Source organism: Vipera berus (assembly GCF_964194415.1).
Source record: "Vipera berus genome assembly, chromosome: 1".
In the NCBI taxonomy this organism is placed as follows: Eukaryota; Metazoa; Chordata; class Lepidosauria; order Squamata; family Viperidae; genus Vipera; species Vipera berus.
Window position 1 is genome coordinate 211,254,704 of NC_138202.1, and position 144,179 is coordinate 211,398,882.

The 144,179-nt window shown below is 40.3% G+C and overlaps 1 protein-coding gene across 1 annotated transcript; it reads left to right on the top strand.

Annotated features, from left to right (window-relative positions):
* Window positions 1-20,411: 20,411 nt before the first annotated feature.
* Window positions 20,412-109,260, top strand: APOB (apolipoprotein B; the record flags this gene model as incomplete). The annotated part of the gene is made up of 29 exons (XM_081344813.1): window positions 20,412-20,703; window positions 37,288-37,403; window positions 38,534-38,679; window positions 40,553-40,706; window positions 40,862-41,014; window positions 42,233-42,357; window positions 42,474-42,556; window positions 44,285-44,507; window positions 45,669-45,896; window positions 47,666-47,783; window positions 47,881-48,027; window positions 49,390-49,601; window positions 50,764-51,004; window positions 51,867-52,043; window positions 53,106-53,297; window positions 54,746-54,913; window positions 55,379-55,590; window positions 56,124-56,306; window positions 62,348-62,469; window positions 62,797-63,007; window positions 63,716-63,891; window positions 64,511-64,698; window positions 65,149-65,288; window positions 65,867-66,240; window positions 66,807-74,303; window positions 74,769-74,883; window positions 76,838-77,021; window positions 78,529-80,148; window positions 109,084-109,260. 29 exons carry the CDS (start codon window positions 20,412-20,414, stop codon window positions 109,258-109,260), a joined length of 13,974 nt encoding a protein of 4,657 aa, XP_081200939.1.
* Window positions 109,261-144,179: the final 34,919 nt, after the last annotated feature.

Genomic DNA, 144,179 nt, shown 5'->3' on the forward strand with positions numbered 1-144,179 from the left:
ACTTGCATTTAAACAATGGCAACTGTACAGTAGTTTTATTTCATTCCATTTATTTGCTGCCACAGAGCTTTCTTAAATGATAGTTTCAGAAATATATATCTTCAGGAAAACAAATAGTTAAGGATAACAGCAGAGATTGCTCAGTATACAAACATGCCTGCAGAATTAATGTTCAACTAAAATAAATTTGTTTTGGTTACCTTCACAGAATTTTTAGAACAGCAAAATGTGCACAGAGGCCTTCCTAGAATTCTGCAAGTCCAACTTATTAAACTGAAATTCCTAATAATTGTTTCCATTTCTCATACAATAAGATTTCAGAACTGGGAAGGGGAAAAGAATTCAAAATATTACGAATATAAGACCTTCTCAAGAAAGTGTGATTTAAAGAGATATGATCAACCAGTAATTAAAGGAAAAACAAATCCATCGTCACTTTGCTAATTCAGGAAGAAGCACAAAGTTCTGTGGGTGGGCATTTTCAGAGTAGACTGGCAAATTAGATACCTATAAGATAGCCACGAATTAAACCTATTTGCATGGGGTAACTTTTAATCTCTGGGTGAAGAGAATAGCTTGAATAGATTATCTTGGAAAAGGTTAAATGACATATTTTAAAAAAAGAAATCCAAACTAATAATTTTTCTCCAGAAGTACGGCTTTAAAAATAAAATTGCATGTACAGCGTTCTGTAACATTGCAATTGTTACCTCAAATATGGTTGGATTAAAGAGCTTCTTATTTGATAAAAGACTTTATACTACCTCAATCACAGTTGGCTCAAGATTTTGCAGCAAAAACACTAACAATGAATTGACAATTAAAACAATACGGTGATAATTGCAAAATACAATTATTATAAATAATACTGTGCAATAAACCAAACTATCGCTATTTATTCACATTTTACACACAGCATAGCCTCAAGATTATTTTTGAAATAATCGGGTTTTTACAAGTCTCTGGATTACCACAGTGGAAAAGGTCTTTCTTGATTCTGGGCGTAAATCATTCCATAGGCTATTTTTCAAATTGTTTCCATAGAACTCTAGGGCTCTGAGAATTTTGATAGGGTTCTGTTGAGACAGTAAAAATTTTCTCTCAAACACAGTCACTTTTCTATCATTTGACCTTTGCCTCTTGATCAGGCAAAATTCTGAGAATTTTTGTTTTAAACAGTTTCCACAGCCAGAAAAGCTTTAACGATTCCTATTAAAGGAGAGAAGCTCCATGGAGAATGCCCCTTTCATTAGATCTCTCAATATGTGGGGAGTATCAACAGGCGTTTTTTCTGGTTGTTTGTTTGTTTTTATATTGTCAATAGAGAGATTCAACCCTGAATAATTCATACTAAAGGTAACCAGGCTCCAAAACTATATAAAGCTTTATAAATAATGGCCAGCATGTTATACTGGAGTCAGAAACAAATTGGTAATCAAGATAGAAACATAGCAGTTTTCTATAACCACAGTGTCAAATGGCAGCAATATGTCTGGACAATTAGTTGTTTTTACCTATTGGTCTTTAAGGGAAGCTTCATATAAGGCAAATTGCAGTAAGCCAATCAAGATATGATTAGTGTGAGCAATTATGTTCATTACTGCATTCCAGGAAAGGCTGCAAATATAAGTAGTCCTTGACTTACAACCATTTGTTTAGCGACCATTAGAAGATACAATTGCACTGAAAAAGTGGATTTTGTTTTTCACACTTACAATGGTTGCAGGATCCCCATGGTCACATGATCAAAATTTAGACATTTGGCAAATAGCTCATATTTGTGATGGTTGCAGTGCCCTGGGATCATGTGATCACCTTTTTTTTAAAAAAAGTATCTAGTCCATCAGGATTAGTCAGCACAGCAACATCCATTAACCACTGGTGACATGAACAACACCTTACAAATTGGACAGAGCTGATCTAAGGCAAGACTTGTGATAAGAAATAAAGATACAGACATCTGATTGATATTTCATATTAGACTGATTTGGAAATAGAAGCATTTCAATCTGACATTCCAGTTGGAACAAGGCTGATCCACTTCTGGTTTGCTAACCTGGACATTTGGCTAGCTTACAAACAAAGGCAATTCATTCTTTTGACAGTCTCCAGGATGAGAGTTTGTATACTTGAATAATGTAATATAAAACTGGCTATGATAACTAATAGAGGTAGTCCTTGACTTACAACAATTCATTTAGTGACCATTCAGATTTACAATGGCACTAAAAAAAGTGACTTACCATCATTTTTCACACTTACGACTGTGGCAGTATCTCCACATTATCAAAATTCAGACACTTGGCAACTGACTCATATTTATGATGGTTGCAGTGTCCTGGGATCATGTGATCTCCTATTTTGACCTCCTGACAAGTAAAGTTAATGGGGAAGTCAGATTCACTTAACAACCGTGTGGCTAACTTAACAAATGCAGTGGTTCACTAAGCAACTGTGGCAAGAAAGGTCATAAAATGGGGCAAAACTCACTTAGTAACTCTCTTGCTTAGCAACAGAAATTCTGAGCTCAGCTGTGGTCGTAAGTCGAGGACTACCTGTAGCACATCAGCCAAAGCAAAGCAAAGATTCTACTGGCCATGCCTTCACTTGCTCCTCAAGTAAGAGCTATGAGACCAGGGTGCTGAGAGCTAGCTGTAGTCCTGCCTTAGCCATGAAAGCCAGCTGGGTGACCTTGGGCCAGTTTCTCTCAGCCCAACCTATCTCACAGGATTGTTGTTATGAGGAAAATAGGAGGATGATATGTTGGATATGTCTGCTGCCTTAGGTTATTTGTAAAAATATTAAAGGCAGGATAGAAACAAGCAAATAAATACTGCTGAAAAGAACAGCGAACGAAACTGAACTAGCAGATTTATATTGCCCTTTTCTGATTATACTTTCCACAAACCATGTAGCTATCAATTAGAATATTTTTCAGTCTTTCTCCTCATTTTTGATTCATCTGTTCCCTCCAGTTCCTCACACAGAAATATAATTCTTAATTAGGAAATATAATTCCTAATTAGGTTTCAATGAGAAATTGAATTCCAGGAATTTTTTTTTTTTAGATTACTACAGCAATTTTTTACCATGTCAAATATGCATAACCTGGAACATGCCCAGAACTAAAGCAATGCACTTCAAATATCCACATTAGGGAATAATTCACCCAAGGTTATGAATACTAAAAAAATACATACAGTATCCACAAAATTGTCTTCATAGAGAAATATTGCTTGAAATTTTAATATGCACATTAAAATGTCCTTTGTACAAATGTATACATTAGAAAGCACTTATATAAAATGCATAGAAATATCTATTTTTGACAAATTTATAGAGATTAACAGATTAACATTGAATTTACACTGATTTGGATGAGAAATTTTGTAAAGAAATGAACTGAAAGAATTGTCCATCGCCACTGATAGCCTCAGCAGCATTGGCATAAAGATAGCAGCAAGATTAGCCCTTCAGAACATTTGTTTAATTATCTGCAATGTCATCTAAGCTATGTCTGCAAATATTTTTTTGTTAAGTCAAACGCAGCATGCCTACAATTTCAGATGCCTACAAAGGAAATTATGAACCATCTGGTTGGCCACCATAGTAAGCTGGTAATTGGCATATGAGCAGAAATTAAATAGAACTGGCCTAATTGGTGTGGCACTGCCTCACTGTTCATTAATAAGCAGCCAATAACAAAAGTGGTGAACTGATTATGTTTATTAAGATCAGCTGGAACTCAGCTTTGACTTGAAAAAAATAAATTGCATCAGAAAGCTTTCTGAAAAGCATTGCCATTGGTCTTCCACATTATTGGTAGCCTTCACCTCTGGGGGGTAGAGACAATTACGACTCTGCTACTGCCAAAGAATATTCAAATCTCAAATGACTTTTGGCCTTTGCGGTTTGTGCTGAATTTCTATGGTTCGACTGTATGGTAATATTTCTTTAAACAAACCAGCAGGCTCCTGTTTTTTTCTGGTTCTTGTTCTTGTTTGGTTGTTTGCTCATGTCATCCTTGCTACACAGGAATTCAACCTCATTTCTGACACCATGAGTTGTTCATTTATGTCACAATGATACATGAGGTGAATTGAGGGTTTATTAAGATCAGTTTGGACTCAGCTCTGACCTGGCTCAAAAAGGAACTTAACATATTGCAGGGAGCACAGCATTTCTCCCCCTAACAGGGGAAGATCCATTTTGGGGTAAATGTCAACCTCGTGTTTTCTTGTGCAACAGTGGTCCTGCTGTGGTTGAATCTGTCCATCAAATGAACTTTTCCACTTGGTTTAAGAAATGACAAAATATTTTGTTCGTTGGAGCAATGATAAACAAAGTCAGACCAATATTTTAAGTACTCAAATTAGAAATTGTCCCTATGCACTTGACCTCAAACCATTTAGATTACATTGAATATCATGGTTTTGTCACAACTTCTTCTCTTCTTTGTGAAAGGGCACACTTCCTATCTTCTGGAATGAAAACTGGCAGAACCTACTTAATATCTCTGCCCCTTAGTTTCCAAAACTGGCATGGTACTTGGAATTAAGTATTCATAAGATAATTGGTCTCAAGGATCATTCGTAGGACTCTGTACACTCCTATGAAGACACAATAGCTCAGTGGTTAAAGACAATGAGCTTGTCAGGTAGAAAGTTGACAGTCTGGGTTCAAGACCCAAGTGCTACCCAACAGGATGAGTTCCTATTACTCGCCCCAGCTCCTGACAGCCTAGCAGTTTGAAAGCATGGAAATGTGAGTAGATAAATAGGTACCACTTCAGTGGAAATCTAACAGTGTTCTGTGCTCCTCGGCATATAGTTATGACCATGGAAGGATCCTTGGACAATGCTGGTTTCCTCAGCTAAGAAACAGAGATGAGCAACATTCCCTAGAGTCAGACACCACTGGATAGGGGACACCTTTATTTTTAACTTTATACAGTTCTACAGAGAAAAGCATTGTCACAATGTTTTTTTTAAAAAAAATAGGGAAAGAAGAAACTTTCTCTGTGTCCTCCACTGCAATAATCACATAGTTTTAATGTTTGTTTGGGGAAGGCATAGCTCAGGGATAAGGACTGATGACTCAGCTTAGTTCTAGAAGGTATTAACTCTGTGTTCAAACATAACCTCTACTTGCCTCTTCATTTTTAAAAGGTGCATATTTCTTCACTATCTTCTCCAAAATACATTCCTGAATGCAAATGCATATATATATATATATATATATATATATATATATATATATATATATATATATATATATATATATATATATATATATATATATATGTGTGTGTGTGTGTGTGTGTGTGTGTGTGTGTGTGTGTGTGTTTGTCAATTTGATTGGAAGGTGTGAATAAGGTCAAATTGTTTAAAAATACAGACCAGGTGAATGTTATCCGTTTCTATCAGGGGTAGAACTTTGATTTGCATTTGGAAGGCACCTTCTTTGAAATAAATAGCAAGCGATGGCAAACGATTTTCCTTTGTCTCTGAATCTGGAGAACAGTGATAAATCAGGGAAGATAATATTGAGTTGGGTAGTAAATAAACAGTCGGGCTTTGTATTTTAATGTTCGCTGCAATGAACATATTAAAATACAAAATACATTTATCTAATGCTTAATAGATCAATACTCTTATTTGGAGGTCATTCTAGTCACTCCGTTATAGAGACTGATTGCAAAAACTGATTAAATAACCAGCAATACTTCTTCAGCTACATAAAGGAAACTTTGCACAAGGTCTCAGGTAGTAATGCTTTCTTGTTCATTTTTATTTATCTGTTCGACCTTTAGCCATTTGAATAATTCATGGAAAAAGTGCTGTATATTCAAATTTGCAAGAAGACAAATACCAGATGAACAACTTGAAGAGGAATGATGAATTCTAACAAGCCCAAGTGATGGGTTTGGTTTAAATGATCTAGTTGTGAATATTAACCATGTATTCATAATCCGAAATCTATACAGCCTGTCAAATGAAATTTTACTCCTTCACAAATAGGATATTTTTAATTGCCGTTAAGATTTAAATATCAAACCTAGATTTTGTCATTAATTATAATAAATCAATTAATGAATAACACACATCTTTAAAAGATATTGCAGCATATTTTTCATCTTAATAGATAGCACTTAACTCCAACATATCGTAATTCACAATATAAAATATACTAGTTTTCTATTGCATCTTTTCCAATATCTAGCAAGTTTTAAAACATTTTATACATATTGCTTATACTATTTAATGTTATTTATTCTTAATACTATCATAATCTCAACAATATCAAATATACAACTAGACATAATTCCATAAAATACATCTATTTATTATTTTATTTTATTTTATTATTTTAGTTTTTAACCTGAGTTTATTTTGTTTTTATAAATAACTTAGGCAAACATATATAACATTCCTTCCTCCTCCTAATTTATCTAAACAACCCTGTGAGGGGTTGGGCAGAGAGAGAGAAAGAGAGAGAGTGACTGGCCCAAGTTAATCTACAGTTATACATATTCTGGCTCATAAAGCACAATCTAAAACTGTCACTATAGTGCAAAATATAGTGCAATGCAAGTAAATATATCAAATATGTAGTTTATTTTAGAAAATATACAGTACATATTTGTCACTCCTTGTATATCAAACAGTTATGGTTTAATATTCTTGTACATCACAGTACCTCTAGGGTGACTCTATTGCTTAAGGCAGTGGTGCAAAATACACTTTGAAAATAGATAAATACTTGCTGCAGAATATTCAGAGCCAGATGTGGTGAGATTATAACCCTATACATTTTTATGGAGAAGGGGGATCAAATTAAGGGAGAGGGTGAAATTAGAATTCCTTACCATATGAAAACTGAACTACTTTTCTTTTTTTCTCTTTTTTTCTTTCCTTTACCTTCTTTCTTTCTTTCTTTCTCTTTCTTTCTTTCTTTCTTTCTTTCTTTCTTTCTTTCTTTCTTTCTTTCATTAAGGAGGAAGACAATTAACTTCAGTTCAAGACTTTTAGTTTCACTTTTGTCTTGGATACATACAGTAAAATAAAATCAACTGAACAATAACTGGGAATACTGTGCCTTTGAGATACAAGACAAAAACATCTTTGCTGACTCAGAATTTTTTTTCTTTTTTCTTTACTTTTGCTTGAGTTCCCTATTGTAAGCTCATGAAAGCTGATTTTTTCATTACTTCTTTGCACATACAGTAGATGTTATTTAAATTGTTCTGGTTTGTCCTTTTTATCTTTTGCTTCTTATACATCTCTAGAAGAGCAGAATCTTAATTTTATGGGCAGTATCTTTTCATTAACTGATAGAAAATGGTCATCGCTACGCAGAGTGGTGAATGGGCCTTTTTCTGGATGAAGGTCATATCTACTTGAAAGGACACAGTAAGTCCCTTGGAAGAAGCCTTGTTAATGAGGACTTAGCAATGGGTCCCCCTTCATGGATTACTGCCTTGTCGTGGCGAAGGGGCTTGCGTAATTCAATGAAGCTATGAGCTATGCCGTGCAGGGCCACCCAAGACGGACAGGTCATAGCTGAGAGTTCTGACAAAACGTGATCCACTGGAGAAGGAAATGGCAACCCACTCCAGTATCTTTGCCATGAAAACCCTATGGACAGTACCAAAAGGCAAAACGATATGACGCTGGAAGATGAGCCCCTCAGGTCGGAAGGCGTCCAATATGCTACTGGGGAAGAGCAGAGGGCTAGTACTAGTAGCGCCAGAAAGAATGAAGCGACTGGGCCAAAGCCGAAAGGACGCTCAGCTGTGGATGTGTCTGGTGGTGAAAGGAAAGTCCGATGCTGTAAAGATTTTTTCTCCATAGGAACCTGGAATGTAAGATCCATGAATCAAGGAAAGCTGGACGTGGTCAAACAAGAGATGACAAGACTGAACATCGACATCTTAGGTATCAGCGAACTAAAATGGACAGGAATGGGTGAATTTAATTCAGATGACCATCAGGTATACTACTGCGGGCAAGAATCCCTCAGAAGAAATGGAGTAGCCTTCATAGTCAATAAAAGAGTAGGAAAATCAATACTGGGATACAATCCTCAAAATGACAGAATGATCTCAGTTCGAATCCAAGGCAAACCATTCAATATCACAGTAGTCCAAGTCTATGCCCCAACCACCAGTGCTGAAGAGGATGAAATTGACCGGTTCTATGAAGCCCTACAGCACCTTATAAAAGTAACACCAAAAAATGATGTCCTTATCATCATGGGGGATTGGAATGCTAAAGTAGGAAGCCAAAAGATAACTGGAATAACAGGCAAGTTTGGCCTTGGAGTACAAAATGAAGCAGGGCACAGGCTGATAGAATTTTGTCAAGAGAATACGATGGTCATAGCAAACACTCTTTTCCAACAACCCAAGAGACGGCTCTACACATGGACATCACCAGACGGTCAACACAGAAATCAGATTGACTATATGCTCTGCAGCCAAAGATGGAGAAGCTCTATACAGTCGGTAAAAACAAGACCAGGAGCTGACTGTGGCTCAGACCATGAGCTTCTCCTTGCAAAGTTTAGGCTTAAACTGAAGAAAGTAGGGAAAAGCACTAGGCCACTCAGGTATGAATTAAATCAGATCCCTGTTGAATATACAGTAGAGGTGACAAATAGATTTAAGGAATTAGATCTGATAGACAGAGTGCCTGAAGAACTATGGACAGAGGTTCGCGACATTGTACAACAGGTAGCAACCAAAACCATCCCAAAGAAAAAGAAATGCAAGAAAGCAAAATGGCTGTCTGAGGAAGCTTTGCAAATAGCTGAGGAAAGGAGGGAAGCGAAAGGCAAGGGAGAAAAACATAGATATGCCCAATTGAATGCAGAATTCCAGAGAATAGCTAGAAGAGATAAGAATGCCTTCTTAAATGAACAGTGCAAAGAAATAGAAGAAAACAATAGAATAGGGAGGACCAGAGATCTTTTCAAGAAAATTGGAGAGATGAAGGGAACGTTTCATGCAAAAATGGGCATGATAAAGGACCACAATGGCAGGGACCTAACAGAGGCAGAAGAGATTAAGAAGAGGTGGCAAAATTACACAGAAGAACTATACAAGAATGAGCTTAACGTTCCAGATAATCACAATGAGGTGGTCACTGACCTCGAGCCAGACATCCTAGAATGTGAGGTGAAGTGGGCCTTAGAAAAGCTGAGCAACAACAAAGCTAGTGGAGGTGACAGTATTCCAGCTGAGCTATTCAAAATCTTAAAAGACAGTGCAGTAAAAGTGCTACACTCAATTTGCCAGCTAATTTGGAAAACTCAACAGTGGCCACAGGATTGGAAAAGATCAGTTTACATTCCAATTCCAAAGAAAGGCAGTGCCAAAGAATGTTCAAACTATCGCACCATTGCACTCATTTCTCATGCTAGTAAAGTCATGCTTAAAATCCTACAAGCTAGACTTCAGCAGTATGTGGATCGAGAACTACCAGAAGTACAGGCAGGATTTCGAAGAGGCAGAGGAACTAGAGATCAAATTGCCAACATACGCTGGATCATGGAGAAAGCTAGGGAGTTCCAGAAAAACATCTACTTCTGCTTCATTGACTATGCTAAAGCCTTTGATTGTGTGGATCATAACAAACTGTGGCACGTTCTTAAAGAGATGGGAGTACCAGACCATCTTATTTGTCTCTTGAGAAACCTATATGCGGGTCAAGAAGCAACAGTGAGAACTGGACACGGAACCACTGACTGGTTCAAAATTGGGAAAGGAGTCCGGCAAGGCTGTATACTGTCGCCCTGCCTATTTAACTTATATGCAGAGCACATCATGAGAAAGGCAGGGCTAGATGAATCAAAAGTTGGAATTAAGATTGCCGGAAGAAATATCAACAACCTAAGATACGCAGATGATACCACTCTAATGGCAGAAAGTGAAGAAGAACTAAAGAGCCTCTTGTTGCGGGTGAAGAAGGAGAGTGCAAAACTTGGGTTGAAACTTAACATTAAGAAAACCAAGATCATGGCATCTGGCCCTCTCAATTCCTGGCAAATAGATGGGGAAGAAATGGAGGTAGTGACAGATTTTATTTTCCTGGGCTCCAAGATCACTGCAGATGGGGACTGTAGCCAAGAAATTAAAAGACGCTTGCTCCTGGGGAGGAAAGCCATGGCAAATCTAGACAGCACACTAAAAAGCAGAGACATCACCCTGTCAACAAAAGTGCGTATAGTCAAGGCTATGGTCTTCCCAGTTGCAATGTATGGCAGTGAAAGTTGGACCATAAGAAAGGCTGAGCGCCAAAGAATTGAGGCCTTTGAACTATGGTGCTGGAGAAGACTCCTGCGAGTCCCTTGGACTGCAAGGCGATCAAACCGGTCAGTCCTAGAGGAGATCAATCCTGACTGCTCTTTAGAAGGCCAGATCCTGAAGCTAAAACTCAAATACTTTGGCCACCTAATGAGAAGGAAGGACTCACTGGAGAAGAGCCTAATGCTGGGAAAGATCGAGGGCAATAGAAGAAGGGGACGACAGAGAATGAGGTGGCTGGATGGAGTCACTGAAGCAGTAGGCGTGAGCTTAAATGGACTCCAGAAGATGGTAGAAGACAGGAAGGCCTGGAGGAATGTTGTCCATAGGGTCGCGATGGGTCGGACACGACTTCGCAGCTAACAACAACAACAAAGCAATGGGTCATGAGATGGAAAGCGGGATCCTTTTACAGTAATTGTATCAGATGCATTGTTAAGGCCAAGCTAGAGCTAACACTTTAAAACCTTGTCACATCATTATAAGAATTCCTGCACTAATGTGTGTTACCTTCTCACCCTACAGTATAGTGCTGTCTAAAGCAGAGTCAGGTCATCTTTTGAATGGATTTCAGCTCTGAACTATATCTGTGTGCACGGAAGAGAGGAGAGAGAGAGAGAGAGAGAGAGAGAGAGAGAGAGAGAGAGAGAGAGAGAGAGAGAGAGAGAGAGAGAGAGAGAGAGAGAGAGAGAGAGAGAGAGAGAGAGAGAGAGAGAGAGAGAGAGAGAGAAGCCAATGCAGCTCAAATGCTTCTTAGTTTACTGCTGAGCCTTTTGTCTCAAATTCACAAAGTTGAACCTCAATTATTTATTCAAATCTACAGAACTGTACCACTGATAACATTAATAATTTATTTTCCAGCAGAGAACTTAAATATGGACAAACTAAACTCAAAGCTTCAGGAAAAAAACGTTAGTATCAGGGAAAGTTCAAGGACCAGGCAGAAAAAATGGGCGAAAAATATAAAGTGCTGATATCATGACCTGCTATCTTTGCTGGATCATGCAAGGTAGCCATGTCATTTTTATTTTATTAGACATTATTACAGCCTAAAGATTCCATCAGATATAAAGATGTGCAGTCACAAGATATGATTACAATGATTTATTTTACATTGAAGGAACGGTCTATACTTGTTGTGTCAGTAGATTAATTAAATGGGCTTTCCTTGAAGCGGGAAACCCCGGGTGCAATTATTGGTTAGTGCATTTTTGACGGGAGTTTCTGGGCTGGGGATTGGTTACTGTTCAAAACGTATCTGAGTATTTAAGAGGGAGTTCAACCGTTAATAGCCAGTTGACTTATGTGTGTTAATAAACGTTCTTGCATAAAACCTCGCTGTGTCGCTCGTCTATTCGAACACAACAATTGGCGACGAAGGTGGGATAGACGGCGGATCAGTGAAGGAACGGCGAAAGTCAGCTGTGCGCAAGGCGGAAAAATTTAAAATGCAGTCAACCGCTAGACAAACGCTGCCGAATAAATAAAACTATTAATGGCGCAAGTCGGCTCTCTGAAAGAGTTCGATCCACACTACCCAGAGGACTGGGAAGAATATGTAGGCCAGGTTGAAGGGCTTCTGTTAGTTAACGGCATTACGGACGACCAAAAGAAAGCCGCAGCTCTTTTGACCATCAGCGGCACGCCCGTGTACCGGATCGCCGTCGGCCTGTGTCAACCGCTGCCAGTGTCCAGTGTCTCCTAAGCAGACTTATTGGCCAAATTGAAGGTTCATTTCACGCCAAAGAGGTCTGAATTATTTTGGAGGCGGATTTTCGAAAAACGAAATCAAAGACCCAGCGAATCGATTACGCAGTTCGTGGCAGCGGTGAGAGAAGCGGCTTTGCGATGCAAATATGACAATCTCGAAATTAGAATTCGAGATCGAGTGGTGCTAGGCTTGCGAGATGAACATCTTCAAAATTGCATAATTGCTAAGCCCACGGGAGATCTGCAGGAAGTCCTCGATGAATTACTGACGTACAAATCAACGGGAAACCGGGACACCCCCCCGCAACAGCATGGGCACTTCAGCTGAAATAAATCTCGAAAGCCATGTGGACAGCGGGGAGGTGGATCAACAATGGGAGGCCGACATAGCCGAGATCGCCAGAAGATTCGGAAAAATGGCGGCAAGACCATCGCGCATCGAAGGACCTGACCTGAGCCGGAGACAACAGCCGCAAGCACCGCAAAGACCACCAAGGGACAACCAGTCCAGACCGAGAGACCCGGATACCAGATGTGGTAGCTGTGGGGGTAACCACCCCAGATCAACATGCAGATTCCGCTCAGCAAAATGCAGAATGTGGCCACATCCAGGCCATTTGCCGCAGCCGGCCGCGAGACAACCGCATCCATGAAATCGACGTTTGGGCCGAAGGTAAGGTAACCCCCAGTTGTCGTGGCATAGAGACCCCTAGACCTAAGGCACTACAATCCAACCGCGGGAAGGCGGCGAGAGTCAACCACATAGGGAAACAAAAAATTAATCATATACTGAGGCCTAAGTTAAAAATTGTAGTCCAATTGCAAGGAATACCCTGCAAAATGGAAGTAGATTCAGGGGCCTCAGTATCAATAATTTCGTGTGAAACCCTGAAGCACATTGAACACAAAAGTGGTCACAAAATTCCACTTAAACCGACTAAAATCCAGTTAGCGGATTTCCAAAAATCTCCCATAGAAATTAAGGGAAAAATCACCATTAAAGTTAAATATAAGGGGTTCAATGGTTCGTTGGACCTGTTAGTGACCGAAGGCCAGAGAACCAGCTTGGTAGGCCTAAATTGGTTTCCGGCCTTAGGAATTTGGGTCGGGGGAATAAATATGATTCATAGTAAGACCCTCAAATCTGTCTGCGAGGAGTTCGCAGACGTGTTTGATGGGTCTTTAGGTAAATATAAAGGCCCCCCTATTAATTTTAATTTGGACCCTGCAGTAAAACCCATTCGGCTAAAGGCCCGGAGGGTGCCTTTTGCCCTAAAACAAAAAATCGAGGCCGAACTAGATAAGCTAGTAGGCCAAGGCGTGTTAGAACCGGTCGAGGGAGGCCTGTGGGAGACACCAATCATCACACCCCTAAAACCTAATGGGGATGTGAGGATTTGTGCCGATTATAAGGCCACTCTAAATTTAGGAATGAAAAAACACGCTTACCCGGTCCCGACGGTGAAGCAGGTCCTTGCGACGATCCAGGACGGCGCCATCTTTGCCAAGCTTGACTTGGCGCAGGCGTATTTACAGCTTACCGTGTCTAAGGAAGCCGCCGAGGCCCAAACGATTGTTACCCACAAGGGGGCGTTTCGCGTTCACAGGCTTCAATTCGGTATTGCAGCAGCTCCAGGCATCTTCCAGGAGGTGATGGAGAGGACCTTAAAGGGCATACCAGGTGTATGCCCTTACTTCGATGATGTCCTGATTGCTGGAAAAACTGAAGAAATTTTAGCTGACCGGTTGGAACAGGTATTGGGAAAATTTAGAGATGCAGGGCTTAAATTAAAAAGGGGAAAATGTTTTATTGGGGTTAAATCAACAGAATTTTTAGGTTTTAGAATTGATGAGAAGGGCATTCATCCAACAACTGAGAAAATTAAAGCAATTAAATTGGCACCTGAACCAAAGAACAAGGCTGAATTACAAGCCTTTTTAGGATTAGTTAATTTTTATCATACATTTTTGCCACATAAAGTTGCTATTGCTGAACCATTACATAGGCTTTTAGACAGGAAAACCCCTTGGCAATGGCAGGAAAAATATAGAATCAGTTTTCAAACTTTAAAAGACATTTTGTCTAGCCATTCCACAGTCACACACTTTATTGAAAACAAGCCAATTTATTTAGCGTGTGATGCTTCACCTTATGGTGTTGGGGCTGTCATCAGCCACATGGACGATGAAGGTCAACAAAAGCCAATTGCATATTATTCCAGGACGCTTACCAAAGCTGAACGGAATTATGCACAAATAGACAGGGAAGCATTAGCAATTGTGGCAGGTGTAAAAAAGTTCCATGATTACCTTTATGGTAGGAACTTTACTATATTTACTGACCACAAGCCCTTATTGGGACTGTTTACTACTGATAAGCAGACACCTCAGATCATGTCTCCTAGGATGCTGAGGTGGTCTATTTTCCTGTCAGCATACTCGTTCTCCTTGAAACATAGACCCGGCAAAGAGATGGGCCATGCAGATGCTCTGAGCAGACTGCCTCTAATTGACACTGAGGGCGATCCTGCCCCTGTGGGCCAAATTATGTCATTACATGAAATACCTGAGTGCCCGTTAACTGCAAGGGATATTGCAGCAGCCACTAAGAAAGACCTAATTCTCAACAGAATTTCAGCCTGGGTTCAAGGGGGTTGGCCCAATAAAAATCCAGACCCTAAATTCACACCCTATTTTAGGAGAAAAGATGAATTATCATCACATTTGGGTTGCATTTTGTGGGGCAGCCGAGTGGTCATTCCTGAAATCCATAGGAAGTCAGTAATTGCAGAGCTGCACGTAGGTCACCCGGGGATTGTCCACATGAAGGCACTAGCCAGAAGCCACTTGTGGTGGCCCGGGTTAGACACAGCAATTGAAGAGTGCGTATCTGGTTGTTATCAATGTCAACGATCTAGGCCGGAACAGGCTCACACACCAACTCACAAGTGGGAGGTGGCTAGGAATCCATGGTCACGCATTCATATTGACTTCGCAGGGCCATTTCAGGGCCTGACATTCCTAGTTGTGGTGGACAGCTTTTCCCGGTGGTTGGAAGTTGTGCCTGTTAAATCTATGTCATCAGCTAAAACAATTCAGGTTTTGAGGGGCCTCTTTGCCACCCATGGGTTACCTGACGTAATTGTCTCTGACAATGGGCCCCAATTCACCTCTGCTGAATTTCAGGATTTCCTCAAGGCCAATTGGATTAGGCACGCGACTTCGGCACCATTTCACCCGTCCACCAATGGCTTGGCTGAACGGAACGTCAGAACAACAAAAGACGCTCTGAAACGGATCATCTGCGGCAACTGGCAACAGAGATTGGCACAATTCCTACTGACGCAGCATACTACACCCTGCACAGCCACCGGAAAGAGCCCAGCAGAAATGAGGTGGGGAAGAAGATTAACCACAAAATTGGACAGGCTTCACCCTGATAGATTACCCGCAGAAGCTGAGCCAGTTATTCCAACCCGGTCTCTCATCATCGGAGACTTAGTTTGGGCCAGGAACTATGGTACGGGGGACAAATGGGTACCAGGAGTGGTCATTGATGTCACGGGGCCGCTATCTTACACTATTGAGGGGGAAGGGAATAGAGTAATCAGGAGACATATAGACCAATTAAGAAAAAGGGCCCCTGAGATTGTGCAGAATGATGCAGGTCAAAACACGCAGACACATGATGTTACATTCAGTCCTGACCAGCTTGGCCCAGCAGTTTGTGGGGATGGAGAGGTTGGAGAGGAAACTCAAATCAGAGTAACAGAAACAATGCCACAGCATGGCAATTTTGATTGGGAGTTGTTTCCGGTGGAAAGCACAGTAGTAGGCCATAAACGTCCAGCGCAACAACAACAACAACAAACACAACAACAAACACAACAACAACAAACCACTAACGTTGTGACACCAGAGTCTTTGCCCCAAACATCTGGGCCCATAGCAAATTGCCAGACAGTGGATAAGACTGTTGTCAGCAAGACTAATAGATACCCAACTAGGGTTCACAAGCCACCAACATATTTGAAAGACTATGTTAATAAATAACTTTAACTGGGGGGGAAGGGGTGTTGTGTCAGTAGATTAATTAAATGGGCTTTCCTTGAAGCGGGAAACCCCGGGTGCAATTATTGGTTAGTGCATTTTCGGCGGGAGTTTCTGGGCTGGGGATTGGTTACTGTTCAAAACGTATCTGAGTATTTAAGAGGGAGTTCAACCGTTAATAGCCAGTTGACTTATGTGTGTTAATAAACGTTCTTGCATAAAACCTCGCTGTGTCGCTCGTCTATTCGAACACAACAATACTAAGACTGCTTTAAAGATAATCATTGTGTGGGAGATTAGGTGCCCGTACATTAACAATCAAAAGTTAGTATCCAGACAAAAAATTTAGTAGGCATTTAGCCATATGCAAATTTTACATGAATCAGAATTCTTATTCAGGCTCAAAACTTAAGAGAACATTTTTATAAAATGTTTAATAGATGGCAATTGGATCCCAAGAAGTTGTCTAATATGTATCCTAACTTGCAGTCTAAATGTTGGAGATGTGGTAGTTTAGAAGCCACCTATTTTCGTATGTGGTGGACTTGTAGAAATATAAAAGCTTTTTGGATTAAAATTTGGTGGAACATTCAAAAGATTTTTAAGAGAAAGATAAAGTTTTCTCCGCAATTGTTTTTATTGGGTATTGTTGTAGATTGTGATGTTAAAGAAACCAATTTGATGTTGAATATGATAACAGCAGCACGGTTACTGGTGGGACAATATTGGAAGAAGGATAGTTTGCCTACTATAGAAGAATGGGTGTTTAAAGTTTCGAATCTTGCAGAAATGTCTAAGATTTCTGCTTACTTGAAAGATCATTCACAAGAAAGATATATTTCAGTTTGGAGGAGATGGATAGATTATATTCAGAATAAATATGGGACTAAAAAGTTCCATTTAGCTTATGAGTAGATTTTAGAGGGATATTGTTATTGATCTTAGTGTTGGTACTTTGTATGTATCTATGTTAAAGGGGAGTTAAAGCACATTATGAATTTGGTTAATTGTATATTATGCATAATTTTTATTTAGAATATGATTATTATAACTATAATCCTGTATTTAGCTCTGGGAAGTGGGGGGGGGGGAAGTGGGCAGGTTTGGGGTGGGGGGGATTTGGGGATATATTGTAAAATCTTGTTTTTGTAAAACTCTTTAATAAAAAAAAGAATTCTTATTTTCTCTTTTATGATAATAGGTAAGTGCCACTAACAGGCAAATCTTTAAGCAATTATGGGGAAGGGGCTAATGAGAATATATATCTATTCTTTTGGTCTAATCTTCCTTTTTTATATTTTACACAACATTCTCTGTGTAGTGAACATATTTAAGTGGGATTAAGAGCAGCAGAATCTGCAGAGGAAATTTTTAAAAGACAAGATGGTAGAAGTAGTATCATAATCATAATAAGTAATAGGAAAATATGCTGGATAGCTTCTCTGCCTTGCATTAGAATTGTTAGCTAATCTATATTTTAGATCCTACCAAAGAAAATAAACACTTATTCTTTGAATGAGGTGAACATTGTGCTCTTAGTGGGGAACACCACATGATGTAGGATATGGTATGATGTAGGAGAGATGTAGGAGATAACCAGGCTGAGCCCGAGGGAGGGGTCAAATGCATCATCAGTCATGAGTCTCTTTGCTCCCACAAGAGATCTAAATCCAGCCCACCTTGAATTCCATTGACTCTTATCTACCACCAATTTGCTTGAGCCATTAGTAGTTCAGATTCTTGTAGAGAGCTCAAGTTTGTAATAAATCTTTATATCCATTTGAATTGGATCTCCTGATTTCCCGGCCACTTGACATATACTTCTCCAGATCAGTACAATGGCAATATGGAGGGCCCATTTTAGATGAAATCTTTGTTTTTAAGCAGGGAATTTTAAAACTGATATATAAAAGAAGAGCCAATTTGTCTAGTGGTTAAAACATTGCAGGCTAGAAATCAGGGGGCTGTGAGTTCTAGTCCTGCCTTAGGCATGAAAGCCAGTTGGGTGACTTTGGGCCAGTCACTCTTTCTCAGCCCAATCAACTTCACAGAGCTGTTGTGGGAAAAATTGGAAGAGGAAGAAGTATTAGGTACAGATAATCTTTATTGTCATTTTTTATTGTAGGCACATTGGCCCCCAGTATGTCCACCACCTTCAGTTACTTATAAAATAATAAAGGCGGGATAAAAACAGTCAAAAAAACCAAGCCCCGTTTCTTTTCCAAGTGTGACATGTTTTGCTTTATTGATACCTCCCCCTGTGGATAGGGTTGAAGAATCAGGATTGTTAAGATACTATATGTTTCATTTAATGATCACAATTGGGACGGGCAACTTCATCACAAACTGACCCCGTCGTTAAGTGAAACTTCACAAAACTGCAATGGACTTATCAGAATGATCATTAAGCCAGATAGCACGTGACCTTGATTTGTGGTTTTTGTGGCTCACTCTCCACTGACTCTGCTTGTTGGAAGCTTGCTGTGAAGACACTGCAGATGCTGCAATGGTCACAAGCCTCCATCTGTTGCGAAATATTTGAATGTTGATCATGCGACTGCAGGGAGGCTGCAATGATCAAAAATTTGAGGACCAGTAGTAAAGTTAACTTTTTCATTCCGTAATAACTTCTAATGGTCACTAAACAGAGCAATCATTAAAACCTTACCTTTAGCCCTAAAATTAGCTGTTATCAGAGTCATTTTATTACTTGTTTATTGATTCAGTTTATATCTCACTGCTCATTCAGGAACTCAAGGCAGCATTTCTTCTCCCGGTTTTTCTCCACAACAGCCATCCACTGGACTGTCTTAACCTATGAATGAACAGACCAAAATCATGCTGTAAGCTTCCAACACTAAGGGTGGATATGAAACTAATTCTCCCAGCAGTAAAATGGTACTGAAACCTCTACTATACGTCTTCTTGCAGTTTATGGTAGGCTTGGTGTTGCATATGTTAGAAATTGTTTTGATTATAGGATAAGCTCAGATTTTATCAATTTATTAAGATCTTTAATTTCAGTTGAGACATTTTGAGCTGGTAAAATGTTGGAACCATGTTAATTATTTTTTTCACCAAATGGCTGCCATGGGAGTTTACTTTATTTGTTCTCACAATACCTCACAAGTTTTTTTTTCCCACAAGGCAAACTATGATGTTGCACCCCGTTCCCAGCTCCACGGTTTGGTGCACTTCTGAACAAAGCTACAGACAAAGTAATCTGCACCTTTTATTTTTATTTTCCAAGAATGCCTATAAAAGCTATGTAGAGCCCAGAAGCATTCTCAAAAATATATGTGACACTTTGGACCATGTTAGCGCATTATTCCTATTTTTATTCTTGATATAGTTTAACGAAAAGACTCTAAAAATAAGCCCTAGATACAGCAGGAAGTCTGGAACACGTACTACACTCACGAGCGCTCACTTAACGCTCATTCAAAGTTACGCAATAAGCACCCCCTAGTGTTTATGAGCAAGTCCCGAAATTATGAATGTTGCTGCACCACGGCAGTCATTCAACCTTACGAGTGACAACAATGGTACTGCAACATTCACTCTGGTTCTTCCCTCCCCACCCCCGTTCCAGGTCTCCCTAGGCACTATGCCTTCAATACTCACCCTGCAAAGATCGAGATCCTTCACTTTCTTGGCTGCTCCAGGCCTTCGGTGCATTCACAGAGAATGGAGGCCTAAAGTAATGCAAGATCATGTGAGATCAGTGGAGCGAGATCTCACGCTACTGATCTCGCGTGACCTCATGGTACTTTAGGCCTCTGTTCTCTGCAACAGAGAATGGAACTGAAGCCTGGAGACGCTTCCATGTGCCTCCTGTTGTGATTCAGGGTCAGCCTGTGGGCTTGGCAGTTGGGTCGGATGACTCAGATGAGGGGGAGGAGGGGGGTGTTGAAGAACTTGCTGATGATGGCTTTGAGGCTCCGCAGAGCCCCCAGCCAGGCCCCTCCTACCTGGTGGAGACCCAGCTGTGTGAGCCTGATAGTGTGGATGAAGATGACCCACAGCTGGCCCTGTTCAAGGACGCCCAACGCAGGAGGCAGTCAAGTAGGAGCAAGCAGAGGAAGGCTGTGGGACTTCTCGGAAGGAGGCAAAGAGAGGCCACGCCCTGAACTCTTTATAAAGGGAATGTTTGGGGGAGGGCTGGTTTGCTGAAAGCAACCGCTCCAATAGTGTTTCAAAGCTCCGGTATCTTGTTTCATGTTTTGTTTGTTTTTGTAATAAATTTGGCAGACGTATTCCAGCCTTTTGCCGTCTGTAAAGGGGTTGCCTTTTCTGCAAGGCCGGTAGCAGGCTGGTACAGAACACCTCCAGAGGCTGGATCAGGATGTCAGAGGCCTTTTCCAGGCTGCTGCCACCCAGATCTGAGGCCGAGGAATGCTTCTGCGGCCCTCTGGCAACCCGATCTCAGTGCCGGAGGCGCTTTCCAGGTTGCTGCTGCCCAGAAACGGGCCACCAGAGGGCTGCAGAAGGTCCCCCAGTCTCAGATCTGGGTGGCAGTGGCTGGAAAAGGTCTCCAATGCCCCAATCCAGCCTCCGAAGGCATGCAGAAGCATCCCCCAGCCTCAGATATGGGCAACAGCAGGAACTGCGGCAAAGAGGAGACAGATCTTTTCAAGGTGAGTCCAGCACAGCAGAAAGGGAGGGGGAAGCATGAGGTATCTTAATGAGTCAGGGAGGCCTTGGGGGCCTGTTCCATCACTAGGTACTCCATGGCCTTCCCCACCCTGAAATACCTCATGTTCATTTAACAAGTCATGTGAGTCTTAACAAGCAAGGGATTGATCTCGTTTGAGGTACGAGATTCACTCCCACGAGTTTTAGAGTTAAAAATGGAATGGGCAGGCTCCATTACACTCGTAACTCGAGGACTACCTGTATTTGTGTTGTATTATTATAGTAATATATTAGGAACTATAGGCAAATCTACTACATAAGGTGATTAATAAATTAAATATATGTACATAAGTCTAACTAAATATGGACTTTTATTTGCTATGAATTTTGTAAATGAGTTGTTTAGCTACACAATTCAAGCTTATATTGTTTTTTTATTAAAACAATAATAAAAACAATAATGTAGAAGCCTTGGTGGCGCAGTAGTTAGAGTGCAGTATGTATGTAGTACAGTATGCAGTATGTAGTAGAGTGCAGTATGGTGATTCTCACCAGCTCAAGGTTGACTCAGCCTTCCATCCTTCCAGGGTCGGTAAAATGAGGACCCAGATCATTGGGGATAAGAGGCTGACTCTGTAAACCACTTAGAGAGGGCTGTAAAAGCATTGTGAAGTGGTATATAACTCTAAGTGCTGTTGCTATTAAACACTACATTAGTTATCTTAGTGAGCTATACTTATCAGAGTTTTGATTGATACTTCGTAGGATTCCTTGCTATAACAGATAACTGGGATAAAAAAAGTGGAGGGAATTAACTTTTTCGGTCTTCCATAAGAAACACACATACACACATAAACAAACACACACAGAGAAACACATATGCATTGATATGAATTATTTAAGAGAGGTTATTCAGAGGTTAGTAGGTAAAAGAAGAAATGAAAAAGATTTGTTATTCAGTTACTCTACTAACACGAACCCAGTTCTCTTCATCATCTAGCTCAGAGGTCAAGTGTATATTTAGCACACATCTGAAGTTTCCAGTGGTTTCCCACCCCCCAAAAAATACCTCCTGTTCACAGAAAACAGAGCAGGAAAAACCTCTGTATGTAAGACTTATTGTTGGACAGGATACATAGATTTCCAGTATATGATTCAGTATATGATTCAACAGAAGATATCTTCATATGATTCATTTCAGTATTTGTTAGGTGCAATAGTTTATTATTTGAAAGTAAGTTGATAAGAAAACTCAAAGTACAGTTATTTTGTAGGTTAAGAATCTCACATAGGTCAAGTGAAAACATTCAGGATTTTTCCAAAGGAATTTCTTTGGGCCAAATTCCCAAGGCAGTAACAGTATTATATTGTATTATAATTTGAAGTGCAATCAAGTAAAGCTATGACTTCAATAGAACTTATTTAAGGAATAAAGGACTGTATCTTCACATATAGTATTTATGTATCTGTGAATGTATGTAAAACTGAAATCAATTTTCTGTATCAAAATTACACATGTAAACATTTAAATAAAAATGGCTTTAAATAAAAATTATAGCAGCTAATACTTCATAAGAACTCAGCTGTGACTTCACTGGGGATTTCTGTATTTTGTGAATTTGGCACTGAAAATAATAATGGAAATATATTTTGTGCTGAAAAGATAAAATAAACTAGAGGCTGAATTGTGAAATGAATATGAACACTAAAGGAGATTATAGATAGTCCTTGACTTACAATGACAATGGAGCCCAGAATTTTGGTCTCAAGTTGTTGCAATTGTTGTATGACAAATCACCACATGCCTGGACTCGATTTTATGACTGCTTTTACAATGACTGTTAACCAAGTCACTGTGATCATTAAGCAAATCACATGGTTGGTAAGCAAATCCAACGCCAGCTTATACAATGAGTGTTTTCTGCTTAAAAGCAGCAAAAAAAAATGTTGCAAACCTAATAATGTAACCAGGGATGCTGCAACTAGCCCTAAATGCAAGTTGGTTGCCAAGCCCCCAAAATGCAATCACATGACCCCGAGGGTGTTGGGGCAGTCATAACTTTGAGAATGGGTCATAAGTAATTTTTTGCGTTTGTTGTACCCTCAGACTTGCATTAAGCAACCAGTCGTATGTCAAAGACTACCTGTAAAACATTAATCTAGAAAGGAAAGTTATTGAGGTAGCGAAGTACAAAAAAAGGTGTAAAGAATATCAGACAAAGAATTCAAAATGTAAAAGCATGAGCTAAGAAAAAAAAGGCAATATGGTTAAAATGGTTTAGACTAACACCATCGTCTATGCCTCTTCATTTCTTTCTGTCAATATCTTTCTACAGCATTCTTGCAAAACATCTACACCTTCACCACATGATGATGATGATGATAACTTTATTGTCACTTTGAATGTACACCAATCGGCATACATCAAAATGAAATTTCGTTGCATACAGCTCTCAAAGGGTCACCACCTCCGATATATACTCCTTGTTCGGGGCCCGCTCAAATTTCACATTGTCCATTTTAGTCTCTAGGGAGTGAACGATGGCAAACAGGACAGATGGAAATGGGGCTCCATGTGGATTAGCCCTCAAATTCGCTTGTATTCTGACAACCTCGCCTTCTTTCCTTTTTCTGATCCTGACTCTTCCACCCTTTCCTTAAAGAGGCCTTGGTTCTTTTCACCCCTGGAGCACACTGCTGACGCTGCCACCAACTCCTCCAAAAGCCTCTCTCTCTTCCTCTGGGCCTGCCGACAGCCTCATCCAGTTCCTTCGCTCCATAAGCTCCAGGTCCTCTCCTCCTCTGCCTCCTCTGGAAACAGCCCTGATTTGCAGTAGAATCCATCACTGGGCCAGCAGTCAGATCTTGCTGCTGGTAGAACAAATTCAAACAGCACCAACGACTTTTAATGGTCTCACCAACAGTTCCAAAACAACTAGAAACTCGCCATGCCAGCAAAGATTGTCGGTTGTATGTCGTACGTTACCTGAGTTCCACCATGTTGCTCAAACACATTAAAATCTTCCTGATCATGTGGCCTATAGCCCTTGCTATCCCTCCCAAAACTATTCACCTTCAAGAGCCAATGCAGCTGCAGCCATTCCAGGTGCCGCCATCTTAGAACATCTATCTACCACTTCCCTCATTACCCTTAATGCTCTGAATTGCACTTCACAGCAAGTGTAGGAAGGAACGTACCAGGAATGTGAAGCTGAAGGCTAATTTTATACAGCCTTTAATCTTAAATTTCAAAAAGGGATTAGGTCAGATTTTTGCAGATTTCAGCCAGCAGAGAAGGAGGCAAAAAGAGGAAGAAAGAATAAATGGAATAGCAATGGCAGAAAGGAAATGTGGTGATGATGTAGATGTTTTGCAAGGAGAAGACGGGAAAAATAAGGAGCCAGAATAATGTTCTTGTTTACTCTTTATTCTGCCTTTATCTCCTGGGATTCAAGTTTCCTCTTCATTGCGCTGTGACTCCAACACATTCTCTGAAAAATGTGACACTTGTAAGAGGAATTAGAAAACAAAAATTTCCATCCTTGCTTTAGATAATGATGGGAACTTCTTGCCTACCACACCCTCAAGCCAGGAGAGGTTCCAACAAAGCTCTTCTCTCAAATGCTCCTTCTTCTGGCAAGAAGTGGAGAGATATGGCTGAAGGCCCCTCTTTGAAAAGAGAAGCACCTTGCAGGCAATCTCCAACAGATAAAAGCACTAGGCAGCTGGAGTCCTTCCGGGTAAGAGGATCTAGGAGTATTGTCTCCCATTTATGTTTTGGATTACACACTTCTGCAGTCATGAAGAAATAGGGAACAGTGGCTTCTGTCTCCTCTTCAAATGAAGAGAAATTGATTACTTCAGCAATAAGGCTTATGCACTGAGGCAGGAGATGGTAGAGTACAGGAAGGCCTGGAGGAACGTTGTCCATGGGGTCGCGATGGGTCGGACACAACTTCACAAATAACAACAACACTGAGGCAGGCTTGGCTTCTTTAAGCCCCACTCCATGAAATAATTCATCAGCATAATCAGATTGGGGGAGAAGGGCAATAGAATAGAATAGAGCTGGAAGGGATCTTGGAGGTCTTCTAGTCCAGCCCCTTGCTCAAGCAGGAGAACCTATACCATCTCAGACAAGTGACTGTCCAGTCTCTTCTTAAAAATCTCCAGGGATGGAGCGCCTACAACTTCTGAAGGCAAGCTGTTCCACTGGTTAATTGTCTTCACTGTTTGGAACTTTCTCCTTAATTCCAGGTTGCTTCTCTCTTTGGTCGGTTTCCAACCATTGTTTCTTGTCTTGCCCTCTGGTGCTTTGGAGAATAGTTTGACACTCTATTCTTTGTGGCAGCCCCTCAAATACTGGAATACTGCTATCATGTCACCCCTATTTCTTCTTTTCTTTAGACTAGCCAAACTCAAGTCCTGCAGCCATTCTTCATGTGTTTTAGTCTCCAGGCCTTTGATCATTTTAGTTGCTCTTCTCTGAACTTTTTCCAAGGTCTCAACATCTTTTTTTGTAGTATGGTGACCAAAATTGGTTGTAGTATTCCAGGTGTGGTTTTACTAGGGTTTTATAAAGCGGTACTAATGCTTCGCATGATCTTGATTCTATGCCTCTGTTTATACAACCCAGGATTGTATTAGCTTTTTTGGCTACTACTGCAAAATGCTGGCTCATAGTCAAGTGATTGTCCACTAGGACTCCAAGGTCCATCTCATAGTTGCTGGTTTTGAGCCAGGTCTCACCTAATCTGTACTTAAACATTTGATTTTCCCTGCCTAAATGTAAAACTTTGTTTTTTTCCACATTAAAACTCTTGTTGGATAGAGTCCATTGTTCAAGTTTGTCAAGATCTTTTTGGATCCTGAGCTTGTCTTCTGGGGTGTTGGCTACTCCTGCCAGTTTGGTGTCATTGCAAATTTGATGAGTTCTTCTTCTATTCCCTCATCTAAGTCATTGATGAAGATATTGAAGAGTACTGGGCCTAAGATGGAACCTTGTGGTACCCCACTATTTACTTCTCTCCATGTGGATGGTGTACCATTGAGGACTACTGGCTAAGTATGGTTTGTCAGCCAGCTACAGACCCATCTGATGGTGTTGTTGTCTATTCCACCTTTTTCTAGCCTCCTAAGTAGCAGGTTATGGTCTACTTTGTCAAAAGCCTTACTGAAGTCTAAATATACTATGTGCACAGTGTTTTGCTGGTCTAGTAATTTAGTCACTTTATCTAAAAATGAAATAAGATTAGTTTGGCATGATCTGTTTTTGACAAACCTATGCTGGCTACTGGTTATAACTTTGTTTGCTTCTAGTTGTTCACAGACCTGTTTTTTATTATCTTTTCCAGGATCTTCCCAAGTATTGATGTTAGACTAATTGGTCTGCAGTTTCCTGGGTCTGGTTTTTTTTCTTTTCCTTTCTTGAAGATGGGAACCACATCATCCCTTTTCCAACCCTCAAGTACTTCCCTGGTGCTCCAGGATTTTTGAAAGATATAGTACAATGGTTCTAAGATAACATCTGCCAACTCCTTCAGAACTCTGGGATGTAATCTGTCGGATCCCGGTGATTTATATTCGTCAAGGTCGGATAGGTGTTCTTTTATCATTTTCTTACTTATTTTAATTGTTTCTAGTTTGTCTTTTGCAGTAGTTTTTTTGGCATGTTGAGCTATAATTTCTTTTTGTGTGAAGACTGATGCAAAGAATTAGTTAAGCAGCTCAGCTTTCTCCCTACTGCCTGTTACTTCCTTGCCATCTTCTCTCTTTAGTGGACCTATAGTTTCCTTGATTTTTTTTCTTGTTATTTATATGTTGAAAGAAACTTTTTTTATTGTTCTTGATTTCTGTTGCAAGTCTTTGTTCATTCTGAGCCTTTGCTTTCCTGACTTCATCTTTGCATGTTCTGGCTGTCTGCTAATAATCAGCCTTAGTTATGTGTCTCTCTTTCCATTTTTTGTACTTGTCCTTTTTGTCTTTCAGTTTGTCAGAGAGCTTTGTGCAGCCATGCTGGTTTCTTCTTGAATTCCTTGTTTTTCTTTTTCAGTGGTATTGTGCTGGACTGGGCTTTTATGATCATATTTTTCACAGTTTCCCATACTTCTTGCGTTGTTTTCCCCTTTAGGATTTTCGTCCATGGAATCTTTCCTAGTTTCTCGGAGTTTGTTAAAATCAGGTCTTTTGAAGTTTAAGACATTGGTTGAATTATTTTCTATTGCTTGTGTTTGCATTATATTGAATTCCAGTATGACATGATCATTTTCCCCCAAGGTTCTGGCAACTTCAACTCCCTCTATCACTCCCTCTATCAGTCCATCTATTTCTTCTGATTGGTTTATTTATTTATTTATTTATTTATTTATTCGTTTTATATACCGCCCTTCTCCCGGAGGACTCAGGGCGGTGTACAGAGCAAAGTAAGTATACAATAAACCAACAATAAAACAAATAAAACCCCAGATCTACAAATAAAACCCCAAATCTATCAGGCCAGGCCGGCTTGCTGGAATAGATAGGTTTTTAAATCTCGCTGAAAGGTGCGAAGGTCAGGGGCCATCCGGATTTCGGCTGGTAAGCGGTTCCAGAGGATTGGCGCACCCACCGAGAATGCTCTCCCCCTGGGGGTCACCAGCCGGCATTCTCTGACCGGTGGCACCCTGAGGAGGCCCTCTCTGTGGGAGCGCACAGGACGGAGGGGTGTTGACGGTGGCAGTAGGTGCTCCCGTAGGTAATCCGGACCCATGCCATGTAGGGCTTTGTATGTCATCACTAGCACCTTGAATTTCACCCGGAAGGCAACTGGAAGCCAGTGCAGCTCACGAAGCAGAGGTGTAATATGGGAGTATCGGGGAGCCCCCAAAAGCGTCCGTGCAGCTGCACTCTGTACCAGCTGAAGCTTCCGAGTGATTCTCAAGGGCAGCCCCATGTAAAGAGCGTTGCAGTAGTCAAGACGAGAGGTCACAAGTGCATGGGTGACTGTACGTAAGGCATCCAGGTCCAGATAGGGTCGTAGCTGGCGCACCAGACGAACCTGAGTGAAAGCCCCCCTAGTCACAGCTCCTATGTGATCTTCTAAGGAGAGCTGTGAATCTAGGAGGACACCCAGGTTGCGAGCCCTATCTACGGGGGGCAGTAACTCGCCCCCAATATTAAGGGATGGAATACTCTGAATATCCTGACATGCCGGTATGTACAGCCATTCAGTCTTGTCCGGGTTGAGTTGAAGCCTGTTCCTCCCCATCCATTCCCGGACCACTTCCAGGCAATGGGACATCACGTCAAGGGCATCACTGATGTGGTTTGGGGTCGAGATGAAAAGCTGGGTGTCATCAGCATACTGATGATAACCCACTCCAAAACCACGGATGATCTCACCTAGCGGCTAGCGTTGGGTGACCTGTAGTATGCCCCTATGGCAATGTCACTTTTTTCCCTTTTATATTGACCCATATAGATTCTGGAAGGCTTTTATCTTTGATCATGTGCATTTCTGTAGATATGTAAGTTACTTACAACGCAGTTCTGGAGTTCCAATGGCTGCACATGCATGCACACCTGCACGCCCATGTGTGCGCGCACGCACACACACACCATGATCATCAATTGCATTTCAGGCACTTGGTAACTGGCTCTCCTTTATGGCCAGTTGCAGCATTCTGCCTTCATGGGATCTCAATTTATGACGGCTTTGTTGCTGGGTTGTTTGTTTCAAAACAAAAAATGCTCTTAGGAATAAATGGATTCACTTCACAGCCACGGTGTACACTTAATAACCACCACGTTCAGTTAAGGACCACCACATTCACTAAATGACCACCCCACTATAGTTAAGCGGGAGGTCTGAATCCATGTCCTCTATTCTTTGTTTGGCACTCTAACCACTATGTCATAATTGGCAATTAGCTTCCTAGGCAATCCTAAACCACTTCAGTTTTCTGAAAATGCATACTGAACAACATTTGCATCAAAGCAATTTCCTGTGAACAGATGTGTAGACATTTTGCTTACCTTCGCTAAGCTCCTTTTAAAATGAACAGAAAGAAACATTAACTGTTAAGAAGATTTTCTCCTGTTACTAAATAACATCTGTTCCCTTTGCTTCCCAGACACCAACTACTATCAACAGATAATCTCTAGCCTAAATTTACATTTTGGAGTTCCCTAATGATAAAAGAGCATTAATGCAAACAGGGAAAAGAACTGCTACAAGTTTCTCTAAGCCAGGAGCAGCCTTGAAAACAGGAATTGAAGCTTAACTCTACCCAGAGATGCACTGGTCAAAAGGCCCTTGGCTGTTCTTTGTTCCCAGAAAGCTGGGGGTGGACTGGTGGGAATGAGATGGGTGAGGAGAAAGAAAGAGTAACTCTGTCTCCAACCCATCACTTTTGCTCTTATACCAAATTATTCAACCATGAATAACCCCTACAGGATTCAGAGCTTCATCTTCTTTGAGAGCAGTAATCACTACATGTAATATCTGCTAATATCTATGTAGATTCTCAGTCATCCAGGTCACAGTTTTGCTTTTCACAAGGCAACTGGACTTTCTTATTTTTCTTCGAAGACATTTCGCTTCTGATCCAAGAAGCTTCTTCAGCTCTGACTGGGAAATGAAAAGATTTATACTCCTGCAGACAGCTGTTCATTTGCATTCTCTTAGCGCATCGTTAAAGCTACCTGGAGGCTCATCTATGTCTCCAGGGTTACCTGACTAGTGCAAGTGGATGTGCAACCTTCTTGGAACAGTTGAAAGGGCTGTGTTGTAGACTGGAGATAGATGATGTCAGATCCCTCCCCTTCTGTTGAGAGAGGGCTGTTTCCATCTTTGACCCTTCTTTCAAACTAGCGGTCCTTCTCTGTCCAAAATATGGACTTTGCTGTCTTCAAAAGAGTGGCCTTTGTCTTTTAAATGCAGATGGACTGCTGACTCTTGTCCTGATGGTTTGTTCTCCTATGTTGTGCCATACGTTTATGAAGTTGTTGTTTTGTTTCCCCAATGTTCACATGACTCACTGCATTGTACTGCATATACCATGTTGCTCAGTTTGTGTCTGGGTGTTTTATCCTTGGGGTGGACAAGCTTCTTCCCACCATCCAGTCAGAGCTGAAGAAACCTCTTGGATGAGAAGTGAAACATCTTCAAAGAAAAACACTTGCATCATGTTAAATATTTTTAGGTTTAGTGGCTTTAGGAAAATCACTTGTGGTGCAAGATAAAGTAGAATAGTGCACACAAAGCCTCCCTCCCTCACACACACACAGTCATGCTAACAGTTATTTTTTTACCCCAAACTATCAAGACTTTTCTAAAAGTAATATTTACTCTTCATCTGAAATATATGCATTGATATGTAATATGGCATTCGCTTCTGAAATCTCCCTCTTTCCTTTTGAAAACACAGCTGCTTTAAATTATATTAGTAGAGCAGAACTCTACATTTATATGGTAAAGCAAACTTACAATCAAATTTTAAATTAAATAAATAACACACCGTGTTTTACAATTCCAGTAAGTTTGGAGCTATTCTACTGTGTTTTCAATGCTTTAAAATATAACAATCTTTAAAAATGGTCATTTGAATGGCACATCAATCTCTTTTGTACATTTAGATTTTGTTTTCTTTTTTTATTAAAAGTGGGGGAAATCATCTCTAGACCAACTAATGCCAATGGGCCGCTTTTCTCTGAAGCTGCACTGCTTAATTGACAAGTATGTTTTTAGTATATGACTAGAGAAATCACATTTTTAGGAATTATTAAAGTTTTAAATGGTGGAATGGCATTCTACTTGAGCTAACTCCTGCCGACTACATGAACTTGCCATTGTGCCTTATTTGGCAGTGATATAGAACTGGTCTGCCAATTGCCTTTGTCTAGGATGGTTTTTGACTCCCCAGTCTAATCTGCAGTCTGGAATTTTACTTTGTCTGATCTCAAAAGAAGCTAAGGTGAGCAGGATAATGCTTGGATGGGGCGAGACCAGGAAATCTCAGAATAATAGATTAGACAGAGAAAGTGAAGAAACTTCCTGGTAGATGGCAATGGTAAAAAGGAAGGAAAAAAGGCCTGGAGGGCTGGTGAAGGAAATCAAAGAGCCAATCTATCCAATCATGAGTAAAAACAACAAACCAGGAGACTGTGAGTTCTAGTTGCATCTTAGGCGTGAAAGATAGCTGGGTGACCTTGACCCAGTCACTGTCTCAGCCCAGCCCACTTCATAAGGTTGTTGTTGTGGAAAAAAATTGGAGGGGGAAGGAGTTTGACACCTTGAGTTACCTATAAAGAAATAAAGGTGGGATAAAAAATAAATTACTAATTAACAGTGTAATCTTATGAGACCCAGGAACTAGCTTCTCATCTATCGCAGTGTCTGACCTCTGGAATGAACATGCATGGGCATGCGCATGCACACACACACACACACACACTCACACACACACAGGGAGGGAGGAAGGGAGGGAGGGAGAGAGAGACGATCTGTACAGCTTCCAGTCTAATGACATTCAAAGAGTCAGTAAAAATGTGGTGGTTCTTCCAGACTTTAGGATTGGTGGTATGGAGTCCCTGTAAGTTTAGCCTTTATAAAACAAAAACAAAAAAACTTTTATTGTTGATGTACTCTTCTGGTCAGATATGACTTGTTTCCTATATTTATGTTTAAATGAGGCAGCGTATCCTCTCCTGAATGTGAGTGCAGTGCTCCTTGTCGCACTTTTCATTGTACAGTACCACCATTTCTCCATTTGTATGCACTCTCCTGAGTTTCTTTGCTTTAATTAAACCCCCAAAGAAACATTACAGGGAAATTTACCTGTAATTTCCCTGCTTAGAAGGTCCTTTGTGCTCAGCAAGCAACCATTCCTCTTTTTTTTGTATTCTGTTTGCTTAAGTTCCATAAGGTGGAATATAAATTCTTGGAATGGTGAACTTGTTATGACTGCTATTTACATCTCTGGTCAGGACTATTTGTGCACATCAACTTTCTTGCAGTGCAGTAAAAGGGTCTTTTAAGAGTGCTCTTGTTATCTTACACCTGCAGGTAAATCCAGTGCAAGGTTCCCATAGGAAATGGAGGGAAAAGGTGGAGCCAGAGGAGGAGCTACTGAAGCTAGGACCCAAAAATCTGAAAAGCCAGATAAGATGATAAATAGCTAGACAGAATCTGCTAACCGTTGGAAAGTCCCAGATGGCTTTGGGATAGTAAGCCAACTTGGCAGATCTTTAGCGAACTGAATTGGTTCATGGTTACTTATAGTTGTACTCTAGATCAAAGGATACCCTTATGTTTAGCCTTTTGGTATTATTTTCTATTCAGTACTTTTAGCTAGCACACTAAATATATTTTCTCCCTAAATGATAAGTTCCTTTGACTTTATAGTGAGGCATATTTTTTTGCAAGCTCTTGTTATGAAATCTCCCCCATCAGTGATAAGAGGTGACCAAATAAGCGCTGCCATTTCAAAGGGTTATTCTGCTTCCCTGTGCCTTCTACACCCATTGGCATGGGCTGAACCAGCTCAGAGTAGCTGGCTGGGGCTATTGCAAAGAGGATGCAGGACTATAACCTTTGGACCTTTTGTAATTTGCTCTCAACGCTCTTAAACCCTTTGGCTCAGCTGCTTTACCAGGGTGTATTTAAAGGCAGGTCCAAGTAGGGACAGTCAAACTGACTTTGTTGTTGGAGTAGGAGAAGTGGAAGGGAGCAGAGCAGCCAAAGGGTCCCTTTCAACATGGGACACCCGCAGCTGTGGCCCCTGTGGCTGCTGCTGCTGTTAAGCAATGAGGCTTTAACGCGTAAGTAGAGATCTCTCAGATGATTGGGGGAAGGGGGTTGGTTCTTTTAACTTGAGAAACAACCTTGATCTTAATATATTCAATGAGGTGGCTAATAATAAGAGCAGTTTTGACAGAGGATTAGAATTATGACATGTTGTTGTAAGGAATTCAGTAACTCAAGAACGGTTCTGGATCTGGCCCATTGGCACACAGATGATTTATTTCACATACTTTCCACGTTAGTATGAAGTCAAGCTCGTCATCTGGGCCCAGCATAAATCTATTTCAATTTTATAGGGAAGATTGGGATAGAAGAAATGATCTGATATGTTGGATTGGTTTATAAGATGTTATAGAATGGCTTGTTCTGCTTATTTGTAAGATAGTGTTTGCTTATGGGGATCCCTTCTGCCAAAGCATTCCTTTCTTAGATTTATATCCTACTTTTTTTTTCACGTGAATCTCCAGTGTGGCTTTTGGTTGTTGTTTAAAAAACATAGAAGGAAACAACAACACAGTTTACTACTTGAAAATTAAAACTTTACCTAAATTATTGCTTAGGAGTGTGACTTAGGAGAGTCAATAGTGGTTGTATGAAGAAGACATACCATAGATCCTTCTTTAGGATTATATCCAAATTTGATGCAGAAAGGTTTGATTTAAATACCATAAGATTGAACAATGATGCGCTTGCAATCATAAATATAGCTTTCAGGGAGCAAGTCGCTAAGGCTAGCATTTGAGTTGAAAGCAAATGTTACCTGGATTCAGCATAGCAGCCTAACACTCTATTTTATCATGTATTATTTATTAACACTATTTACAGATCAGCCAGGTCTACAAGACTTTCCATCTCAAGTGTTTTTCTCAGGTGCCCCTTCATGGATTGGATAGATCTGATTTTTCCAAGGCTGCAGTACTCAAATCATTGGTCTGGTATTGTATTCGAGGCTATACTTGAGTACTTGCATTTATTTCCATATAGGATCGCCTAATTGGTACATTTAAGATAGGGTATGCTTGGCTGGATGTTGTTTGGAACAAAACAAGTTTACTGTAGTTTGTGTCTTGCTTCTTTTTGTGTCTGATGGGTTGTCATAGTTCACACAGTGAGGTTGCTTCTTTGTGGTTTCATTGCCTACTAAAAAAAAAACCAGCATTCAGCAAGATCATTTCCTCCACTAGTTTCTAAATGTTAAAGATGGAACTCACTGGCTTCTGATATAAAACAAGTTGGATTTATCAAGCCTTGGATAAACACACAAGCCTGCTTATGGGTTACATGCAATGGGCTACATTCAATATTATATGAGGAGACTTAAGAGAATTTTCCTTGCAGAGGGGTTTATTGTTATTCATTATTTTTTATAAATAACTCAAGGCCCAAACATATCCAACACACCTTCCTCCTCCAATTTTCCTCACAACAATCCTGGGCTGAGAGAGATGTTGGCTTTCATGACAAAGGTGAAACTAAAACTCACAGGCTCCTGGTTTCTTGCCTGACGCTTTAACCACTAGACTAGACCAAACAGGCTCTTGGTTTCTCAAAATTCTAGAACAGGTTTAGAATATGCATCAGTTTTGGGAGATAATTATTTAGTCCAAATTAAGAGTCTCTTTCTACAGGTGTTGACCAGCAACTGATAGACAGACACATAAATAGTAGTATAAAAGGATCTTTTTAAAAATAATGCACTCAGAGATGCATATGAATTAGATGTTTTATCTCATTGAATCAGATTTTGTAATAGACAGTGCTGTTTCTGGCTAGTATGATTTTCACCACATACATTTGCCAAACAAACATAAATTGTTGTTTTCTAATTATCCAGGCTTTTTTCTGTCTTAACTATTAATACTACCCAATACAAAAGACTGAACTCTTGTTAACAAAGGTAAAAATCAACCTAGTTTTACAGTTCAGCCAACAAGCTTTTTAACCTAACTTATCTATCCTCTGAAATGGACCACCACCTTAATACTTTAAAGTCATATAAATAGTATAGTAGAAACTCTACTACTGTATTTTGCTAATGTAGTATACAATTGGAACTGTAGGGTTTGGGTTTTTTTATTTTTTTCATTATTTTTATTATCAAGCACATAAAAAGGTTGGTTCATCTGATATTTGATTTAATACAATAGAAGCCTATAACATTAAAAAAATAGACTATACTCATTCTGTGAAGAAAGAAATTCCTGGGCCTTTGTTTCCTGTTCATAAAAGGTTTTATAGACTACAAAGGTGCTTTCACATGAATCTGTCCCAAATGTAAGACCAGACAATATCACAGGATTCTTTATTAGGGTTGTATAACTCCTTAATTGTTACTAGACAAATGATTTCTAAGCTGGAAAGTACACAATTAATTGCATTTTTATTTTACTCTACAGAATAAAATTCATTATTCTACAGAAGACTTTCATTCTACAGAAGAAGAAAGGAGTTACTTGAATAAATATTTTATTCAAAATAAAAACCCTGTTTGTTCAAGTAATTCCTTTTTAATATCTTCCTTTATGCAATTCCTTCTTTTTCCTGGCTGCTACTGAATAATCATTAAGTAAACTTTCAAGTTGGGCTGTCACAGAGTACATGCCAATATGCACAACAAAATTATACATGTTTATATGTATAAACTTTATTATGAGCTAATCAAACTTGGGAGAAGAGTGAGCAAGCCAGAAAAGTTATGTCTGTACAATATTAACTGCCTGGGATCTATGCCTATAAAGATTAATATGGTGCAGACGAATACTTTGTTTGTGATGCTCTACGGAAGCCAAACCTGGACGTTTAAAAGCAGGACCGAGAAACAATTTTTACAGTTTTGATATTAGAGAAGACTTTTGAGAATCCCATAGATAATCAAGGAAACAAATGGATCATAGGATAAATCAGACTTGTCATATTTTGGAGGCCTTAGCAAACATCTTGATTCCTTAAGAAGTCCACAATGCTGGTAGACAAGGAAGGAAGGAAAGCAAAGAGGCTGATAAGCAGTAAGGTGGCTGTGTAGGAACATGGTCTGAAGGGTCCAGTTGAAGAACAGATATTCTAGAAAACTTAAATCTATGTGGTCACCAAGAATCGATACCAAGTTGCTGGCGCATCATCAATTAACCAATCACTTAGAAGCTAATAGTAGAAGAAACTCTTTACACTCTCTGAAACATTATTTCAGAATTTAAAATCTGATTCAGATTTGGCATGGGGGTGGGGAATAGGGAGTGTGACAAAATACATGCAAGTAAGTAAATGTACATGCAATACTTTGAAAAAAATAATAAAAGCCTATACAATTTTCTGGGAGCCTATCCACTGTGTTTAATATGCTGGTTATTTTATTTGCCCAGCGGATTGCAAAAGATTTTTTTTCTCCACAACTAAACCCTTTTCCTCTAGAATAATTACAGTATTGATGTACACATTCTACTAAAACAACCCAAGTAAGTTGCCTTCAGAAACTGAAAATCTTTTAGCTTCACATACCATATGGCTGGAAAATATTCCAAGTAGAGTTTACTTTGCTTTTGGCGTATTTTTTGACGGTTGCGGAGGAAGGGCAGAATAAGGGAAGCTGCATATATTTTATTCTCCAGAGTTATAATTGGGAAATGTTGGCGTCTTGTTTTTAAGTCTTCACATTTAACAAGCAATACACACATATGAATGGCAGGGAAAGCACAGAAGGAGAAAATTGACTTGAAAATAAAATATTAGTAGAATTTGTCGATTAAAAATCACAAGAGTCAAGGATCGGAAAATACTTATGAGCAACTCTGTAAAACTTGTTTATTCTCAAATGCTTGGCTGATTACATAGCGTTCTTCTTGAGGGTCAAAGTATCCAGTGAGTTTGTTTGCTCTTTGTCCCCTGATAAGCTTTGTTTTCCAAATATAGCACTTTAGCACCATCTACAGTCAACATGGCTATCTTGCTCTTTCAGTCAAATGCAGAAATCGTTCAGAGGTTTTTTTCCAGTTTTATCTTATTAGCTTTGTAAAGGTGTCTTTGCAAAAGAAGGAAAAGAGGAAGAAATGGGATTTTTGCAGGCTTAAAATTTAACACAGGCATTATATTTAGATGTAGGAAGAAGAATTCTTGCTCAATCTATTTGAGAAAATATTAATCAATGTCTATAGAACTTTTCTTTTCAAGACCACTTCTATGGGAACTGAAATAGTAATGCATCAACCGACTACTTCCATTTAGTTGTCCCATATCATGAATACCATAGATGTGAAAGATGGTACTGCCAGATGAGTGGGGTTATACAACTCCCATAATCCTGATCCAACACGGGCATGGTAGCTAGAAGAGATAATGTTGTTTTCCAGTGCCTCTCACTATCTGTCCACATTTAAATGTAAGAGCTGGGATAATCGTAGAAAGTACTGTAACTACTTTGTGAAACTTGTTTTAGGTTTTATGCTTTCTCCAAGGAGCTGAAAACATTATGTGTACCCCATTTTATCCTCTAGAGAACCTAAGAGAAAGATTAAGAAGAACTACGTATGTTTATATTTCCAAGTCACTCCAATGACTTGTGTCACAGAATAAGATTTGGTCTTGAATGTATTCCGATGTATCCTGGCAAAATAACTATTTTTACACAGAACTGTTTATAGTATGTCAAAGGTTTTTGAGAATATAAATGACAGAAAAAGGGGGGAAAACCGTGTTGTATGTAAATAAATTATTTACCAGAATGCATAATAAGAACTGTACTTATTTTGCAATCATTTAAATCCAAACAACTGCAAGGGGAAGTTCATACAAACGTATTTATGTTTTCTAGGAGATGCAACCAGACTTAAGCCCTTTAGAAAATATGTCTATAGTTATGAAACGGAAATCACAAGTGGTGTGGCTGGAACAGCAGATTCCCACAGCGGCTCGAAAATTAAGTGCAAGGTAATGAAGGAGAAGGATCAAATATTTGCAGATTATCAGACAATACATCTTTTAAAACATACCAGCACCATAAAACTATGTTCAAACATTTCCCTAATAGACAGTGAATTCACATATGTCAGAGAGACCGTAAACCTCCAAAACTAGCACACACAAAAAAATCCTAATAGTTGTTATTATAATTGAGTTTAAATGGCTGCATTTAGCTAATGACTCTAGATCAGGACTCTCCAACCTTTCCGGACTGATGGGGCAGTGGGGGAGAGGGGCATGGTTTCGCACATATGCTGCTTTCACAAATGCAGCTTTGCATTTGCCCACTCACTCACTCACCAATTCTGAATGGGCTGCGGCCTGGCACTAGGCTGCAGACCAGGGGTTAGGTTTAGGGACTCCTCCTCTAGATCTCAAATGTGATATAAACAAAGTACAGGTGTTTAAAGTTCATTACTAAGAACTCATTCCTGGCTAAAGCTAGAGAAAAATTCTGATTATTATTATTATTATTATTATTATTATTATTATTATTATTATTATTATTATTATTATTATTATTATAAAACTCTTATTCATAAAACATGAAACTCAGTCAACTGAACACTCAAATTGACTGGCACTAATGGTTGACACGGGTTGCTGCCAGCATCCTAGGTATCAATCAGATCAGCATCCTAGGTATCAACCAGGATTGTTGTTGTTGTTGTTGTTGTTGTTGTTGTTGTTGTTGTTGTTATTATTGGCATAATTAACTCCTCTATATAATCGATTTCTCTGACCCCAATCCCATCTGATCTGCATAGCATTCTAGTCAAAACTGTGGAGATGATCTAATTTATATCAAACAATACCAGCACACTGATGAACTGAAACCCTGAATCCTAATTTTATTTAGTACAGCAGTGGCATGGGTGCTCCCCTCCTTCCCTGGGGTTAATTCCTCTGCTCTCTTTTAAACATCTTAATTACTGCAGCTAAGTAATTAAGTAGCAAGATCCCCAGCCATCTGCGCACAATCGCACTGGAAAGTAGCAGTGCTCTTCTGAAAACATCCCGCATAATGTGCTCATGTGATTCCAGACTAATTGGTTTAATAACCAGTGTTTTACACCTTTAAACTTCTCTGTTTTCAGGCTGAGCTGGAAGTTCCACAACTCCATAATTTTGTCCTGAAGATAAACCAGTGTACCCTCGAAGAGGTATATGGTATTGATGTCCAGGGAAAAGCTCTATTAAAGAAATCAAAGAACTCAGATGAATTTGCTGCTGCCATGTCCCAGTAAGAAAAAAGTCCCACCTAATTTTCTGTAGGATTCTAACGCTAGTTAAATGTCTTCTGACGTGAGTGACAGTGAATACTGAGCAATCCAACCCAATCAGAATAGAGCTGAAAGGGACCTTGGAGGTCTTCTAGTCCAACCCCCTGCTCGAACAGGAGACCCTATACCATTTCAGATAAGTGGCTGTTGAGTCTCTTCTTAAAGACCTCCAGTGATGAAGCATCCACAACTTCTGAAGGCAAAAGCTGTTCCACTGGTTCATTGTTCTCACTGTTAGGAAGTTTCTCTTTAATTCCAGGTTGCTTCTCTCCTTGATTAGTTTCTATCCATTGTTTCTTGTCTTGCTTTCTGGTGCTTTGGAAAATAAATTGACCTCCTCTTCTTTGTGGCGGCCCCTCAAATACTGGAACACTGCTATCATGTCAGTTGTGTCTCAAAGGAACAACTAGAGAATAAACTGTACAGTTCTGTTGCAGATAGTTCTTATACTATGCTCAGACATGGTGTGTTGCTAGAGTATTTCATAAGCTTTAAAGTAACTAGCCTTATCTTATCCAGAAGCCTGCTTTACTTCATATCTTTAGTGATCAGCTTTCTAATACTCTTTATGGAACCGGGGAACAGTAGTGGCACAACAGTACTCAGACTTTGAGCAGAACATCAATAGAGTTGTCTGGATGCTTTAATGACTGTAGTAAAGCATCCAGCTGCAAATCTCTTTTTCAGACATAGAGCCCCATGTAAGAAGGAAAGATTTTAGATTTCCATTCTTTTTTTTCTGAAGTTGTAAAATACAAATTTGGTAAAAAAACAGTTTTTCCAAGTCATCTATGAAAGAAATTTCTGAAAAAACCCCTCATGATTTATTTCTTTGTCTGCAAACCAACTGTTGGAAGAACAGTAACAATTCAAACAAACAGTGGTTTGAGAACAGAACTTTGCTAAACAGTTCTGGACATACAAAATTGTATGTGGACAAGGAAGGATCATGCTCTTTGTTATGACAACAGCTAAAACCTTGTGATCAGCAATTGCCACAATGCGTTTTAAACAGAAACACATAAGAGAGAAAGAAGAATTCCAGGTACAAATGGGAAAAAAATGGCCTGAGGCATTTCGGGGGAAAAAACACCTTTTTCTGAAATGCTTTAAGCCAAATAAAACCTTGGGATTTCTTGTTTTCTTTATGCATATTTTATTTTATTTTTAAAAAAAGACATAATCAGTGTGTATACACACACACACACACACACACACACACATATCCTCCCCAAATTGTAGGATACACACACACACACACACACACACAATAATAGAGTAGCTTGCAACTGATTGTTTTTATATATATGTAATGAAAAATCTATATAATGTTCTATATTAGAGAATAACTGGAGAGACAGTAAGCTAGGTGCGAGGTTATTTTATGATGTAAAAGAAGTTAGGAAAAAAATGGCAATCAGCTACTACAGTACACTTAAAGTTTTTAAATCCAGTGTAGGTTGCTTTATAATCTCTGGTGTGAACAGATTCAGTTCAGAGAATGATATACTGTCAAGCATCATAATAAGATTGAGGTGATTCATGAGGGTGGTGCAAGCAAATGGTGCACTGTGAAACATATTTAAAAAGCTGTTGAAGAGAAAAACAAGTCATAGCAATCCCAAGTGCTTTGGAGCCCCCAAGTAGAAATGGATATTAGGGAATAGGTCAAAGAACTAGATGGGTGGAAAAACAAACAGAAGACAGGATTGGCTGAAACATAAAGAAAACCATTCTACACTACAGCAGTTTGCTCAGAGGTCCCCTGTTTTATATTCTAATGTTAAACAATGCTTTTCTCTCTCTAAATATGTGATGTTTTTGTTTGGACAGATATGAGCTGAAAGTCAAGATTCAGAATGAGAAAAATGTGGAGCTATATCCTGTGGATAGTGAAGCTACACATATACTCAACATCAAAAGAGGCATCATCTCTGCTCTTCTTGGGCTAACAGAGACAGAAGATAATATTGAAACATTATCCATGGTAAAGAGCATGGCCATCCTCTTTTCTTTCAATTAATATGATTAAACATAGCTCAGTGAGCCAAGCAAATTGTTTCCCCTGTGGGAAATGGCCTTTGGGTCACCAGGCTTGCTGTAGTTGACTATAGAGAAATGAGATATTTTTTGTCTTTGTAGAATACCGTATATGGAAAATGTGACAGCAGCATTGAAGTAAAAAATAGAAAAACCAATTTAGCAGACATTGAAATAACAAGAAACCTGAAATCTTGTGAGAACTTCAACCCTATCAGAGATTATGTCAGTCCAATTGCTTTCATTAAAGGCTTGGTAAGTACATAGAGCATGACAGAAAATATGGACTATATGCATTATATGACTGAGCTACCTCACAATCTAATATTCCACAATCACTATCATTACAAAATTCAGCCATCATTTTATCAATATAATTTGATGAAATCCCTTCCCTCAGGGGTCAAATAAGAAGGGTTTTTTTGTGAGCAACCAAAAATTAAAATTAAAAAAGGGAAATGCAAGTTTCCAGCAGGAGACATGATCTAAAGTCCTCATTTTGTTTTGTTCTTAAGATTGGCCTTTCTAAACCTATGAAGTAGTATTCACAAATTACAGATCACAAATTAAATTCAGGCATTATGACTGAAATCCATTTTCTCTGCCCCACAATTACAAATCACTTTGTGGAATCACAAAGTGTTTATCAACTCTGTGACAATATGTTATTTGAAATAGTTGTTAATATAAATGACTTTTTACAAAAGATTAAATAATTTTAGGTATGATTAAATTAGTATTTTATATTATGATTTTATACCAAGGAAGAAAGAACATTTAAATGTATATTTGTATCCAGAAGGAAATGCAGCAAAAGCACCTGAACAAAGAAATTCCCGTCATCACTGGCTCACCAAAAGAGATGACAAACTAAACAAGTGGTCACAGAAATCATATTCTAGAGACAGCAGCCCTAATTGCTATTCTGATCAATGTAAACAAGCAAGGACTGTTGGAAGATGACCCACCAGCTTAGTAGAAGAAGATCTGAATGTTTCATTCTTTCTTTGCTCCGCCCACATTTGTACTAGAATGATTGGCAAGAAGACAAATAGTCAGCAAGTCCAATACACATAAAAATGCACCAGGCTTCCTAGAGAAATGGTGAAACTCTCTGTGGGTCCCTCCTCTATGGCTCCCAGCACAGGAATAACCTTTGTGGATTTTGGGGTTTCGAATCTAATTTAGCCACAATTATGTTACTGTTACTCGTCCCAGCTTCTGCCAACCTAGCAGTTCGAAAGCACGTAAAAATGCAAGTAGAAAAATAGGGACCACTCCGGTGGGAAAGTAACAGTGCTCCGTGCGCCTTTGGCATCTAGTCATGCCGGCCACATGACCACGGAGACGTCCTCGGATAAGCGCTGGCTCTTTGGCTTTGAAATGGAGATGAGCACCGGCCCCTAGAGTCAGAAATGACTAGCACGCATGTGCGGGGGAAACTTTACTTTTACCTTTACCTATGTTTTGTAGAATGCACCTTTATCCACCCTGATCAGCAGCAACCAGCATTGCCACTACACTGTTGATACAAAGAAAAAGCACATATCTGAAGCCATTTGCACTGAGAAACACTTGTTTCTGCCCTCCTCATACAAGTAAGTTGCATAAGGGTTTTTCCCGACCTCTTCCTTATCACAGTTTACATCTATGGTTGTAAACAACACCATGTTACTTTATACAAGGCTTTGTTGCTTTTTCCTTATTGCAACAGAAATCAGTATGGCATGATGGCGAAAGTCATTCAAACTCTGAAATACGAAAGCATCGCCAACATCAACACCAGGAGCATGGACGGTAAGTCTTTAGGCAATGGTTTTCATTTCAATCGACTTCCTATGGGTCATACAGGGTTGTCATTTTTTCCCTCTATTACTTACAGAGGAAAAAAGGAGTTAATATTTTACCTACCTGGTTTCCTAGAGGAGCCCTTAAAGGAAGTATTTATGTCTATTAATTCATTGAAGAATCGTCTATTATAAGGAAAAAAAATGGAAGCAGCCACAGTTGTGGTGTGCAGTATCTCATTGACTACTATGCTTCTTTAAGAGCTGTAGTAAATATTTTAAAATAATCAGTGCAAAGGCCGAATGCAAACTTTAAGAGGATTCTGTAGAAAGAGAAAAGGTGTAAGTTAGTTTGGCGGGTCGAATCCCAAGTGCCACATAACAGAGTGAGTGCCTGTTACTCGTCCCAGCTTCTGCCAACCTAGCAGTTCAAAAGCACGTAAAAATGCAAGTAGAAAAATAGGGACCACTACGGTGGGAAGGTAACAGCATTCCATGCGCCTTTGGCGTCTAGTCATGCCGGCCACATGACCACGGAGACGTCCTCGGACAAGCACTGGCTCTTCGGCTTTGAAACGGAGATGAGTCAGAAACGACTAGCACGCATGTGCGGGGGAACCTTTACCTTTAATGATTACCATACACAATACAGAGAGGGACTGTAAGCAACCTGTTTTGATTTTTAAGTCAAGACTCATGCACAGAAGGCAACATGGTCTTTGGTTCATCAGGATTAGTTAGCAGCATCCATTAACCACTGGTGACCTGAACAATGCCTTACAAATTGGACAGAGCTAATCTAAGGCAAGACTTGTGAAAAGAAATAAAGAAAGATACTGACATCTGGTTGATATTTCCTATTAGACTGATTTGGAAATAGAAGCATTTCAATCTGACATTATTCCAGTTGGAACAAGGCGGATCCACTTCTGGTTTGCTAACCTGGACATTTGTCTAGCTTACAAACAAAGAAACTTAATTCTTCTGACAGTCTCCAGGATGAGAGTTTGTATGCTTGAATAATGTAATATAAAACTGGCTATGATAACTAATACAGGTAGTCCTTGACTTACAACAATTCATTTAGTGACCATTCAAAGTTACAATGGCACTGAAAAAAGTGAGTTATGACTGTTGCAGTATCTCCATGGTCACATGAACAAAATTCAGATGCTTGGCAACTGACTCATCTTTATGACGGTTGCAGTGTCCCAGGGTCATGTGATCGCCTTTTGCAAACTTCTGACCAGCAAAGTCAATGGAGAAACTAGTAACAACCATGTTACTAATTTAACAACTGCAGTGATTCACTTAACAACTGTGCCAAGAAAGGTAGTAAAATGGAGCAAAACTCATTTGACAAATGTCTCATTTAGCAACAGAAATTTTGGGCTCAATTGTGGTCATAAACTGAGGGCTCCCTGTACTGCAATGTTAATAGTGATTGTATATTATGCTGTCTAAATATTAGTGGAACAAAGTTATGTACCTAGACTTTGCTTATTCCCTGTATGCATCAGAGGCATCCCTATTTCACATCGTTCCAGAGGATACTTCAATTTTTAGGAGTATCTTTATGGGGGCATGAGTGGCTACAGTTGGAAGGATCTGCAATTCCACTCAGGCAAAGCCAATTCTTGAACACAGCACAAACAACTACTTGTTATTCAATTGTCCTTTGAGCTGGGTAGCGATGTGATGGTATCATTTTGAAAAGATGCTCTCTTTTATTTTTCAGTTACTGGCCTGATAAAGAGAGAACTGTCTTTGGAGAATGTGGAGGCCAAACTTCTCAGGCATGGTGATGCTGTTCTGAAAAGTCTTCAAGAATTAAAAAAACTGTCAGTGTCTCAGCAGAACCATAAAAGAGCCAGCTTGTTCTACAGATTTGTTACGGGGCTCAGAAGCTTGCATAACAGCACTCTTGGCCCAATGGTGCCAAAGTTGATGGAAACTTCCAGGTATTTTGTCATCATCTGTTGACTTATTATAACATAACCCTACACTGGAAATGAATAGGCCACACAATGGATGTTAAGCTGTATTGCCTTGGCCATATGACTTGGCCGTGATCAACTTACACAATGCAATGAGGCCAATGCTGGCAAATATAAGTCAGGGAGAATAACGGGCAAAGGTTTTATTAGCAGAGCATAGAAGACTCAGTATTGCTAGGTGGGTAATCTACTTATGTGACAGGATTTCTTACTTCTCCCTATATATTATTCTCACATCCAGTTTAGAGAAAGGCCATATTTAAGAGAGAAAACCACCCACTCCCACTTTCTTTATTATTATTTATTTAAATTGATTGGCTGCCCAGTTCCATGGACTCTGGAATATTGTTGATGGACAAAGTTTTGTTGGATCAGGCCATATCTTGAATTCTTTCAAAACATTTTTTATTTCATCAGGCAACTGGATTTACTCAATATCCTTTGAATGAGCCAAAATGTGAACATATGAACCTGTCAGCCTAAATAAAAAAAATGCCCCCTTTTGCATCAAAGTTAATCTATATGTTACATTTTAAACCATTTTAAAATAACATTTACAAATATTATTTCAAAGCAGTATACTGTACAGGTATCATCTAGCGTTAAACTTGGGATCAACCTTGATGGACTTTCTTCTGTAAGACAAGTCATACCATTGTCCTCTGTGTTGTTTATTTTTGTGGATTAGAGCAGGGATCCTCAACTTTGGCAATTTTAAGACTTGTGGACTTCAAATCCCAGAATTCCTTAGCTGTCTAAGGAATTCTGGGAGTTGAAGTCCACAAGTCTTAAAAGTTTCCAAGGTTGAGGACTCCTGGATTAAAGAATGGATGAAACTTTTAGGGATTTCTGAATTCTCTAAATGATGCGATGCTTTGGCATCACTTTATAAGGAAACTAGAATGTGAAAAACTAAAAGTTTCAGCATAACTATTGGCTGATCATCACTCTAATTGGTTAATTTTTCAGAGATATTGGGAGCCACATGTTTTGGTAGCTCATCTATACAGAAAGCCAGTTAAAATAAACTCTAAGGCAGAAGCAGTGAAGACTTGGCCAATACAGAAGTATGTGAATTTGCTTTTAGACGAACTCTGTGATTTCTCTGTTTCTTTTTATTTATAGATCCATCACAATACAGGCCCTGATTCAGTGTGGAACCCCAGAATGCTTTGGAGCTATCCTTCAAATATTGAGAACTAGCAACATTGACCCTCTGGTGGCAGATGCAGTTACATTCAGCTTGGGACTGCTACCTTCTCCATGCACTAAAACAATAAGGGAGATTCTAAACATGGCTGAGTATCACCCAAGCCGAGCTTCTTTCTATGCCTTGAGCCATTCGGTGAATAGGTATGTGACAACTTAGTATAATTTTGATAGGAAAAGATGTTACCTAGGAATAAAATTTATCTATTGCAGCATTCATTAAGGTTGTCATTAGGAATGCAACCGTTAAAATAATGAATTGCTTAAATTAAGCCACCACTAACATTTTAATTGACAGAAAAACCATCTCTGATTAATTAAAAAAAACTTAAGTAAGATGAGCATCTTAGAAACAGCTCCATCCTGTTCTCACAGAGAGAAATATTGCTTGTGAGAGAATGATTAATTAGTGTAAACATATTGTATGTGAAATCTTTGAGTGTCAATCTTATTAGTTCCACATATATATACTGCTCAAAAAAATAAAGGGAACACAAGATAAGACATCCTACTATTAAATACAGTACATTGTGTTGTTTAAGTGTTCCCTTTATTTTTTTGAGCAGTATATTTTACACAACAAAGAAATTAGATCTGGGCATTAGCAAAGAAGAGCTTTATTTGTTTGTTTATACTTTTTAATTATTTACAATAAGTTACTTAAATATGTTTTGAAAATAAGCAATGTGAAGTTGGGATCACGCAGTATAGGCTGGTGGTTCATTATTCCGTTTGAGGACATGAGAACTGTTACATGAGCTTTCATTGTTATGACTTTCACATTGTGTATGTTATCGGCAACATGTGAAAAGCTGGCATTGTATAGAATGCCTAGGAAATATACAGAATGTGTAGTGTTTTTAGACAAAGAATGAAATGTCTCTGTTATTTTAATATTTTAATAATTTTAACATTTACATTCCCTAGGCAGGCAGTGTATATAATAATAACCCTAACCCTTTATTGAAAAGTGGTATATGAAGGTGAAAGAAGAAATGCAAAATACAGGATGTTCTTACTGGGGGGGAAAAACAAGAGAAAAAGACCAATACTGACCAACAAGGAAGGCTAGAATGGCATTTTAGCTGGAGTATTTTATACTTAGGGACGTGGTGGCTCAGTGGGTTAGGACAGTGAGCTTGTCGATCAGAAGGTCGGCAGTTTGGCGGGTCGAATCCCGAGTGCCGCGTAGCAGAGTGAGCGCCTGTTACTCGTCCTAGCTTCTGCCAACCTAGCAGTTCGAAAGCACATAAAAAATGCTAGTAGAAAAATAGGGACCACTACGGTGGGAAGGTAACAGCGTTCCGTGCGCCTTTGGCATCTAGTCATGCCGGCCACATGACCACGGAGACATCCTCGGATGAGCGCTGGCTCTTCGGCTTTGAAACGGAGATGAGCACCAGCCCCTAGAGTTGGAAATGACTAGCACGCATGTGCGGGGGAACCTTTACCTTTACCTATTTTATACTTTGCCAGTTTACCTTTTCGCATTGCATAGAATACCTAGGAAATGTGTGAAATATTAAGTATTTTATATGTTGACATCCCACTTCTGGCATTCTGTAGATTTTTTAGGCATTCTATAAAATGCCTGATTTCACACATATACGGTAACATATACATTCTCTCTACCTCCCAGCCGTCCAACACACACTCTTTAAAAGATGTTAACGTTGAAGGCTATGCATTGTTATCACAGACAATATCCTGTATGGTAAACATTCTAATTGTGACAATATCTCTGGTCAGTTTGTAGCAGCTCTTGATTAAAATTTGACAGAGCTACAGTAATGGGACACATGAAGTGGCTTTGCAAAAAAAGGTGAACGCTCAATCTGCCAATTACCGATTTTACATATGAAATTATCCCGCAGTTTTGAAAGATTTTTCAAAGTTTTCTTCCTGTCTTCCAGATTCTACTTCCAGAAAAAAATAATTACACCAGAATTAACAGATGTTGCAAACTTCGTAACATCTTTGATCAGCAATGAGTGTTCAGGAAATGAAGACCTCACCTACCTGACCCTTAGGGTATTTGTTTGTAAAAATACTAAATTTTAATATTTCAGATTAATATTGCTTGGTAGGGGGGAAAAATCTAACTTGTATTTTCTGTTGTCACTCACAGGCCATTGGCAATATGGGAAACGTTTTGGAAAACATCAATCCCAATGTGAAGCAATCCTTAAAACTATGCATTCGAAGCAATGCTGCATCTCTTGATATCCAGAAAGCAGCTATTCAGGCCCTGAGAAAAATGGATTTAAATGATGAGGTAAAGCAGACTATTATATAACTTAATGAGATTTTTGAAATACTCTGTTTCTGATCCGCATCAAGGAAATCTTATATTTAAAGATACAACAAATTTCACATATACTGGTCAAATTAGTTTCAAATTGTTGTTTTGATTAAAAGTGAATTCATATGATTCTATTGATTATATTTGCACATTTGGCCCCTTTGGGTTCCTGGTCTGCCGTCTGACTGCCCAGGAGGGAATCCTCCCCCTCCCCTTCCAGCCCCTCCCCATGATGCGGGAAGCCCTGCTTGGTTCCCCTTGCCAGGCCGCTATTCGATGGAGCAGGAATCTCAGCCTCTGCCTGGAGGTGTCTGGGTCGATCAGGCAGGAGAAGCACTTGGGGGTGTCTTATTCACGGCCCACAGTGAGGCAACGGGAACACTTGGGGTTCTTCAGTGAAACCCCCATTAGCCAAAGTGCAGTCAAGTGTGAGGGGTGTGCTTAATTTCCCCCCATTACTCTAGTGGCCAAAATTATGGAAACCTTTCGGGAAAATGTCTTTTTGAGCTTTGATGGCTAATAACCACTTTTTTTTAGTAGTACCTTAAAATTATATATCAATCGAAATAGAGCCTTGTTGGAGCAGTGGGCTAATGCCTCCTTAAGTAACACCAGCTGCCTGCAATTAGTGCAGGTTCGAGTCCCACCAGGCTCAAGGTTGACTCAGCCTTCCATCCTTCCGAGGTAGGTAAAATGAGGACCCAGATTGTTGGGGGCAATTAAGCTGACTTTGTAATAATGCCGCTTGGGGTGTGTGTGAAAGCCCTAATAAGCAGGCATATGCATAGAATGAAGGCTACTGCTAAGCTTGTAAGCCGCCCTGAGTCTTCGGAGAAGGGCGGGATATAAATGGAATTTTAAAAAAAAGTGGACTTTAAACATGTTCATTTTCCATAGGAATGTAGCTTATGATTCCTTTATTTGTGTTATAGAATTAGATAATCGATAGCAATAGCAACAGAAATTAGACTTATATACCGCTCCATAGTACTGTACAGCACTTTCTGAGTGGTTTACAGAGTCAACGTATTGGCCCCCAACAATCTGGGTTCTCATTTTACCGATCTGGGAAGGATGGAAAGCTGAGTCAACCATGAGTCAGTCAGGATCGAACTCTTGGCTGTGGACAGAGTTAGCCTGTAATACCGCATGCCAACCCACTACGTCACCACAGCTCTGGTGAGTCCTAAATGTGAAGCACTAAATCCTCAATGTTTCCTACCATAGCAATTAAACCAGCATAGCAAAGCAAACCAAGCATAACAATTAAACTAATCACAGCTGCTGCCATTCTGATACTTTAGGAAAATACTACAATTTTTTCTTTTATTTCAGGATCGTGGAATGCTAATTAGAGTCTTCCAGGAGGCCTCTTCCCCAGCTGATAAACGTTTAGCAGCTTATCTCCTGCTGATGAAAAACCCTTCCTCATCCGATCTTTCCAAAATCATTAAAGTTTCTTTGAGGGACAAGAATGAACAAGTCAAAAATTTCGTAGCTTCCCACATTGCCAATATCTTAGATACTACTGATTCTTACAATGAACTGTAAGTTATTTTCAAACCTGTTGAAATTGTTTCACTGTTTATCTTTTAGTTGGAATTATGCTTTTAGTTGAAATTATGCTTTTAACCTTAATGAATAACTTCATAAACTTCACAAACTGTTTCAACTTCTCCACACAATACACCGTTATAGGAATGCATGCCAAAACAACTAGACACAAGGATAGTTTCTTCCCCTGTGCCATCACCTAACTCCCACAGCACTGTCTCAGGCCTAAAGATATTTACCCATGTAGTAGGTTGTATTGCTATTATCCATGACATCTTCTCATATTTCTCACCTGTCATCTTTCCTACTACCTTCTCCTATTGGTACTATATGTTTTGTTGTTATTATCTATGACCTATCACTTTGTTGCTTGTATGTACACTGAGAGTTTATACACTGGAGACAATTCCTTGTATATCCAATCCCACTTGGCCAATAAAGAGTTCTGTTCTGTTCTGTTCTGTAACTTTGGTAAAGTATGATTCCATAAGTGGATGTTCTGTGAGGCCAAAATTAAATGGACTAACCTTAATGTTTTTGTATGGGGGCTAAAGAGTAACTCTTACCAGTTGAGGCATGTATCAAAGAGAGCTACACAAATCAAACGTGGACTTGCCCTTAAATGAAAAGATTTTTCCAAATTCTTTGTGCAATCTTGGTGCTGTTGGAATTTCTCTTGAAAAATGAGGTGGGCAGAAGGAAAGTCTTAAGTAAAGTTGCTCCCTTTGGGAAGTAGTTTATTAATCTGAACTGTGAGGCAAAAATTGTCCTAATTGAAGGGAATAAGGAGTTTTAGGGGGAGGGGAGTGCAATTTTTTATAGTGTTTTAATGTCAAATAAAATCTTTTGTTTTCTGAGGATTCTTAAAGCTCATGATTTTATTTAAAAAGTCATTTTTAAATTTTTGACCACGGTTTCCTTGATAGGGCTGCACTGAAGTAGTAATTCAGAATTTAGTTATAGGGTCTCCCCTTCAGATCACTTTTTTTCTCCTTCCATCTGAAGTTAATACACCAGCAATCCAGTTGGTAAAGAAATCCCTAGAATGATACAGTAAATTTACATTAGTGGAAATTACCTCAACGCTGTTAGGATAATTTTTTTAACTCTTTTTTGCTTATTTTTTTTTAACAACACTGGATATTCTGTAATCAGGCTCAGGATCAAAATTCAGGAGGCGCTTAAAGGAAACCAGATGCTGACAGTCAAAGACTTCCAAAGATTTTCACAAAATTATCAAGTTTCCAAGACAGTGACTCCCCCGTGGTCTGCGGACCCTGTCACAGCAAAATTGGAAGGAAATCTGCTGTTTGATCCAAGCAGCTATATAGCTAAGGAAGCCATGTTGAAAACAACACTAGAATTATTTGGGCTGAAACCTCTGGATGTATTTGAGGTACAGCAACTTTTAGATGCTTTTCTTCTCCTTTCTTCCTGTTTATTTTTTTTCTCTACTCCTTACTAATATTGTTATCAAAGTATTGTGTTATTTACCATTTCATTTAAATACTAGTTTGGAACTGAAAGCTCTCAACACAGGATATAAGTATTGAAAGTCAACTCTATATAAAAATTGTATCCAACAGGTATATAGGCTCAGTATATTTCACGTCATCAAAATATACTCATGGTTTCAGCAATCAATTGTAATAAGAACAAAACTGCTAAATCTGCAGCTATCGTGACCATGCTAGTATCTTGATATCAAAGGACAAAGTCTCTGTATGCAATGCTGACCAAACACAACACCAGGGAGCCATTAACTTTATATTTGAAATTCCAGAAAAGTTGAAGTCATCCTGTTTATTTACGTTGCAGCTCAATAATCAAACATCTGGAATTAAATCACTTTGAAATTAAGATGCTTCGAATTTTGGCTACCATCACTCACAAATCTAATCCTCTTCCCCAAATGCATAATTCATTTGTTTGAAACAACTTAATCTTAAGCACTGGAAGTCAATGAAGGTTTAATAGGTAAATAAAACAAACCAAAAGAAAGTAATAAAAAAAAAATCTAACCAATACACTACTCCAAGATAGCCAATAGATTTTTGGTTGTTAAAACAGCTTGGCTACATTTCTTTCCTGAAGAAGAAATGAACAGGAATTTCATTCTTTTCTGGACTGCATTTAATTTGGGGGTACCGAAGCTCTAAAATGTGTATTTTCTTTATGGAAAGAACAATCTATCTGAATGTTTAGACAACTTAACCCAGGCTCTCCAAGTGAAATGACTTTCATTTTCATTTGACCAGATTGGTCTGGATGGGAAAAACTTAGAGCCTACTATTGAAGCAATGTTTGGCCCAGAAGGTTTTTTCCCTGATGCTGCTACCAAAGCTTTGTACTGGATTGATGGCAAAGTACCAGAACAATTTTCCCAAGCCCTTTTTAATTATTTTGGATATTCCAAGGATGCAACACAGGATCAGGTATGTGTTTTCTTGGTATTTTTTCTACTGTTAAAATTTACAAATAAACATTAGAACCTCTGTAGAGTATTTGGGACATCCTCTGTAGAGTAGGGATGCAGTGGCTCAGTGGGTTAGGACGCTGAGCTTGTCGATCAGAAGGTCGGCAGTTTGGCAGTTTGAATCCTGAGTGCCGCATAACAGAGTGAGCACCTGTTACTCGTCCCAGCTTCTGCCAACCTAGCAGTTTGAAAGCACATAAAAATGCAAGTAGAAAAATAGGGACCACTATGGTGGGAAGGTAACAGCATTCCGTGAGCCTTGGGCATCTAGTCATGCCGGCCACATGACCATGGAGACATCCTCGGACAAGCGCTGGCTCTTCGGCTTTGAGTTGGAAACGACTAACACGCATGTGCAGGGGAACCTTTACTTTTACCTTTAGAGTATTTGGTCAGGTTTAATAGAAAGCTGAAATAACTGAACTATTATTAGGCTCAAAAGCTAACACACTTACTGCAGTAATAGCTTTCTCAGAATTATCTTTAAGGAGGTAAGTTTAGGGTTAGGTATGGCTTCATATCTAACTCAGTTTATTTAATGCTGAGTTTGTTTTTCCAAAGGAGTTAGCAGTTTTTCTGCAACACTGAAATAGCACTAATTAGGCCAGTGGACATCATTTGGAAATGTCCTGCTCTAATGTGATTCACTGAATATCTAACCAAATGAGTCTTTGTATAATATAGATAATTTTCATATTCTAATATTCCTCATCCTATGTGTTGCTAAATCAAAAGTTCAGGCATAAAGCAGGACTCGAGTTGATGATATTTATCATGGCAGCTGAAGTTCTTTTGAGATTTGTCAACAAATTTTACAAGGTGTTTTTATTTCAAAGTATTTTTAAAATGAAGCTTTGAGAAATTGTGCAGATTAATAGTTGAAGCTGGAGGCTTTTTTCTACATGTAGATTAAATAGCATTTGTTTAAAATGTAGTATGTCGTCAAAGCTGGTTTAAATTCTTTCTTCAAATGAAATCAGAAATTCCATGGTGGGATTTTCCTTTCTTCTTCTTTTCTTAGGATATTATGAAAGGAATCTTGCTTAATTTTGAGAAACTGGTTAAAGAAATCTCCAACAAGCCAACACCAGATGTCAAAGCCTACTTCAGAGTCTTCGAAGAAGAATTGGGCTACTTGAAATTCAGTGATTTTAAATTGTTGGGAAATGTGATTCTGAAAAGCTTTAAAACTTTGCAGAGTATACCTCAGAAAGTAAGTATTTGGATACTAAACAGTGTATTCTATCTTCCTTTTTTATTTGCTATTCATTATTCAGTCAAATTAACCAGTAGCCATTTAAGTTTGCATCCTGTATGCCCATTTAACCACAAAAAAGACACATAGAATTCAATGAGAAGTCCTTCTGAGTTGTGTAAAAAATTACTAAGAGGCCAAAAAAATTAAAAAACAGCTTTTATTCTGGAATTATTATTTTTTTTATTTTATTTTATCTCTTATAATCAAAATTCCCTGGATAAGAGGAGGGCAGTATGCAAGCCCATTAAAAATAAAAGATTTGCTTCATGGAAATTGGATTGCTCAAGATGAACAAGTGAGATAGCTTTTGTTTTTAAGTAGTAATCATTCATTGTGTTGAAACCTGACAACCAGTCTAGATCAGATGCCATCTATACTGTTCCAATTTGTGGAATATATTTTTGAAAAAGTAAAAAAAAACAGATCTTGGATATTGATTTGGATACCGAACTCTGGAATGAGAAGGGATTTTATGCTTTTTGCTTTCTATTGGGGGACGGGGTCTATGTGAACTGAACAGGAAGTTTTTATTAGAACCCAAATGATAATTTTTCTTCCAGTGCAAACTGAAGGCAGATGGAAAGCAATCTGGATTGGAATTATAACAGGAACAAAATATTAATGTTCCTTGATCCTCCCATTGGAGCCCTAATCCAGATTAGCACATCTCTTTCATATATTTGAGGTTAGGGTTAAAATTCAGTCATTTTGACCAATTTCATATTCTTCCTGGCTTTCATCATACAATCCAGACTTTAAAAGGCAGGCAAAAAAGGGGGGGTTTCTTTTTTTAACATACTCTGTACATTTCTTTCTTCATTGGTATCTTCATTGATATCTATCCCAACTGATGTGAAACAGCTATCGCCACTCGGGTACATTTTGGTGTGGAATTTTTAGGGACATAGTTATACAAAGCATTCATACTACGAGATTGTTACTCTGCAAGGGATAATGTCCATAAAGTCTTTAGCAGTTGCAAGGTCAATTGAGCCATGCTATTGGAAGTTTTAATTGACAAATATCTGGAAATATTCAGGTTCTCTACTTCCATGTTATGCTTCCTGTTCAGTACAGAAGCCAATGCCCCCGGTAAACAAATCCCAGCCAACATTAAGCTATAACATTTTTTAAAGGAAAACCACCAGAGGGAAGCAGACTTCCTCTAATATCACCCATTTGCTTTTATTTGGCCACACGTTAGGGTCCCAAGATATGTTTGAATGAGGCTTAATATCACTAACTACTCCATCAGTTATTTTTGTTATTTTCCAGTTAAATCACATTCTTCTTAGAATTTTCCTTGAATCTTCATTCAGTTTTCAAAACAGGAAGCTAGAGAAACTCCCTAGGAAGGATACAGATGTAACACGTTTGGGTTTTTTCTATGTATTTGCCTGCAGATTGTCCAGACCATTTCCCAGGGGACTGAGAATGATCTCATGGTTCACTACATCTTCATGGACAATGAGTTTGAGCTGCCCACAAGTGCAGGGCTGCAGCTACAAGTAGCTTTGTCTGGAGTAGCCACCCCTGGAGCAAAGGTTGGAGTGAAAATTTCACAGAGGAATGTGAGTTTTATTTTCACACTAATTGAGAAGTTCCTTCAATAAGCTACAATGCAGTAGACCAGTCGTTCACATGTCTGAATCCCACCACTGGTAATAGATGAAATGATTTTAATGTGTCATTCTGTTTTAATGCAATTAAATTATTTTAAATTCTGATCTGAGGGTTTTTTTTTAGAAAAGGCGTATATAGAAGTGAAGTAAATAAGTATTTCATTACATGATAAATACAGTCTTCATTCCAAGTTTAAAAGGTTTCCGTGTAGGTAAATCAGACTTTCTGAGAAACACAAATACCAATACTTAGTAAACTCACTTTGGGATTTGAAATATATTGCCTGTCATCCTGGTGAGAATTACTCTCATTATCATTACTATCAGAATCAGATATGAATTCTAGTTCGCAACACCATGAAAAGTACTTGGGAAAAATGAAACAAATATTTATATCTTATATGTGTCTTCTAGATCCATGCAGATTTGATTGTTAAACCATCAATGGCAGTTGAGTTTATAACTCATTTAGGAGTGAATATCCCTGAGTTTGCTAGAAATGGTGTACAGATGAACACCAATATATACCATGAATCTGGAATTGAAGCCAATGTTGCATTGAAAGCTGGACACCTTAAATTCACCTTTCCTGCACCAAAGGCCCCAATCAAGCTTTTCAGCATCAGGTATTGTAACTGTTCTGTAAACAACGTTGTTTTGTTTTTTGTTTTTTGGTTGCTGATTTTTAAAAACACATTTCTCCTATTCCTGCATAAAACCTTAATGTGTAATACTGGTTTCGTACAGAAATGTTCTGCAATATTTTTTTAGTCTTCCATTATACAAAATACAGTAGCTCCTGGATGCAATTATGATATGCCAATCTAGTCACTGTCTTTCTCCACATTCTGAAGTGAACTTAATCTGCAAATTGCTATAAAGTTGCAGTTTTTCTATATTGCCAAAGAATAATTTAAAGAGTCTGAATACCTTGGGCTGTGTCTATCAGTTTGGAATTTTTGTTTTCTAGTCTTCCTAGAAAGACATGCAAACCAGACTCGAAGATGATATTGGAATGTAAATTAATTTTCCAAGGGCAAGATTAAAGATTTGTACAAAATGTTTTAATTCATGATCACCTACTCTTCATTTTAATTGTGATTGGTTGAGTCAGTAGAAAGGAAAAAAAAAGGCCATCTATTTTCTTTTCTTTTTACAGCAATGTCTTGCATTTGGTCACCCCAACTCGGAATGAAGTGATTCCTCCACTTATGGAGAATAGAGTAACACAAAACAATTGCTCTCCTTTCTTTACTGGCCTTGAATTCTGCACCAGACTAGAATATTCCAATGCTAGCTCTACAGTTGCAGCACCTTACTATCCACTGACGGGAGAAACCCGGTAAGATAGACCAATGGTCTTCCTCTGAATGAATCATCAGCTCCTCTTTGATTCTTTGATATTTCAGGCCAAATACAAACCCTTCACCAAAAATAGAAAGCTCACGGGACTGTATAAAACATGCATAATTCAGATAATGGTTTCTTTTACTTACTTTATTTTCTTCCTGGTACTAATGGGAAACGGTTCTTTGTGGGGTTGTCTACTTTTGTTGCACTAGTGTGTTGCTTTGCTGGCTCCAAAAATTAAACCCCTCTTCACCGTCCTGAAAGCCAGGAATTTGCTTGTAATGAATTCTTTAAAATGTTGCATTATTTGTCCATCATAAATGTTATGTATGCAGGCATCTGCATAGCAACAGCCATCAGGGGGCGTTGGCCTGGACAGTTTCGGCGGGAAACCTAGGGCCAACCCCATTGGCTGTTAGCTTACCTGGCCAGGTATATAAGGAGGCCAGGTAGCCCTCATTCCTCAGTTCACTTCCCCTTCCAATAAAGAGCTGAACTCACACACCGGCTGGCGTCTCTCTTGCGTCGGACCCACTACACAATAGTGGCGACGAAGGTGGGATTGCTGCCGACCAAGAGCTGAAGTCACTGGAGAAAAGCTCCGCGAGCTGAAGGGAAAGGCATTTTTCCTTCTTCCCCCCACGACCGCCAGCCGAACTGGCAACGACAAGTGCCACATCCACGACCAACTGCCGCCATGGCTAGAGCCGGACAACCCCGCGAATTCGAGACCCGCCGCCCCGAAACCTGGACCCGTTACCTGGCTCACGTTGAACTGTACATGCAGTTCAATCAGATATCGGAGGACGGTACAAAGGCGGCCGCCCTGCTCTGCCTTGGGGGACCAGCGCTGCTGGAAGTCGCCACGAACCTGTTCCCCCAGGAGGCCATCAACACCGTCGCGTACCGAGACCTCGTGGCCAGGCTCAACGCACATTTCAGGCCCCGGCGCTCCAAGGTGGCCGCACGGTCACAATTCGAGAAAAGGGACCAGCGCCCCGACGAGACCGGCGCCGACTTCCTCACCGCCCTACGGGAAGCTGCCGTCGCTTGCAGGTTCACAAATTTGGAGGAGCGACTACGGGACCGGCTGATTTGCGGCCTACGCGACAGGCGGTTGCAGGAGCGCCTGTTCGAAAGAGAGGAGGTCTCTCTCCAGGAAGCCAAGGACGCCATCCTAGCCCACGAAGCGGCCTGCGGGGCCGTCCAAGCCTGCCAGGGAACCTGGCCCGGCAACCAGGCAACCAGCGTCCACCGGCAAGGGGCCACAGAGGAGGACGACCTGAGCATCGACCTCCTCCAGCGGAAGTCGACCCCCGACCAGCGAGCCAGACGCCCAGACAGGCCCAGGCCTCCCAGCAACACTGCCGTTCCCCAGAGGTGCGCAGGGTGTGGTGGGAACCACATGCGCAGCCTCTGCAAGTTCTGGTCCGCCACGTGCCGGGCCTGCAAGAAAACAGGCCACATAGCTGCCGTCTGCCGTAGCCGCCGCCCCTGAGAGGAGATCCACGAGCTGCAGCCAGAGGAACCGCCATTCGAAGGTACTGGGGCCCCCACCAAAACAAAAATTGGCTATGTCGAGAGCCGGCTGGCCATTAACCACACGGGTAGCCGCCGGCTGCTCAAACCCAAAATTAGATTAACAATCCGTTTGCAAGGTGTCCCTTGCAGCATGGAGCTTGACTCCGGATCAGCGGTCTCGATTATTTCGGACGAGACCCTTAACCACATAATTAGCCGGAGCAAGCAACGGATTAAATTACAGCCTACTAAATTAACCCTGACCGATTTTCAGAATTCGCCGGTCAAGGTGAAGGGGGAGGCCACCATTTCAGTGGGGTTTAAGGGTCGCGAAGGGCACCTGGACGTTGTAGTGGTAGAGGGCCGCAGAGCCAGCCTGGTCGGGCTGGACTGGTTTGAGGCCCTGGGAATCTCAGTATCCGGGATCCATTGGATCCAGGGGGACACCGTTGAGGCCGTTTGCCGGGAGTTCGCCGACGTCTTCGACGGGTCATTAGGCAAGTACACCGGGGGGCCCATATCGTTCAAGCTTAACTCGAATGTCTCCCCCGTTAGGGTCCGGCCGCGGCGAGTCCCGTTTGCGCTCAAACACAAAATCGAGCACGAACTAGACAAGTTGGTGGCCCAGGGAATCTTAGAGCCTGTAGATGGAGGGGAGTGGGAAACCCCCATCGTGACCCCCCTCAAATCCAACGGGGAAATAAGGATCTGCGCCGACTATAAGTGCTCGGTGAACCGCGCCCTAAACCCGCACGCTTACCCGGTTCCCGCGGTCAGCCATGTTCTCGCTTCCCTCCAAGGCGGCGCCATTTTTGCAAGGCTCGATCTTGCACAGGCGTACCAGCAACTCACGGTCACTAGGAAAACAGCTGACATCCAAACCATAGTAACCCATAGGGGGGCGTTCCGGGTGAACAGGCTGCAGTTTGGAGTCAGTGTTGCTCCCGGCATTTTCCAGGAGGTTATGGAAAAGACACTCAAGGGCATTCCAGGAGTCTGCCCCTATTTTGATGACATCCTGATCGCAGGAGCATCAGCAGAGGAACTGGCAGGGAGGCTTAGGGAAGTGCTGGCAAGGCTGCGCACAGCTGGCCTCAAACTCAAAAAGGAAAAATGCAGCATAGGCGTTCCTTCCACAGAATTTTTGGGGTTCAGAGTAGACGCCAGGGGAATCCACCCCACAGAATCCAAGGTGAGGGCCATCAAACTAGCACCCACACCCAAGAACAAAGCAGAGCTTCAGGCATTCCTGGGTCTGCTGAATTTCTACCATACATTCCTCCCACACAAGGAAGCCATCACTGAACCGCTCCACAGGCTGCTAGACAAACAGGCAACATGGGCCTGGACGGCCACCCATGATCAGAGCTTCAAGGCCCTGAAGGCATTGCTGTCGGACAAGTCCACAGTAACCCATTTCATCGAGTCCAAGCCCATTTGTATCGCCTGCGATGCATCCCCTTATGGTGTGGGTGCTGTCCTAAGCCACCTTGAGCCCAACGGGGCACAAGTCCCCATAGCATACTATTCTAGGACACTGTCTGGAGCAGAAAGAAACTACGCCCAAATAGACAAAGAAGCCCTGGCAATCGTGGCAGGAATCAAGAAATTCCACGATTACTTATATGGCAGGGAGTTCACTGTCTTCACGGACCACAAACCACTCCTGGGCCTGTTCACCACAGACAGGCAAACCCCACAGATTCTGTCCCCCAGGATGCTCCGGTGGTCCATCTTCCTTGCAGCATACAATTGCAAGCTGGTACACAAGCCAGGGAAGGAGATGGGCCACGCAGACGGTCTAAGTAGGCTCCCCCTAGACACACACGACCCAGACCCAGCACCAGCCACACAGATCCTAGCCCTGCAGGAACTACCCGAGTGCCCAGTTCTTGCCAAGGACATTGCCAGCCACACAGCCACAGACAACATCATGGGCAGGGTGCACTCATGGGTTTGCACAGGGTGGCAGGACAAATCCCCGGGACCAGAGTTTCAGGCCTATTTCATTAGACGCGATGAAATCTCCACACACAAAGGGTGCCTCCTTTGGGGTAGCAGGGTCATCATTCCACCCGCACTACGTGCCAGGGTATTGGACTCCTTACACGAAGGGCACCCGGGGGTGGTCAGGATGAAGGCACTGGCTAGGAGCTACCTCTGGTGGCCCGGGTTGGACAAGGAGGTTGAGGATCGGGTCAAGGCCTGTTATACGTGCCAGAGATCCAGGCCAGAAGTGCCACATGCACCAGTACACCGGTGGGAGGCCACACACACGCCATGGTCCCGCATTCACATTGACTATGCGGAGCCATTCCAGGGTCAACTATTTTTAGTAGTGGTGGACAGTCACTCCAAGTGGTTAGAGGTAGTCCCTGTCCCCAACATGACCTCGGGGAGGACAATCCAGGTGCTCAGAGCTCTCTTTGCCACACACGGCCTCCCCGACGTAATTGTGTCTGATAATGGGCCTCAGTTTACTGCTGCTGATTTCCAGGCGTTCTTGAAGGCGAACTGGATTAGGCACGCCACCTCTGCGCCTTTCCATCCATCTACCAATGGGCAGGCCGAACGGATGGTAAGGACGACCAAAGACGCACTCCGGCGCATCATCAGCGGGGACTGGGACCACAGACTGGCCAAATTTTTACTAGCCCAACACACAACACCATGCGTGGCTACCGGCAAGAGCCCAGCAGAACTGCGATGGGGACGGCGCCTCATCACCAAGCTGGACCGCCTACACCCAGACCGGGTAGCAGCCGAAACTGGTAGGGCAACATCACCATCATCACCATCATCACCATCACCATCACCACCAGCATCACTACCATCACCATTGCCATCATCACCCACACACAGGGTCCTCAACCTGGGGGACCTGGTCTGGGCAAGGAACTATGGGGCTGGACATCCTTGGGTTCCGGGGACAGTGGTCGGGAAAACAGGACCCCTTTCGTACATTGTAGGGGTGGAGGGGGACAGACGCATAAGGCGACACATCGATCAGCTCAGAGGAAGAGTCCCTGAGCACGTCACACACGCCCCTGAGCGCGTCACACACGTCCCTGAACTCAACGCACACGATCAACAGGAGGACCACACTCCAGGAGGGGTCAACCCAGCTGAGGACGTCACAGGAGGAGGAGGACTTCCTGATGCCGGCTCCTTGCAGCCCTGCACAAAGGCCTCAGGAACCCACGGTCCAAGCCCAGGGGCCAAGCACACCCAGACGATCCACCCGTCCACACAGGACACCAGCCTACCTGTCGGACTATGTGTGCAAGTGACCCTCACACAAGGACACCACTGTTTTTTTATATATATACTCATAGTTATAGTAGTTGCATGTTGTTGTTGTTATGTGGGTCTTCTCTAAGGGGGGAGGGGTGTTATGTATGCAGGCATCTGCATAGCAACAGCCATCAGGGGGCGTTGGCCTGGACAGTTTCGGCGGGAAACCTAGGGCCAACCCCATTGGCTGTTAGCTTACCTGGCCAGGTATATAAGGAGGCCAGGTAGCCCTCATTCCTCAGTTCACTTCCCCTTCCAATAAAGAGCTGAACTCACACACCGGCTGGCATCTCTCTTGCATCGGACCCACTACACAATAATAAATTTGTACATTTCCATGGTATAACCTCAGGACAGACTACCCTGATGCCAAATTTTTATATTCTATTCTGTACCTTTATATTTTATTGTACCACTCTTTACTGCAAAGATCTTTAGAGTTGTTTTAATGTGATAATTTGTGTAGATAACTAATGGCAATAGATGCTGTATTTCCTTATCCCAAAAGTCTCAGCATTGTAGGACTTTGCCTTTGATCATTCTTTATATAAGTTCCACATGCAAAACCATATGTGTGTGAAGTTGAGAACATATCATTAAAATGGCAACTAGAATACAATGCGGAAAAGAAGAAGGTGGTAAGCGAAATAGGAATATACCACACCTAATAACTGATAGACCGAAGTGAACTTAATATTGTTAAATTTTCAAAGACATAACAGCTTTCACATGATGTCTATTAGATGGATATTAAATACAGCTTAATTAAAATGTAATTTTAAATACCTCTTAAATATCATTTATATCTGCATTTGTGTATTTTCAGATAGATTTTGCAAAGAAATTTACAAAAAAAAAGAGAATAATTTTAAGGGAGAAAGTAACCTGCAACAGAAATAAGACAATTCTTCCATTCCTTAAAACTATGTGGGACTAAAGATATGTAGGCTTTATGATATTCCACATAAATTATGATTGATAGTTATTACATAAGCTAAGGTAGTAGCCAACAGAATAAACAAATCTTTTAGAACACTTTGGGGCTTTTTTAAGGTTATATCACTGTTAGGTACCTCTCATTTTTTTAATACTGTCAATTATAGTTATTTAGTTTTGCTATGATTTCTAAATAGTAATTATTTTCTGTCTTGGCTGTTACTCCATTTAATTATTCACAATTCACAATGAGGTATTATCTTTTCATGTTGACGTATTTAGGTATGAAATTGAACTACATCCAACAGGAAAAGTAAAGGAATACATTGCAAGTGCTAATTATGAACTAAACAAAGAGGGGAAAGACTTGGTAGACACTTTAAAATTCATTGCTCAAGCCAAAGGTAAGAAGCTGTGCAATTTGTTGTACAGTAATGGGGAAACTTTCAAAGGTTTGCCTAATAATAAATGTCTTTTCTGATTAAAAACTAGTATAAAATCACTAGTTTCCTGTCAAAAGATGTTAGAAGATCAGGTTGCAGGAAATTTTAGCAGTTTTAATGAAATCAACATAGATCAAGCATCTATCAGCAATGGTATGCCTAGGGAAGGTTTTCCAAACAAAGATTTTAAGAATTTAATATTTGAATTGAGAGACATTTTGAAATGATGTTGACCATTTATTTTAATGGAGCACATTTGTAATAATCATTTATCAATGTATGTTTCAGGTGTAAAAGAAAGCGAAGCCAAAATCGTCTTGACATTCAATCGAGGCAAAAAAAATTTTATCAGTGACTTCCAGGCCCCCGGTTTCAACATCAATTTTGGCACCAATCTTAAAATTACCGATTCCTCCAATCAAGAAAAGAAAGCAGTTGCCTTTATCTTAGACATAATCAACAAGAAGAGTCCTGAAATTACCATCACAGGAAGGCTAAGGTAATGATACTTTCCCCCCTAATTCTTATAGACATACCCGGGCCGATAGCATGTGTGCCAAGGTCAGAAAATGGTAATATTCCCAGCATCTGTGTAAGTCTGCTGTTGTCACATGTTAGTTGAATAATGGAGGATGGGATTCTCCCCAGGGACAAAGGAGGAGGAAGTCCATCCCAGAAAGGGGAGGGAAGAGGAAATACATCATAGGGTAGGAGGGTCTGACTGCCCACATTGTAATTTCTCCAAAACAGCCACGTGGTGGCAGCACAGCATGCAAATAGGTGTTGATTTCTTAACTCATATTGTAAAAGTCCTGGTGACTGCTGACAGTGGTGGAAGAAGAATCTCTATGGGCAATTCCACTTGGCATGCTGTCCAATCCATTTCAAGTGATTTGAAGTTGGTTGTACGGTTGTTGTCTTGACCCGTGTTGACCTTAGAATAAGGAGAAAAGGCAGAAAATAGTGTGACTAGGCAGTGCTTCCTCCAACTGACTCATAATAGAATGCCAGTATCATCGATGGGTGTGCTACCTCCTAACTATGGCAGCAAAAATCTTATCACCCACATTCCACATAGAAAAAGGGAAAATCACTTTGCTCTCACTCCCAACCCTTATTTCCAATACTTCTCCTCTTCATAAATACATACAGTATGTATAGTTATATAAAATGTCTATTTCTTTTTTTTATGATTTGCTTCTACCAGTTCTGCTGTTGGGAGAGAATTATCCTTGGAAGCGGCAATCTCTATTCCCCGCCTGCAGACTCAAGCTAAAACAGATATATCGCTCCATCAGTCAAGTAATGCACTGATATTCCAGTTTGACTCTTCGGCTACCTCATATGGCTCATCAGTTTCAGAAAGGATTGTCTTAAGATACGGTAGGAGGTTTTTTTTTCTCAAAATGAAACATTTTCATCAACAAACAACAATAACAACAATAAAACCCAGCCTTCTGGTTCTGTGTAGCAGGACAAGATTTCTCCAATCACACCCCAGTTCTGCCCAACCCCCTTCATTGCTCAAATCTTTGTAGTGACATACATAGAGAGAACCAGGGCATACAGGCCTAAAGAGTACAATTTGTCATTAAATCAGAATATGTATATTGCTTAACTCTAGCACAGGAGTTGAGTGGTTTTGACCTTGAGGAATAAAATATCCAGTTTGGTTGCCCTGTGTATAGACTTTTAGCTGCTCTGTTAAGACAGAAAATTGTCTGCAGTATACCTTCGTCTACACGTCATACCTCCAAAATATGGAACACTTCCAAATTTGTATGTCATGGGGCTGAGCATGTCCTTTGCTTGGAAACAGACCTTTGCAAGAAAAAATGTGATCTCTACCATTGTTCCCTGTTTTCCTCTGTCTTTTCAACATATAAGCTCTACCACAACACATCAGAGCAAACTGGTATGGAAACTGGTAGGATTTTTTTTTTCAATTTCATAATCTAAGTTCTCTGGGAAATAATATGGGGTCATTGGTTCTGGGTTTCAGATAGAGAAAAAGTGGAAATTCAGTGGAACTCAGGCACTAGTGCTGCTTTGAAGAGAATATCTGCCAATCTGCCTGGAGACCTGAAAGGTTATTCAACGGCTCTGCAGAACAAGGCAAATGGATTTCTGGATCACAAAGTAGCTAATACTGATATGACACTCCGGCACATCATTTCACATTTTATTGTGGTAAGTAGGTGTGTCTGTCATAATCGCCACTTGTCAAAGTATCTGGTACAATTGATGATTTCATATTATTTGAATGTTCTAGCTGTAGGAGGTTTCAGTATTCCCCAAAAAAGGCCAAGGTCCAGTCAAAGTCAAGCACAATTTTGACAATAGAAATATCACGGAACAGGAAGCCAAGGGACCATAGAGTGTAGAAATGATGTTGTGGCTTCTTCTCCATGCAAATTGTAACTGAATTGTTGCAGTACCTGTGACAAGAGAATCTTATGTAGGTTCATATTTCACAAGTGTGGAAAGAAAAGGTGGTGTGCATCAGTTTACACACAACTGAAGAATGTAACATGAGACTATATCCTTGCTGTTTTTAGCATTTTGTCCCGGGTTTGAACTGCTTGAATTGCCCCTATATGTAAGATGTTTGTATTGTGATAATTTACTATGATTTTTCAGGCAACCAATACCTGGCTGCAAAAGACATCCAAGGATCTTCCATATGTCCAGAACTTACAGGACAAATTAAGTAAACTTCAACAACTTGACTTTCAAATCGTAGATGTATTCACCATTCCCGAAGAGCTTTTCTTTAAAAGGTAAAGCAAAATATCTTAGTTTTTCTTGTCTGGTGCTGGCACACCCCATTATGGTTTGGAAGCTATTGGAATTTCCAAGCTAGCCTTCCCATACCTGAATGCATCCAGAACCATGGATTTCAACTCCCCCAATTCTGCAGCCTACATAGATTTTAATAAGAATTCTGGAGGCTGAAGTCCACATATTGGGAAAGCATTGAAGTTGATGAAAATAGATAGATAGATAGATAGATAGATAGATAGATAGATAGATAGATAGATAGATAGATAGATAGATAGATAGATAGATAGATAGACAGACAGACAGACAGACAAAGATAGATAGATAGATAGATAGATAGATAGATAGATAGATAGATAGATAGATAGATAGATAGATAGATAGATAGATAGCAATATTTAACCACTTCTTCAGAGGTGTTCACTTCAATTCATTAGGATGAAGTGAACTTCAGTTCATTTTTCCAAGCAAGATTATAACAGTGCTTTGTAATTACTTCTTTTGTCTACTGCCTATTACATATTTTGAAGAAGAATAGTGCATTTTTAAACTTACAATGGGTAATTCTGTGTTTCAGTGATGGCAAGATTAAATACGTTTGGAATAAGGACAGTACTTTTATGACTATCCCCATGCCATTCAGTGGACAATCATCACAAGTCATAAGCATACCCAAGATTATAACAGCACCAGCGATTGTGGTGGAATCACTGGGATTAAATATTCCATCACAGGTGTATAAAATTCCGCAATTCACCATCCCTGATGATTACACACTTCGGGTACCTTTGCTGGGCACTTTTGAGATCACTTCCAACTTGTATAACAATTACTACAATTGGTCCGGCTCCTATTCTTTAGCTAACACCACAAAAGATACCTATGGTCTGAGAACAAGATACTTTATGAAAGCTGATTCTGCTTTGGACTTACTTTCGTATAATGTACAAGGTAAGAATCAATCTGTGTTATAAAAGCAGATTAATTAAGCATGTATTATATTACATACCTCACTATTTATTATATAACATTGATTGATTTCCAGTGCCCAGCTATATGCTGCAATTGCTTACTTGCTCCTATATGTTTATGAATATATATAAGAGATCATGCGAAAGTATTTCTACCGCAATGTATGATCACCAGGTTTAAAAATGTTGTATTTTGCAAGAAAGTAAATGCTATAGATTTAAAAGGAAGTTCCTTTCATCTGTAATTTGCTACAGCTAACATCCAGTCAGTCCCACATGCTAAAATGTCAAACAAATTATAACTGGCTTCATACACTGAATTAAATTAACATTATTGTTTAGTTTTCAGTGAAACTTCCAAGCAATCCTCATATGCCTTTTAAAAAATAATAATGCCCAAATAATCTACTATAAATATAATCTGTTATAAATCCACTCAGCGAGCTAGAATGGATCTAATGGTTAAGTTGCTGGACTTGGAGCAGGGAATCCTGAGTTCTAACATCTTCAAGTTACTAATGTTATTTTTTCCCCATTTTATTTCAGGGCAGGCAGAAGCAAGTTATGATGGAAATGGACTTACCTGTGATTATGAAAACTCACTGCATCACAGCCTCCTCAATTCTAATTTTAAATTCAGCAAGGTCAACAAAGATGGACTCAATCCCACCGTCAAATACACCATGACCTTTGAGACTTCCAGCCCCCTCGGAGTTACGTTTTCCTTGTCTGCCCACCAGGATTCCACAGAGGATGAATATTCACATGTTGGTATTACCAATCTAGAAGGGCAATTGAATGTTGCTACATTATTTGCCAAAACCACATATTTACAATCTATCACCTCTAAGAAGACGAGTCTCGATTTGGTATGGGATTCAACTCTGAAGTTCGATTCTTCCTTGTTTGGGGCTACTAACCAGATGATTCAAAAAATTACTGAAGATGCATGGACAGTCAACTCTATCACAAACATACAGAATAACATTCTGACTAATAAGGTTTCCTTAAGCTATCAAAACAGCCAGCTGAAACTGTCATCAGAGGCAATTGGAACCTACAGAAACTTTGAAACAGTCAATAAGTTTGATTTAACTCTAGAAAAGCAGCAGGCTATCCTTCATTCTGAATTAAAGGCCACTTTGTTTAAAAATGTATATTACGCCCTGGTATCAGGCTCTGTTAATAACCAAGGTGTTGAACTGATCGGTGACTTGTCATGGGAAAATGAAAGAAACAAAGCAGAACATAAGTCTGCTCTAAGTATTAAACAGGATGGATTGGTGAGCAGTGCAACAACAAAATTGCAGCTTCTTTTACTGATCCTTGAGAATGAGATGAATGCACGAATTGGCACTTCTGGTGCTTCTGTGAAGATTGATACAAATGGACGAGCAGGGATGCATAATGCCAGATTCAGCTTGGATGGGAAACTAGCTCTCACAGAAATAGCACTGTTGAGCACATACCAAGGGAGCATTTTGGAAGTGGACAGCAAAAATATTTTGAACTTCAGAGTAAATAATGGAGAACTCCGATTTTCAAATAGTTTGACAGGATCACATAAACAAATGCAGTTTGAACACACCCATGAGCTGAACATTGTAGGGTTGTCCTTGACTTATGCTTCAAATTTGGATCACACTATTAAGCCAGGCATTTCCCACAAACATCACGTGGACCTACAACTACAGCCCTCTTCCCTCACAGCCAACTTGAACAATGATTTGAAATACAGCAGTGCCAATGTAAACAACAAAGCCCGCTTGCAGCTTGAGTTCTTGAAGGTAAATCTGGATGGCAACATTAAAGGCACTTATAGTGGCAATGAGATAAAGCATACCTATATTTTTACTTATGGAGATCTGGCCACACATATGAAGACAGACACAGCTGCAAGCATTCAAGGTGCAGCCCTTACCCATAAAGTTGACTTAAACATTGCAGGACTCTCTTCTACAATCAATGTCAACACAAACTGTGATTCTAAATTCTTAACCTTTTCTAATGAAATACGATCTATGGCTGCCCCATTTACAGTCACTTTTGATATGCATACTAATGGAGATGGACAATTTGCACTTTTGGGAGAACAATCCGGTCGACTGTACAGCAAATTCCTGCTAAAAGCAGAACCTCTTGCTATTGTCTTTTCCCATGATTACCAGGGATCAACCAACCACAACATCAATTCTGGGGCAAGATATAATACTGGATTAGATAGCAAAATCACTGTTGTTTTAACTCCATCTGAACAAAGCAGTGCTTGGAAAATGAAGAGTCAGCTGAATAACCATGTACATACCCAAGATATTAATATGTTTAACAGTGCTGAAAATATTGGTTTGGAGTTGACTGGACAAACTTTAGTTGATCTTTCTGCACTAGACTTTCCTATGAAGATACCATTCACAAATGATGGAAGACTTAATCTAATTGATACTCTGGATTTAAGAGAAAATATAGCTGAGCCTCAAGAGTTTGGCCTCTCTCTTTCTCTCAAATATGATAAAAATGCAGATGTGCATGTCATCAATCTACCTTTCTTGGAAAGACTTCCAGCATATTATGAGCAATTCAGACATTCCATCTTAACTGCAATGAAGTCCATTCAGAAGAATCTAAAAAACATAAATATAGATCAGCTTATGAGAAAATACAAAATAGCATTAGATAAGTTTTCCCAGCAAGTGAATGACTATGTAAACTCTTTTGATCTGGAAAGTAAAGTGAATAAACTGAAAGAGAATTTGGACGCTTTCACAAAAGATTATAGCATAACAATTGAGGACCTTCAAAACACATTGGAAAATGCTAAAGCTAATTTTCTAAAAGCTTTGACTCAGCTACAAGTATTTCTGACTGAAACTGAAAAGTATATGAAGGAGAATTATGACTTAAGACCAGCGATCATGCAACTTATTGAGAAAATTGTTGAAAAAATAAAAGTTCTGGATGACCAATATGAAATCAGTGTGTCAATGATCAACACAATTCAACAACTCCAGTCTTTTATTTCTCAGTATGACCCAAGCGAGATAGGAAGCAATGCAGCTGCTTGGATTCAAAATGTGGATACTACATACAAAATCAGAGCTCAGATACAAGAAAAACTTGATCAACTGAAGAGTCAGATTCAGAATTTTGATGCCCAACGTATTGCAGAAACTTTGAAGCAGCAGATAGAGACAATTGATACTGAAATACTTATAGAAAAGTTAAAAATACAATTTCCATTTGAAAAAATAAACCAACTCCTTGAACAAATCAAAGATATCCTTCTAAATTTTATGGAAGATTATGAAATATCTGAGAAGATCAATGCATTCAGAGTCCGCATGCATGAGCTTATTGTAAAATATAATATTGATGAACAGGCCAAAGCTCTAATGGATAAGGTTATAGAATTGTATAAACAACAGAAAATAACAGAAACAGTTCGGCAATTAACTATCACATTGAAACAAATTGACATAAAACCATTCTTCAATCAAATTTTGAAGTTTATCGATGATGCCATTAAGAAGATCCAAACATTTGATTATAAAAACCTAGTGGATGGTATCAATGACTTCCTTGATACTGTGATAAAAAAGCTGAAATCCTTTGATTACAACAATTTTGTAGATGAAACAAACAATAAAATTCGGCAAGCAACTCAAAAAATCAATGATGAAATTAAAGCTTTGGAACTACCACAAAAAATAGAAGCTACAAAACAATATATCAAAGAGGCCTATATTGTGGTTTCTCAATATATTGAGAAATTGAAAGACAGTAGACTTGCTGCAACAGTTAACTGGCTCAATGATCTTATAAGCTCTCCAGCAATCGATGAATTAAGAAGTAAGATCTGTGATTTCCTGGAAGATGCACGCAAAAGAATTTACCAAATGGACATTCCAGCAGAATGCCAAATATTCCTTCACAAAGCAAGTCAGCTATACAAGGTCATAGTCTCCTTTCTAGTTGACAAATGGGACATTACTTCAAAGAAGATTAGTGTTTTAGCAGAGAAATACAATGTAAAAAATATGGCTGACCGTCTGAACCAGTTTGTTAAAACTGGTTTTATTGTTCCTGCAATCAGATTAGGCGTAATCAACATACCAGCTTTTGAAGTCAGTCTCCAAGCCTTACAGGATGCAACATTTCAAACTCCAGATTTTATTATTCCACTAACAGACCTTCATGTGCCTTCTTATCAGATAAATTTCAAGAAATTAAATGAAATCAGAATCCCAAACAGATTTACTACTCCTAAGTTTACCATTCTAAATACGATTAATGTTCCCTCCTATACAATTGATTTTAATGAAATAAAACTGAAGATTGTGAGGATAATAGATCAAATAATGACAAGTGATTTTCAGCTGCCAAAAACTGATATATACTTTCAAGAAATAAAAATCAAGGATCTTTATTTTTCAGACTTTTCTTTACCTGAAATTAATTTACCGCAGTTACAAATATCTGAATTATTAATTCCAAAGCTGAACTTGAATGAATTTCAACTTCCAGATATAAGGATTCCAGAATTCCAGTTACCACGTATCCCACATAGTGTAACTATCCCTACATTTGGAAAGCTGTCTGGTACTTGCAGAATTACTTCTCCCTTCTTCACACTGACTACTAATGCTGGTTTTCAGAATGTAACAGCTCATCCCTACAGCCCAGAATTTGTAGCCTCTCTTTCAGCTATTGCCGTATCCAAAATTAACTATCTTGCTTTCACCCTAACTGCAAATACTCATCTTTCGGCACCTGAGTTGAAAAAGTTAATTCTAAAAGAAAACCTGAAGTTCACCCACTTGTACCTTAAAGCCGATCATGGAAGTGAAGTCGTGTTTTTGACAGCATCTGTTCAAGGAAGTGCTGAAACAACAGCCAGCTTCCGGACTACCCGTAATGCTATAGAACTACATAACAAACTAACAGTCAACCTGGACAAGACCATTTCCATGGACAGCAAGACCCTTTATACACATAGGCTCAACATTCCAAAGGCCCAGTTCACTAGCCAAGCTGAGTTAAGCAATGAAATAAAAACTGCATTGGAAGCTGGGCATATATCGGTTACTTCCACTGGTAAAGGGGACTGGAAATGGACTGCTCATGATTACTCTGATGAAGGAACCCATGAATCAAAAGTCAGTTTTACCATAGAGAGATCCATAGCTGCATTTGTAGCAGAAAACAGAATAAATGCTAAGTACCTAAGAGTTAACCAAAGAATGCTGTATGAATACAACTTGCCAAGTTCTTCAAAGCTTCAGGTTGAGTCTACAGTTGAGTCTCCACAACTTGGACAGAGTGTTTTAAATGCTCAAGGTACAGGGAACCTTGTACAGATGAAAATGGAACTGTCTGGTACACACAATGCTAAGGTGATTGGACGCATCTCTGGGACAATAAATAATGATGTGTCCTTTTCAGTACAACCATTTGAAATTAAAACATCAGCTAATAACAATATGAATTTAAAAGTTAGCTTCCCATTCAAAATAGTTGGAAAAATTGAATCTCTAAATAACTATGGCTTGGTGCTCAGTCCTTCCACTCAACAAGTTAGCTGGGTAGCTGGGGGAAGATTTAACCAATATAGATACACTCATAACTTGTCTGCTGGTAATGATGAAGATAGTACTGAAGCTACTATATCCATGAATGGTGATGCTAACTTGGAATTCCTCAATATTCCTATCTCATTTCCTGAGCAATCTGTTCCTTACCTTGGTATCAAGACACCTCAAGTGCAAGCATACTCTCTGTGGGAAGAAACAGGCCTGAAAGAGTTACTGAAAACTCCAAAACAATCATTTGATTTAAGCGTAAAACTTCAGTACAAGAAAAACAAAGATGTACACTCATTTCCAATTCCTTTAGACGGAGTGCACAAAAGACTCAATTCTTATATAGTGAACTTCAACAAATATTTTGAAAGAAATAGAGACCATACTTTAGCATTTCTGACAGAATCATATAACCAAGCCAAGGTCAAGTTTGATAAATACAAAGTGGATACTTCAGTAAACCAAAGTCCGCAAATCTTCACGATTCCAAGCTACACCATTCCCCTGCTAAATATTGAAGTCTCCCCCTTTACTGCAGAGCTCCCAACCTTTGGTTATGTGCTTCCAAAAGAAATGAGCACCCCAGGCTTCACTGTTCCATTTGTTCAGTATTCAATGCCATCATATACAGTAGTTCTTCCATCATTGGAGCTACCGGTCCTTCATATTCCCCAAGGCCTGAGAACACTGAAGCTCCCCAACTATCGAGTAAGCCCACTGCCAAACCAGATCTATATTCCAGCCTTTGGAAATATTACCTATGATTTCTCATTTAAATCTAGCATGATTACCCTGAATACAAATGCCGGCCTTTTTAACCAATCTGATATTATTGCTCGATTGAGTTCCTCCTCCACCTCTGTGATTGAGGCTCTACAATATCAGCTGGCTGGGACAACAAGCATCACAAGGAAGAGAGGTCTGAAATTAGCAACTGCATTATCCCTGAAAAACAAATTTGTAGAAGGAAATCATGACAGCACTATCAGTTTCACAAAGAAAAACATAGAAGCTTTAGTGGTAACCACAGCCAAGATTATGGCACCAGGCTTGAAGGTAAATTATGGGCAGGAGCTTAAAGGAAATGCCAAAGCAATACCAATAATATCTTCAAAAACAAATTTAAATTATGATGTTGATACCAATTATCTCAATGCTAAAGGAGCAGTTGTCCATCAGGCTAAGCTAGAAAGTATTATATCTTATATATCAGCTGATACATCGACCAGTGGTTTTATCAATGGTGATTTTTACGAAGGAAAACCATTTTCTGGGAAGTTGGTTCATGAAGCAAATACTTACATAAATTCTAAAGGTATTCGATCAGCTGTGAAGTTTGAAACTAGTTCAAATTCTGGGGACATCTGGAATTTTGACACAAAAGAAAATGTTGCCATTGAAGCATCTACCAATCGTCTTTATGCTTTATGGGACCATAGTGGAGAGAACTATCTAAATTATTTCCCATTACTTAGAACTAGAGGAAATCAAGTCTGCAAAGTAACTCTGGAACTAGCTTCTGATATCACATCAGCAGCTCTTCAGATACAAGTTGCCCAAACAAATAATTTCCTTGAGGAGACTTCTGTTAATCAAGCATTTTCACTGACTGTTAATAATGGAAATCAAAAAATTAGCTGGAACAGTGAAAGCCAAATCCTTAATTTTTTCCTTGGACATGACTTGGAGTTAGCAAATAATAATGTAGAAGCTCGAGTTGGCTTGTCAGCAACTTTGGGAGGGCACATCAATTTCCTCACAGAGTTTATATTGCCAGTTTATGAAAGGAGTTTATGGCACATCTTAAAATTAGATCTGACCACTAGACCTGAAGAGAAGCAATTCCTAAATGCATCAACGAATATAGTATACACAAAAAATCAAGATGGGTATTTTTTCCCTATAAATGTCAGTCAACTGGCAGATAGATCTATAATCAAGTTTCCTGCAATTAAAGCAGTAGGTATTCATGAACTACGTGAGTTCAATGTACTTGAACGGGTGAATAGTACATCATTTGATATCAACCTTCCTCTGCTACCAAAAATGCAACTTGATGAAATAACCAAATACAATAATCTGGGACAAAATAAAATTCCATACTTTGAGCTAACGGTTCCCAAGCATCCCAAGCTTGTAACAATACCCCAATTTACTCTTCCAAAGAGACTTTTGCTTGGCCACATAAACATTGATCTGAATGCTATAGCCAACAAGATAGCTGATTTTGATTTGCCTACAATTACAATTCCTCAACAGCAGATTGAAATACCAGTTTTCACACTTGCTTTACCTGCTGGAATTTACTTCCCCAAATTTGGAGCTTTGTCTAGTTCTTTCAAGGTCACTTCCCCATTATACAGTGCTACCTGGAAAACAGATCTGAAGAACACAAAGGAAGCTTTTGAACATTCCATTGACTTTACTGCAAATTCACCACTGCAGTTTCTAGAATACAATTTAGATGGTAAGAATATTCGTGTTATATTCTATATTGTTTTATCTTTGAATTAGATATAATTGATTGGAATTTAAGATAAGTGAATTAAAGGAACTTCTGCTACTTTAAAATGTAACATAGGTGAGATGAAGCAAAGTAATGTTTTGTGGTTTTTTGGAGGGTGGGGGAAGGGGAGGTGGAGAGTTTGAAATCCATCTGGATTTTATATAAGAGTGTAAAGAGATTAGACCAGGGAAGTAATCCTGAATTCATGAGACTAATTTTGCTGTGTGCAGGTTGTTACTGTACATATAACAGCTACTTTAGAACTAAAGAATTAACAGTAAAAACTGTTCTATTAATTGAAGGTAATGGTTAAACAAAACAAAAAAAAATCTCAAGGACACTGTTCAAATGTCTATGAAATCAGTGTACGCCTCATCCTAAATTTGTGAGATCCAATTTCACTCATTTGAAACCTTTTCTTTCTAGGTGTAACCACCTACCAATATGAAGGTAACCGCCTCACACTAAATACGCAGTATGATTTAGCTCATCCTGAGCTAAGTGGAAAATTTAAAGCTGTCTACATTACAGAAGGTGACAGGTAAATATATTCTCACCAGTGAAGGCAAATATTATCGCAGGATAATATTGCAGAATCCAATCCGCACATTTCTTGAGGAGAAATGATTGAAGCCTGGGAAACAGGCCCCTTGTCCGTCAATGGGAGTGCTGATTTATCACTAGCCTACCAGATACTTAGGAGCCATGTGCGGCATAAGGAAACAGGAATTAATGACTTAATGGCCAGCCATCAACATCCTAATTAATAAGTAAAAGCCACACACAACCAGGTACTATATAAATATAATAAACACTTATAACCAGTACACACATTCTGGAGAGAAAGAAGTTCCCCATGGATGGGCTCCAGTATGAGCCCAAAAGCTTGGAAGAATAAACCTCTGATCTGACTCAGATTATATCCTAAACATATTCTTTATGTTAGCAAATCTATAGATGAAACTATATGCCATAAATGTGGGGTCTTAATCCCTTGAGCAGTGTTATGTAAGGGAGACTTTACACCTTACTCTGTAAGCGTTATCTGGCTTCCCCATTGACTTTGCTTGTCAGAAGATCGCAAATGCTGTTCACATGTCCCCAGGACACTGAACCACCATAACTATGAAGCAATTGCCAAGCATGCCAATTTTGATCACATGACCACGGGGATGCTGCAATGGTTGCAAGTGTGAAAAATGGTCATAGTCAATTTTTTCAGTGTCTTTGTAACTCTGAACAGCCACTGAACAAATTGTTGAAAGTCAAGGGCTTAAGGGCAGGGTTGTGCTTATAACTGGTAATGAGGAAATTTAGCAGGCTTCATTCTCTGCGGAACTGCATTTGATCTACTAAAATTAATCATTTTTTTATAAAACACCATCAAAACTTTCCTTTTAACTTTTCTTTGACTGATTAATAGAGCTTCAATCATAGCTATTTGAAATATTGTCCCATGTTGACTTTTAAAAATATTCTTGCCATCGTATCAATTCCAGGTCTGCATAACACTGTCACCTCAGTCATGCCATTTAATAATTCAGAAGAGTTTTGAATCTTATCTTTCCATTATGTTAATACAATATATAATATGCTCTGTTTTATCAAAAATAAACATTTTAAAATTACCTGAAAATAAATAAAATCTTTGATAGAAAAACTGAAGGAAATTTGACCAAATAGGTTGAAAATTATATATATATATAATATAATATATATATATATGTATATATATATATATATATTACCCAGGTAGTCATCCAGATTGATTAATAGCAATTATTACTGATGATCAGATAAACTAGCCTACAGGTTGTATTCTATAGTGACTTCATTTTTTTTTATTTTATTTATTTACCGTTACCCCACTTTTATTATTTTTATAAATAACTCAGGGCAGCAGACATAACCAACTCAACTTTCTCTTCCTATTTTCCCCAAAACCACAACCCTGTGAGGTGGGTTGGGCTGAGAGAGACAGAGTGACTGAGCCAAAGTCACACAGATTTTTTTCATGCCTAAGGCAGGACTAGAACTCATGGTCTCCCGCTTTCTAATCTACTGCCTTAATCACTAGATTAAAGTAACTTTGAACTAACAAGCTGAATGTATCCTTTTGCAAGGTGGGTACCTAGCATTTACCAAACTGCCTTACCAACTGTGGGGGAAAAAATGCCCTGAAACAGTAAGAACTGGTAACTGACAAAATATGCTTGCATCTAACCATCCAGCAGCAATAAAACAGAACTAATCAATATTAAAATCAATCAAATAATGCCCTCCCTAAAATATTTATTGATAGAATATTTAAATAACACTTAAGTGACATGCACAAATAATGTGCTCTGCTGAGGTTGAACATACTTCAGAGGAAGCCATTCCAAAGAAATTGAGCATCAATAAGTCATTTATAATAGGCCATTTTTTTAAAAAAAATGCTACTTTGTATGAATGAGCAATTAACTTATTGTGTGATTTCTTTGTGCCTCTTTTAGAATTCTTCGGGAGAAAGCATCCCTGGACATCACTAGTCCAACTTTCACAGATGTCCAAATGCGCTACCAGGGAGATGAGTCAAGATCTTCTATAATGATATCATCTGCTTCGACTGGTACTCTTGGTTTTCTTATCAATCTGGATTCCAGTAGTCTCAAAAGCAAGATCCTCTACCAACCTCAGGTAGGCAAAATTAAAATTAAGACTATGCTCGATAGTTCAAACAACCTTCAATTTTATCCTGACTAAGTTGGACTGACTTCAGTGGGACCTAACTTCAATTAGTCATTCAAGCCCCTACTGAAGGCTGGATTTTACCTTAGCTGCAGCTTTGATTTGTCCTCCCTTACACAAAGACATTTTTTCAGCATCCTGTTGCAAAGCCAACACTTAGGCACTATAGTAGAATTTCCTTTAATTTATTCTTAAATGAACCCTTAGTCAACAGCCCTATCAAAACCTCCACAATTAGAGGGCAGTGAAATGTTTTTTGTTCCCCATTTGTATTCAGTTACTATCATTTAGTTGACATATAGAGACTGATTAATTCAAAAGGCATACTGAGTAAGAATAAGTTTGTAATACTCTGTTCATGTGCATGTACAGTAAATGTTTATGTCTATAAAATACACATATAAACATATGTATAAACTAAACATTCAAATACCTGAATACTGATCTAATCAAGGAATACATAAGTATTCTCAAAACTGACAATCAGTATTGATAGCGATATGGAGTGTAGCCATCTATGCAACTTTTCCTCCAATTATTAGTTATGCAGCACACTAGTCAATCCCACTACAGGTCTATTTCAATCAAATACAAGTATGAACAAGCGAGATATGATGCTGCAGTTCAAGATGTATTTAAATAGAACTGAGTGAATGAACACTATAGCCAAACCACTTTTGTTCCCACTCAATGCTTAAGGGCATTTGTAATACATCTATACCAGATGTGTGGTGTACCTTCTTCAGTTAGTTATTATCATTTCTTAAAAGACTGAAAAATAGAAACAGAACTAGCACCTGTAATTTCCAGTAGAGAGGTTTAAGAATTCTTTTTTGTAAAAGCCCAACACTCATTAATATGAAATGGGATAAAAACAAATACCAACACACGTTAAAGCAACATGGACTGATTAGGCCTGATCCATCCATTTAAAAGATTCTTGGCAGATAGGTGGCAAATTTAACAAATAAATAAATAAAAGGTCCTAGTGTACTTCCCCCTTTTGTTCTGCTGCAATTCTGCTAATTATCAGTACCATCATATCTTCCATTAGCTATTTGGATTTAAAATCAAATTGTAAATAACACTAAATGAAAAGTGTGGACTGGGCCAAGGATTTAAGACAGGAAACTGAATCATTTGGGTATCTTTTAATAAAATGATACATTACAATTTTTAACAATTCTGTATGAATTAATAAATAAAATCAGGAATCACCCTATTATGGGTGGAGGATTGCTCTGAAAGGAAATACTTGCACAACAAGGTGTACACTTTACTTATATTTTTATATGCTGCTCTTTTTCATTTCAAAGACCTTCAAGAGACTATAAAACTGTTTACTGTTTTACAGCCCAAAAGTAATTGTTTTCATTTAATGTACTAGGGAATAAATGTGTTGTTCCATAACAAAGTAGCAAATAATCCTTCATAAAAAATTATTTTACATTTACAGTCTAACCCTCAGAATGAAGTGGAGATCTTAAAAAGTGAAATATCCTTCAAAAATCCAGAACTGATTCAAATCAAAACCAACTGGAAAGAGGATGCTGTCACAGAGTTACTTGAAGGTTTAAAAGAGAAAGTGCCTAAAATGGCTGATGCTTTGTACTACACTGTTAACAAGTACCACCGTGAACATACAGGCATGGAAATCAGTTCTGCTGCCTCAAAAGTGAAGGATACTCTGAGAAATAATATTGACCGAACATACATGAACACAGTAAACAGTATCAGTGAACTAGAACAACAGCTTCATGAAGTAACTAATCAGGTCACAGGAAAATATGAACAGATTAAGACAGAATCCAAAAAACTATACCATAAAGCTGCAGATCAAGCTAGCCAAATAGAGTATGAGCGACTCAGAACCCAATTTTTGGATGCCATAATGGATGCTATAGTTGAATACCATAAACAGATAAAACGTCTTATTGATTCTGCCATTGAATTTTTGAAGGTAACAAGATTCCAGGTACCAGGCCTTCCCGGGAAACACACTGGTGAAGAACTGTATGTGATAATTACTGAAAAAGTAGCAAAAGCTGTAGATCAGTGTATTACAAGAGTGCAGGAATATTTTGATTCTTTGATTGCGTTTGTCAATGAAGCAGAAATTAAAATCCCAGCTTCCTCCGAGATAATCAAAGGCAGTGACATACTTGCAGAAATCAAAACATTTTTAACCCATGTACAAAAGAAAGTTAGTCAGATATTTGTTGGTCTCCAAGAGATCGACTTTGCACAACATCTAAGAGACTTAAAGGAAGGAATTCAGCAAGTCTTCCAAAAGGTAGAAGAGCTTATCAGAAATTTACAAGCTCAAAACTATGACCATCTGAAAGAACAAACAAAACAACTGTTTGTAAAGTTCTTGAATGCACTTAAAAGCTTAGCAGATGATGTAAAATATTTTTCTCCTCGCATTCAAAACATTATCCAGAACATTTTCTCTGAAATTTATGGTAAGTTAGAAGAACTTCTACATGGCATAGGAGATTTGAGGAAGGAATATTTCGACCCAAGTGTAGTTGGATGGTCTCTCAAATATTACGAAGTAGAAGAAAAATTTATAAATTGGCTGAAGACGTTTTTTAATACTATACTAGAGTGGCACACCAAATGGATAAATGAAGCTGCTGACCTGATCATAAACCTGACAGACCAAGCAAAAGAACTTTTAAAGAACCAAGAAAAACTTGCTGAGTTTTCCAAAACTGCACATGAAAAGATCCAGTATTGGTCTAAAGTGGCAAAACAGAGCGCCGATGAACAAAACAAACAGGTCAAGGCAAAGCTGCAGGAGACATACAACCACCTTTCCAACTGTTATGAAACGCTCATCAGTGAGACAAAAAGATTGATTGACTTGACAATTGAGAAGTATACTACATTCTTCCAATATCTCCAAAAGCTACTTGATTGGCTTGAGAGAGCGACAGCCGATGCTCTGAGGCCCTACATAGCTGTTCGCCAAGGAGAGCTGAGAATAGATATACCAAAACCATTTAATTTGTCAGCAATTTATCAAGGCCCATTAAGTGATGAAGATCTTCAACAGAAACAAACTATTCTGGCAAGTCACTGATCTAAACGCCACAATAAAATTGGTGAGCAGCAAAATTTAATGGATCTGTAGATTTATGCTGGGCAACTGACTGTGGAACAGATCAAGCAAAGTGTACAGATGTACTCACAGGAAAAAAATGGTACAAATTGTTATCACATATTTAAAGGCAGCAATCTGAATTTCTGCACCATCGGTAAAGTATTTTAAGCTGTTGTATATGAAAACTAAATAATTGGTGAGTCAGCTTATTCCTCTGCAAAGTCAATAAATGAATACATTTATTTCCTTTTATTGTCCTTTATTATAAGTTTACTTGTGGGAGCTAGATCATGATACAGTTTGCTAATGAAAGGTTTTCCACTGGCTTCAGAGCCCATCTGGCCCCTTGTTGTTCAATATATTTTGTAACTGATCTTAATAAATATTCATAACTCTGCAGAATAAGATTGAGGTCATGCTAAATTAAAGAATGTAAGTTATAAATAATTTTCAATTGGGAATATAACAAACATACGTAGAGGAAGAAAGAAAAGGAGACTGGAGACAAATATGGGGATGGAATCTATGCATTCTAAGAAAATAAAAATGATTTGGTTTAATTATTTTGCATGCAAAACAGCCATTGCTTTATTTCTGCCCCAGACAGTTCTTTCTCCTATCAAGGTCCAGCACCAGACTTGTGAAAATATTTTTTTTCTTTATTAACCAAATTAATATTTTTCTGAATATATATATATATATATATATATATATATATATATATATATATATATATATATATATATATATATATATATATATATATATATATATATAGAGAGAGAGAGAGAGAGAGAGAGAGAGAGAGAGAGAGAGAAATATATATATATAGAAATATATATATTTCTATTCATCTTGTGCAATGTTTTCCTTCTTATTCCACTCCAAGGTCAGCCTTGGCAATTTTTGAAATGAATTCTTTGTTCTAAATTATACACAAGTTATGGCAGTTCATGCTGCTATTGGTCTTTATTGCATTAGTGCTGCCTCTTCAGAAAAATGCAGTGTTTCATAAGCAAATTCATAAGCTGTTGCTCAGTATTTAAAGATGCAGGACATCCCTACAGAAAGGCTTACAATCTATTTCCCACAAGATTGAAATTTATCATTTCTGATAGCAAAATATTTGGGCTTCATTATTTATTTTGTTTCATGTTTTGTTAGAAGGTTATGTAAGAACTAGAGTTCAGACTAATAGGCTTCCTCCTCCTATCTCTTCTTTCTAACGTCAGAATAAAAACATTATGTAATTTCAGTAAAAATATGTGTATGTGTCCTTTAATTGAACTATTCATTCTGATAGTTTCTACATCTTTCTTCTTCAGTTAAGAGTTCTGGGTAGCTGGATTAACATCAAACAATAAGTTGATGTTGTATATACAAGTAGGAATATTGAAAATGTTCCATTCTTCTCAGTATAAGAATAATCAGAATTTAGTTTTACATTTACTGATTCCTACCTTTCATTATGAATAATGAAATTTATAAATGTAGATTTTTTCCCCTCTGATCAAAGAAGTTAATTTAGCCATCTCCACAAGTTCCATCCTTTTCACAAAAATGAAATATGATGTTTCGACCCACGTTTTCAGAAGACACCTTCTTCCTTGTCTATCTAACCGTAAAATAATAGATAAGGTATATTATGGAGGTGGGATTAAACATTTTTCATATTCCACTTTGAAGTGGAAGCCAGTATTTGGGTATAAAGGCTACTTAGAAAGCTATTTTGAAATAAAGATGCTGTTTACCCCTATGAGGACTTTGTCTCCATCCCTTCCACAGTGTATCATGTTCTCAATAACTTCAAATAAATAAACATCTCACGTTTGAAATAAATTTACACTGAGAAACAGTGGTGAATGTGGTGCTGGATTAAGACTTGGGAGGCCCAGGTTTAAGCATCTGTTTGGCCATAATGATTTCTGATTTAGCTCAGGCCAGTCAGCTGAATCTACAGAGATACTCTGAAGTTAAAGTGGTGAACGAGAATCACAACACTTTCAGCTTTTGAAGAAAAACAATACATAAATGCAGGGCTTTTTTTGTCATAGAACGCCCAGAACAGAGTTCCGGCACCTTTTTTGGATGGAACCTTGTAGGGTAGGCAAGGCGGGTTGTATGACATGTGTGAGTTCCGGCACCTTTTTCTTTTACAAAAAAAGCACTGCATAAATGTAATATCAAAATAATTGTCAACACTATAAAGGGCAATGCAAACTGGACATTCTCTCTAGCACCATTTTTGTTGATCTCAAAGGGATCACAAAAGCCCAATTTGGGGAAAACTTGATTATATCACCATTCTTGTTGATGGACCCCTGATTCCAAGGTGGTACTAGCAGGCTAAGCAATGCTGGAAAGTTCTTCTTTCTAGCTTCTCAAGAGGATCTGGGTGCTAATGCTGGACTAGTTGCAGACCAAGTAACTTCACTAACCTTGGTTTAAAGCAGTCTATCCTTAATGTTTTCACTGGATCGTTGTTTAAATATGATTTCATTTATAGATAAACAGTAAAGGTTTCCCCTGTCCATTCGTGCCCGACTTTAGAAAGCAGTGCTCATCTCTGTTTTTTAGCCAAGGGAGCCAGCATTGTCCAAAGATACTTCTATGGTCATTTGGCCAGCATGACTATATGCTGAAGCCCACGGAACACTGTTACCTTCTCACCAAAATGGTAACTACTTATCTACTTGCATTTGTATGCTTTCGAACTGCTTAGGTTGGCTGGAGCTTGGGCACAGTGCTCAAGTCAAACCCAGGCTGTCAGCTTTTCAGCTGACAAGTTCAGCATCTTTAACCACTGAGCCATTGTGTCTCCTTCCATTCACAAGTAATGAACTGCAAAGGACCAGGAAAGGGATTTCCTAGTGCTATTCCAAAGAACAAAATAATTATAGAATGTATTACAAGAACAACCAATGGCTGCTGCGTTCTTTTCTGAATTCCATTTTTTCCCAAGCATCTCAGAAAAATTAAAATGTACTGAGTTAATAACTTATCAATTAATATATGAAATCTGCACAAGCATGCATGATTCAAAAAGGTCTAAATGGATCCTGTGGCCTATCTTTCACCCTATCTCGTATTCTATTTGTTATTATTTTATCATCTGAAATTTACTCCCAGTACATTGTAATGTATTATGTCAAGTGTAGTTTTAAAAAAATGCCATCACTTGCTCTACCTGTGATGCAATATAATTATGTTCTATGTGGCATAATTATTTTATCAATGTAGTCTCACAGGAAAAAATCTTCCTGAATGAAAACTCTGAGGTAAAATGCTTCTAGCTAGTCAAATGGTGGCACTACAGTATACACAAAATGTATCTGGCCACCTGATTTCATTTAAGTGTATGTAATATAAACTATTGTTCTGTTTCATTCTCTGCTCTGGTTTCCCCTTGGTTACTTGGTTGGCAACTGTACCGCAAATAATTCATACATACACACATATAGCCTCAAATAAACGTTGCTAAGTGAAGGGCTGCCACCTATTAGGAATCTACGTGTTGGAGATTCACTCAAGTATGCAGTTTTCCCACACTAGCATTTTAAAAGGATCATGTGTGTATAATAAGCAGAACATTAGGTCACTTGTCTCACTTACAACAATAATCCATTTTGATATGGGTCAGATTGACACAAAGAGTCCCACCATACCAGGTCTATTGATGAAAGTGATCCCCTTTCCACCAAACTAATGAAATTTTCAACTAATGGGTACTTGAGTTAATAAAGTGTGCTGCACATCTGTTAGGAACCATTTGTAAAAGAAACCCTTGCAAGTTCAGTCCTGGAATCAGGAGTACAATGTGTTGAAAAGCATCCCACTGGGACTCAGCATGGAATCAAATTAAGGGAAGTTGCACAATAAACGTGTGAGAAATAACATTGGGATACAAACCGTGAGCAATAAAAGCCCCTTTTTCTTTTCTTTTTTTTAAACATGACTGCTATTGGTTGTCCAAAAAACACTACCTCATAAATGATCAAATCTGCCACAATGTCAGTGGCAGCTTTGGCACTGACCTTAATGAATCCAGGGAACAGCCTTTTCAAATCTTTATCCTGTCATCTATTGGTGCATTATGGTTGGTCAGACAGTCAGACAGAAGTTTAGACATGATTTGATTTTTTTTGTCCACCTATCTATATTATTATTATATGTTCACAACAATGCAAAGACACAGCTACCAGTTCTTTAGCTAGTGTTTTCCTTCATAAGCATTGAGTTCACCCCAAGAATCTAGAATATTGTAATGGATTGGCATAGGATATGTGCAGATGTAAGAAATGTGGCCTTCTACAACTGGAGGTTGGAAATGTTGATGTGCAGGTTTTCTAAATGCCATCCAGTATTTTTTAGCATGGCACCCAGTGCTAAGCATTGGGACCACCCCAACCAGCTTAGGCCATAATCTTTCCATTTTGATTCTCATATCTTGATACTTTGTGATCTTTTCTAATTATTTGCCTTCTATTCTATTATTTCCTGCTAAAGTCACACCAATCATGCAAACTTTCTTCTTTTTAACCACATTATTATTATTATCATCATCATCATCATCATCATCATCATCATCACCATCACCATCACCATCGTTATTACCATATTTTCCCATGTATAGGACGCTATTTTTTCCTGCAAACACCTTGTTCAAAAATCAGGTGCATCTTTTACAAGTGCAGCGTCTTATACACGGAAAAATAATGGTAACCTCCACAGCCCAGAGCATGCCTGTGTGGGTTGCCATGCCGTTTGATACAGGTGTCAAGCCCCTGTGGGCTTGCCACTAACGGGAGGGGGAGGGGGCAAGATCGTCAGATGGCTGAACTTCCAGATTTGCCAGCTCAGCTGTTAGGCGCTCTGATGAACAGCTGATCAGCGCAGAGAAACTCACATGCCAGAGCGTCTTATACAAGGGTATGTCTTATAGACAAAAAATATGATATATTCTCATTATATTTATAATTCCTTAAGGTAAAGACATAATTTCAATCAGTAGCTTAAAAATGTTTGTATCTTTAAAATTTGCAAAATGACTACTTCAAGGCCAATGATGTATCATAAGAAAAATGTTAGGACTCATTGTATTCATTGAACTTGACCAGTAGAATTGGAAAAGAACCACGTATGTTTCAAATTTAACTGATGTCCTGTGTCATAAGTTCTGAAATACTAAAACAGGCAGTTTGGTACTAATAGGATAACATTTGTAAATCACATGTTCTCATTGGGTATACTTCAAAATTATCTAATTGTACAAGTCATAATGTCTCTGAACCAAAGCTTTAGAGTAAATTTATTTTGTCCTTAAACAAACACCTGAATATCATGCTAATTTCTTAATATAGAATATATTTACCTTCAAAGTATCTATTGCCTTTTCTCCTTTTTTTCTGCTCCTATATTCAAGGACCTTCTTGTCAAAGATTCTTTGGCTCCACCACCTACAAAGATCTCTTGTGCCCTTAAGTTATTCTACATTTAACTTTATTTACTTGAACAATTTCCTATAAATGCTCCTTCTTCCAAATTAACTTTTACTATATAGCATTTGGCATAGCCTCCTGTGATATCTCAGTCTTTAAGGAATTAACGTTTCATCCATTTCTCTTGTTCAGCTAAGACTAGAATGGTAGTTGATGTTCTAAATCAGGGGTCCCTAACCGCCTGGTCTGTGGACTGCCACAGGCCCACGGCATGCCAGAAACCAGTCCATGCAAATAAGCAAAGCCCCATCTGTGACCACAAAACTGTGCCCCCTCCAGTCTATGGAAAAACTTCTCTTTGTGGAACAGGTCCCTGGTGCCCAAAAGGTTGGGGGCTGCTGTTCTAAACCAATGCCTAAGCAAGAAAATGACTTGAATAGTTGCTAATAAGATGAGATGTACTACACAAATCTTGATTGTCAGTAGTTTATTTGCTCAGTTGAGGAATGTTTAACCTGTAGATGATTATACTCCCATGAAAAGATCAAGGACATAATACCCTGGCCTGAACCATTGTTGCCACTTGGAAACACAAATGATCTCAGTGGCTCAGAATAACTCTTAACAGCTACAACCTTACCTTGAGAGAGAGAAAGAGAGCTAGGCCCAGTTATTCACCCTATGGTAATCTCTAACTGGATTGCTGAAATGGACTGTACATAAGGCTGCTTTTGAACATAGTTCAGAAACTTCAATTAATTCATAGATCTGACTGATATACAGTAATTGTATTATGCCGAGAGCTGTGGTGGCACAATGGATAGAATGCAGTACTGCAGGCTACTTCCAGCTGCCAGCAGTTCAGCAGTTCAATTCTCATTGGCTGAAGTTTGACTCAGCCTTCCATCTTTCCAAGGTCAGTAAAATGGGACCCAGATTGTTGGGGGCAACATGCTGACTATGTAAACCGCTTAGAGGGGGTTGTAAAAGTATTGTAAAGCTGCATATAAGTCTACGTGCTATTGCTATTAGCTAGGCCTAGCCCTAAGGACTGGTATTAACTTGGCGGGCCCAAAATGTCTTGAGGCCAAATTAACTGAAAGCACATTTTCTTCAATTTCGCTTACCCAAACAGTAAGACCTTCACCAAAGACATTTTTCTATATTCTTCTTCAAAATAAGAGTGGATAGATAAAAAATGAAGGGACTTTTCAGAATCAGCACCCAGTTAATGGAACATCCATTCCAGACGTTGGCTTGGTATGTTCGTTATACGCTCTCAAGAAGCAAATGCCTTTTCTAACAAAAAAAAAACCTGTTAATTTTACAGAGCTCTTATCTATCACCCTAGCATGATTGCTATTGTTTTGGAGAGCGCTGTTGGTTTACTGCTTACACATCTGAATATTTTATTCATAAATACTTCATTTGATGCTATATTTGTATTACATTTTAATTGGTATGTACTATCCAGAGAGCTATTGCTGATGGGTGCTTTAAGAACTTAATAAATTAAGCATCAGTCAAGGTAGAATTATATTATTATTATTATTATTATTATTATTATTATTATTATTATTATTATTATTATTATTATTATTATTATTATTAATTTTATTTGTATACCACCCTTCTCCCAGAGGACTCAGGGCGGTGAACAGGGCAATACATATTAAAAAACAAGATACAAAAATTAAAAACGATTAAACAAAGGCCCATGAATAAGTTAAAACACATTAAAAATAGATTAAAACAGATTAATACTACCCAACCCCATCCCATCATATGGCCTATCTTTATCAGGAGTGAAGTGACATATAGAGGTCCATGTATTTCCTGTTCATCACCTAACTTCCAGCTGTACATCAAATATCAGGCATGGTCATGATCCTGCCTCTGGGTATCTATTTTGCCAAGTCATCTTCTGTGTTTAAGGATCTGCTTGTAGAATGCTAACTAAATCTACTAAAGCTCAGTGGGAGAAATGAAGATGCAACAATTCTGTAGACAAATCAGAATACCACTTTTTCCGATTTTAGAAACATTTCAGACAAAGCAAATCAGCTAAGCCTGAAACAAATCAGCTTAGCTGCCAAACTCAAACAGAGTGAGAACACCAAGGTTCAGATTCAGTTCTAAAGCACTGGTGGTACCTCTCTAAAATAAATGCATGCTTATTAGATCTTTCACTATTTATTAGTCATAATACAAGACAATAAATGTAAATGTGAGGAGTGAACGCAACTTCTTAAATTCCTACGTCTGACTGATGGGTGGTTTAGTTGTGTATAAACCCAGTGTTGTTAAAAAAGTTTGTAGAATCTTGAAAACTGTTTTGACTATAATGTACCGTAATTTATCCAGCACTCTGCAGTTATTAAGTATTAGTCCATAAAAAAACAAGTTGATTTGAACTTCATTTGCTTTTTTAGCTACTTATGTTGGTTCATTACATTGGACAAAACAAAAATTTTATTAAGGCAGTTCTTGTATCAGACCAATTTCAAGATTACAAAATTAGATCCAAACCCTTCCATTTTCAAGAATCCTGAACCAAGGAAAATATCCAGAAGAAACAAAAACTCCACAGAACATGCTTTCTATTTAAAACAACTTTAACTTAAGATAGAGTATTAATCAAGCGTTGGGAGAGATATACTAGTATGTCAATTAAGACCTATTCTGCTGCAAAGATGTTGTTCAGCTGCACCAGAGACTTTTAACTGGGAAGAAATAAGCTAATAACTTTACTCCTACATGTATGAAAATACATTTAGTTGTTAAAAAAAATAACTTCTATCTTTAGGGAAATATACTTAGCTCTTTGCATATAAAATTAAAGAGATCAGTGCAAAACAATTTATATGAAAACTGTGGAAATTGTACTAGTTGTCAATTAAAATCAAATCAGGTAGGATTACCTAGTGACTGGCATCCACCTTCAGAAAACAGTTTTTGCAGTGGCAGAATTTTATAATTCCTCTTGGTTTGATAAATGCTGCAAACTTGTTGCAATAACAATCATCTGTGATTTCACTGAGATTAGTGATCATCAAATCTGGCCATTCAAAATCTCTTAAGAGGAGAATAGTGTTAATTCTTTATTTCCATTTTTCTCCCAGCATTTTCTTATAACTTCTTTACATATTTTAAGCTGGTTTTCTTCAGCATTATTTCTTGGCATAACCAGCACAGGCTGTAGTCCAGAACAATGTATATGTGACAGAGCAACAAAACAATTCCACACTCTTGATATGCTGGAGGTGAATGGGAAGCTGGAAGGAATGTCTGACTATTGAAAAAAGGCAGACACACACACACCCAAAAATTCCTCCCATATCATTCACTTTGTGTACTCCTGGTTGTTGGGAATAAGATATGGCCTATTTAAATCAGAAGAATTATAAAGAACTGTGCATGACCATGATGGCTGTCTGCTGTTTCTGAGTTCCTAGCTGAGGAATAAATTTCGGCTTTGTTGGGTGGCCATGGGACTTTTTTACCATCGTTTGGTCCCCATCCAGTCAGCTGAACTATCGGTGGAGTGTTAGCACCCTCCCCCATTGGGATATGCCTGGAAATGGCAGAGGACAGAGGAGGAGAAGCTGGCCATCCAAATCACACACACCAGTGAGAAGACGCTGGCGGCTGGGTGGGGCCGACCGAGTTGACTGTTCTTTTGTTGAGCTGAGTTGAATGAAGTTGAGTCGAATTGAACTGGAACTGGAGCCAAACGCTGCTTGTACTTTTTGCTATGGGACCTGGTCTGTAGCGGGGGGGGGGTCGGGGAAAGGGGCTTTTGATATCGTGGCTCCCCCCCTCTGCCACTCGGCAAGCTTGGCTCTACAGACGCAGTGGACCTGGTGGCGCTATTGCTGCGGCTATGGTGCCTGCTGTTGCCATGGTGCTTGCTGTTGCTGTTGCCATGGTGCCTGCTGTTGTGCTTGCCTCCTCCCCCCTTTTTTGCCACCGTTTTTTTCTGCAGCCATTGTGGCTGAATCCGTTTTTTGGGTCCGCCACGATGGGCCACCATTATTGTCATCGAGCTGCCCCCTGGCCACCTTTATTATGGCTTTTGCTGTCACTGCTGTCAATCGTTACCACAATTTTGGCTTTGGGATCTGCCACAGGCTGACTGAACTTTTTGTTGATTCCATCTGCTGGCACCCTTCATCATCTGATGTGATTGTTTCCCTTGCCAGCTTACACTGCAGCAGAACTTTACTCGCTGCGAGATTCTCCCCTCTCGCAGGAGCATCCATCTGTTTTATGAAAGACCTTCCTCGATGACAAGTTGTGGGATCCCTAGAGATGGCATGCCGCAAAGAGGAACCTAAGGGGATTTTTACTAAGATTTTTAAACAATATTTTAAGGGAATCCAGGAGGGGGGAGGTCCAAGGGATCCGGAATGAACTTGGGGGAGTTCAACCCGGACAACAGTCCAGACCATCGGATGGTCCTGGGGGGGGGGTAGCTTTCGGCAGCTTCCTCAAAGAGCGGCGCCGCTGCCCCTTCGCACGGAGGTACGCGCGCACCTCCGGTCGTTCGGAGAGGTGCGCGCGCACCTCTCGGAATGGGCAGGGGCGCCGCTCTTTGAGGAAGCTGCCGCGGCCTGTCTGCTAAGCTGCCGCTTTCGGCAGCTTCACAGACGGGCCGCGGCGGGCTTCCTGAAAGAGCGGCACCGCTGCCCATTCGCGCGGAGGTACGCGCGCACCTCCGGTCGTTCGGAGAGGTGCGCGCGCACCTCTCGGAATGGGCAGGGGCGCCGCTCTTTGAGGAAGCTGCCACGGCCCGTCTGCAAAGCTGCCGAAAGCGGCAGCTTTGCAGACGGGCCGTCGCCATCGGGCAACCGGGAACCGGTTCCATCTCATTTTTAAAATAATGGCAGCCACATGCGTCCGCGCATGCGCAAAAAAACCTTTTTGCGCATGCGCGTGCATGGACACACGCACGCGGCTCCCTCTTTTTTTAATTTGTGATGGAACCGGTTCCCAGTGGCTCTTTTTCTTTTTTAGGTTGCCGACCCCTGGTCTATATCAATGCCAGGTCTGTGGTGAACAAGGCTCCCCTCATACAGGATCTTATTGAGGAGGAGAACGCGGACCTGGCTTGCATCACGGAGACCTGGTTGGGCCAAGAGGGGGCTGTCCCTCTCTCGAAATTATGCCCACCAGGTTTCCGGGTGCTTCACCAGCCACAGGCCCAGGGCAGGGGCGAGGGGGTGGCGGTTATTATTAGGGAGAGGCTTTGTCCGCGTGTGGCCACTGTCCCTCAGATAGGCGGGTGTGAGTCTCTCCTTTTGAAGTGGGGTCCTGGAGTTCAGTTGGGCCTATTGATTACATACCTGTCTCCCAGCTGCGTGTCATCGGTCCTGCCCAAGCTTCTCGACGACTTGTCCGGGTTGGGGGATTTCAATCTGCCGTCCGTGGGTGAGGCGTCTGAGTTGGCCTGGGAGTTCATGGCTTCCATGACGGCCATGGACCTGACTCAAATAATTCAGGACCCAACCCATAATGGAGGGCACACACTCGACCTGGTTTTTATCTCTGGGCAGTGGATCAATGATCTGGGTTGGGGGGATTTAATCATCCAACCCCTGTCATGGTCCGATCATTTTCTTCTCTGGCTAGACTTTCAGTGCACCACCACCCTGCTGCTGTGAGGCGGAACCGACCAGGTGGTTCCGCCCCAGGCACCTGATGGACCCTGAAAGGTTCCAGACAGAGCTTGGGACATTTCCTGCTTCCCTTGCCTACGACTCTGCCAAGGCCCTAGTAGAAGCCTTGGAGAGGGCGGCTGCTGGGGTCTTGGATCGAGTTGTTTCTTTGTGGCCTCTGACCCGACGCAGACCCCGGGTGGCCCCCTGGTTTACCGAGGAGTTCCGGGAGATGAAGCACCGGAAAAGATGCCTAGAGAGCTGTTGGAGTTCCAGCGGATCCGAATCTGATCAAACACAGCTAAGAACTTATCTTAAGTCTTACCTAGTGGTGATGGAAGCGGCAAAGCGTGTTTACTTTTCCGCTCTCATTGCATCCGCAGATAACCACCCAGCCACCCTGTTTAGAGTGACCCGCTCCCTGTTTAATCAGGGAGCGAGGGATGACCCCTTGCAGGGTAGGGCTGAGGAATTTGTACAGTATCTGCAGGACAAAATTGCTCAGATCCGGACTGGCTTGGACTCTGACTGGGCAGAATCTGGTGGAGTGGAGAGGGCAGGTCTTGGTCATACCATTTGGGGTGAGTTTGACCCTGCGACTCTGGATGATGTGGACAGGATCATGCCTAGACTGAGTACTACAACTTGTTTACTGGACCCATGTCCCTCCTGGCTTGTTTTGGCCGCCTGTGAGGTGACAGGGGGCTGGCTCCAGGCAATTGTTAATGCTTCTTTGATGGAGGGTGTCTTCCCCTCCACCTTAAAAGAGGCAGTGGTGAGGCCCCTCCTCAAGAAGCCTGCTCTGGACCTGGCCTTGTTGAATAACTACCGTCCTGTCTCCAACCTTTGCTTTGTAGCGAAGGATGTTGAGAGTGTTGTGGTGTGTCAGCTCCTGCAATTCCTGGATCAAGTGGACTATCTGGACCCATACCAGTCTAGTTTCAGACCCGGCTACAGCATGGAAACAGCATTGGTCACACTGGTGGATGATCTCTGGCGGGCCCAGGACAGGGGCTGTTCTTCTGTCCTGGTCCTACTTGACCTCTCAGCGGCTTTTGACACCATTGATCATGGTATCCTGCTGTGACGGCTCAAGGGGTTGGGAGTGGGAGGCACTGTTTTATGGTGGTTCTCCTCCTACCTCTCGGGCCGCTCACAGTTTGTATTGGCAGGGGGACAGAGATCTACCCTGAGGCCCCTCACTTGTGGGGTGCCTCAGGGGTCGGTTCTCTCCCCCCTCCTGTTTAACATCTATATGAAGCCGCTGGGTGAGATCATCCGTGGCTTTGGGGTGAGGTATCACCAATATGCGGATGATACCCAGTTGTTCATCTCCACCCCGAGCCAACCCAGTGATGCCCTTGACGTGATGTCCCGGTGCCTGGAGGCAGTGTGGGTCTGGATCGGAAGGAACAGGCTCAGGCTTAACCCCTCCAAGACTGAGTGGCTGTGGATACCGGCATCACGTATTGTCCAACAAGTTCCATCTCTTTTGATGGGGGGAGGTATTGCCCCCCTCAGAAAGGGCTCGCAACTTGGATGTCCTCCTGGATTCACAGCTTAATTTGGAAGATCATCTAACGGCCGTCACCAGGGGGGCCTTCGCACAGGTTTGCTTACTGCACCAGTTGCGCCCCTTTTTGGACCGAGATGCCTTATGCACGGTTACCCATGCCCTCGTCACTTCTCGCCTGGATTACTGTAATGCTCTTTACATGGGGCTGCCCTTGAAGAGCACCCAGAGGCTTCAACTGGTGCAAAATGTGGCCGCGCGGGTGCTTATGGGAGTATCTCGGTACTCCCATGTTACACCACTCCTGCATGAGCTGCATTGGCTTCCGGTTACCCTCTGAGTGCAATTTAAGGTGCTGGTAATAACCTTTAAAGCCCTGCATGGCTTAGGCCGGGGTACTTGCGAGACCACCTGCTGCCATTGTCAACCTCCCATCGCCCGGTTCGCTCCCACAGAGTCAGCGTCCTCAGGGTTCCATCGACCAGGCAATGCAGGCTGGCGACCCCCAGGGGGAGAGCCTTCTCTGTGGGCACACCGACCCTCTGGAATGAGTTGCCTCCGGAGCTGCGGATGGCCCCTGACCTTCGGTTCTTCCACCGTGACCTGAAGACCTGGTTGTTCAAACAAGCGGGCCTGGACTGACTACGATTTTTAATTAGGCTTTTACTGGGTTAAATTGTTTTGTAATTTTGTATTTATTGTTTAATTCTCTTTTAAATTTTTTTACTCTATGTTTTTTAATTTTTATTGTTGTGAGCCGCCCTGAGTCCTCAGGGAGAAGGGCGGCATATAAATTTAATAAAATGAAAATGAAATGAATTCAATGCTTCCCCATCAACATACACCTTTCCTTTAGGAAATTCAAAAATAATATGGTGTGTTAGTGTCTCTATCTGTCTGTCTGTGTATAAATTTATTAAAAGTTTTAGAAAAAATATAAAAACTAACACAGAGTAAGAAAAAAAGAGAACAAAAAGAAATAGAAAAAAGATTCTGATTTCTTTGCAGCAAATATAAGTACATTTGCAGTTTTAATGCTTATTTTGATTACAAAAAAGAGCTCACTTTTTATCCATTTTATTCATCTTTTTTTCTAATCAAAACCACAAATCAGGTGCATTTCTTCTGTTTCAAAAAGTCTATAAGTCAGTATAGAATGGATGGATACAGATATTGTTCTTTCTGCAACTAAAGAGGTGAGTGTAGCCATCTCTACAAGTTCCATCTTCTTTACCAGCCATTCCTCCATTGTGAGTAGGGTCACGTCCTTCTACTTTTGAGCATATAATAACCTTACTGCATTTGTCATATATAAAAACAGAGTTTCATGAGCTTTTTCTAGTTGCCTGTCCATTATTCCCAAAAGAAAAGTCACTGGTTTCAATTCATATTTTAACCTTTAAAATATTCTGGAGTAACATATGTATATGTATCCAAAATTAGTAATAGTACAGTTTCATGTTTAAAAGTCATTTCAAAAAGGCTTTTAGTGGAAAGTGGGGGCAACCAAAAGGAACATCATTTAACTTTAATCTGGTACAGGTTGTCCCTGACACATGAACACAATTGGAAACTGAATTTTGTCATAAGTCATTGCAATCTAAGTCAACTTAGACTGAATTTTATGTCACTTTTTACTATGGTCATTGAGTCACATGGTTATTAAGCAAATCCAGCTTCCCCAATGGGTGTTTTCTGCTGAAAATCAGCAAAAAGATCACAAATTGTGATCACGTGACTGTAGACATTGCAACCTGGTCATAGATGTGAGCCAGTTGTCAAGCATCCCAATTGTGATCATATGATCATAGGGTGGTGCAAACGGTCATAAGTGCAAGTAATAGGTCCTAAGTCTTCTTTTCTGAGATTGTCGTAACTTTTAACCATTGTTGAATGAATGATCGTAAGTTGAAGACCATCTATGTCTTGAAGTAGTAATTCTAAGTTCATGATTTAAAATGTACTAACCTTGAAATTGTTCCATCATTCATGCATGTTAATAGCCTTCCTAAAAAAATTATTTTTGTCTTCCTTTGTTTCATTTCCTAAATTGTACTAAACAAAACTTCAGATTAAAAGCTAAAAATAGGAAATTTTAAAAAATAAACAAAATAATGAAAAAAGGAAAAAATAGAAAATATACCTCAATATACCTATTTTTATCTTAATTTATATTGTCTTTTAAATATTGCCCTGTAAACCACCCCTGAGTCCTTCGGGAATAGGGCGGTATAGAAAACTAATTAAATAAATAAATAATAAATAAATGTATAAAAATTGCAGCCATCTCTATTCAATATTATTATCTGGAATAATGTTTAGGTTAAAGACAAAAATCTATTTTGGGAGGCTTCATTCCTTGTTACAATTAAGGGGAAAAAGTTTTTTTTTTAAAAAATAAATCTATTCGTAGGGCTCTTTAAAATTCTAGGTATTGTATTAATTTAACAAATTAACAAATACAATTACCCAAATATTTAAACACTCATGATTCAGAAAAAAAAGTTTAGTTTTTCTGTATTTTGCAATAATAAATCTTTGACACAGTAACAGAAACTAGGTGAATTCCTTATTGACTCTACAGGCAATTTTTATTTATTTATTTATTTTAATTCCATTTATATCCCGCCCTTCTCCGAAGACTCAGGGCGGCTTACAAGCTTAGCAATAGCCTTCATTCTATGTATATGCCTGCTTATTAGGGCTTTCATACACCCCCCAAGCGGCATTATTACAAAGTCAGCTTAATTGCCCCCAACAATCTGGGTCCTCATTTTACCTACCTCGGAAGGATGGAAGGCTGAGTCAACCTTGAGCCTGGTGGGATGCGAACCTGCAATAATTGCAGGCAGCTGGTGTTACTTAAGGAGGCATTAGCCCACTGCTAATACCTATGTATTAAACTAATACCTATGTTTTTCAGTTTCAGTGATATTCACTAGTGCTGAATACAGATGAAGGATTTCCCCAACAAAAAAAAAATCAGGCAAAAAAGAGAGTTCAGAATAAATATGAAGCAGACAAGCTTGCAAGGAGATCAGATTGTGCTGCTTGTTCCCCCAGGTGTTTTATATCATGAAGGTTCACTGGACTTTTCAAATGTTCATCAAAAGTCATTTATTTCCCATCCTAAAAAGCTTGCAAGTATGTATCCGAACTATCAACCTAAATGTTGGAGATGTGGTGGCGAAGACGCAACGTATTTTCATATATGGTGGACCTGTAAAATGGTTAAAGCTTTTTGGATTAAAATCTGGTGGAATATGCAGAAGATATTCAAGCAAAGGATAAAGTTTTGTCCGCAATTGTTTTTATTGGGCATAATCACGGATACTACTGTTGTGGACACTAAGTTGACGTTGAACTTAATTACGGCAGCAAGACTTTTAGTAGGTCAATATTGGAAGAAGGAGGAACTGCCGACTATAGAAGAATGGACTCTAAAAGTTTCTGACCTGGCGGAAATGGCAAAGATTTCGGCTTATTTGAAAGACCATTTGCAACAACGTTATATTATGGAGTGGAAAAAGTGGATTGATTACATCCAGAACAAATATGGGACTAAAAAGTTTCATTTAGCATTTGTATAAGTTTTGATGTGATATTAGTATTGCTTGTAGTCATTTTATATGAGCTAGAGTGCGATAGACTTAATAGTTTATTGTTGTTAACATATGGTTGTTTATGATTGTTTTTACCTTTATACCTTGTATTTAGCTCTGGGAAGTCGGGGAGGGGGGAGGGGGAAGGGGGGGGGAGGCTTAGGGAGGGTTAGGAAGGGTTGGGTGGAGGGAGGGGGGGAGGGATTGTTAAAGATAAAATGTATTGTAAAACTTTTCAATTAAAAAAAAGTCATTTATTTCCCCAGTTCTCATAAACAGGCTGTCTCGTAGTGTGAGTGAAAAAGGATAAAGCTGTATTATAAAATAGGTACAATATTACTTTTGTAAAAAACAAAAAGAAAAAAAGAAGTTTTTGTAATAAACGGGGAATATTAACAAATGAGAAATAAAAAGGAAAAAGGAAAACCTCCCCTGCAGTGTCTCTCCTTAAGTGATTAACGACACTTAAAGGAATTCACCAATAGATTCTCCAAGCAACTGAGCGCTGCTTTAATGGAATGCAGTCAAGGTTGCATTGTAATTCCAAAATCGCAGCTGTTTGGGAGCACCCAAGATTTGTGACTGCCAAATGTTGAGGGGGGAAAATTACAGATTGTTTTGTTAAAACAGGTGGACAAACAGGATGGGGAGAGTGGGTGTGGTCCACTTTGGGATATAGATTTTCACACTGACTCCTTTGCACTTCTGAACATTTATATACAGTAGAGTTTGAGAGTGCTCAACTGTTTCAAGAAATAAGAAAAAGTATAATTTTCCTCTGAAGCCACTTGCTGAATGAACTACTTCATAAATTCTACTCAGCTTCTAGTTACTTAAACTTCTTTTTTTTTAACTGAGTTATAACTGACCAGATTCACACATTGCAACAAACCATATCTATCGCAATGTCGGGCGTAAGACAATCTTCTAAGCAAAGATAGAACAAGACTGATTTGTGAAGCCAACCTGTGTGTGAAGCCTTGGATTCAGCTACTCCTTGTTCAGCCATTGTTTGAAGTTATAATGACAAAGCTAATTGAGGAGGCTTACAATTCATAGCTGTGGCTGTCACAATGTACCCACGGTCATATGATCACATTTCAAGCACTTAACAACCGGCTTACCACGTTGCAGCATCCTGCAGTCACATCACCATTTGTGGCTTTCACTATCAGCTGCCAACAAGCAAAGTCAATGGGAAAGCTGGCAGAGGTCACAAATGGCGATCATGTAAAATCACTACTAATGACTGTGTGGGATTCACCTAATGATAGCAAACGAGACCCAAGAAAAGTTTCAGTCCTCATTGTTTATATAAGCGTTCTTGATTGAAAACTACTAAAAATATACCCAGGACTCACATTGTAAAAATAATTGTAGATAACAGTTTTGCCTATTTCCTCAAAGTCATCTTCCTGATACTCTACAATAGCTTCTGCCTTTTAGGATCTACCTAGCACTATCAGCAGTAACAGAAATAGCAGTGAAGCAATATAACATAAGCCACATGAGAAAGTGGGGCTCTTGTGAGGGCCACCAGCCTTCCCGCTCCACCAACACCATTGCACAATGCCCCATCCCTTCTGCTGATGCCACACTGACTCCTCATTCCCCACCCCCGCCCCCCAATTCTTTGCCTCCTGTCCCCAAGAGTGACATTGTAGGCCAGATGGGGACTGCCCATGGGCCTGAAGAGGCCCACAAATCATAAAATGCCCAGATCTGATACATAGAAACTCTTGGTAAACAGCCATAAAGACTTTGAAGAAGATATTCAGATGCCATATTATTTAATTTAATTTAACTTAATTTAATTAATTTAATGTATTTCCATTAAACTCTATTAGGCGACTCTGGGTGATTTACAAGTCTAAAATTTTAAAATAATGGAAACCGTTTAAAAGACACTAAAACAATAAAAACATCCACAAAATAAATAATAATAATAAGTCTTTATTGATTACCCCTTGGGCCATATCAAAGTGCAAAGTTCCAGCAACAAATTGTTACTAAAATTTGATAAAAGCAATTTAAAATGGAATTTGATAAAATACAATTTAAAATGGAATTCGAATAAAATGCGATTTAAAATCAAATGGGAATAAAATACAATCTAAAATGAAATTGTAATAGTGTACAATAATTAATAGGGACGCGGTGGCTCAGTGGGTTAGGACGCTGAGCTTGTCAATCAGAAGGTCGGCAGTTTGACGAGTCGAATCCCGAGTGCCGCATAACAGAGTAAGCGCCTGTTACTCATCCCAGCTTCTGCCAACCTAGCAGTTCGAAAGCACGTAAAGAAATGCAAGTAGAAAAATAGGGACCACTACGGTGGGAAGGTAACAGCGTTCTGTGCACCTTTGGCGTCTAGTCATGCCGGCCACATGACCACGGAGACATCCTCAGACAAGCGCTGGCTCTTCAGCTTTGAAACGGAGATGAGCACCGGCCCCTAGAGTTGGAAACGACTAGCACGCATGTGCAGGGGAACCTTTACCTTTACCTTTTACAATAATTTAAGATATAGATAAAATATGATAAAATTATATTTTGGAGTCGCCCTTGCAATCTACCCCAATCAGTCCCACATATGCAGATCTCAACCAAACCATTTTGTTTAAGTACTGTGCTACGTTAAATGCACAAAATAAATACATCTACATAGCAGCTGTTATTATTAATCTATTAAGAGTGAAGCCAAGAAACAAGGTCTTTCACACATTCCGAGCCCAGGCCTGGGTACATAGCCAAGTTTTTAGAACTTTGCAAAAAGCTTATAATGTCGGGGTCATTCTGATCTCTGAGCGGAGGCCATTCCATGAGCCAGGGGCTACAGCAGAAAAAGTCATTCTTCTACTTCCTGCCAGTCAGCACTCTTTGGCTGATGGGATCTGCAGTATTCCCAATCTGTTGGATCTAATTGAACAGGTAGAAAGTCTTGGAGAAAGACAGTCCCCCGGGTAACCATGTCACAAGCCATGTAGGGTTTTAAAAGTGACAACCAGCACCTTGAATTGCACCTGAAACACAATGGCAGCCAATGCTTAAGTTTGTATTTACAAAGCTAAAAAAAGATGGAGGCAATGGTTTTCGCTATGCAATCTATAGGAGCAAACGTTGGTCTGTAAAGAAGCAGGATAGAAAAATACTGTTGCTTTTGAACTTTGGTTTTGGGTTAAGACTCCAGAGACTACCACTGATAACCATAAAAACAAACAAATGATCAAGCCAACCAGCCAACCAACCAACCGCAGAGTTCTCTCTCAGTGCACAAATGACCACTCTCCAATTGTTATCTTTTAGACACATTATGCAAAGATTAGTTTTATGGAAAAGTCTGTAATGCTGGGTAAGTTAGTAGGAAAGGAAAGAAGAGAATAACCAGCAGCAAGGTGAAGAGATTGAATTCCAGTGGCAATGAGTGCACCAATGGAAGATCCAAAGAATCAGGCTGGGGAATATCCTTCTGGAGAAAATCTGCCTAACGGGTTGCTAATAATTGATGCTGATTTCACAGCCTATCAAATCAAGGTCCCTTTCTCAGTGCATTAAGGTACACACCCACGAGATCAAAAAGGGAAAAAGGTACCTCAAAGGATGGATTTCTATGAAGGGAAGGACTTCTTCCCAGGATCTCAGTGAGCTGGATAGGGAATCTTCATGGGATAGAGACGTTTCTATAGATATAAATGTTTAGTTAAAGTTATCAGTCACTCTTATTGTTACCTAATTGTATTTCCTGCACAGGACACAATTCTATCTGCAGTATAAGCAGCAATCAGTGACTCACTTTCTCTGATACGAAGGATAAGGATCACTGCTATAGCTAAAGTCCGGAAAGTAGAAGGGGGGGAAAAAATAAACCAGAATAACAATTCACAATCTAAAGCAGGAGTCACAAACTGTGATCCAGCTGCATTTTTGCAACACCAGTGTCCCACAGTTTTGTATAACTAAAGTTATCAAAGAAATAGTTTTCAGCAGTGTTTTTCTTGGCTTCTCCCTCCCCTCAATTCCTCTTACTAAGAAAGCTCCAATATACATTAATCCTATTAAGTAAATCTGTCCAATCCCCAATCTCTCCCAAAGTAAAAACTTTTGGTACTGTCCCCTCTGGTGATAATATATCGTACATTGCTGCCATGCCTCCCTGTGGCCTTCATACCCCTCAAGTTAGGTTACTGGTTTTGTTTTTTTTAATAGAACGCCAGGGGTGACCCATCATGCCCTAAAGACATTCTTCTAGTCCTTGAGGCCAAATAAGCAGCATATTTGCATAAGGATCTTAAAGGCAAAAACCAACAAACACCACCACCCCAAGTCTCTCTCTGCCCCAAACAGAAACCAGGCCTGCAGAAATGCAGATGTGATAATCTTGTCAGAAAGATTGGAGCCAGGAAGCTTGGATTAGAAAGACAAAGATCCCTAGAATCAACAATCCCTCACACCAAAAAAAATCCAACACAGGACATAGCCATCAGCCACACCCCGAGGGAAACACGAAATGACAGATTCATTTGACAACCGTGTTACTGCAGTAACTGATTAACAACTGTGGCGAGAAAAGGTCATAGAACGGGGCAAAACTCACTCAACAACTGTCTTGCTTAGGAATGGAAATTCTGGGATCAACTGAGGCTGTAGGTTGAGGACTACCTGTTACATAATAATAATAATAATAATAATAATAATAATAATAATAATAATAATAATAATAATAATAATAATAATAATAATAATAATAATAATTTCTAGACCGCCCTTCTCCCGAAGGACTCAGGGCGGTGTACAGGGCAATACAATAAAATACAACATACAAAAATTAAAAAAATATTAAATATTACAGCCCAATTCAATACAATTAATACAATAACATTAAAATACCCCTAAACCCATCAGAGGGACGCGGTGGCTCAGTGGGTTAGGACGCTGAGCTTGTCGATCAGAAGGTCGGCAGTTTGGCGGGTCGAATCCCGAGTGCCACGTAACAGAGTGAGCGCCTGTTACTCGTCCCAGCTTCTGCCCACCTAGCAGTTCGAAAGCACGTAAAAATGCAAGTAGAAAAATAGGGACCACTACGGTGGGAAGGTAACAGCGTTCCGTGCGCCTTTGGCGTCTAGTCATGCCGGCCACATGACCACGGAGACGTCCTCAGACAAACGCTGGCTCTTCGGCTATGAAACGGAGATGAGCACCGGCCCCTAGAGTTGGAAACGACTAGCACGCATGTGCGGGGGAACCTTTACCTTTACCTTTAAACCCATCAGACCAGGCTGGCTTGTTCAAATAAATATGTTTTTAGGTCATGTCGGAAGGAGCGAAGGTCGGGAGCCATCCGGAGCTCCACCGGTAAACGGTTCCACAGGTCTGGCGCACCCACAGAGAACGCCCTCCCCCTGGGGGCCGCCAGTCGACACTCTTTGACCGACGGCACCCTAAGGAGGCCCTCTCTGTGGGAGCGCACTGGACGAAGGGAAATTGATGCCGGCCGCAGGTGCTCCCGTAAGTAACCCGGACCCATAGGTGATGTTACACAGATATAAGCCACTGACACCACCAGGTGGCAGGGTGCCCTGTCCAGATTGGCAGGGTAGTCTTTGGCGGGAAATCCAGATAATGAGATTGGTTCCAAGTATACCTGGCTAGGTATATAAGTGGGGCAGTTGCCCCTTTGTTCGCCCAGTCTGTGAGACATCAATAAAGAGTTGCAATGCTGAACCCTGGTGTCCTGAGTCGTCCATCTTGGCCATGCGGTCCAGAGCCCACTATGTAACACTACCCATCCACATGATATGAGCTGCTGTCTTCCTATTAGAAATTAACTTCTGTTACTGTTATGTATTTCACTCTTTTAGCCTATCTTTCCTTTGAATGTAGCTCCTTTCCTAAGTATTGGGCTTGGATAAGATTAAAACAGGGGGATAATAGCATGGCTTCACTATCGGTCTTTCATGAGAAGGGTAGGATGGGTTGTTTTTTTAATGTCACCGAGGATCACTTTGTGAAATAGTAGCCAATAGGTTTTATAAATAATTAAATAGGCAGCTTCTTAGGGAAACAATCATAAAACAATCTAGGTTACCTAAATCTAGGGTTTCCAAATCTGGGTTGAAAAAAAAATCCAGAGACCACTAGATGGTAGCAAAGGACTAGAATCTGATAAAGGTAAAGTGAAGAGGTATGGACTAGCATCAAGTCTTCTGTGTAATAGCTCACATCCTTTGGAATATAGATTGGTCCTGATTCTCCTCTCACTCAAGAAAGCCTTGAAGATGATTTGATTACAGTAGGCATCTGGCCCATAAAGTGGTTATGGGCAAATATATAATCCAAACCACATAACCCAATACATGATTCTGATTTTAATAGATATGCAATGTTCTATTTTTGTTTTATTTAGTTTGCTGTGCTCCATCCAGAATCTTGCTTCTGAAATGGTGTATAAAAATTGTAAAATGAATAAATCAAGGAGGCATCCAGACTTTTGCAGCCCAAATTTGGTAGCCCCCTTCTACTGCGAATTCCGCATAGGTGTCAGGAAGGGTATCTGGCCAGTAAACGCTCTATTAAAGGATTACAGGGTTGTAAAAAGAAAAAAAGGGGGGGGAAACATTGATTCTGTGCATGTATTTGGAACAACATCTTTTCCTGTCCAAAGATTAAGACCAAGAATAAGCAATGGGAAAACAATAATTGAAAGGATATTTCTTATTTTGTGTAATACTTTAAAAGTTATCTCAGAACTATTCACATGTTAAGTCAGAGATGGACAACCATTGTTTTTAGAGCATACACCACATGAACCAAATATCAGCCTGGTTGAACACAAGGGAAATCTAGCAAACAGCCTTCAAGGAACCAGGCACTGAAGAGTTCTCACAGCTGCATGTATATTAGGCCAGAGGTCCCCAACCTTTTGGGCACCAGGGACCAGTGCCATGGAGAAACGTTTTTCCACAGACCAGAGGGGTGTGGTTTTGAATACTGCCTGCATCCCAGGTATGGAGCTTTACTTGTTTGTGCAGCCCGCTTGCTGGCATGCTGCTGATGGTGCCGGTCCACAGACCGGGGGTTGGGGACCCCTGTATTAGGCCATTTCACCCTCTAGAACAGGTGTGTCAAACTTTCCGTGTCATGTGATGTATCTACATCTGCAGCTATTATCCATATCACTTAGAAGTAATGACTTCTAGGCTTCATCATAGATATCTAAAGAATTCCTCTCTATTTTAAAATAACAAAAGAAAATTACTTGTTCACATGTATTGGCTGGAATGAAGTCTTTGACAAAAATGCAAATGCCTCATAGGTCCATCACTTGAATAAGTCTTATTGCCTCATTTTGTATATAATTGATTAACTTCATCAATCTCCTCAACCTCTTATGAATTCTTAAAGATCCAGGTCATTTCTAATGATGATATTTGCCAGGACTAGCTGCCAGAAAGAATGCCTTCTTAAATGAACAGTGCAAAGAAATAGAAGAAAACAATAGAATAGGGAGGACCAGAGATCTTTTCAAGAAAATTGGAGAGATGAAGGGAATGTTTCATGCAAAAATGGGCATGATAAAGGACCAAAATGGCAGGGACCTAATAGAGGCAGAAGAAATTAAGAAGAGGTGGCAAAATTACACAGAACTATACAAGAATGAGCTTAACATCCCTGATAATCACAATGAGGTGGTCACTGACCTCGAGCCAGACATCCTAGAATGTGAAGTAAAGTGGGCCTTAGAAAAGCTGAGCAACAACAAAGCTAGTGGAGGTGACAGTATTCCAGCTGAGCTATTCAAAATCTTAAAAGACAATGCAGTAAAAGTGCTACACTCAATTTGCCAGAAAATTTGGAAAACTCAACAGTGCCCACAGGATTGGAAAAGATCAGTTTACATTCCAAATCCAAAGAAAGGCAGTGCCAGAGAATGTTCAAACTATCGCACCATTGCACTCATTTCTCACGCTAGTAAAGTTATGCTTAAAATCCTACAAGCTAGACTTCAGCAGTATGTGGATCGAGAACTACCAGAAGTATAGGCAGGATTTCGAAGAGGCAGAGGAACTAGAGATCAAATTGCCAACATACACTGGATCATGGAGAAAGCTAGAGAGTTCCAGAAAAACATCTACTTCTGCTTCATTGACTATGCTAAAGCCTTTGATTGTGTGGATCATAACAAACTGTGGCAAGTTCTTAAAGAGATGGGCATACCAGACCATCTTATTTGTCTCTTGAGAAACCTATATGTGGGCCAAGAAGCAACAGTGAGAACTGGACACGGAACCACTGATTGGTTCAAAATTGGGAAAGGAGTCCGGCAAGGCTGTATACTGTTGCCCTGCCTATTTAACTTATATGCAGAGCACATCATGAGAAAGGCAGGGCTAGATGAAACAAAAGTTGGAATTAAGATTGCTGGAAGAAATATCAACAACCTAAGATATGCAGATGATACCACTCTAATGGCAGAAAGTGAAGAAGAACTAAAGAGCCTCTTGTTGCAGGTGAAGAAGGAGAGTGCAAAAGTTGGATTGAAACTTAACATTAAGAAAACCAAGATCATGGCATCTAGCCCTCTCAATTCCTGGCAAATAGATGGGGAAGAAATGAAGGTAGTGACAGATTTTATTTTCCTGGGCTCCAAGATCACTGCAGATGGGGACTGTAGCCAAGAAATTAAAAGAAGCTCGCTCCTCAGGAGGAAAGCCATGGCAAATCTAGACAGCACACTAAAAAGCAGAGACATCACCCTGCCAACAAAAGTGCGTATAGTCAAGGCTATGGTCTTCCCAGTTGCAATGTATGGCAGTGAAAGTTGGACCATAAAAAAGGCTGAGCGCCAAAGAATTGAGGCCTTTGAACTATGGTGCTGGAGAAGACTCCTGCGAGTCCCTTGGACTGCAAGGCAATCAAACCGGTCAGTCCTAGAGGAGATCAACCCTGACTGCTCTTTAGAAGGCCAGATCCTGAAGCTAAAACTCAAATACTTTGGCCACCTAATGAGAAGGAAGGATTCACTGGAGAAGAGCCTAATGCTGGGAAAGATTGAGGGCAATAGAAGAAGGGGATGACAGAGAATGAGGTGGCTGGATGGAGTCACTGAAGCAGTAGGCATGAGCTTAAATGGACTCTAGAAGATGGTAGAGGGCAGGAAGGCCTGGAGGAACATTGTCCATGGGGTCGCGATGGGTCGGACATGACTTCGCAGCTAACAACAACAGCTGCCATGGACCTGCCATGGAAATTGCTTTTATTGACCCATCCAATAGCAGTGATGATGGGATGGCAGAGACCATGCAAAATTGCCTGTTAAGGACAAGATTCCTTAAATGTACAGTGCTTAGCAATACTTCCTAATATGTAAGAGAATCTTCCTCAATTAAATAAGCTGGTGACACTTTTTCTCTAGATATCACCTTCTTATAATTAAAAAATTTTCTGCCTCTGACCTCTGCAGCTGCTTCTGAATTCTAGGATAATTTAGATATTTTTTCCAATCAATCATGTAACCAAGTTTAAAGGTTCCTTTCACTGTGTTATGCTGATTGCCTAAAGCTTTTTCAGCACAATCTCAAAAAACAGCTACAGTATCTGCTCTCCAGAGCCTCCATATCAAGAGTTTTTAACCTTGCTCCTTACTAAAAGCTCATCTCCGCTTTTTTTTAAATCATTATGTTTTCCCCTCTAACAAATCATCACAAACTGACCTTTTCATATTCTTTTTTTTTTACATTATCAGTTTAAAAGCTGGATTCATAAACTGAGCTGAGCCTTGATTGACTTCACCACTGCTTATTCAAGAAGCCATAATGGCTTCTTGAGTGATGTAATATTTCATACCATCACCACCATCCCCCAAAGCACTTCCTGGTTTAGTGTGTTCCATGAATATTATCAAAGCATCAGTGAATCGTGTATATTTTTTGCTTCATGACATGAATGATACAAATTATGTAATCATCTTATTTATTCATTCAACTATTTAGGAGCCCTGGTGGTACAGTGGCTAGAATGCAGTATTGTAGACTGTTGTGTCTGGTCGGTTGGGCGAGTGAACACACTGAGACAGACTGCTGTTATCTTGTTTATTCAAGTACACGTGGCCGAACTGGCCCTACCTGCCCCGTCGCTGGTATTTATATGCCCGGCGTGCCTGGCGCTGTCCAACCCGCAGGCTCAGGTTTCCCGCGCTGCCCCTGGCCACCCAACCCGGTGTCCAGGAATTCCCGCCGCACGGCTGGGCCAATCAGGTGGCCGGACAGGTGTGTACCTTACACCCCTTTCCCCCCAATTGAAGCTGTTATTGTCTTATGTAATCTTTTAAGTAAGCTGGGGCCTTGTGCACCCTGGTAGGGTATCTCCCTGTTGATCTGGCTGGCTCAGCCCCCCCTTCCTGGGTTGGTTCGGATGCCCCTAACTGGTCCATGCCCTGATCCAGCCCCGTTGGCAGTAAGGATTCCGTGTGCTCCCCTTCCCCCCCGTTGGTGTTGGCCTCAGGTGTCCCTGGCTCGGTTGTGACATCCCTGACTCCCCCCGTCCCATGCATCCTGGACGTGGGTCCTGTGTTGGCCTGGTGTGGGGTGACTGGGAGTGTGGCTATTCCCCCGTGAGTGGTGTTGGGTGGATGCTGGGTCTGCTTATGTGGGGTGATTTCTGGGGCCCTTTTCCTTAGTTGGTCTATGTGTCTCCTGACCTGGCGTTCCCCTTCCCCCTCAATGATGTAAGACAGCGGGCCTAGCTTGTCCACCACTACCCCCGGCAACCACTTTTCCCCTTGGCTGTAGTTCCTGGCCCACACTAAGTCCCCAATGTCCAGAGTCCGGGCTGTGCATTCTTGTTCCACCTCTGGTGTTGTCCTGTCGGGATGGAGCCTGTCAAGTTTGGTGGTGAGTTTCTTGCCCCACCTCATTTCTGCCGGACTCTTCCCAGTGGCTGTGCACGGGGTGGTGTGTTGTGCCAGTAGGAACTGAGCCAGTCTCTGGGGCCAATCACCAGTGATGATTCGGCATAGTGCATCTTTCGTGGTCCTTACGTTCCTTCCTGCTAAGCCATTGCTGGATGGGTGGAAGGGAGTCGACGTCGCGTGCCTAATCCAATTGGCCTTGAGGAAGTCCTGAAATTCATTGGATGTGAATTGGGGCCCATTGTCAGACACAATCACGTCAGGTAACCCATGGGTGGCAAAGAGTCCCCTCAGGACCTGTATGGTTTTTGCTGATGTTGTGTGTTTGACTGGCACTACCTCTAACCTCCGGGAGTAGCTGTCTACCACTATTAGGAATGTTTTTCCCTGGAAGGGCCCTGCGTAATTGATATGTATGCGTGACCATGGGTTGTGTGTGGCCTCCCACCTATGAACCGGTGCATGGGCTTGTTCTGGCCTAGACCTCTGGCAGAGGTAACATCCTGCTACCCTCTCTTCAATGGTCTTGTCTAGCCCTGGCCACCAAAGGTGACTTCTGGCCAGGGCTTTCATGTGTACTATCCCCTGGTGTCCCTCATGTAAGTCACTGATGACTCTTTCCCTTAGCTCCTCTGGGATTATTACCCTGTTCCCCCACAAGAGACACCCTCGGTGAGTTGAAATTTCGTCCCTCCTCCTTACGTAGGCTTGGAACTGTGGTTCCTGGCTCCCTTGGCTCCACCCACCTAGGACCCATGTCGCCACCCTCCTTAGCACCGGGTCCCTACTGGTGGCTATGGCGATGTCTTTGGCCGTCACTGGGCATTCTGGTAGCTCTTCTATTGTTAGGATCTGGCTGGCTGGGGCTGGGTCAGTGTCAGTGTCTGGTAGTGGTAATCTGCTTAGTGCATCCGCGTGGCCCATGTCCTTCCCAGGTCTGTATTGTAAGGAAAATGTGTAGGCTGACAGAAATATGGACCACCTCAGCATCCTAGGTGACATTATTTGCAGGGTTTGTTTGTCCATGGTGAATAATCCTAGGAGGGGTTTGTGGTCAGTGAGTATTGTGAATTCCCTACCGTATAGGTAATCGTGGAATTTCCTTACCCCTGCCACTATTGCTAGTGCCTCCCGATCTATTTGGGCATAGTTGCGCTCAGCCTTGGTTAGAGTTCTGGAATAATATGCTATGGGCCTTTGATGCCCGTTGCCATCCCAATGGCTGATCACTGCTCCTACCCCATATGGTGAAGCATTGCATGCTAAACAGATTGGCTTCCCCTCAATGAAGTGTGTCACCGCAGGTTTGCTGGCTAGTATGTCCTTAAGGGTTTGGAAGCTTTTTTTATGTTGTTCCTGCCAGTGCCATGGTGTTTTGCTGTCCAAAAGCCTGTGTAGTGGTTCAGCTATGGCAGCCTTAAGGGGGATGAATGTGTGATAAAAATTTATCAGGCTTAAGAATGCCTGTAATTCTGCCTTGTTTTTTGGTTCTGGGGCTGCCTTGATTGCTTTTATCTTCCCCTCTGTGGGATGTATGCCCTGTGCATCTATCCTGTATCCCAAAAACTCTGTGGAAGCTACTCCTATGGAGCACTTCCCCTTCTTTAACTTGAGCCCAGCCTTCCTAAACCTTTCTAGGACCCTTTCTAATCTTTCAGCTAGTGTCCCCTCATTTTTTTCCTGCAATAAGCACGTCATCAAAATAGGGGCACACCCCAGGTATACCTTTTAGTGTCTTCTCCATCACTTCTTGGAAGATACCTGGGGCTGTAGCTATCCCAAATTGCAGCCTGTTGACTCGGAACGCCCCCTTGTGGGTAACAATCATCTGAGCATCTGCCGCTTCCCTGGTGACTGTGAGTTGCAAATACGCCTGCGGCAAATCGAGTTTAGCGAAGATGGCGCCGTCCTGGATGGTAGCGAGGACTTGCTTCACCGTTGGGACCGGGTAAGCATGCTGCTTTAATCCGCGGTTTAGCGTGGCTTTATAGTCCGTGCAAATTCTCACGTCCCCGTTAGGTTTAAGGGGGGTGACGATAGGCGTTTCCCAGGGTCCCCCGTCTACCGGTTCTAGCACCCCCTGGCCTACTAGTTTGTCTAATTCGGCTTCTATCTTTTGCTTGAGTGCGAATGGCACTCGCCTGGCCTTAATTCGGATGGGCTGTACTGTGGGGTCTAGTTTAAAGCTGATCGGTGGCCCCTTGTATTTCCCTAAGGTGTCGTCGAAAACATCCGCTTATTTGTCGCATACGGCCTGCAGGGTCTGTGTTTGGATGGAGTTTATTCCCCCAACCCATATGCCTAGTGGCTCGAACCAGTTGAGGCTGATTAGGCTGGTCCTCCGGCCCTCTGTAACTAGAAGTTCGAGGGGTCCTTTGAACCCCTTGAAACTGACGTCTATTGTGATGGACCTGCAAACTTTGATGGGTGATTTTTGGAAGTCTGCCAGTTGTATGTGTGATTGTTTGATTGGGACCTGGTGCCTGCTGTTGGCCTCGATGCGGGCCAGTGTCTCTCTGGAGATTATAGACACTGCCGCTCCCGAATCTACCTCCATTTTGCAGGGGGTGCCCTGTAACTGGACCTCGACTTGTAGTTTGGGCCTAAGCACTTGGTTGATGGCCCTTGCCCCCAGGGTCCTGTGTGTGTGTGCGTGACCTAAGGGGCCCTTTGCCACCATTTCAGGGGGTTACCTTACCTGCGGCCTAGGCGTCGATGTCATTCAGGTTCTCTCACGGCTTGCTCCTGCAGATGCTCTGAATGTGGCCGGTTTTTCCGCAATTCCTGCATTTGGCGTTCCTAAACCGGCAACTTACGCGGGGATGGTTGCCGCCACAGCTACCACACTTGGGTTCTGAGTCCCTGTGCCTGTTCGGGCCTTCCCTCGGTGGTCTTGCTTGCGGGGGAGGTGGCCTCCTGTTCCGATCGCAGTCGTCCGCTCGCTGGGGCTTCATTGTGGCCTTACCGAACCTGCGGGTGACTTCGTTGATGTCTGTCTCCCATTGGTAGTCCTCCACCCCACCGTCCATAAGGCACTCTTGGTGAATGGACCCGGTCGCGCCATTGCTGTTGTGGGGGGGGGTCGCGTTGGCCGGTGCTCTCGTAGGTGAGCAGCTCATCGAGGACTTCTTGTAAGTTCCCCGTGGGCTTGGATATGATTCTGTTCTGGAGTTGTTCGTCGCATAAGCCCAGAACCACTCGGTCTCGAATGCGCACCTCCAGGTTATCATACTTGCAGCGGAGCACGGCTTCTCTCACTGCTGCCACGAACTGTGTTATTGATTCCCCCGGTTTCTGGTTCCGTTTTTCGAAGATCGTCCTCCAGAACAGTTCGGATCTTTTCGGGGTGAAATGCTCACGCAGTTTCCCCAGGAGTTCGGCATAAGAGACGCTGGCTACCGCTGCTGGCTGGCATAGTCCCACGGCGACCTGGTAGACCGGCGTCCCGCTAATCGTTAGCAACGCGGCGGCTTTCTTCCGATCCTCTGTGATTCCGTTCACCAGCATGTACCCCTCGACCTGTCCCACATATTCCTCCCAGTCCTCTGGGTACTGGGGGTCGAATTCCTGGATTGAGCCGACTTGCGCCATTCTCTTCTGCTGGGTTCGGGGTTTTCGCTACTGATGTCTCTTTGAATTTCCCGCTCCGCGTCTGCTCGTCTCGCGCTCTGCCTCTGCCGCCGCCGATCCCACCTTCGTCGCCACTGTTGTGTCTGGTCGGTTGGGCGAGTGAACACGCTGAGACGGACTGCTGTTATCTTGTTTATTCAAGTACACGTGGCCGAACTGGCCCTACCTGCCCCGTCGCTGGTATTTATATGCCCGGCGTGCAGGCTCAGGTTTCCCGCGCTGCCCCTGGCCACCCAACCCGGTGTCCAGGAATTCCCGCCGTGCGGCTGGGCCAATCAGGTGGCCGGACAGGTGTGTACCTTACATAGACTAACTCTGCTGACTGCCAGCAGTCTGATCCTGACCAATTTAAGGTTAACTAGGCCATCAATCCTTCCAAGGTCGGTAAATGAGGTAATAAGGACCCAGGTTGTGTGGGGGGGGGACAATATGCTGACATTGTAAACCACCCAGAGAGTGCTGTAAAGCACTATGAGGTGGTATACAAGTCTAAGTGCTATTGCTATTGCTATCACTATGTACAATAGGCACCATGAAAAATATCAGGCTTCTGCCTTATAACCTCACCCAGAGGAGTTTTAGTGAATACAAACTGGTAAAAATACAGCATCTCTCCACAATTAAAATTCCAAGTGAGAAAATGTATGACTTCTGGTCTTACTATTACACTAGCTTAGGCGTCTGGTTCTGCATCTAGAGGGGGAGGATATTACTCTAGTAGAATAACAAAATAGCTTATCACAACCTTTATACCTATTTTTAAGTTGCCAATGGGAAGTAGAAGTCACTCATGCCTCTAGGAGGCTGATCAAGAGGAAATCAGTTGTGCATATCCAGGTGTACTAGAAACATCTCCAAACCAGTAAGCTACTTTCTGGGCTAGTTAGGCACATTTGCTTTTTCACACACAAGCCAAATATGTCTTGCTTCAAGAGAAAAGAAAACAGATCATCTGATCCTTCACAGTAGGCAATGCATGGATGGCTGTTCATCATGAAGGAATTGTAAAATGCACTGTTTAGAAGCAGCCCAGTTTTAAACTCAGCCAAAAACTTCCTGGAGCAGCCCTGGGTGATCAAGCCCTGCAGAGCTTAATAAAAACTTATGGAGGGGAGAATGTAAATATGAACACATGCCTAAATGGAAAAAGATTAAAGCCCTCTTCTAAAAAGTCCATAGCAACTACACTAAATATTTTCAGCATCAGAAATCATTTTCTGTTTCACAGCAAAATCATTAAACGCAAACCTTAGCTTGAAAACGAAAAGTTACTGAGTACTGGACTCTAGTATGGAGGCTGCAGAGATCAATGCTGTCTAAAGACTTTCAGTATGAAATCCCTATAAGGGAATAAAGCTTGGAGAAAACTCAGCTTTTCTTATCCAAAGATGTGAGCTGCTTAACCAAATTGTAAGCTGCTCAACTGCCCAAACTATCAACCTCTTTTTCATTCAGACTCAAGGGGAATGTACATTCAAGTACTTGATAAGATTATCCTTGAAAAATGTATGTTTGCCTTTTTTTTGGAAAGTCGGAAAAAAATCCATCTGCTCTTTAAACAAAAAAAATAAAGATATAACCTATATATGTTTCCATGCTAGATAACGGGAGGACAGAACTCCATTTTTCTGAATCTGATTACAAATCTAGGCATTAGTTCAGACTAGACTCTTTCTGGAACAGGGTCCCCAAATTCTTCATAGATCCCTTCAGTTAGTTCATGACCCCCTCATGAAGTTTCAGATTGTTCATTGATCTATTATATGAAAATAATAAATTCTATTTTAATAGTACTATGAATAATAACAAAAATCAAAACAAAAACAACAATTGTCCACCACTCAGAGTCATCTTTGGTGAGATGGGTAGCTATATAAATCTAATTTATATAGTAAATAGTGGATAATCTCGTCATACCATGGGGGTCAATACTGACTACTACAGGGAACTTGGATCAAGAACAACCTATATAGGATCAGGGTACTAAACTGGAGCAGGCAAGTTTATTTGGTCCTTCATGAGCTTAGCATATTAGTTGTTTGTAAACAATAAAGAGAATTATGTAACAGTAACATTGTACGCACAGTGTGATACAACCCTCTGATCAGAGAACTGCAAGAAAGTTAATTTGTTTCAGAAATAAAGAAAATAGGAACTTTGCAATGGAGCACTATAATTAGGAATAATCGAAGGAAGAGATTGACTGTTGCCATAGTAAGGAAAGAGACGACAAAAAATGATGTGAGGTAATTACTAGTGTTTGCAAGGGGAAAAAGAAGAATAAGGGATAAACATGCATCAGACATTGGGATCCCAGAAGTTAAGATCAGAATTTGTGATATGATATCATGGTGTGTTATCATTTTGATGCAATCTTGGTTTATTGCAGAAGCACAGAGCTGAATAGCAATAAAACTGCAGAGCATGGGTGTAGAGAAAAGATAATGAGAGGTAGAGCCACACCAGCAAACATAAGTTATGGCAAAAACCTTTAGTCACTGTTTGGGCAGGTCAGCAGTAGTATTTAACCATTGTTCAACTCTTGGAGTATGTTTTAGATACACAACTAATAAAAAACATGATTTCAAACTATGATTAAGCCTCCTTACTCTGTTGTCTAAAATCAACAGGTTATAATGTGTCATGCAATTTTGATTACCCAACAGAAGTTATTCTTTTCCAAGCTAATCTCATGATACATTCCAACCTCCAGCCTCTATTTGTACTTTCTCAGTTTATTTTTATTGTTCTTTCCTTTACTATTGTTATTTTTGCATTTTTTTATCATTCTTTTCTGCTTTGTTGTTGTAAGCTGCCCAGAGTAGCATCATGACGAGATGGGTGGCAAATAAATTTAACAAAGTATTTAATTAATTAATTAGTTAATTAACAACCGTTCAACTCTCTGGAGTACATTTGAGGTGTGCGACTAATAAAAAATATTTTCAAACTCTGATTACATACTTCTCTTTTGTAAAATATTTAATTTATTGTCTAATTACCACAGGGTTTAATGTGCTTAATGTGCAGATATGTTCAATGTCTCTGATTACATTTCATAATGCTTCATAGTAACAGTATTACTTTCATACATTTATATATTGTGACAGATTTCAGCATCTACAATTCGATTATTACAGCAGAGAAAATTGTCTTTGATTTTAGAGTAAGATGATCAAATCTTAAGTCAACAGGAGCTACTGCCATTGCTAAAAATGAATAGCCTTGCTTGAGGTTTTTGATTACACTGAAACCAGTGCTTAAATCATTAAATGATGTAGATCTTTTCCATTCCACAAGCAAACAAATATGCCAGAATATCCATATATATTACTTAAATGCCACCACAGAAAAATATACAGACTTGGAATCCATTACATGACAAATTTGACAGGTTTGGAAAAATAATATTCTTTGACAGACTGGGCTTTGCTGAAGAGGTAACCATTCTTGAATAAAATACTTTGTGGTCATGTTTATAAAATATATAGATATCAAATATATTTTGGGTGAATATTAACTTTTGATCACTAGCTTTTGCTTTGGGATTTGCCTATTGTTCCCTAGATATTTATTTTAACTTTGGAATAAATACATTTTTATTCCATACTTTTAAAAGCATTTTTGGAAAGAATGTACAGATGGATAATTTATATGCTTTATAATAGGTCAAATCACAAATGTCAGCAGGATTCCCAGCTGCATTGGTATTATTTATATAATGCCTTTCTTTCACATAATTCAAGGTAGCGTGTACAGAGGTTCCTAAAAAGTTTTACATACAGATGCTGATCAAAGCCACACTTGATTAACTTCAAGAAGAGTTCTATATCTTGTGCCTTCAGGTTCTCTGGCGCACAAAGAGTGCATGCTCTGGGTATGGGGTTGTTGGTTTTCTTACAGTTTCCATCCCAGTTTCAAAAAAATGATTAAAGAGAAGATTTTGAAGACATTTATCTGAAACTCTGGAGAAAAAGTGACAGGCAAAAAAGTGTATGAAATATTGTGGTTGAAGTGCTGAACTTGGACTACGGAGGTTCATGTTATAGGCAACCCTCTCTTAACAAAGTTCATTGGAACTAGCAACATCATGTGATTATGCCAACTCACAGCAGCAGCTGTGGCAATCTCAGCTGTTGTCCTTAGGCGAGTCCTGTGCTCTCACAGCATCCTGTGCTAATGCACATTTTTTTAAAATTGTACTTTACCTTGCCTTCCTACCCGAACATCTGAAGTCTCAAAAAAAATGGGGAATCCAACCATTTCTACGTTTGCAATCTTCACCGCCTCCCACAACTGTAATGTGGGTACAGATTCACTCGAAGCACAGGAACGACGTCTGAATAGTCCACCGCCGAGGGGGAAAATAAGTCGCTTGATGTCATCTTGTCTTCGCAGTTGGAAAAGAACAGGGAGCTCCTACTCATGTTGCCAGCTGGAAGCAGTTGTGGTAGAAGTGGGTTCTCAACCAAGACCCACCAAACAGGTGGATCACTGTCGGAACCGTCTTACCTCTTAAGCAAAGGTTCCTGCTTTTTTTTCTGTTGGCGCAAGGAGGACTTGGCGTGGATCAGTGTGTGCACCCCAAGGTTTCCCTTCTTTCTTTCTTTTTCCTGCTCAAAATTCTCCTCCACTTAGGCTGTTTTTATGTATTATTTATTTGTTTGTTCAATTTTGGAACTTCCCGGCTCCCTCACTGAGGGAGTGTTCCTTTGAGAACCACTGAGTTTATGCTTATCTGTATTTTGCTGGGAACTAGAAAACTAATATTGAGACCTAACTCTCTTATACGCCTCTAAATAGAAAAGCAGCCACCTTTTCTCTTACGTTTCTTTTTTTCCCCTGGTTTCAGGATTTTTTTTTAACTTTGAATCTCCTGAATTATGTCTATAAAATTTCATATATATTCTGGTTCTAGGGGTTGTGTGTGTGTGTGTGTGTGTGTGTGTGTGTGTGTGTGTGTGTATTTTGTGTGTGTGTGTATGTATGTACACACACACACACACACACACACACACACATGTTGCCCTGATACCTCCAATTTTACGTGGGGAAAAACCCAAATGATCAAAGATCGACATACAAACACCCGCGAAAACCTCAGAAAACATATATATATTGTTCTACTGTGTGTATATATAGAAGCAGAATATGTGTGTGTGTGTATATACATATGTGTATGTGTGTACAGTGTGTATATATGTATATGTGTATATACACACACACTACAACAACTAGCCTTAGAATTGATAATGGCCACATCAAAATAGTGGATATCTTCCATCTTTTAGGATCAACCATCAACAGTAAAGGAATAAGCAGTCAAACAAATTCCTTGCAGAATGGCATTTGGTAGAGAGCGATGGAGATCTGTGTTCAATTTCTGGGATGTGTCTATACCTACAAATCAGAATCATACAAGCCATGATGTTCCCTGTAATACTATGGAAGTGAAAGTTAGATTTTGTGGAAGCAAGATAGGACTATTGACACTTTTGAATTTTACGTTGGAGAAAGGATCGTCAGACAAACCCAGAGTTCTCACTTGATGCACAAACAATCAGACTCCAACTATTATTGGAAACATCTTGTGAAGAATTAGCTATCTGGCGAAGGCTCTATATGTTGGGATAGGAAGAAGGAAGAACAACAACCTGCCAGAAGATGAATGGACCCAGTTGTATATCACTGGAAAAGCTGAGGGACTAAATTCAGAATAAATATTCATAGAGAAAATTTATGTATGTGTTTGCTAAGAGTCGTCAATGACTTAATGGTACAAATCAATGAGATTTGGGAGACCTCTGCACCATGAAGATGCCTACAGTACCAACATGGGCTGCAGTTCTTCCCTAGTGAAGGAGCACTAATATATCTGACTTGCAAGAGTCCAAATGACCAGTAAATGGCAGCAGATTTCTATCTTTCTATATGTCTTTGCTGTTCTCTGCTGTTCATTCAGGCTTTCAGAAATGTTATACCTCAACATCATGGTTTACAAACTATAATATCTGAGTTCATACTAGATGTTAAAGCAAAACCAAAGAAACTATTTTGTGAGTTAGCATAATATGAGAATAGCCCAAATTTTTGCAGACTGTTGGCATCCTGCTTGTATTAAATGACAGTCCCAAATAAATTGCATGTGAAGTGTGCAGAGAGGCAGGTTTTTTTTTTATTATTCTAAACATAATGTTACAATACAAGTTCTGGCCCTTTCATATGGACATGTGACTTTTCTGAACATACAAAGGGAGTGGACTTGGTTATAATGTCACACAATCCTTCATTCCCCTCCTATTGCAGATGTTCATGTCTGCAGACGTGTAAATGGGATCCTATCAGATGCAAAAGTGGCATCAGGTTGCACCAAACACTATCCCAAAGTTTGCTAGGAAGAAGAAACAAATAACTATGGATTTCTCATTTTTGTAAATACAAAATCCAGCTGCTAAACTCAAAATTGTTTCCAACTTTTGCAAGATATACACAGTTGCTTTGATAGATGGAAACATCTATTTTGTCTTTAAGGTATGCCTTCCTTTTTACAAGCCCAGATAATATAACTCCAAATGAAGTGGCACTGGTAATTTTTTAATCTATGCTTTTTCATCAGGTATAGTGTTACAAGGTCTGCCTTACCTCACAAGATTTTTTCTAAATATCTGTATAACTTTTTTTTTTCTTTCCAGTTTTCTCTGCTTTCAAAGCTTGATGGAAACTGCAATACAGAAATTAACAAAGCCACTGTTTCCTTCAGCAGATTCTGCTGACCTTGAGTTCTGTGCATTAAAACAACAGAGCAGGCCTGTTCTTACTCTTTCAATCAAATGTAATTTTGACAAACTGCTTCCATATACTTGCTAATGCTTTTCTAAGCTACTCCACATCATTTCAGCACTCGTTTCGATATGAAAGCTTTATTGTACTCCACTAAACCTACCACCTTCCTTTCCCCCCCACCCCCGCTTTTAACATTCTTGTTTGTTCTCAATTGCACAAAGATTGACTTTTGTGAACTACAGTCTAAAAAGCCCACCTGCAAAGTCCTTGGTCCCACAGACATAGTGGTAAGTCTGATTCAGCTTAAATCCTAGGCTTCCAAGTCACTTGTCACCTACATATGTCCCAAAAGAAAGGCTTCATTTCAGTTTCCTTGCCATCCCAGCTACAAAAGCAATGGAGTTCTACATTACTTTTATTTATTGAACATTTTCTCCTGCCTTCCCCGTGGGTCCTAAATTGTGATCGACATTTGGAGATAAAATGTTAACAAATCAGTCAAAATATTAACTACAGCACAATCAGTTACAAGAGTTGAGGTCATGTCTAATGTAAGCTACTTCATTTCTTTGCGCAGCTGTACCTGAAACTGTTGCCAATTCACAGCTTTTATATTTTAGATGTAAGAACAAGGAGAAAAATATAAAATATAAAAATATAAAATATAAAATATTAGAAGAGCAATTGAAATTGAGTTGAATGATGCATGTAACCCCAACCCAACTATTTGTAAAAGGTTTTCAGCCCTTTAATGGAAATGAGAAACACTTGGCTAGTGCTATTATAAATTATAGATTCTGTAACAGCCAGCCGTCTTGTAAATTCACAGGATTCTTTTTTGTTTTCTTCGCCATGTATATGTATACATTCAAACTACTAGTTTCTTTGTGTCGTATATGGGTGGGTGGGTGGGTATATGCATAATGATATTTTTTTGAGAGCTGAATACAACAAAATTTCATTTTAATGTAGGCTGAGCAGTATACAATTAAAATGACAATAAAGTTTTTTATTCTATTATTATTCTCTTCGATTGATTCAGAACACGTGTAAAGCCCAATATTGGGCATTTGGAAGGATTTGGAAGGACATTCCCCAGAGCTTGGATGTTTGCAAGATCATATATTCAGATATTGTCAGATACAAATATATATATATATGTATAAAGTAAAGGTAAAGGTTCCCCCGCACATGCGTGCTAGTCGTTTCCAACTCTAGGGGCCGGTGCTCATCTCCGTTTCAAAGCCGAAGAGCCAGCGCTTGTCCTAGGACGTCTCCGTGGTCATGTGGCCGGCATGACTAGACGCCAAAGGCGCACGGAACGCTGTTACCTTCCCACCGTAGTGGTCCCTATTTTTCTACTTGCATTTTTACGTGCTTTCGAACTGCTAGGTTGGCAGAAGCTGGGACGAGTAACAGGCGCTCACTCTGCTATGCGGCACTCGGGATTCGACCAACCAAACTGCCGACCTTCCGATCGACAAGTTCAGCGTCCTAACCCACTGAGCCACCGCGTCCCTTAAATATATATATATATATATATATATATATATATATATATATATATATATATATATATATATATATAAATAATTCCATTCAAGATGATTTATTGGTCAAGCCTATGCAACAAGATTCTGGTCAACTAATGGTCAGCAGTAAATTGGCACTAGACAAGAGTTCCAATGAAGGAGATTATTTGTAGCTCAGGGCTAAAATGAGGAAATCTTGGTGCTCTTTGAGCTTGCTTGTTTTCTTGCAGATGTTTCACAGCTTTTATATTTTAGATGTAAGAACATCTAAAATATTTTTCTTGCAGATGTTTTCTTGCAGATGTTTCATTAGCCTAACTAGGTAACATCATCAGTGTTAGTGCTAGCTAGATAAGAGTTAATGGAATTCAAGAGGGGCTGGACTTAAACCTCTTGTAGGAATGTCTTTAGGCTTTTACTCACTTGACTCTTTCTTGAGGCTCTCTTATCGATACTGTATTACTGGCACGCTATCAGTTTGTGCAAACGATTCTTCATAATGTGTGATTGTTCTCATCATATAAAATAAATACATTTGTGAAAAAGAGAGAAAATGGGTCCCTGTGACACACACACACACACACACACACACACAAAACAGTCTACCATGTATTAATGATGGCTTTACTGAAATCTTATGTCTTAGAGTGGTATTGCACTCTAAAGTCACATTTCTGAAGCTGCATCCATTGAAATATCCTCTGATGGTAACCAAACATTTGACGCAGTCAGCTTTGTCAGACCAAGCAAAATTTTGACATTGGCACAACATTTGAATCTTTAGAAAATTAATTTGGGAGAGGCAGTCTAAGAAAATGAATTTAGTGTGCTTCCTTCAGCAGCACATATACTAAAATTTGAAAATGGATTTAGCATTCATTTATACTATCTGAAAAATATCATATTTGAAATAAACATTCTATATATATCCTTTTTTTAAAACAAACAGTGTAATGGCAAAGTGTACTGTTCATTCATATCTATATATCTATCTATATCTATATCTATAACTATATCTATATCTCCTCTCTGTTTCCATAAAACCTAAGATGATATTTTAAATTTCCAAATCATATTGGGTATATTTTTAATATCTTATACTAGAGACAATTTTTTCAAGTGCCCTGGAAATCCCTATGAACCCTGTTTAGGTGTACCCAGATGAGTGGCTTCAGTACAGAATGGATTTTCTTCTCTGTTTTGTAATTGAGTTATACATAGCAGTAACGTATTTTTTTTATAATAAATGACTTCTCTTAATAATATTTCAATTTTGTTTCATTTTTTATTTTTTCCCCAGAAAACAGATGTGATAAACGGTATAAGACCTAGCAGTTTAATAAAGTACATTTGCCCTCCATTGTCCTCGGTTTCAAAGTTGACAGTTCCACTATAAACCCGATTAGATTGCATTCCAATGATGAAAAATCTATTCTGATGCCTGCTGTTGATAAATGAGAAGTAGTGATATTCTCCCCAGATTGGTCCAAATGGGGTATAACTGGAAACTGGAAACCCAGCTTTGCAAATATACAGAAAATAAATTACAGAAATATTCTTTACCAATAAAAATATAAAAACTTTATTACCATTTGTATTCATTCTGTTCATTGGCTTCTGTTCATTGTATACAGACCTAAATTTGCTTAGGCTATGTACACTGAAGTCAGAATGTCATGACTAATTTAAGTCCTGTTTGGCTGTTGCAAAGAATTACTAAAATTGAATCCAATCTATTTTTTCATATTCATTTTAATATAATACAGTTCACAATGTAGCATGTTTCGAAGGACTGACATAATTTGGGGTAGAATTAAAAGATGGATCAGCCTAGATCAGCTTACATAATCACAAGAGAACTAAATTCAAACTCACTTGAATACCTTATCTAACTGAGTCCTGAGTCCTCAGGGAAAGGGCGGTATATAAATGTAATAAAATATAAATATAAATATAAATATAAATATAAATATAAATATAAATATAAATATAACTCCAAGCAAGTGCTAACCATTTAGTTGAGAATATTCCTGTGCAGAGGCATGAGTGGCAATAAATCAGTTTAATGTGTGGGCCTGCTCTTTTGTGTCTAACATTAATATTCTCAACTCATAGTTAGCACCTGTTTGCAGTTGCATAAGGGTCAGCAGAAGTCAAGGCAGGTTGGACATAGTTCATTTGTGACTATGTAAGGATTCTAGGCTGATCCCTCTTTTAACTCTGCCCCTAGATACTGCCAGTCCTTCGCATGTGACACAGAACACTCATTTTTAATAGTTTTGAAAGCAAGTCACCAACCTGGTCTAATGCTAGTGATACTTCATGCATGATGACCACTGTAGGTTTGTACTACAAGTCCTAAAAGGTATTGTAGCAGCCGACAGGAAGAGATAGGAATTAGGAAATGAATGGGGAAAAAGATAAAAGGGAAAACCTAGGAAGTGCACATATAAATTTTTTTAGTGTTTTTTAATGTGCTTAGTTCTATAGATTTATTATGGTTTTATGTTGTTTTTACTTTTGATTGGGAGCCACCCAGAGTTGGTTATAAGATGAATGACTGTATAAATCAGGGGTCTTCAAACTGGCCCTTTTATGACTTGTGGACTTCAACTCCAAGAATTCCTCAGCCAGTATGCCTGGCTGAGGAATTCTGGGAGTTGAAGTCCACAAGTCATAAAAGGGCCAAGTTTGAAGACCCCTGGAATAAATTATTTAAGTAAAATAAATAAATAATTAAAATATTACATCTATATAATACTAAAAACTTTCCTGTCTGTTTGTCTGTTAATAAAACAGACAATGGGTGCAATGGTGCATCACAGAAGAACAATTTTTAAATTAAGGTATCTCAAATGGGCTAATTTTAAAAATGCACCCAAAATCTGGGACATGCAATTGAAACATTACCATTGTTATCTGTTGCTGAGAAGTATTAATAAGAGAATAACAGATTTGGAAGGGACCTTAGAGGTCATCTAGTCCAACTCCCTGCTCAGGCAGGAAACCCTATGCCATTTCAGAAAAATGGTTGTCCAATCTCTTCTTAAAAACTTTCAATGTTGGAAGACCCAGAACTTCTGGATGCAATAAATAATAAATAATAATCTATTTCATGGCAAAGTTGTACAGTATGGGCTACTTCCATAGATTCAAGGTAGTTTATCCATACACAAAAACACACTTTTTTGGGGGGGGGGGTGGATCATTGTGTGCATGTGCCTATGGGTGTATGTATAGGTTTGTTTGTGCATTTTGCCTGGGGAAAAGCACAATCAAATCACTTATTCTAATCAGCTGCTCTGAAACCACAGCCACATGATGATGATGGTATGGTACAAACATTCAGACAACTACATTGACTGTCTGCACCTCAATCACATTTCTGAAATTTCCCTTCTTCAAGAAAGGGAATCGTAAAAATCAGATTTCTTTGCACATTGAACAAAAGATGATGCCATATATTAATTGCCTAAACTTACAGGTCTTAATTTCAGTAGGTGTTTTTTTCAAGCTAATGTGGAATTGAGTTAGAGATTTCTTCATAAGAGCATAAATAGGAGTTCCTTCAATGGACCAAAATTTGTTACAGACTGCCTGCAGGAGAGACAGGAGCAAATTCAGAATAGAATAGAATAGAATAGAATAGAATAGAATAGAATAGAATAGAATAGAATAGAATAGAATAGAATAGAATAGAATAGAGTAGAGTAGAGTAGAGTAGAGTAGAGTAGAGTAGAGTAGAGTAGAGTAGAGTAGAGTAGAGTAGAGTAGAGTAGAGTAGAGTAGAGTAGGACCTTGGAGGTCTTCTAGTCCAGCCTGCTGCTCAAGCAAAATAATCTATACCATTTCAGACAAGTGACTGTCTACTCTCTTCTTAAAAACCTCCAGTGATGGAACACTCACGATTTCTGAAGACAAGCTGTTCCACTGGTTAATTGTCCTCACTGTTAGGAAATTTCTCCTTAATTCCAGGTTGCTTCTCTCTTTGGCCAGTTTCCAACTATTGTTTCTTGTCTTGTCCTCTGGTGCTTTGGAGAATAATTTGACCCCTTCTTCTTGGTGGCAGCCTCTCAAACATTGGAATGCTGCCATCATGTCATCCCTATTTCTTCTTTTCTTTAGACTAGCCAAACCCAAGTCCTGCAGCCGTTCTTCATATGTTTTAGTCTCCAGGCCTTGGATCATCTTAGTTGCTCTTCTCTGAACTTTTTCCAAGGTCTCATTGGAAAATGAGACATTGACTTGCTATACACCTCAGTTCCCAATGTACTGGAGGCAAGACTCAGAATAAACAAAGATTTTGTGAAACATCCTTCAGAGTATTTATTTTCCTCCTGTTCCCTCAATACTTCCATTAAATCAAAAGCCATGACATCATTACAAGCTAGATTGCCAAATATTTTATACATACTGTATATATAAAAGTTGGTTACATTTTCTACAAATTATAGCTTTGGGAATGTAAATCAGATAATTGTCCAAATCAGTGACTGTAGAAACTGATTTACAAAAATCAAATAAAAATGTAATATTTTTGTGGCCCCAGAGCACCAACTCTTTTTAAAAATTTGGATTGTCACTTATATATAGTGTTTATATTAGCATGCTGCTTGAACAAAGAAAATAGATATTTAAGATGAAAATGTGAATTTGGTATATTTCTGCAATGGCAAAGTCATCTTATTTCAAGTAAAACCAGATGTTTGCTTAATGTGAAAGACCATCACTTCTTTTAATTATGTTCACTGGTTAGGCCACTAGGAAAATCTATATGCGCACACAATGATCCAATTAAAATCAAAGCCCTTTCAGTAAAGAATGCAATCAAAAATGGAATGGCCCCCGTTAAGACCAGCAACATCTTAATTCTAGACCATACCATATTACATCCCTTCTCCTTCAAATAAAATGGATTCTGCTGACCATGGCATCTTCATATAAATGCTTTGTACTTACCTAATATAGTCAAATGTATTTCTGTAATTAAAATTCAGAATGTATAACTTTGAACCATTAATGACTGGTCAGAGGACTTGCACTAAAGCAATATTCAAAATGCACCCAGGACTGGTACTGATCCTGTGTTATATATGTAAACAATCCCTTGATATGATGTATATATGTTAACTGTTCAACCAAGCGGCAGCAGCAAGCGTAAAGACTAAAAGCAGCCTGACAGGAAAACACGCGGGAACTTTGACAGCTGTCAAAGTTCCCCGCACCGCGCAGGCGCCACCACTGACAGCTCGCGGCTGTCAAACGCCGGACTACGAAGAAGCCTGAGCTGTCAAAGCGCCCACCGTACAGCGCAGGCGCAACCACTGACAGCTCGCGGCTGTCAAAACACTAAGACACGCGGAAGCCGGAGCTGTCAACAAAAGACGACGCGGATTGGTCCCTGCCTGACAGGGCGCCAAAATGGACACCGCTGATTGGTCCTCGCTACCAGCTGCCGGCTATAAAAGCCGGACAAGTTATTCTATGTTTGCCTTGCTCTTAATTAAATCTGTTGTTACTAGCCTGTCGTCCCGAGTGGTTCTTCGGCTACTTCACTGGCGACGAAGGTGGGATCGCTCCGGAGCTGAAGTCACGGCCGAGGAAGGGAGTTCCCGGCAAGAGCTGTCACGGAAGTTTTAACTTCCATCGGAGCAACCCAGGACCGGACGACATGGCAAACTTCGGCCGTGTGAGGGAGTTTGATACCCGCCATCCCGAGAGATGGCAATCACACCTCGGCCAAGTCGAGGGATTCCTCCTCGTCAGTAAGATCACTGACGACCGAGCAAAGGCCGCCGCTCTGCTGTACATCAGCGGGCCCCCGGTGTACGATGCAGCCGTCGGGTTGTTCAGCCCAGTGCCCATCACTGAAGTCTCATACGCGGACTTGGTGGACCAGCTGAGCAAATACTACATGCCGGCTCGATCAGAACTATACTGGCGGGTGCAATTCGCGCAAAAGAAACAACGGCAGGACGAGCCCGCCAACGAATTCATCGCCGGGGTCAGACATGCCGCAAGGAACTGCTGCTTCCCCGACCTGGAAGATCGCATCAGAGACCAGGTGGTGATCGGTCTGAGGGACGAGAAGCTACAAAAAAAACTGACGTCCAAACCCGACATGAACCTGGCCGAGCTGACCAGGGAGATCATGGCATACGAACACAGCCACAAGAAGAAGCCGACCAACACGACCCCAGAGACCCCCGCGACAGTCTACCAGGAAAGCGCAGCCTTCAGCGACAGCGGAGAGTCGGTAGATTTCACCGACGGAGAAGCCCTACAACGCCGAATGGAGCACAGACAGCCAAGAAGGGGAAAGACGTCGGACCGCCGGGGGTCCAGGAACCCTCCACCGCCACCACCGCGTTACGAGCAACGAGCCACCTGTGCCAGCTGCGGAGGCAATCATGCCCGAGGAAGTTGCCGTTTTAGGAACGCGAAATGCCACAATTGCGGGAAGACTGGCCACATCAAGCCGGTGTGCCGCAGCAAAGGCCGGGACAACATCAATGAGGTGGAGGCAAACCCCCCAGGTAGGCCAGCCGCCCAGGCCAGCAGAGAACCCCACCCAGGGCCCCTGGTAGAGACTGTGGACAGGGTAAACAGCATAAGCTCCAAGGTTAAGATCTGGGTCAGAATTCAGGGGGTGCCCTGCCACATGGAAGTAGATTCCGGGTCGGCAGTTTCCTTAATTTCTCTAACAACCTATCAGGAGATCTGTCAGAAGGGCCGAGGACAAATTTCCCTGAAACGAACTCAGGTACACCTAGCTGACTTCCAGAAAACCCCCATTCCGGTGGAAGGAAAAGCCAAGGTCGTAGTGCAGTACAAGGGGTTCAAGGGTCCCCTGGAGGTTTTAGTTACGCCAGGGAACCGCACCAATTTGATAGGACTAAACTGGTTCAGTCCACTAGGTATCGCTTTAACAGGGGTTAACACCATCCTAACACCCAGCCTAGAAGCCGTTTGCGATAAGTTCGCCGACGTTTTCGATGGCACTTTAGGGAAATACACGGGTCCCCCCATCTCCTTACAGTTAAACCCTGCAATCCAACCAGTTAAGATAAGAGCCAGGAGGGTACCTTTTGCCCTTAAAGAAAAAATCGAAAACGAACTTGATCGCCTCGTAGGACTAGGGGTGCTTGAGCCAACAGAAGGGGGAACCTGGGAGACCCCAATCGTCACCCCAATCAAACCTAATGGGGAGGTGAGACTGTGCGCTGATTATAAGGCGACAGTCAACTTAGCCCTCAGCCCCCATGCCTACCCAGTGCCAGCGGTAAGGGACGTATTTGCTTCCATCCGCTCTGGCACCCTTTTCGCCAAGCTCGATCTCTCACAGGCGTACTTACAGCTACCTGTCACTGAGGACACTGCGGAGGCCCAGACAATTGTTACCCACCGCGGCGCCTTTAAGGTAAAGAGGCTCCAATTTGGCATATCGGCGGCCCCGGGTATATTTCAGGGTATCATGGAAAAGACCCTGAAAGGAATACCCGGGGTCTCCCCCTACTTTGACGATGTTCTCATCGCCGGAGAAAACGAAGCGAACTTAGCTGACAGGCTGTCAGCTGTGCTAAGCCGGCTCAGAGAAGCCGGCCTCAAACTTAAGCGGGAAAAGTGCTCTATTGGAGTCACCTCCACTGAATTCCTAGGGTACAAAATAGATAGCCAGGGCATTCACCCCACCTCAGAAAAACTACAGGCTATTCAAACCGCACCCAGTCCTAGGAATAAGCAAGAGCTGCAATCCTTTTTAGGATTGTTAAATTTTTACCATGCCTTCATCCCCCATAAGGCCACTATTGCGGAGCCTCTGCATAGACTCCTAGACAAGGGTACAACTTGGTCCTGGACCAAAGAACATGAGAATAGCTTCCATTCATTAAAAAAGATTATCTGTCACAGTTCAACTATCACCCTTTTCAGGGAGGACACCCCAATATGCATCGCTTGCGATGCCTCTCCCTATGGAATCGGGGCTGTTTTAAGTCACATATTCAAGGACGGCACACAAAGACCCATAGCCTTCTATTCACGCACTCTAACCAAAGCTGAAAGAAACTACGCCCAAATCGACAGGGAAGCCCTAGCAATAGTAGCAGGGGTCAAAAAATTTCATGATTACCTATATGGAAGACCATTCACTATAATTACAGATCACAAACCCCTGCTAGGCATATTCACGTGGAACAAAACTACTCCACAAATTCTCTCCCCGAGAATGCTAAGATGGTCAACCTTCTTAGCAGCCTATTCCTATCAACTAATACATAAACCAGGTAAAGAATTGGGTCATGCTGACTGCCTCAGCAGACTGCCCACACAAACCAGGGACCCAGACCCAGCCCCAGCCAGCCAGATTTTAGCAATCTCCCAACTTCCAGAATGCCCCCTGACTGCAAACATCATAGCTACTAATTCTGCCAAAGATAAAATACTTGCCAGAATCCACAAATGGGCCACAACAGGATGGCCAGCTCAAAATCCACAACCTCAATTCCAACCCTATTATAACAGAAAAAATGAGATCTCAACACATAGAGGATGCCTGCTGTGGGGAAATAGGGTCATCATTCCAGAGAGAAACATAGACCAAACATTACAAATCTTACACGAAGGGCACCCTGGAATTGTAAAAATGAAGGCGATGGCTAGAAGTTATGTGTGGTGGCCAGGCATAGATAAACAAATAGAAAAGTACGTGGGTGGGTGTTATACCTGTCAAGGGACCAGGAATGAACCACCCCAGGCTCCAATCCATAAATGGGAAACAACAAGGAACCCTTGGTCACGTATACATATAGATTTTGCGGGACCCATCCAAGGCCAAAGTTTCTTAATTGTAGTAGACAGCCACTCAAAATGGCTGGAAGTCACCCCCCTTAGAAAAACAACGTCCCAAGCCACTATACAAGCTTTACGAAAAATATTCGCTACGCACGGCCTACCTGACACCATAGTTTCTGACAACGGACCTCAATTCACCTCTCGTGAATTTCAGATCTTCGCTACGAAGAATTGTATTAGGTTGGTCACGTCGGCGCCGTTCCACCCATCGTCAAACGGGATGGCCGAAATTATGGTACGATCCACAAAAGAAGCATTAAAAAAATTCGTTAAAGGAAACTGGCAGAGGCGCATCAGCCAGTTCCTCTTAGCACAACACACAACACCTTGCTCCACGACCGGCAAATCACCAGCCGAATTAAGATGGGGGAGAAGGCTAATAACACGTCTGGACAGACTGCACCCTGACACGTATCCAGAAGAAGAACCGCACCCCCACCCCGCCCGCACACTCAACCCAGGTCAATTAATTTGGGCACGATCATACACAGATAAAAACAAGTGGGTCCAAGGGACAGTAATAAAACAAACGGGGCCCATCTCATACCTTATAGCTACGCAAGCACACGGCAACATACGCCGCCATATTGATCAGCTCAGACCCAGACAACCACCACACACTTCTGGGCAACCAACCAATGCCAGCATACAGCTCCCACCGGAAATGCTGCCTATTCCAAACCAGGAAGAAGAACACCAAAACGAAGACCCGGAACCTGAGCACCCTCCACCCCTTCGCCGCTCAACCAGGAATCGGAGACCACCCACCTACCTAAAAGACTATCAGTGGGCAGGGTCAAACGTCCAAGACGGCAGAAACGCACCAGGGGAGGGGTAAGGGGTGTGTTATATATGTAAACAATCCCTTGATATGATGTATATATGTTAACTGTTCAACCAAGCGGCAGCAGCAAGCGTAAAGACTAAAAGCAGCCTGACAGGAAAACACGCGGGAACTTTGACAGCTGTCAAAGTTCCCCGCACCGCGCAGGCGCCACCACTGACAGCTCGCGGCTGTCAAACGCCGGACTACGAAGAAGCCTGAGCTGTCAAAGCGCCCACCGTACAGCGCAGGCGCAACCACTGACAGCTCGCGGCTGTCAAAACACTAAGACACGCGGAAGCCGGAGCTGTCAACAAAAGACGACGCGGATTGGTCCCTGCCTGACAGGGCGCCAAAATGGACACCGCTGATTGGTCCTCGCTACCAGCTGCCGGCTATAAAAGCCGGACAAGTTATTCTATGTTTGCCTTGCTCTTAATTAAATCTGTTGTTACTAGCCTGTCGTCCCGAGTGGTTCTTCGGCTACTTCAGATCCATTGGCAATTAATAACTTACCCTTGCCCAAACCCCCATAACCAATGTCAACACCCCACCGCCCTGTGCGCTCCCACAGAGAGGGCCTCCTCAGGGTGCCACCGCTCAAGGAATGTCGGCTGGTGGCCCCCGGGGGAGGGCATTCTCAGTGGGTGCGCCAGCCCTCTGGAACTGCTTACCAACTGAAATCCGGATGGCCCCCGACCTCCGCACCTTCCGGCGCGACTTAAAGACTTACCTATTCCAGCAGTCCGGCCTGGCCTGATAGCTCTAATTGGGGTCCCAGTTTGTTTTGATTATTGTTTTTCAGTACTGTTTCATTATGTTTGCCTACCTTACTCTGTACACCGCCCCGAGTCCCTCGGGAGAAGGGCGGTTTATAAAAACAAATAAATAAATAAAATAAATAAATAACCAAGCCATTGTACTTCATCCTACTAAACAAATGGAACCAAAATACCCAGGTCCTAAGTATAAAGTGCCTCCCCCACAAAAAAGTAGTGTCTCTAAAGAACAGCCCTTTATTTTAAAAATTATACGTACTCAAGAGTTTTGGCAAAAAAAAACAACCTTAAAACTATAGACCCTGATCTTATGGCCATCACCATCAAGCATTGTTTTTTTTTTATTCCATTTGTTGGCTATGGCCTTACTCAGTGCTTTTTTTTGTAAAAGAAAAAGGTGCCGGAACTCACACATCTCATACAACCTGCCTTGCCTACCCTACAAGGTTCCATCCGAAAAAGGTGCTGGAACTCTGTTCTGAGCGTTCTATGACAAAAAAAAGCCCTGGTCCTACTTGTAGACTTCATAGATGAAGTTCTTAGCTTCAGGTTAGGATTAGGCTCTCCCGTCTCTTATCTTATTCCCAGCAGATCTATCAATCTGAAAAGGACCTTTGCTTTTTGGTTATATATAATCGCAGATTTCAAGCATAAGCATAATCTGTGCAGAAAATAGCAAAGTCTTTCTTAACTTCTATCCCTCAACTAACATGGGATCTTTTTTTCCCATAGACTGAGGAAGAATCTGTGACCAACTGTCCACTGCAACTCAGATTTAGATAGAGAAAAATAATCTTTTTAACATTGTTTTGTCCTTTTTTTCTCCCCTCTTTAATTACATGACGGCACAAACTTAAATAAAACTGTAAATAAGCACACAAATACAGGGTAAGACAGGCCTGTTGACTCCCAAAAGAAAAGCATGATCACACCTCGTTAGTCCTTGAATGGGGCATCATCAGAAAATATCAAGTTTGCAGGCTGGAGCAGGAACTTGTGTTTTTGCTGCTAAAACTACCCAAATAGATTCCCTATAGATTAGGCTGACTCAAAGGAGACTTTATATTTTTAAGAAAGCACTGCTAAACCACTGAAGGAATAGAACTTCCCAGATTTCCAGAGGTCACGGATTCATTTGAATATACACCAAATAATTTTTACAAGGTCTGAAATTAATAAGAACCAACAGTAGAACATGTGCCAATGCATAGGATGGATTTTTTTCCGGTCATTCCCTTCTTATTAAAGATGTAGATCACCCTGGAATAATGTATAAAGGGACAATTTATAAGCCAGATGTTTCTCCCTTTTCCCACTTTATTTTTTAATATGTATATATTGTCAGTCCCATCATTCAGCTGCTTTCCGTGTGTACCAGCTGGGATCCCAGGCATACTCACGGTAGGTGAAAAAGCTATAAAACAGATTCTCAAGCTATCATGTTCAGACATTCCTCTTAGCATGGGATTCAAACCAGGTGAAATAATGGATTTTAATAGCGCACACTCCAATAGAAATGATAGTAATGTTCTGTAACCAAATTCTTTTTAAAGGCTTCACACGGAGTTACATCTACTTAAGACTCCAGAAGAAGGAGGATAGAAATTTAGAGATGCTCTTAAGATTGGCCAGAAGGATTAGGATTAGCTAAGCAAACACATGCATTAGAGTGAAGGCTAAGTGGTAAAAAAGGTAGAATAGTTTTTCTAGTAGTGCTTGGTGATCAACTGAGCCCTTTTATCTCTTATGCCTTAAAAACATAGATCTGTGTTGAGATAAACACTAAAGCTCTTCTTAATTGCAGGGGAAGGAGAACTTGCCAAAAGGAAAGCATGTTCTTTGCTTTTACTCTTTCTTTCCTTCTTTAACATTTAAAGAATCCTTAGGGATAAAACACCCTTGCCTGCCTATTCTGGATACCTCCTTTCTGGAAAACCAGAAAAGATGATGTTGAATTAGGGCTAGCATATATGGGCTGCAAAATCCAAAAGACCAGTAGATGGCAGCAAAGAGTTAGTCATTGTTTAAAATCTCATTGCTGATATCAAATGATCACCTTCATATTAGCTCCTGCATCCTTACCACTTTCTCCTCCATTTTTTTTCCTCCTTGACAATCCTCTAGAATAGATCAGGCTTATAGTTCATGACTAGACCAAAAACATCTAGTCATTTCCATGTCTTGATCTATCAATTTACCCATTATACCATTCTGTCCCTTTAATGAACTCAATTCTAATCACTACTTTTCCCCAAATTCTAATCTGTCCTATTATTACTGCTATATGTTCCATACCACTTAAGCAGCAGAACTTACTTCAGAACTGACACGTTATATATTTCAGTAATTGGACTCACATTTTGGCATACTATTATTGATAAATCTCTTGAACAGTATTCATTGAGTTTTCTTAATTATTTTATTTATTTATTTTAATTCCATTTATATCCCGCCCTTTTCCGAAGACTCAGGGCGGCTTACAAGCTTAGCAGTAGCCTTCATTCTATGTATATGCCTGCTTATTAGGGCTTTCACACACACCCAAAGCAGCATTATTACAAAGTCAGCTTAATTGCCCCCAACAATCTGGGTCCTCATTTTACCTACCTCGGAAGGATGGAAGGCTGAGTCAACCTTGAGCCTGGTGGGATGCGAACCTGCACTAATTGCAGGCAGCTGGTGTTACTTAAGGAGGCATTAGCCCACTGCTCCACCAAGGCTCTTTAATAATATAATAATTATAATAAGCTAATTAAATTATGTTGTATCGTATTTATCCCTAAAATATACTTCCCAGATAGCAAGAGTGGTTGGGGTTTTTTTGCTTTATTCATAACCAAGATGGTAAAGAAATATGAGGGGTTGGGAAATTTAATTTTAGTTTTAATTTTAATTTTAACTGGGGTTTTACTTATTCAGGGACGAATATAATTTTTTAATTTGTTTTTAACTTTTGTATTTTTGTTTTTAATCACCCTGTAAACTGCCCTAAGTCCTTCGGGAAAGGGCAGTATATAAATGTAATAAAATAAAGTAAATAAATAAAATAAAAGGCCAGTTTGGTCTATGGTTAAGGCACCATTAGATCTGCCTTAAACATGAAAGCCAGCTAGGTGACTTTGGGCCAGTCAGTCTTTCAGCCCAACCCATTTCACAGGGTTCTTGTTGTGGGGAAAAATTGGAAGGGGAAGGCTTGTTAGATAATGTTTGCCACAATGTATATATATAAATAAATAAATGAAATGGAAAATTCTGGATCACAAAAAGAATTATAGTTTCGACTGGCCTGATCCCGTGAATACAATTGCCTGTGGTCTAGACAGAGGCAGAAAACCTTTTCTGAAAATAGTCATTGTTGTTGTTAGCTGCGAAGTTGTGTCCGACCCATCGCGACCCCATGGACAACGTTCCTCCAGGCCTTCCTGTCCTGTACCATCTGCTGGAGTCCATTTAAGCTCACGCCTACTGCTTCAGTGACTCCATCCAGCCACCTCATTCTCTGTCGTCCCCTTCTTCTATTGCCCTCAATCTTTCCCAGCATTAGGCTCTTCTCCAGTGAGTCCTTCCTTCTCATTAGGTGGCCAAAGTATTTGAGTTTTAGCTTCAGGATCTGGCCTTCTAAAGAGCAGTCAGTGTTGATCTCCTCTAGGACTGACCGGTTTGATCGCCTTGCAGTCCAAGGGACTCGCAGGAGTCTTCTCCAGCACCATAGTTCAAAGGCCTCAATTCTTTGGCACTCGGCCTTCCTTATGGTCCAGCTTTCACTGCCATACATTGCAACTGGGAAGACCATAGCCTTGACTATACGCACTTTTGTTGACAGGGTGATGTCTCTGCTTTTTAGTGTGCTGTCTAGATTTGCCATGGCTTTCCTCCCAAGGAGCAAGCGTCTTTTAATTTCTTGGCTACAGTCCCCATCTGCAGTGATCTTGGAGCCCAGGAAAATAAAATCTGTCACTACCTCCATTTCTTCCCCATCTATTTGCCAGGAATTGAGAGAGCCGGATGCCATGATCTTGGTTTTCTTAATGTTAAGTTTCAACCCAACTTTTGCACTCTCCTTCTTCACCCGCAACAAGAGGCTCTTTAGTTCTTCTTCACTTTCTGCCATTAGAGTGGTATCATCTGCATATCGTAGGTTGCTGATATTTCTTCCGGCAATCTTAATTCCAACTTTTGATTCATCTAGCCCTGCCTTTCTCATGATGTGCTCTGCATATAAGTTAAATAGGCAGGGTGACAGTATACAGCCTTGCTGGACTCCTTTCCCAATTTTGAACCAATCAGTGGTTCCATGTCCAGTTCTCACTGTTGCTTCTTGGCCCACATATAGGTTTCTCAAGAGACAAATAAGATGGTCTGGTACGCCCATCTCTTTAAGAACTTGCCACAGTTTGTTATGATCCACACAATCAAAGGCTTCAGCATAGTCAATGAAGCAGAAGTAGATGTTTTTCTGGAACTCTCTAGCTTTCTCCATGATCCAGCGTATGTTAGCAATTTGATCTCTAGTTCCTCTACCTCTTCGAAATCCTGCCTGTACTTCTGGTAGTTCTCGATCCACATACTGGTGGAGTCTAGCTTGTAGAATTTTAAGCATAACTTTACTAGCATGAGAAATGAGTGCAATGGTGCGATAGTTTGAACATTCTTTGGCACTGCCTTTCTTTGGATTTGGAATGTAAACTGATCTTTTCCAATCCTGCGGCCACTGTTGAGTTTTCCAAATTTGCTGGCAAATTGAGTGTAGCACTTTTACTGCATCATCTTTTAAGATTTTGAATAGCTCAGTTGGAATACTGTCACCTCCAGTAGCTTTGTTGTTGCTCAGTTTTTCTAAGGCCCACTTCACTTCACATTCTAGGATGTCTGGCTCGAGGTCAGTGACCACCTCATCGTGGTTATCAGGGACATTAAGCTCATTCTTGTACAGTTCTTCTGTGTAATTTTGCCACCTCTTCTTAATCTCTTCTGCCTCTGTTAGGTCCCTGCCATTTTGGTCCTTTATTCTGCCCATTTTTGCATTAAACGTTCCCTTCATTTCTCCAATTTTCTTGAAAAGATCTCTGGTCCTCCCTATTCTATTGTTTTCTTCTATTTCTTTGCACTGTTCATTTAAGAAGGCATTCTTATCTCTTCTAGCTATTCTCTGGAAAATAGTCATATGGAGGGGGGAAATTACTTTTGAGGCATTCCAGTTACAGTACTACCTTTAAACAAAAGAAGTTTCCAAAGAATAGGTCACTTAGTGATGTAGCCATAATTTCTGTAGTTTCTGGATTTATGTGTGGAAGACCTCATATGATGGCAACATAATTCTGTCTTCACATAATCTTTGAGGGGAGATTTCTTTTGATAGAAATGAATATTATTTCAATTATTTCAAATAGGAGTCCTTCAGAGGCTGTTTATTCTTATTCATAAGGTCCTGAAACTCTAACCCATGTCCAGTCCTGATGGCATCAGCTCAATGGTTAATTTCTCTCTCCTAAACCTTTTGGGTATGCCAGGAAAAATATTCCCTAAGCAGATAGTGTCCTGGCTTTTTTGTTCTGGGACTGCAGTAGCAGGTGTTGAGGAAACTTTTCATCCTGTTAATGCCTGAACGTGGAGCTATCATCCTTTCAGAAAACCACAGCAAAGAGAAACGGCTTCGGAATTCTCCATTTATCAGAAGGAAATGTTCATAAATGCGACTCCTTTCATGGAACTGATTAATATTTCAAACAAATGAGCACCACACAAAAGAGAACTTGCTCTTTAGAGCCAGGCTATAAATTATGGGGGATTAGACCAGAGACAGGTTTGGGAAATGAACCACACTTTTCAGATTGGCCTGGATGTCCGCATTTCCAAACAGTTTATATTTACATTCTAATTTATCTGCTGCATCTAGTCAGGTTGTTTCAATCTATTAGCACTGAACGTCTGGTTGAGGGCTGTTTTTTTTCCCTTGGAATGAAACCTTTGGCATTTTTAGCTGAGGCCCCCTTATCCCTTTGTTGCATAGCAAGAAAGGCTGTATAATACTTGCTCTTGTCAAAGTACAGAGTCAGGAAAAAGAAAGTAACAGGGAAACAGTTCAGAAACAGCTTCAAGGCTGATTTATACAGATAGTCCTCAGCTTACAATCACAGTTGAGCCCAACGGTTATGTTGCTAAGTGAGAAATTTGTTAAATGAGTCTTGTCCCATCTTATGACTTTTCTTGCCATATTTGTTAAGTGAATCACTGCAGTTGTTAAATCAGGTTTAACAACCATCTGGTTTCCTCACTGACTTTTTGCTTGTCAGGAAGTCCCAATAGGTGATCACATGAGCCTGTGATACGGCAACTGGCATAAATGTGAGTCATTTGTCAAGCGTCCGAATGTAAATCATGTAACCACGGGGATGCTGCAATGGCCATAAGCGTGAAAAATGCTCATAAGTCACTTTTTTCAGTGCCATTGTGACTTGGGATGGTCCCTAAATGAACTGTTGTAAGTCGAGGACGACCTGTACAACACAAACAATTCCTGCTGTGAGCTGATAGGTAGGAAGTTAGGTAGACAGTCAGGCAAACATAAAATGTGAATTGGATATAGAAAAGACAGCAAAGCTGTAAATTATAAAAATCACCATCCCCAAAAGAGTTTATCGAAAATTATGTAATGCAAATCTTCATTTTTCATACGGTCCCTACCACAATCTGCAAGGACTCTTGGTGAGCAATAGTATCAAAACAACAAACATTATGATAATTAAAATGTGCATGACCAACAAGAGAAGCCTTAAATATGTTGAAAATTAAAATGAAACACCTAAAGTACCAGCAAACTAAACACTGATAGCCAGGGCTTTTTTTCTCATAGAACGCTCAGAACGGAGTTCCAGCACCTTTTTTGGATGGAACCTTGTAGTCAAGGCGGGTTGTATGACATGTGTGAGTTCCGGCACCTTTTTCTTTTACAAAAAAAGCACTGCTGATAGCATTGAAAACTTGGCTCTTTGAGCTGTTTGGCCCAGACTGAGGGGTTTTAATTTAATTTAATTTAATTGGGTTTTAGTTTTAATTTCAGGGACTGGAATTTAATTAATAGTTTTAACTGATTTTAATTTTTGTATGCTATGTTTTTTAATTTTCCCTGTAAACTGCCCTGAGTCCTACGGGAATAGGGCGGTATATAAATTTAAATAATAAATAAATATATAAATAAATATGGTACTTTCCAAATATTCTTCAAAAAAGCTGTGTTTTCAGATAAAGAGTGAGGGGGCTAATCTAACTTTTAGGTGAAGGTGAATCCACAGTAATAGTGCCATTTAAAAAAAGCATATTTAGGTGTCTACCTCCCTGATCATACAAAAACACCCAGGAAGATTTTTCTCAGAAAAACACAGCTGGCAGCTTGATTAAGATTGGAGAAGGTGCTCCTATAATTACCTAATTACAAGACCCACAGGCTTTATAGTTTAAAACTAGTCCTTTGGAGTTTGTCTAGGAACTGACTGGAAGCCAATGCAGGACCTGCCACATAAATATCATAAGCCCGTGGTGAAGTGTGCCAATCAACAATCTGAGCTCTTAGCTGAAGAAGCTTCCTGGATGAGAAGCAAAATGTCTTCAAAGAGCAAAAAAAAACTCCAGTTGCCTTGTGAAAAAGCACCTTTGGAACAATCAGGTCATTAGTTACCATTGAAAGGGCCTTCCACTCCAGGAAGAGCCATAGTAGCATTACTAGCTGATGCTAGGGTAAAGGCCTTCAGGTGTCAATCCAACAGGAGCCGTGAGCAGGGGTGGGATTCAAATATGTGAACAACCAGTTCTCTGTGTAGATGCTGCTTCCAGAAGTCCATTCTGGGCCTGGGCAACAAAAAAATTAGCTACCGGTTCTGCTGAAGTGGTGCGAACTGGCTGAATCCCACCACTGGCTGTGAGTCCAGAGGTACTCTCAAGCCATGGACCTCTTGTCCAGGGATGGTGTATCTGTCTCAAGAGACAACACTAAGGCCAACAGACAAGTAAGTGAACAAACAGCAGCTCCATCTTTTTTGGATTCAACTTTAGCCTGTTCCATTCCTTCAAAGCCCTACAAGTTCCAGACATCAGGACAACACACTTCAGAAAATTTTCTGGCATAGCTCATACTGATGTTACTTCATCCCAAACAATATATGATCTCTTCCAGAGGCATCAGGTGGACATTGCAGAGATAACCAACTCCTGTGCACTGCTCAAAGGATAAGCCATTGGACCTATTTCTCATTCTCCACAGCCTTCTTTTTTTTAACAACCCTGTGATCTCTTGCATCAGGGTGGAGTCGGGGTGTCTGAATGGAGCTGAATGTTTACTAGCCAGATTCCCTTCCTGATGCCTACATGGAGTTTACATCAGATATTTTCTCTTTGCACCCAGAGGGAGAAATATCTGCCACTACTAGGACTGAACTCACAGCCTCCTGATTGTGAGGCAAGAGCCACCCCGCTGCTCCTCCACTGCCTTCAGTAAACCCCTCTAATCCTCTAACACTTACAAGTGGTCCAGAACAATACCATAATACTGAAGGCTGCCTAGAGAACTAATACAACTCAAGGAATGCACTACTTCCTCCTAGGTCCCAGCAATCTACCCCAAAATGCTGATTTTGTTGCTTGTTTTGAGTTCCACACCAATTCTCTGCAACTGATTTCCCCCTATCAACAATATGATATATAAAAGGGGAGGTTGGATACAGAGCAATAATTATGAAGTGTAGTTGGCTCCAGAAAGGGCCTCCAATCCCAAGAAAAGCCACAAGATTCGTTAGCCTAGTCCTCAGATGAAAGAGGTTACTCCAGAGAACACCCTGTCCACTTCTTTGAAGTCTAAAGGTAAAAAAAAAAGAATCCAGGATAACTTGGCAAGACATTGCCTCAATGCATTAGCTTCTACTCATGAAGAGTCAAGACTCTGAAAAACCTAAGTGACCTCTTTGGCAAAATGCAATGCCTAACTATCTCAGTGCCCAGTTGGGAAATCAGTTTCTTCACTCCACCCTAAACAAGGCCATTGGGTAATAGCTTAGCAGTGCAATAAAGGGAAAATACCGAAGAAGAGAGCCACTTTGGTCTAGTGGTTAAGGCACCAGGCTAGAAAGCAAGAGATTGTGAATTCAAGTCCTGCCTTAGCCATGAAACCCAGTTGGGTAACCTTAGGCCGGTCATTCTCTCTCTTGTTATGGGGAAAATAGGAGGAAGAATATATTGGATCTTTTCACCACCATGAGTTATTCGCAAAAAATAATAAAGGCAGGAAATAAATAAATATTTAAATAAATAAATAGATAGATAGATAGATAGATAGATAGATAGATAGATAGATAGATCTGAAAGCTGCCTAGAGAACTAAGGCTTCATTTCCCTTATTAGCATGCTATAAACCTTCTATCAACTTCATGGTTGGTTAAGCTCATATTCCATTTTCTTCCACCAGCTCTTTAGATATTATTTCAGCTGCTTCATCTCTCATAGCTCCTCATTAAACCATACAACCCTTCAGAATCATCCAATCAGAAAGGAAAGAAGTGCTATTATTTTGTGTTCCAAAATACCTATTCTGGGTCTTTTAAGTAGCTTCTACGTGAAATTCTGATCATGGGCATGCACTGGCTCTAACTTAACCAAACATTAAGGACGAGAGAGAAAAATGGAGAATTGGGATGGAGAAAGGAGTCAGATGAAAAGCTTTCACTGAGTGGTTGGCTGGATCTCTAAATAAGAGCATTCCACATTATAAAATACTTTACAGATTCCCTTCTTTTATAGTAATTCATTAAAAAAAACTGAACTGCTTCCAAATGTCTGTTTTTACAGTTGATCTGAGTAGAAAAGCCTCAAGCTACAGTGGAATGACAAACTCAGATATAAATGCTATTCAATGAGAAAAGATATAATGCACGTAGAAAAATAGAATAGTAAAGAGAAGATGATGTTGCAACTTTGGAGCTGATACACAACTTTTTCTGCACATAGGGAGGTTATTTCCTTGAATACATTTAAACAACCCTAAAGATAGTTAGGATAGGGATGCGGTGGCTCAGTGGGTTAGGATGCTGAGCTTGTCGATCAGAAGGTCGGCAGTTTGGTGGGTCGAATCCTGAGTGCCGCGTAACAGAGTGAGTGCCTGTTACTCGTCCCAGCTTCTGCCAACCTAGCAGTTCGAAAGCACGTAAAAATGCAAGTAGAAAAATAGGGACCACTACAGTGGGAAGGTAACAGCGTTCCGTGCGCCTTTGGCGTCTAGTCATGCCGGCCACATGACCACGGAGACGTCCTCGGACAAGCACTAGCTTTTCAGCTTTGAAACAGAGATGAGCACTGTCCCCTAGAGTCAGAAACGACTAGCACGCATGTGCGGGGGAACCTTTACCTTTAAAGATAGTTAAAAATCATATCTGGCATGTTTATACTGTCAACATCTCTACTTCCCAATTGTTTAGAAGCAATCTGCCATCAACTTCAAAACACCAGCCTGGGGTGGGGGTGGGCGGCGGGGAAAGGAATAAAATCCTTGCTCTACCTTGACTTGTTGCAGATCCTGCATTATTGAAATGCACAACTTCTCAATTCCATGCAAAAAAAGAAAGAAAGAATTTGTCTGATTCTAAGGCCCCACTTAAAAATCCCATCAGTTTCTAGGAAGGAGAGGCAGCAAGTCTATCAAGGCACTGTTCTGTTTGAAAGGCCTGAACACTAAGAATCATGGATATGTAAGGGCAGGAATTCTAGCAGGGATGACATTGCTTGCTGATCAGTTCTCGTGAACTGCAACAGTTTTCTAAGGCCAGTAATTGCAAATAGATTGCAAATGAGCCAGAAAAAAAATCGAATTGCATAGAATCCTCCAGTGGGAGTCTTGTCTAGAGCAAGATTTATTACTTAATTACACTGAATGTGTCAATGAGCCTTGAAAGTTAGAGCATTGCAAGCCAACATTCTGAAGCTGGATTTTGAAAAGCACCAATGGACCAAAGAGACTACTAGAAAAATTAATCAAGCAGACTGACAGTCATATGCAAAACTGTACCCTAAAGAGGGAGCTGTTGGCAGTGTCACTTCACCCATCTTTCCTTCTATTGTTTTTTGGTGGAGTAGAACCAATGTGTTTTTTTCTGGGTTTCTTAACCTGATGCTTTTAATGCACTGTTCTAAAAAAGCCACCTTGACTGAATGCAATGAATAATATCGTGGGAATTCAATGTCATTGAAATCCTTTACCGGGGAACAAGACAGGCTGTTCTGGGACTTGGAATCCTTCCTGCACTTTTTAAAGCCAGGCACACAGAGAGACAAAACAAAATAATCCTAGGTGCACACTATGTGAACAGGTGAGGAAAGTAAAATATGCTCATATGGGAGGCAATGGCAGTTCCAAACCTGTAAAAATACACCCACGTGATGTTGAAATGCATCAAAAGATATTGGGTAGGATGGCTGCTTGTATATTATTCGGTACTTTCCTGGAAAGGCATCAGCTTGCTGCATGTACACATTTCAAAAGGATGGTAGAAATAATGATGTACACCTGTATGATCCATAATTGACCTGATCCTGTGAAAGACAAATCTGAACAGCTGGGTGAGGAGCACACAGTCTCATGGGCCAGCTTTTGTGACCAGTTTTCTGCAGAAGATATCTTAATAATTTAAGCACTGACTTCCATGAGAAAGAACTAAGTATACATTCTGATTAAATTAAATCTTTAAGGCATGCTTCTTATTCAATATTATGTTTCCATTTAATTTCCATTTACTACTGGTAAATGATTGAATGGTGTTAGGATAGTTTTTCTATACATGGCTTATATTCAATGCTTACCTTTACTTAGCTGAAACCTCTTCCACTGTTTTAAGTCAAGATTTTCAAAGTTTCCCCCCTTTGCGAAACAGGCCCACAATTTATGAACTTCTACAACTCTGATTATCCAACCAATATGACCTGGCATCTATCTAATCTAATATACATATACACAGTGCTTTTTTTGTAAAAGAAAAGGGTGCTGGAACTCACACATGTCATACAACCCGCCTTGCCTGCCCTACAAGATTCCATCCAAAAAAGGTGCCGGAACTCCGTTCTGAGTGTTCTATGACAAAAAAAGCCCTGCATATACATATACATATACATATACATATACATATACATATACATATACATACACATACACATACACATACACATACATACACACATACATGCATATGTCGGCCCAGGTTTGAATCTCAGAAGGGTATGGCTGACTGATAAGAACAAATAAGTTTGAAATGCTCATATCAGTCTCTCTTTATTCTTTGTTAGCAAGCCAAAAAATTTACACATACATACATATATACATATACATATACATATACATATACATATACATATACATATACATATACATATATATATATATATATATATATATATATATATATATATATATATATATATATATATATATATGTTTGTGTGTGTGTGTGTGTGTGTGTGTGTATATATATATGTGTGTGTGTGTGTGTGTAAATTACTAACAAAGAATTAAGGGAGACTAAGATGCATTTCTGACTCTTTAGTCTTCATCAGTCAGTCATACAGATATATATATATATATATATATCTGGATCTTTGGTCATTCAGTCAGTCATTTGGTCAGTCAGTCATACAGATATATATATACATATATATATCTGGATCTTTGGTCATTCGGAGAAGCACATGCTTCTCCCAGAAGAAGGAAGCTGAAGCCACCAGCCTGAGGATGACGGATGGGATTCTGTCGAAACGTTGCTCCTACACCTTCAATTCTACGTGGGGAAAAACCCGAATGACCAAAGATCCACATACAAACACCCGCGAAAACCTCAGAAAACATATATATATATATATATATATATATATATATATATATAGAGAGAGAGAGAGAGAGAGAGAGAGAGAGAGAGAGAGAGAGAGAGAGAGAGAGAGAGAGAGAGAGAGAGAGAGAGAGAGAGAGAGAGATAACAGGTAAAGCCAGAAGCAAAGTTAAACTTCAAAGTCCTGTGTTAACAATCTATTATTGTATTTAACCCATAGAAAGTCCACAGCAGTTTCTGATCTATCATAAAGCACCACAATCATGATCTCTGGTCTGTCCAGGATCAAATGTCCTCAATTGATTCTTAATGATAAAACATTTCCTTAGAATTTTAACTGTGATCTTTCCCAACAATTGCATCTTATTCCCCCAAATCATAAATCTCTGTTGTAAATATCTCCATAGCATTTGTAGTTCAAAGAATTTTTCTACAAGTTGGAATGCAGCATCTCTTGACAAATGTTTTGTGATTATTTACAATAAGTCCATTCCCTAATCACCATCAATCTTCTTGAGAAAGTCCAGTCCATCACTCATCAATTCTGTCATCTCTAAGTCTTTAGAATTTTGGCCGTCTCCAACAAGCCTGCAATTTTCAAACCAGGCTCCTTCTCCTTCAAATCTCCCAGCAACCAGATTCCATCTTTGGGTTAATTTAAAACAAGTATTTAGTAAACCTCATATTCCCACAAAGGATTACCTTTGTATGATGCAAGGATATTCTTCACTTTATGTAATAAAAGTGCACAAGAATAGCTAATCCAGTTTTAAGAATAAGCTTGTGATGTCCAGAACAACTACGTACTTCAAAAGTAAATCTGATTCAGAATTCAATTCAACTTGGAAACAATTTTGCAATTGTAACTCTCTATGGTTGTGAAAGTTGAAAAGTTGTGGGAAAAAAGCAAGATAGGAAGAAAATCGACTTTGAGCTGTAATGCTGAAGAAGCCTCCTGCATATTCCTTGGACAGCAAAGGTGACTAACAAGCAAGTATTGGACCGCCTAACACCAGACATGTCACTGGAAGGCAAAATCACAAAACTATGTCTCCCTTACCTTGACCATGTCATGCGGGGGAATTCACTAGAGAAAGCAGTTGTGTTTGGAAGAGTTAGGAAAACAGGCCATCAAAAGAACACAGTGGCTGGATACCATCAAAGCTGACTCCAGCCAGGGCATAGAAAAACTCAAAAAAGTGCAAGATAGGTAGGTGTGGGGAGACCTGGCCCATAGAATCACCAAGAGTCAGACATGACTGAATGGATAACAAAATCATCATCAGCTTGGTCCAACATCCAAAATTTAGGTTCCTCTTATCATAAACGTAATTGCTTGGATGCAAAGGAGTATTAATTCTTAATCTCATTTTACAATTTACAATTGTGTTGACCACTGCTGTTGATATGTAAATTTTGCTTGGATGTTAACAATGTTTTGGGGTTTTAAAAATGATGCAGTTATTTAGTTACTTAAAAAAAAACAGTGAAAATATAGACAGTTTAACCTAATTCTAATCGGCTTTTTAATATCCTGTTTATCTACTTCAGACATGTCAAACACAAGGCCCGGGGGCCAGATCCGGCCCGCGAAGTGGTTTCATGTGGCCCGCGAAGCCACCCTGGAAACA